At 42.6% G+C, this 144,179-nt stretch overlaps 1 protein-coding gene across 3 annotated transcripts; it reads right to left on the reverse strand.

Moving 5' to 3' along the window:
* Positions 1–28,809: 28,809 nt before the first annotated feature.
* LOC126248608 (E3 ubiquitin-protein ligase RNF34) lies at positions 28,810–116,873 on the reverse strand. 3 transcript variants are annotated; one of them, XM_049949771.1, is made up of 6 exons: positions 116,738–116,873; positions 91,306–91,414; positions 90,471–90,702; positions 50,058–50,470; positions 38,109–38,289; positions 28,810–29,128 (listed from the first exon to the last, which is right to left on the reverse strand). In XM_049949771.1, the coding sequence occupies exons 2-6, from the start codon at positions 91,351–91,353 to the stop codon at positions 28,953–28,955; spliced, it is 1,050 nt and encodes a 349-aa protein (XP_049805728.1). In that variant the 5' UTR covers positions 91,354–91,414; positions 116,738–116,873; the 3' UTR covers positions 28,810–28,952. The 3 variants fall into 3 exon arrangements, with proteins under 3 accessions (XP_049805728.1, XP_049805708.1, XP_049805718.1); XM_049949751.1 differs by having other exon boundaries at positions 116,687–116,826; XM_049949761.1 differs by lacking the exon at positions 116,738–116,873 and adding an exon at positions 116,566–116,699.
* Between the last annotated feature and the right edge of the window lie 27,306 nt (positions 116,874–144,179).

Consider the following 144,179-nt stretch of genomic DNA (forward strand, 5'->3'; position numbering starts at 1 on the left):
AAATAACACATCTCCCAGATCCATTACAAAATGATAGCAGTTCAATGCAACTGACAACTAATGCATGAAGAGAGTCTCATCAAGCATCGGCAGTTTCAGATCTTCAATGAAGAAAGCAAAAGAAACGTACACCCTGTTGTATTTATCCGTAATTTCAAAAGTGTTCACCCAAAATCATGGTCAGAAGAACAAAAGATACAATTTTTAGTATCACATATATCTGGTGATGCGTCATTATGGGCATTAAATGCCGCAGAAATTTGTAAAACCTTTCATGACTTTGAAAACGCGTTTTTAGATCAATTTTGGTCAGTGTCTATTCAAGAGTGACTTCGTAAAATAGTATACAATGCCGAAGTCTATAATCCGAAATCAGGTTCATTAAGGAAATATTTTGAAAAAATATGTTAACATGACCAGATACTGGGATGAGCCAGTTACCACTAGAGATTTGTTACGAGTACTAAAAGCCAGACTACCAATCCACATTAGAGAGAAACTGTTCAATGTTACAGACACCGACTCAAAAGAATTTCTGTCTGTAATCGATTCCTTGGATCTTGCGCAGAAGGCCGCCAGAAAAACTTCTGATGTCACCAGCAATACAAACAGTCCGAACGGAAAGAATTTATGGAATTCAAACAAGGTAAATAGGGGCGAAGCTAGCCCTAAAAAAAATAAAAATAAATCTTATGGAAACAGCAATTACAACAATAGAAACCAATACAACCAAGACGGTGGTTACAATGATGATAATAACAAGGATTATAGGAAAGTTGAAGAATACCAACAGCCGAATGGTAATCCAAGGCAGCATCACAATCAGAATTCAAATTTTCATAGTGACATTAATAAACGAAAAAGATGGAATGACCACAGACCAAACAATCCATACAAAGATAAGCCAAAGAATATGCGCAGAGATAACGAATATTGGCAGCAACCAGGACCAAGCCTTTGGCAACCGTCGCAAGGTTCTTTTAATACAGGCCAGACGGTAAACTATGTCCAAGCTATTCCGATGCCAAACAGCCAATATCCACCGTGGTGGGATACAAACAGGCCACCTCCAACTACAACAGAAAATTCACAAAATGTGAAAATAACAGAGGTACCTTCTGATACCAAACAAAATTCACAGAACCCGACAAACTAATTGCGGTCCCTGTAGGCCTTCACCAGGTGACCGAGGGCAACAAGGAAGGCAATAGGTCGAAGAAGCATAATATAAACATGATTTGATATCAGCATGGAAATAAATTAGAAGATGATTTATATCAAGAACCTGTCATTTCTGATAAGGTAGAAAAGGAAATAATTCAAGCAAGTGTCAACGGGAGTACAAATGGGATACCAACTACAATTCTGCTCGATACAGGTGCAAATGTATCCGCAACTAGGAAAATTACCAATCTTACCCGTCGCAAATTGCAAGGTTATTGGAGCATTGGGAAATAAGATACAAACCATAAAATTCCAGACACAGGTGGAAGTTACCTTAGGAAATGATCGCTTGACATGCACGTTCCTATTGATAGATAACTTATCTGTACCAGTGGCACTTGGACTTGAGTTCCTTCGGGAAAAGGAAGGTATAATTAATCTTGCCCGAGGGACGTGTGATCTTAATCACCAACAGCGACCAATAACTTTGATGTTGAATCGGGAGTTCGGTGCAAACCTTCCATTAGTGCAAAAGGTACACCTTTCTGTCAGTAAACAGAAGATGTTAATGTTGAACCAAGAGCACCTGCAGATACGTAGTCAAAACCGAAATAATGATGTACCCAGTCATGCGAATAACATCGTGGCAACAATACAAGAAAAAATAAAGGAGACAACTTGCATTAATACTTCTGAGGCTAAGCAATTGACTGAATTATTGTCTGAATATCATGAAGTATTTGTTGAACAACCTGGTATCATAAAAGATTATCAATATAAAATGAATCTATTCCCGCACAAGACCTATTGTAGAGCAGCTTACTCGGTTCCCTGGACTAGGGGCTATATTGCGATAAAGACATGAAAAAAATGCTTGTAATTAGAAAGGACTAATAAGAGGTGCTAATGTACCGAACATTAATAAATGTGATGTTTAGTTTTAGTAATGCAATGATATTATATGTTTGTTAGTTTGTAGATTTACATGTCAAGTGTCACAATATAATATTCTTGAATTATTTGTGCAAGGAGTGAAGAATCTCCATGATAAACACATTTTAATAAAAGAAATCAGTATCTTCATAAATGTTCACTTAAATATTATTCTATTAGATGTAATGAATTTTTTTTTATTATTATTATATCTTTTTTTTTACATATCAATGAAATGCATAAAATATTTTAAATGAGATTGAGTCATATAGTCCCATACATGCAACGATTGTTGGTCATGTGTGAGCTGTGTGATCATGTCAGCCACCTCTCAAATAGTAACTGACTGTGTACTAATTAGTGTACACATTTCAGTATGAATTTATATAAAATGACTTATCAGGGACATTCCGGTTAAAAGAAGTCAAACATGGATCTCTGTCCCACGAAATGATAAAATATGTGTATTTCCCATGAACATGGAAATGTACTGTTATCTCGATTGTTCGAGAATGATCTAATGATCACAACAATGTAGCAGATTCCTAAAGTTTTATACTGTATGATGTTTACGTAACTGGATAAAATTTTGATCTTGTTATTCAGTCATTGTAATGTGAAAATATGTGCAAATGTACCAGACCTCTTTTCATGAAAGGTGTCGTTCGCATATAGACTGTGTGTAAGTACTATGGACATGTACTCACAGCAATCAGAAACTTGATCTGTGTCTTACAAGAACTGCACAAAAGTCTAGTGGACACTGATTTATTTAGCGAAAAATGTGAACAGTGATAAACTGTGATCAAGAAACGTTAAGAACACTCATGTAGTGTCGAAGGTAACAGCAACGCTATGGACGTTAAGTTCTGTTGCCAATATTAGCAGTTAAAAGGAACTCATGACCTCTAATAATTTGATTCGGAGCGTCTTTGCGGGTAAAAATTATGTGACTGACTGTAGAGCCAGCCGCGCCGCACAAAAACAATGCAACATTGCCTTCGCAGCACATCGCGAGAGAGAAAGTGTAATCACATTCTCCGAGTATACACAAAGCACGCTACGGACACGTGTGTGATTAACAGTGCCGTGATTGAAATGTGCATATTGTGATGAATTCCTAAATGAATCACTACATTGTATTGAACAGTGTCAAGATACAGGACAAAATTAATTCCTTCTGTGTGAATGCGAGTGATATGGACACTAACAAATTTTCTCCACAGGATGGTAAGAGTGTTTATCTTGTCACTGACACATATATTTTGACATTTCATGTACCCGTCTTGAACTGAATGACGAGGCACAAGAGAATCAAGAGCTGCTGCAGGGGTAGTTCCGGCCAGCAGCAGATCGCATTCATGACGCAGCAGACGTCAGTTGACGCTAAACCGACGCAGCCAGGGGCGGACCGGTGGCAGTCACTACCTGACTGCGTTTCGACGGGTCGACGTGGAAGAAATTTTTGTCATACACAAGAAATATATTAAAACTGTTAAAAAAAAAAAATCATAAAACTTCAATGTATTTCGCACATACGACAGAAACATAAATTCGTGTTCCAGTTTGTACAATCTCAACTATGTCAAACCTGACTGTAAGTAGTAGGTGAATGTATTGTCTTGAAGCTCCTTGGATGGTTTTGATCCTGGTTTTCCGATTCCACCTAACCCAAATGGGTGGGGAATAAGATAATCCGGGAAGTATCCGTAGCAATTTCCGAGGCAATACAGTCACGGAGATTTTTTTTTATTGCTCAATTCAAATACAACCTTCTGTGACAAGTTACATTGAAGTCAAATATTCGGACATTGTTGTTGTTGTGGTCTTCAGTCCTGAGACTGGTTTGATGCAGCTCTCCATGCTACTCTATCCTGTACAAGCCTCTTTATCTCCCAGTACCTACCGCAACCTACATCCTTCTGAATCTGCTTAGTGTATTCATCTCTTGGTCTCCCTCTACGATTTTTACCCTCCACGCTGCCCTCCAATACTAAATTGGTGATCCCTTGATGCCTCAGAACATGTCCTACCAACCGATCCCTTCTTCTAGTCAAGTTGTGCCACAAACTTCTCTTCTCCCCAAGCCTATTCAATACCTCCTCATTAGTTATGTGATCTCCCATCTAATCTTCAACATCCTTCTGTAGCACCACATTTCAAAAGCTCCTATTCTCTTCTTGTCCAAACTATTTATCGTCCTTGTTTCACTTCCATACATGGCTACACTCCATACAAACACTTTCAGAAATGACTTCCTGACACTTAAATCTATACTCGATGTTAACAAATTTCTCTTCTTCAGAAACGCTTTCCTTGCCATTGCAAGTCTACATTTTATATCCCCTCTACTTCGACCATCATCAGTTATTTTACTCCCTAAATAGCAAAACTCCTTTACTACTTTAAGTGTCTCATTTCCTAATCTAATTCCCTCAGCATCACCCAACTTAATTCGACTACATTCCATTATCCTCGTTTTGCTTTTGTTGATGTTCATCTTATATCCTCCTTTCAAGACACTGCCCATTCCGTTCAGCTGCTCTTCCAAGTCCTTTGCTGTCTCTGACAGAATTACAATGTCATCGGCGAACCTCAAAGTTTTTATTTCTTCTCCATGGAATTTAATACCTACTCCAAATTTTTCTTTTGTTTCCTTTACTGCTTGCTCAATATACAGATTGAATAACATCGGGGAGAGGCTACAACCCTGTCTCACTCCCTTCCCAACCACTGCTTCCCTTTCATGCCCCTCGACTCTTACAACTGCCATCTGGTTTCGGTACAAATTGTAAATAGCCTTTTGCTCCCTATATTTTACCCCTTCACCTTTAGAATTTGAAAGAGAGTATTCCAGTCAACATTGTCAAAAGCTTTCTCTAAGTCTACAAATGCTAGAAACCTAGGTTTGCCCTTCCTTAATCTTTCTTCTAAGATAAGTCGTAAGGTCAGTATTGTCTCACGTGTTCCAACATTTCTACGGAATCCAAACTGATCTTCCCCGAGGTCGGCTTCTACCAGTTTTTCCATTCGTCTGTAAATAATTCACGTTAGTATTTTGCAGCTGTGACTTATTAAACTGATAGTTCGGTAATTTCCACATCTGTCAACACCTGCTTTCTTTGGGATTGGAATTATTATATTCTTCTTGAAGTCTGAGGGTATTTCACATGTCTTGTACATCTTGCTCACCAGATGGTAGAGTTTTGTCAGGACTAGCTCTCCCAAGGCCGTCAGTAGTTCTAATGGAATGTTGTCTACTCCCGGGGCCTTGTTTCGACTTAGGTCTTTCAGTGCTCTGTCAAATTCTTCACGCAGTATCGTATCTTCCATTTCATCTACATCCTCTTCCATTTCCATAATATTGTCCTCAAGTACATCGCCCTTGTATAGACCCTCTATATACTCCTTCCACCTTTCTGCTTTTCCTTTCTTTGCTTAGAACTAGGTTTCCATCTGAGCTATTGATGTTGATGCAAGTGGTTCTCTTAACTCCTAAGGTCTCTTTAATTTTCCTGTAGGCAGTATCTATCTTACCCCTAGTGAGATTGGCCTCTACATCCTTACATTTGTCCTCTAGCCATCCCTGCTTAGCCATTTTGCACTTGCTGTTGATATCATTTTTGAGACGTTTGTATTCCTTTTTGCCTGCTTCATTTTCTGCATTTTTATATTTTCTCCTTTCGTTTCCGTTCACTATCTGAATAATTTCTTTTATCTCATCATACATTTCATCAATTTCTTCATCATATGCAGAGCTAGTTGAAATATAAACTTGCACTACTGTGGTTAGCGTGGGCTTCGTGTCTATCTTGGCCACAATAATGCGTTCACTATGCTGTTTGTTGTACTCACCCACACACCTATTTTTTTATTCATTATTATACCTACTCCTGCATTACCCCTATTTGATTTTGTATTTATAACCCTGTATTCACCTGACCAAAAGTCTTGTTCTTCCTGCCACCAAACTTCACTAATTCAGTTTTCTTTCTCCTGATAACAACGTCCTCTTGAGTAGTCCCCGCCTGGAGATCCGAATGGGGGACTATTTTACCTCCGGAATATTTTACCCAAGAGGACGCCATCATCATTTAACCATACAGTAAAGCTGCATGCCCTCGGGAAAAATTACGGCTGTAGTTTCCCCTTGCTTTCAGCCGTTCGCAGTACCACAACAGCAAAGCCGTTTTGGTTAGTGTTACAAGGCCAGATCAGTCAATCATCCAGACTGTTGCCCCTGCAACTACTGAAAAGGCTGCTGCCCCTCTTTAGGAACCACACGTTTGTCTGGCCTCTCAACAGATACCCCTCCGTTGTGGTTGCACCTACAGTACGGCTATCTGTATCGTTGAGGCACGCAAGCCTCCCCACCAACGGCAAGGTCCATGGTTCATGGGGGGTGTATGATCATATGGGATATTAAGTGAAAGTATGGACATTTGGGATATTAAGTGAAATTTGTGACTGGATTGAAGATCGGTTGGTAGGACACAAGAAGTTATCTTGGATGGAGAGTGATCAGCAGATGTAGAGGTAACTTCAGGTGTACGCCATGGAAGTGTGATGAGTCCCTTCCTATTCACATTATATATAAACAGGTTGACTGCCAAGCAGCTGTCTGCAGCCAAAGCACAACCTCACACCTGATGCCATGTGGCTGCCAGCAGCCACAGTAGTCTCACAGCCAACAGTGTGTACATGGCCTGACCTTGCCTTGCCTTGTGGTGAAACACTTGTCACTAAGCATGCAGCAGTTTACGTGTTGCAACCTTGTGAATAATATTAAAAGTAACCTCAGCGTCTTTGCAGATGGTGCAATTATTTGTAATGAAGTACAGTCTGAAAGAAATTGCACATATATTGTCAGAGCTTCATAACATTTCAAAGTGGTGCAGACTGGAAACGTGCTTCAAATGTTCAGAAATGTATAACTGTGCACAAACTGTTAAAAAAAGTAGATCCTACGATTATTATGTTAGTGAGTCACAACTTGATTCATTAAACTCATACAAATACATGGGGGTAACACTTTGTAAGGACATGAAATGGAACGATCACATAGGTTCAGTAAACGGTGAAGCGCGTACCAGACTTCAACTTACTGGTAGAATGCACTGAATCTACAAAGGAGATTGCTTACATATCACTCATGTGACCCATTCTAGAATATTGCTAAAGTGTGTGGGACCCATACCAAATAAGACCAGCAGGGGATATTGAATTTAAATAGAGAAGGGCAGCACTAATGGTCACAGGTTTTTTTTTGACCAGCAGGAAAGTGTTACAGAGATTTTGAAAGAATTGAACTGGCAGACTCATGAAGACAGACGTAAACTATACTAGGAAAGTCTACTTCAAAAGTTTCAGGAAATGGCTTTGAATGGTGCCTCAAGGAATATACCCCCCCCCCCCCCCCCCCTTCATATTGCTCTCAAAGAGATCAAGAGCCCAAGATCAGACTAAATACCACGACAAATGCAGAGACATTTAAACAGTCATTCTTCCTATGTACCATTAATGAATGGAATTTTTGCAGAGTATGGAGGTAGGTGTGACATACATTACGTCCTTGAGAGTATAGTTGTCACCTACAAAGTTTCCTGTTGCTACTGTTTTCATTGATCCACCTTGTTTGGTAACCTTGACAACAGAATTATAGTCCTTCACATTTATTAAGTTGTCCACCTCATTACATGTACGAGGTGTGATCAGACCTTCAAATCAGTCACCCACGGTATAACACACTTGTGCCAGTGCCAATTTTGGATGCACTTGTGGAACTCACTTTTCATTTTGGTGTTCATGTCCTTAAGCAGTTCTGTTTTTATTTCATAAATGGTGCCAAAACATTCTTTCATAGTTCTCTTCAACATCAGGACTAGAAAGAAATGCAGGGGGCCATGTCCAGTGAATACAGTTGCTGAGGCAACATAATGTTTTTGTTTTTTGCCGGAAAACCATGAACAGGCATTGATGTGTGAGTGGGAGCATTATCGTGATGCAAGTGGTTTTGCCATAATCCTGCTCATTTTCTTCACTTTGCTTCATGCAAATAGTGCGTAACTTGCAGGTAGTGTTCCTTATTGGCCATATGACCATAAGGCAGGAACTCATGGTGCACTGTCCCATTGCAGTCGGAGGAAACAGTGAGAAGGACCTTCATGTGTGATTGAGCTTGTCAAATTATTATTATTATTATTATTATTATTATTATTATTATTATTATTATTATCCCCCCCCACCCGTTGCTTCATGCAGTTTCCATTGGGACAGTTGGGCCTTGATACCCATATACCAATATACTAATTTTTAGTCACCTGTCATAACCTTCTTTTACAAGTTTTGCATCATTGTAGACTTCATTCAGTGTTCCTGAGAGATGTCATTTTTGTCAAAATTCAACAGTTTTGGAACAATCTTTGCTGCTACACGTTTCATACCCATAAAAAAAAAAATAATAATAATAAAATAAAATTAAAAAAAAAAAATAAGAAAAAAAATTGCTTGGCATGAGCCAAAGGATATGCCAATGTCATCAGTAACCTCTCTGATGGTAATTCAGGTGTTTTTCAGAACAATTTTCCATACTTCTCCCACATTATTGTCAGTAACTGATGTGGTAGGGCATCCATGGCGATCATTATCTTTGCCTTCTTGACCCTCTCTGAATTGCATATATCACTCGTAAAGTCTTGTCTTACTCATAGTAGATTCGACAAAAGCCTGAGTCAACATTTTGAATGCAGTGCTGCACTTATTCCGTTTTCAAGCAAAATTTGATGCAGATTGTTTGATCCATTATTCTGGGTAGTAAAAATTCATCCAGAACTATAAAGCGAATACAAACTTCTTGACTGTCAACAATAAACTAAATATTCAACTGATCAGGAAGATGTGTACCAACACGATAAAAGAAAAGTTTTGAAAATTGCATGTATAAAGCTTGAGAAACTAAAAGATTCCAGTGACTTCTTGATCGCACCTCATATGTCCTGTACATGCACTATCAACAACCATGATCATTTATTTTTTTCTTGTTAGTTTCTTCTGAAATCTTCTCTTTGTTTAATTAATAAGCAGTAAATGCAGTGTCTTCCCTCTCATTTTCTTCAGTGATGTCTTCTATGTTTTCTTCAATGACTGGATCTTCTTTGATGTCTTCTAATGTGAAAAATGCTATTTTTCTGTTGACTTTGTTCTTAGAACATTCTCTCAAGAGACCTACACCTGGGCTATTCGAATCATGCTCGTTCTGCATGTCCACATCTGATGTCAGAAGTGCGACATCTCATCTTTCAATCTGCAGGGGCAACAGCCTCCAGAAGCTACACATCTGAACCTACCTGGGTTGCAGAGGGCTACGTTACACTGGAGCAGCCAAACCACCATAGCTGCTGCCTGCCACATACTGCTGGGTCACAGTGGGTTCAGCTGTGTATTTTCCATTGATGACAGTGGAGCATCTATTAGTTGGAGACAGCTACAGAGCCATCACCAGGTCTTGCCATCATATTCAGACAGATTCACCACATAAATTACCAGGCACCATACTGCAGCCACTGGTCTGCCCAACTGAGAATGAATGCTACAGACTTGTCATGAAAAATAATGATATTTTCCCTTTTTTATTATTGTATTTCCAAATGCTCTGGATGTAAAGTCATAACATTTTGCTTACTTTAGTTTGGCTTTTACTGTTCACGCTTTCTCTAAATATTGGTGATAATAGTGAGAAATACTTACTTAGTTTCTTTCACATAGTGATTTAATGATCCTGATAAGGGTCGCATGAAAACTCTGAGGTGATTTAAATAATTTTCTAATGTAGAATGGTACAAACAAGGTGGGGAGCCACTGACTACGATCCTGTGGAGGTGCAGTCTTATGATAAGATGTCAGGTGCCCTCAATTGATCTTTGAATGTGCAACCCTTAAAGCATTGTCTTCTGGTGAGAATAGTTGCTTGAGGAGATGTCTTTTTCTTATGGCTCAGCTATCAATTTCCTTTTAAGAACTTAACTTAAAGATTTCATAGCTGTTCAAGCTAAAATGCAGTAATAGTCATCCCTTCGATTTTTCTTGCTTTCAATTGGAGCCTTTTGTGCTCCTACACTCAGTTCACAAATGTTGTCTATTGAATGCAGATGGCCTACTACAATTACTACTTCATATCTAAAGATTCATCTGTTCAGTAGAAGGAGTTGTCATTCAGAAATTCTTTGAATTTGTTTTTCAATGCTGGTACGCTATCTGTCAGACTTTTAATGCTATTTGGTAAATGACCAAAGACTTTTGCGGCAGCATAATTCACCCCTTTCTGTGATAAAGTCAGATTTAACCCAGAATAATTACTATCATCCTTCCTTCTAGTGTTGGTGCTGTGCACTTTCCTATTATTTTTGAACTGGGATGGGTTATATAATAAATTTCATAAGTGAATATATGTATGAATATATATATCTAGGAATATACAACAATCCCCTATTTATCAGTCACATAGGGATCATGAGGATAAGATTACAATTATTACTGCTTGCACCGAGGCATTCTATCAACCATTCTTCCTGCACTCCACACACAAATGGAGCAGGGAGAAACCCTAATAACTTGTACAATGGGATGTACCCTCAACCATGCACCTCACGGTGGTTCACAGAGTGCAGACGTATTGTGAAGGTACTGTGAATGTCCTTAGTTCCTTAAATAAATGTCTGCCAGTTGATATTGGGTAGGCTCCAGCTATTATTCTGATTACTCCCGCTTATGTGCAAAAGAGTACTTTTTCTCTTAATGATGAATTATCCCAAAATATGATGTCCTGCAGACAATCAAATGACTAGATCAGAATAGTTAGACAAAGCAAAGACATAGATACAAAATTCAACTGCGTTGCCAACAGTACAGAGAAGGCTTGTTTGGGACAAAGTATTGTAGTGCAGAAGAACAATTGGTTGACATACTTACCAAAACTCTACAAAGGTCAAAGTTTGAGAAATTTGCATATGTTGTTATGAAACAATTACCATCACTACTACTTAGATACATATTAGGTGATAACTGTTTACTGTGAGATTAACTAAAAATGTAAAACTTATGACATAGACGTACAGAAAACAAACATTGTATTTTACAGATGATGTGGAAAAAGCTGAAGAGTTGTTACAAAAACAATGTTTCCTCTATGGTTTTTTAAAGTCTGGATCTAGAATAACAAGCAGAATGTGAGTTATCTGAGTGGGAAAAAATATGTATGTGGTGTGTATCGTATGAAATTGGCAATAAAATAATTTATGTAGTTCAATTAGTGTGTATCTCATAGTATTTGAAGTGAAGTGAACTCAGAAAAGGATAAACACACCACCACACGCTGTTCATCATCGTAGGCCACACAGAGTACACAGCTGCAGTGTACTGCTGGAGTGTGTAAGGCAACTACAGATTGAACTGAACGAAATTCTAAAGTTAATGACTGACGGGATTTGAGACAACAGCTGATCTACCTGATTTATAAAATTGATGCCAAGGATCTGTACTTTGGTGTGTTATGATCTCTCATCGACTTTTGTGGACTTTGTACATTCTACACAATATTCTTAATCATCATCAGATGTACTACTTAAGTATTAAGTTGCCAGTTGTTTGGTATGAATATAAATTACCAATAAATAAATATAAACCTTACAGTGTCAAACACATTTTCTATGTTGAAGATTGACAAGAAGACACTAGCTTTTTCCTTATTCTTATTAATAAGAGAAGTCACACCCTGCAGGCCGCTGATCTGATGGATGAGCTTCAGCCTACTAGTTGGGGGCCACTCACAAGTAGCCCATATGAAAGGGTTTATGTCACTATCTTTCTGTTTTCAAAGAAAATTATGGTTTAATACAATATTACAGTTCCTTTGTTATTCCCAATATGATGCTAAGTTCCTTTTGACTTACATGCATGTCCAAAGGAACTTTGCACCGTATTCGGAATAACACAGTCACTGCAATATCGTAATTATTCACCAACACCGGTCAAGTGACTTTCAAGTAAAACGTCTTGCCCGTACAGGAATATACATAATGGATTTACGAGTACAGGACATCAACACATGGTTGATGACGTATGGACCTTTCGGTCTGGCCATGAAGTGTGTATCGATAGCCAAATGGTAAGGCGACCGCTTGCGATAAGTGGGAAATCTGGGTTCAAGTATTGCTCTGGCACAAATTTTCATTGTTGTCATTCCATTCTGCAGCTGACTGTTGTCCATATCCACAATTGCAAATACATTTAATGTATTTCATGATGGCTGTAATCGCAACAGTGCATGCATGTGTAAAGGAATTTTGCATCATATTTGAAATAACACACACACTGCAATATCGTATTTATCTGTCAACACCAGGCAAGCGACTTTCAAGTAAAATGTAAAATACATTTAATGTACGATGGTTTAAGGTCAAAATGCAAAGTGGACAAGGTATAGTTATTGAAAGACTCAGAAATAAGGAAATTTGATTTATATGTAGCATGCAATTTAAAAGTTTCCAAGAAATTGAAGAATCACTGATTTGGATCCTTTGCTGACATTTTAAATGAGGAAAGTACAATGTGTACAAACAATCAAATAGATGACCTCGAAATACGTATGCACATCCACCATTCATTTTTTTTTGTGCACAATTTTTTTTAACTAACAATATATAACTTCAATTCTTTTATCAAGAAGTAAACAAATTGTAAAACAGGCGAATAGAACCTATAAGCACAGATCAAAAATCACTATTCTTTGATTTCTTACAAGGGAACCTCCCCATCGCACCCCCCTCAGATTTAGTTATAAGTTGGCACAGGGATAGGCCTTGAAAAACTGAACACAGATCAATCGAGAAAACAGGAGGAAGTTGAGTGGAACTGTGAAAAAAATAAGCAAAATATACAAACTGAGTAGTCCATGCGCAAGGTAGGCAACATCTAGGAGAGGGTCAGCTTACGAGCGCCGTGGTTAGCGTGAGCAGCTGCGGAACGAGAGGTCTTTGGTTCAAATCTTCTCTCGAGTGAAAAGTTTAATTTTTTATTTTCAGACAATTATTAAAGTTCAGGCACTCACACATAATCAACTTCGCTCTCCAAAATTCCAGGACATGTTTAGATTTGCTTGGACATATGCAGGATTTGATGGTCTACACACAGAAACATTTGAAAACGTAAAAAACATATGTTTTGACAGAGCACAGGGAAAACTATGCGACTGTGAAACTGTTGCATTCATTTGTTGCAGTTTATGTGACAAACTCTTATGTTTTCATCACTTTTTTGGGAGTGATTATCACATCCACAAGAAAACCTAAATCGGCCAAGGTAGAAGAATCTTTTTACTCATTCACCAAGCGTGCAAGTTAGGTGGGTCGACACCATATTCCTGTCATGTGGCGCACATGCTGTCACCAGTGTCATATAGAATATATCAGACGTGTTTTCCACTGGAGGAATCGGCTGACCTATGACCTTGCAATCAAATGTTTTCGGTTGCTATTGGAGTGGCACGTCCTTTCGTCTACTAATCGCACGGTTTTGCCATGCGGTCGCAAAACACAGACACTAAACTTATTACAGTGAACAGAGACGTCAATGAATGAATGGACAGATCGTAACTTTGCGAAAATAAAGAAAGTAAAATTTTCACTTGAGGGAGGACTCGAACCAAGGACCTCTCATTCCGCAGCTGCTCACTCTAACCACGGGACCACGGCGCTCCTCAACTCACATTGTCCTTGGTGTTGCATATGGACTACTCAGTTTGTATATTTTGTTCATTTTTTCATAGTTCCACACAATTTCTTCCTGTTTTCTTGATTGATCTGTGTTCAGTTTTTCAAGGCCTATCCAGTGCGTCAATTTATAACTAAATCTGAGGGGGGTGCGATGGGGAGGTTCCCTTGTTAGTAATTATTAGTTACAGGCCTGAAAGACTAAGAAACTTCCCTTATTTTTAAGTACTGTATAGATTCCAAAGATCCTTCATAACCTTTGACCTAAGTTTTTTGGAAAATGATGTTCAGTAACATAAATTCTTTCAGTTTTACTTTTGAGTGCCCCCCCCCACTTCTTCCGCCACAAATAATCTCCTGAAGCCCATTGAAATCAGTGGGTCACAATGTCTAGCCTCTTTCCCCATTGAAATCAGAGGGTCACTATTTTTTCCAAAACCATTCAGCTCCAGATCTGCATTCTGGTCCTGATGACTCATTCGGTGCCAACTAACTCCTTATCCTGCACCAATGGCATTCTCTCTGTTGTTCTTTTCATTAATTTACAAGTCCAGATGTTTTCATCACTCATTCTTGGCTTCATCCATAGTGGAATGATTATCTGGCAATCTGTTGGTATGATCCTGTTCTACAGATTTTGGACATAAGAGCAAAAAACTTTCAAGTTCCTGTACCTTCCACTATTATTTATAAATTATGCATTAGCAATTTTGTATCATAATAACTCATTACTCTATTTATACTGAATTCACATAATTCATTCTGGATTTTGGATTAAATCTATACAGTAACTTAATTTTGTGTGTGTACTGAAAAAAGTTATATGGGACAATCTATTTTTGGGCATCATCTTTTAAAATTTTTATCAATAGTCCAACTTCAAAATGGGTTATGTTAACACACACTTAACATTACAAATTTGATCATTTGTATTAAAAGAATGCTGAGGTGGTTAGTATTGGTTTTTATTTTGGGAATTGATTAGTATACCAAATGACATTTTGTCCTACATTCCCCCTGTGGTTTTCCTAGTGCAGACACTACTGAGACATTTCCATTTCAGAAAATCTATTCTGATGCAAGTACAGCCATTACAAGATTATACAGCCATCACTGTACTAACTCTGTTCATCAAGCTCTAGTATTGTAATAATTATATTCACAAGCCTAAAATTATCAGCAACAATATGTAATTCCATGCAAAAAAAAAAAAAAAAAAAAAAAAAAAAAAAAAAAAAAAAAAAGTGGATGGCACTTTCTTTCACCCCGTGTGACATACATTGCTCACATGTCAGCTATAATGAGATACCACAGAGCATTTGGCATTTTCATTGCTTCTGCTAAATGTGAAAAATCTATGATTAATGAAGTAAGAAAAGACAAACCCCAACTGTATAGATGAGACTCTCAACATTGGACTGGCCCATAAACAAGCTGGACATTGTAGTTTTGTTTGTTGTTGTTTGTTTTGAGATCCTTTAAGTTGGTTGGATGACAGAATTTGGGTTATTATGTTCAACATAACAAAGTACACAACTTTCAACTTCGCTTTATTTATAAAACTGGTAAGTGCAACTACGCACAATTAATACTGATCTGTACAAGCATATCCTCAGTTGTTAATCAAAGTGCTGATCTAATCTGGTTCTCAATGTCTGTCTGTTATCATCAGGTCCTTATCGATCTGTTTATCTTTACTAGCACCTTAAAGGTACCAATATTTTAGTACATTTGCTGAGAGGGCAGTTCTTTTTTTGTTTCAAAATATCAACTCCCAATGCTTTTTGATTGTTTACATCTTCACATGTGACTTATAGCATACAAATTTATGAGAAAATTTTCCACAGACATCCTAAGGGTTAAACAATGGAACATATATTTTGTAAATTACTGTTAACATTGACGTTCTTAATTTCACTAGAATGTGTGTGTACAGTTAACATTACATTTAAAAAAGGCTTTCTACTGGATATCAAATTTTCATTATTTTATGTAAACTTACTTTTGAAGAAATTTTCAGAATATCGGTTTGACATCATTTCCTTATATCCTGACTATTTATTTTGGAAACAACAGTTTGGCATAATGCCTGTAACCAAAGCAAGATTCTATGAGAACAATAGCATTACAAATTGTACTGTAATTAAAGCAGAAATTAAAATTTCTTTACGCTGATTGTGTCAAATAATCACTTTCCCAAATTTTGTATAAAAAATGTGTGTTTACAATAATATGACTTATATAAAACATGGCAACACTTTCTTAAGGACCAAACTGAGTAATCAAATTCTTACTGAGTTGTAAATGTTAAATGCAAATACATTTACTAAGTCATGTTAATAATGTTATATGAACTTATTGTCATTTACACACAGCTGGACAAATAAACCCACAGGTCTCAGTTTTTAGCTCAGTCTCAATTTTTCTGAGTTCCAGGTAGTATTACACAGCATGTCTCAGTCTTGGCCACATGCAATATGTTTGGTAAAGATCGATGTAATTATCAAAAGTAATAATACAAAGTGAAAAATTGATCAAAAACATGGTTATAGTTTGTTAATTAAAATGGGTATCTGACATCCAACATGTATTAAGAACCACAATCAATTTAAATAGCAACATAGCAAGATTTTTAACAATCAGCCCTACCATGAAAAAGGGGACAAGGCTAAGCATAGTTCCTGTTAGAAATTCTATCAAGATGCTTGATGAACCAGTTAGAAGACAAAGATTTGTTTTTATTGTCAATAGATCATACTATTTTGTTTCAAAATGTTACAAAATGGTGTTAGGAGCTAGGATTGATGACAATGCAGTTTCAGTACTAAATATTTTGTTTTGTATCTTAGATTGCAATCATCTGCAAATTTGGGATGTTTTGCAAGGACAAACAAAATCATACTGGGAAGCCAACAGTCATACTGCATACTGGAAGGATAAGAGGAAAGAAAGGCCAAATGGAACACAGTGAGTGATTTCAGATTGGATTGGAACCTCAACAACTTACAAAGCAAAAAGACAAGCACTGTTTTTCATTGTGATTTTTGATCAGTGACTGTAGTACTTTGTCTGTGAAGTCACTTTCTTTTACAGTTCTAAACTGAAGGAAGCACCTCAAAACTAATTAAACAGGAGCTGATGTCAGACAAAGAGATGGGGGAGGCTTCGAGTTATGAACAAAGTTTTCATCCAAAAGGGGGAAATGCTATGCTTGCACAGTTATGGAGGAGGAAAAAAAAATCGAAGTGCAAGTTGACTCAAGTGCCAAACACACAACAAATTCAATATTTTTAACAGTGAATCAAAATATGAATTAAGTAACAAAATTAAATTCTCAATAGGTGAGCCAGACAGTCAGATAGCTGAAATAAACAGAACTGAAGAGTAAAAAAGCAAGCTAAGTAGCCAAAGTGCAGAAAGCACTCCAAAATTGATGAAAAACTTTCATAAGTGATGAATGAGTGAGAAACTGAACTTTTCAATTGTAAAAACCAAGGTTGAAACTGTCAAATTGAATTAAACAGTAGATTAAGACAAAAACAAATTAATGCTTTGTGGAATTTCACTTAGAAGATGTACAAAACAATGTAATTAATAACACATATGTTAAAGTTGTTGATGCGAGCAAGAAGCAAAGGAAAGAAAAGAAAAATTTGGACTAGGAAATTAAATGCATGGGGAAAAAATAAAAACTTTGAGGTTCACCGACGACATTGTAATTCTGTCAGAGACAGCAAAGGACTTGAAAGAGCAGTTGAACGGAATGGACAGTGTCTTGAAAGCAGGATATAAGATGAACATCAGCAACAGTAAAACGATGATAATGGAATGTGGTCAAATTAAATCAAGTGATGCTCAGGGAATTAGATTAGGAAACAAGACACTTAAAGCAGTATATGTGTTTCACTACTTGGAGAGCAAAATAACTGATGATAGTCGAAGTAGAGAGGATATTAAATGCAGACTGGCAACGGCACGGAAAGTTTCTGAAGAAGAGAAATTTGTTAACATACAGTATGGATTTAATTGTCAGGAAGTCGTTTCTGAAAGTATTTGTATGGAGTGCAGCCATGTATGGACATGAAACATGGACGATAAACAGTTTGGATGAGAGGAGAATAGAAGCTTTCAAAATGTGGTGCTACAGAAGAATGCTGAAGATTAAATGAGTTGATCACGTAACTAATGAGGAGGTACTAAACAAAATAGGGGAGAAGAGGAATTTGTGGCACAACTCGACTATAAGAAGAGATCTGTTCATAGGACACATTCTGAGGCATCAGGGGACCACCAATTTAGTACTGGAGAGAAGTGTGGGTGGTAAAAATCATAGAGGGAGACCAAAAGATGAATACAGTAAGCAGATTCAGAAGGATGTAGGGCGTGGTAGTTACTCGGAGATGAAGAGGCTTGCACAGATAGAGTAGCATAGAGAGCTGCTTGAAACTAGTCTTTGGACCGAAGACCACCACCATGTAAATGAATTCTGTGGTCAATTAAGAAATAATTGGAAACAACTTTGCAGTACTGTTGAGAATAACATAGTTTTGTGCAAAATATATGTTTCCAATGGGAAAATACGTGGCATTGACTTGTCAACATCATTCATTGTTCACCAGCTTTATCCTGAAACACTTTTGTACTAAGACTGCAAATGTTGCAAATTTATCTGGAGTTATCAATATTGGTGAATAGTTTCAGTTTTTACGTGTTGTCACATTAAGAAGACAAGAAACAGCTATTTGTAGAATTAGAGGTTTGTTTATTAGTGTCAGAGGAACTAGTAGTGTCAGTTTGAAAGTGAATTTGAAGAGGAGTAGAAGTGAAATGTTGAAGTAGAATAGTATACAGATATGAAAATACCGCACACAAAGTACCACCGATTGTTCTACCAAAGAAAATTAAAAGCCAACTGAAATGAAGTTTTGGTGTTGTGTGTACTTACTGCCTGGCCTCCCAACACTCCAACAAGACTGAACTATCATTGATCCTGTGCTGCGATTTATAGCCAAGTTCAACTCCTCATGCGTACTACTCCCATTGATGCTCTTTCGTTTTTCAGAGCCTATACTGATATTCCCTAAAATGCACGGCTTTGCAGTTAAAAAATCAAGAACTCCTGAAAAGGAGGTTGAAAATGAGATGGAGAAAGATAAGCAAAGAACCACTTGTTCACCTTATCCAGGCCGAATGTTCAGAAAGATTAGTAGATTCTTCATAAATGTGGCAGCCACTGTATTTTGCTCCCATCAACAAAGTTAAAAAATAATCTTTGTAACGCTGAAGGTGATCCAGGTGCAGTGTCTACTGCATTCACGTGACTGCAGCTAGTCTTAAGAGGGGGAGAACAATTGAGGATAGAGGCAAGGAACAACAGTGACACATGCCAAACAACCACACAAATCAGCAGTCACCAAGTACCACCTTGAATTAATCATGAAATGAAATGTGGCGATTCCAGTATTTTGGTGCAAATCAAAATTTCTAACACAGTAAATTAAAGAGTCTATCGAAATAAATGTTTCAAATGTAGTAAACAAGGACAAACGTTCCAATTTATACAAGGTTTGGAGTCAGGTACTCAATTTATTAAAATCTTACCAACCCATCACATCCACCAGAGCTGGGAAATGCTACAAGACATTATATCAGAATGTTCATCACAAGCCAAACTAGACTATAAACAGTGGTGCTCTGGTTTGAATGCTAAAACAAATAAATGTCGTGTGACTAGGGCCTCCCGTCGGGTAGACCGTTTGCCGGGTGCAAGTCTTTCGATTTGACGCCACTCTGGCGACTTGCGCATCAATGGGGATGAAATGATGATCATAAGGACAACACAACACCCAGTCCCTGAGCGGAGAAAATCTTTGACTCAGCCGGGAATCGAACACGGGCCCTTAGGATTGACATTCTGTCGCGCTGACCACTCAGCTACCGGGGGCGGGCGGTTGGAATGCCGAGTCCATGCAGCAGGTACACATGACAGCAAAACTTTCAGCAATTGAAGATGTAGATTCAGTCACCAAATATTGTGGAATAAAGGGAAACAGCACCTCTGCCATATAAGAAGAAGTGCACCATTAATCAGTCATGGCAAGAAAATCAGATGATTTTGCGAATAGTTTCCAGGAACAAGTGGAGGGCAAGATCTTCTCTGGAAGAAGTTGTGCACTAGTTATGGCAAGATTCAACGTGCACTTCGGACTGGCTGTGGTAAGGTGGCTCGTGAACAAATGCTCCCACTAAAGAAAGTATAGCAAAGGACTTTCTCCATAATTTTAGCACAATTAAACCTGCATTTGGGGGCTGAATATTAGGCCTTATGAGGGGGTCAGACTTTTATTAAACAGATAGGCAGCAATGCTGATAGCTTGAAGACTTGTGTCTGGAAGTAGTGTGTATTTAGAATTTGCCTGAGTGTAGGGGGACTGTTGTAAGATAAAAAGCCAGGGTCAAGAAGCTACTGGCATTAGGATGAGGGTTAATGGTGGAAATGTGCTCTTTGGCAGCCAGTGGTACAGTGTCTGCAATACAGCTTGGGCTGGAACTGTGAAGGCAGCTAAATGGGGGAGTGGGCAGCTGCAGAGGTGGGCATCCCATTGAAAGCGACTCTTGTGCTGTAGCGGTAAAGCAGATCTCTCTCATTACCCTCTTCCACTAAATTTATGATATTATACACAATATCCTGTGCCTGACCGTGAAGGTGGCTGGTGGATTTTCACAGGTGTCCCCCATTGCAGTGACTGTAGCTGCTATGGCCTCGCTGGGTTATACCGCGGCATCTGGAACCACACACTGCGGGCCTCTGCTGTGATCGTGGCTGGAGGAGCATGGCAGTGATGGCAATGGGACAGGTCAGTGCCCTGTCTCAGCGACCTATGCCAACCTTTTTATTGGCTATCTAGAAGGGACCATCCTGGTCTCCCAAAACGCCAAACTCCTAGTCTGGTTTAGGTTCATTGATGGTATCTCCATGATCTGGACTCTGGCCAAGACACAACCTCAACAGCTTATCTCGTAACTGCTTCAAGTGGTCCTCCTCAACCCAGCGTGCCACCTTCATGGATGTTGTGTAGAGGATCGAATGATTCGAGTGATTAAGTTAGTTAAATGTAGGAGTTTTACAGTAATGAAGTTAGTTAAAATGTGAAGGAATGTTGGGAGTCAGAAATCGTGTGTGTTACATACTGTTGTGCAACTCAGTGGTAGGGTAGTGTGATTTAAGTGGGTCGGCACAGTGCCGAGTAAAGCATCATGTAGGAAAACACTGTGTGACAGTGTTGATAGGGAGTTTTGGGGGATGTGGTAGGTTCAAAAGGTCAACTAGGAGGGTCTCTTGTGTCCTATGAGGGGTTAAGGAGTAGGAACACTGTGGGTTCGGTAGGAGTTGGATTACAGTGCTTAGAGGCAGCACTAGGATGTCAGCAGATTGAATAGCTTATGAAATTTGTCTGGAATGCTCTCATAGATGCTGGAGAGCAAGGGATTCAGTATCAGATGTGATGTATGTAGCAGGAATTACGCAGTAGCAGTTTCTTGCAGAGGGAGCAGATGTGGTTCTGGGATGCCTGTGCCATCTAGAGGAGAACTTCCAAGCTCCCACAATGCTTAACCCCAAGTCTGGTTTAGTTCATTGCTGATATCTTCATGATCTAGACTCAAGACTATGACACCTGGTCCTCAACTCATTGTGCCACCCTCCTGGATGTTTAACTACTACTCTGTGGTGGATCCCTCCACACTGCCGTCCACATTAAACCCACCAACAATACCTGTATTTTGACAGCTGTCATCCCTTTCACACCAAAATTCCCTCTTATACAGCCTGGTCACCATGGGACAGGGTATTTGCAGTGACAGTAACTTCCTTGCCCAGTATTCTGAAGGTCTCACAATGGCCTTCATAGACAGGCACTATCCCCCCAGACCTAGTCTGCAAACATATCTCTCATGCCATTTTCCCCTCATACACCATATCCTCCCACCATCCCTAAGAATCAGCCGCAAAGGAGTGCCCCATTCGTCACCCAGTACCACCCTTGACTGGTTCAACTGAAGCACATTCTCTATCAGAGCTTTGATTACATATCATCATGCCCTGAAACGAAAGATAGCCTACCCAAGATCCTTTCTACTTTTCCTAAAGTGGTTATTTGTCAACAACCCAACCTCCATAAAATCCTTGTCCATCCCTATACCACTCCCAATCCCAACACCTTGCGCAGGGATCATATCCCTGTGGAAGACCCAGGTGCAAGATGTGCCTGATCCACATACACAGTACTTCCTATTCCATACCAATCACAGGTTTATCCTACCATATCAGGGGCCAGGCCACCTTAGGAAGCATGTCATATACCAGATCTGCTGCAATCACTTCATAGTTTTTTATATTGATATGACTACCAACCAGCTGTCCACCAGGATGAACAGCCACTGCCAAACTGTGGCCAAGAGTAAAGTACATCACCCTGTAGCACAACATACAACTGAATGTAAGATGCTTTATTTCAAGGGCTGGTTCACTACCTGAGTCATCTGGATCCTCTCCTCCCTTCCAGCTTTTCTGAACTGTGCAAATGGGATTTATACTTATGAAATGTTCTGTGCTTCTGAAATTATCCTAGCCTTAACCAATGGTAACCTACTGTCTCCACAAGCTCCACCTAACACCCCCTCTGTCTTATCTCCTTCCCCCTATTCTTGTCTCCCACCCTCTTTGTGTGCTGTCCTCTGCCAAAGCACCCGCCTGTCTTTCCTCTTCCCCACTCCTCTCCTCCTTCACTCCCCCATCCCCAACCCTTCCTGCCTGACAGCCTCCCAACACCGCACTTGTTGGCAGTCTAGTCCCTGCATGCTCCGAGACAAAGTGATGATCTCTCCTCTCATGTGTACCCCGCTGTTCTTTCCCTGCCCCCTCCAGATTGCTGCATTCTGGTCAGAGATGCCGGAGTTGGCAGCATGTGTATGCAAGGTGTGCTTCCTTATGTTAAAGAATGTGTGTGTGTGTGTGTGTGTGTGTGTGTGTGTGTGTGTGTGTGTGTGTGTGTGTGTGTGTTTGTGTGTTTCATTTTTTGAAGAAGGCTTTGGGCAAAAGCTAATGCGTAACTGTCTTTTCATTGTACCTCCCTGCAACTTAACGTGTCATCTTTATGATAAATAGCAATCTATCTATTCCTTATATTGTTGCTGTAGCATTGGGAGAGTTCTGACAAGGGCACCATCACTGTGTGTGTGTATCGGTGGAGTTTCAGGACTTGCGGATGATCCAGGAACGAGGTCCAAGTGAGGCAGAGTCCAGTTGGAGGTAGCATGGCCGTTGAATAGAGATGGCGCCATTGGATGGGCCATGGATAGGATACAGCTAGCACGATCCAAGAGTGACAATGAGTTGTGCACTGATGGTTCTCAACTGCAGCCAACATCAGGCCCAGCATGGATGACCAACGAGTCAAAGTGTGAAGACTCACATGACAGAGTGAAGGACTGCAGTGGGGCAAATGGAGATCTGACTGAGGGGCCGGTAATTGTGGTTAGTGCTTGGCCAGGAGTGACACCAGGTGTGATATGGCTCTGGTCGGCCAGGTGGTGTCCTTTAGAGCCGCCAAGTGGAAGAATATTGCTGCGGTGACCATCAGGCATGTGATCTACAGAAGATGAACAATGGCAGCATTAACTCCATCGACTCTTGTGCCTCTACTAGTGAAACTGGCGTCGCCTGATACCGAGGTGTCTACAGCAGATGTGGTTGACAACAAACACAGTATGCTTATGTCATGGTTGTATTGTTTATTATGTATCTCCTGCAATGTTATCACCAGCAGCCTACAGAGGAGGCAACCCACAGTACACATCTATGTTGTGCAACAGTTCATCTCAGGCAGATACAATACATGGCTTAGGAAGGAAGAGATGAACTCACCCACAGCTCAGGCTGTAAACACATCAGCTCGAGAAGCCCTTACTCTGCACTAGCTGTACTCTCAAGCAGCAGCAGCTTCCTCAGATTCTGTTGAGAACATTGTTCCAGTTGTTTCACTGTACTGGTCTCTGCATTAAAGGTAGGTCCTGAATTTTACATATAATGTAACTGAGAAATAAGCCCTCTACTGGAGCTAGTCAAGGCTAAACCCCTATTAAGAGGAACTCATAACATCTTACAATATGGATGAAAGTACAAAGTACATTTAGTGGGCTGCATCTACAATATTTCTGATATCCAGTTCTTGTCTCAATGTATTAATAATTTCACTGTTTTAGAACCCGTTTAGAGCATGCCATAGTATGAAGTCAAAAGAAAACTTAAGTTGTGAACTAAACCTTTAGATGATGTAAACTAATAGAGCACAGAAAAATCTAGCTAATATGATGGGAAAATTATCTATGCTAAATCACCAATAGCAGTCAACATCGACTAACTGCTCCTGTGGTAACAATGGGCTGTAAGATGTGAGGTAATGCCCATTTACCAAGCTGGCAGTGGGCGTACTATGTAGACATGACTGGAGGCAGAGCAAATGCAAAGCAAGTGAGCAACCATTTCTACCTGTCCACTGGATTTCCCCATGTACTGTAGTAGGGATGGGATGGTTGAAGAGGCGCCAAAGGTTGAATTCATCAAAGATGGATGTCTTCGCAAGCATAGAATCATCATATGAAAAATCCACGAAAATTACAACAGTGAGAAACATACATTACCACTTTAATAATAACTATACTTCAAAAATGACAGAAGTTACATTGGCACAATATGTGAACCACATCGCTTAAACTTTTGAGAATTAATATCTCTTAAACACTTTGAGCAACAATTACAGTCAAGATATTGGACCAGTAGATTGCACCCTTTCCTACCTGTTGTCTCTCATTTGCAGCCCCATAACATCCCATGCACCACTGTTTGTGCATTTATTTAATAACTTTTTTGCTTCTTTTAAGAAATTTTATTTGGCAGTAATCTGTAGTCCACACTTCAGTAAAAAAGAGTGTTATTAAATGTAGAGTAGTACAGAACTATAGTGTTTCAAAGGACTTTGTAGTCAAAAATAGAAACGTCTTTATATGTTACTTGAATACCTAATGATATTGTTTTCAATTGAACAACAGTTCTCACATCCAACATTTTTTATGTAATGAAAATCTGAAGAAAAATTCAGACCATCAATGATATGATAGAGACTGTTTTTCTTTAAGGAGCTCCTGAATGTTAAAGCACGTCTAAGGTCACTCTCCACATTCAGGCGAGCATGGTGTTTTGTTTTCATGATGGCTACTGTCGAGAATCTGGTCTCTTATAGGACTGTACATGAGAACTGCATAGGGACTTAAGGCTTCCTTTTCCACTTCTGGATGAACAGGAAGGAAACTGACCCAAAATTCTTCCATCCCCATTTGTTGCAAACTGTTCTTTAGCACTTTAATCAGTTTAATAGCATCATCCTGTATTTCATCAGCATGTGCATGCACATCAGCTACAAAAGATTATGGGTAATCTTCCTATTATACCCTGCCAGTCTTCTGAAGACAAATGAGGAACTCTTCTTGAGGCTTTCCAGGTGTTCACTGATGATCACTTTCCAGCCGTTGACATTGCACTGTTGTCTATATGGAAGTTCACTGTATTGAGAGAATGATGAAAAGTTAGTAATGGGAGCACCCAGTGATGCTTCAGTAAATTTGCCTTTTCCAAGAAGTCCCTTATGGCATCACTGGCATCCACTATTGTGGTGTTTCTACTTTGTAGTTTCGGTCAAGTTATTCATGATTTCAAAGAAGCCTGCAAGGTATGCTGTGGAAAATATAAAGCAGACATTAGTGAATGAATGCTGCTCTGCTTTCCCCCGACTCAAAAGAAATAGTTCTACCTCTGATTTCAATTCATACAGCCCACTAAGCATATTGACCTATCAAAGCCGCCAGACTTGTATGAAAGATTAATGACTGATGTTCAGCACTGATCAAGAGACAGACTAGGAAAAAAATTGATCAAGAGACAGACTAGGAAAAAATGTGTTTTCAGAATAATCGACTTAATTATATTAAATACACGGATAGCCTCTTTCAGTGCAGTGTTCAGCTTCTCACATAATTTTAGAAGCTAGAGCTTGCCTGTGGATCTTACAGTGAAAACCAATAAGATTATATCTATTTATTTGGCAATACTTAGGAAGCTAGAAAGTGAACCCAACATGGCTTGTGCTCTATCAGTACAAATTCCCATAACTGTCCCAAGACAAACCATTTTGAACCAATGGTTCACTAATGGTGGAAAATAAGTCCCAAACTTTTGATGTTTCCAGGTAACAACAGTTCTACCATTACTTTCTTCTCGTCCGTAAACCGGCAGTACACTATTAAGTGATGTCGTTGAAGATATAATCACACTGCAAGGCAAAAAATAGAAATATTTTCAGACTTAACTAGCTGTTCTTTCACATTCAGTGCCATTTCTTCAAGCATACATTGCACACTGTTGTTTGAAAGATGTATGTCATCCATTTTTCACTCTTCTCCAAAACCAATTCTTGTTACTTTAAAAATGGAAGATTTGTATACATCTCACCAATTCTATGTGTTTTTTTAATATAAAAAAAAGGGAAATATCAAATGATTCTTCAATAACTTTCTCATTTTCCTGCTGAAAGATCCCAGTCGAGTCTAGTTTCACTGACCATGTGAAAACTCTTTTTGCAAGAAAAAACTTTTTTATATTTTTCAATGGCAAATGAGATGTTAGATGATGTTCCAGATGTAGAGCCTGCCACGAGTTGTTACTGAGGACATTATAACATGGAACTTTGCGTTTCAAAGAATGTGAATCCATACTTTATGTATTCATTATACAGTCTTCTTGTAGTAAACTTTTCACTCAACATACAAAACCAACTGAAGTACTGTACACTTCTACAGAGCACAACAGGCATGAGAGTTAAGAATGCAGAGCACAAACTGAAGAATGTGTTCAGTCAGCAATAATTTGGTGATGCACGAGGATGCTGCTGCAAACTCTACAAACTGTAATAAGACTATAAAATTTTGATTCATCTGAGCTGTCTGCAACAATGTACAAATCTCTTGCCTCAGCCCCCCCCCCCCCCCAAATCTGGGGGCCACCCACTCATGTTGAAACTACTGTGTTTGATGGTAGCTGAGGTCGCCGGCTATAGCTAATGAATGTCTCACACTGACGATTATCATAGAGACTGTATTATTTAACACTGAAATTTTTGTTAATCATGCAAAAGTGTCAGAATAACAATTCATCCACACATACACTCACGACTGCAGCAAGTTGTACCCAGAACCATACAATATTTTTCAGGATGTTACATGGTCAGTTTTTAGATTGACTTACCATAAATATTCATTTGGCCGCTAATAAAGATATGGGTCATATGAATGTGGTACATATTTTTTAACTTCTGTACTACCACAATAAAGACGTAGCGAATAGACATGGCATATGAACAGTCCATATGTATTATTAATTATTTTTATAAGGTTTTCTTTGTTATAAGTGTGTGTGTGTGTGGGGGGGGGGGGGGGGTTATCATGTATGGTCTGAGAAGGACTGGTGGAGGCAGAGACTCTCCTCTATACATAAATATTACCTGTAAACTGTATATATTTTGAATGGTGGTCCAGTTTGTTCATTCGATGTATAGTGGAGGGGGAAAAAAAAAAAAAAGAGGAGATAACTCGTGCACAAGTGTCAGCTCAAGTTGGTTAGGGCTACTAAAGTGATGGAATTTTGGGCAGCAAGGGGCTGCTCAGTACTTCAGATTTTGTGGGCACTTTGTAATATTCACTGAATGGTTGAACTTTGAATCTGGCAATCAGGCCTCTAATGTGGAAATTAGAATTATTTTTGTTGCTTTTGAGAATTATTGTGTTAACCTCAAAGACTGTACGAATGCTTACGGGAATTTACAGTGTTTAAAATACTACTGAACTCCAACGGTGAGTCAGTCTGCTACTTATTTATGAACAGTAAATGTGTTATAGGACTTTATAATACGTGCGTCTGAGATGGAAGTTGAATGAGGGACTCTGCTTGCACTTTTATCATATTTATATAAACTTAATTGCACATATTGGCTGTAGAGTTGCCATTCCATTTATTACATGTTTCTTGGACTGAAAAATCTTCAGTTCATCAAAACTCAAATCCTACCATTATTTATCCTAAGTGATCTCTCTCATTTATTTTCAAATTCACTCACGTTTATTCCCAAAACCTGCCTGTTTCAGAAAAATTTCAAATGCAGGAGCAATTGTGAAACTGATTTATTTTGGTGGGTTTAGCTGCTGGCCTTAGTGTTGTGTGCGACTAAATGCTAGGACACATATGAGCTAATTTTCGAACTGAGCAATTCACTTGCCCATCCTCCACCAGCAGGTACTTGGTTCCTTTGTCAGGTGATGTTCTTAGGTCAAGGAATACTTAAGTGTGTCTGCGCTAAATGTCTTGACATTAGATGAGTTTACAAAGAATAACCTTTCAAGTTTTAAGCAGCTTTGCAAAACACACTGTCTCATAGCTAAGAGGACAGTGTGTGGCTCTCCACCAATTATATCCTCTTACATGGAACTGCGTCATAAAATAAACACAGGCATCTTGTCCCTTTATCAATAATCTGCTTAAAGAAATTGAGATTTTTTTCCCCTTCTAATTATTACTATGTTGCAGAAATCTATTCATCCAGTGCTCCTGTAAGAGTCACAATATAATAATAATAATAATAGCTGTGTGAACACATGGGCAGAGTAACGTGCTTCACCAAAAGAGGACGAAAGTAAGGAAATATAGGTCTATTTCAGTTTTGTTATTAAATCTGACATGCACAATGTACACATGCTTATAGTTGATATACAGTTTTAATTCATCCAGTCATTTATTGCTAACAAAGTACACAGCCTTCTAAGCTACTGGTAATAGAAATACTAGTTTACAATGTTTTTTTATTGTTTTTAAAAGCACATATCTTTACTTATCTCATTACACACAAAAACTTTTCCTTTTATGGAATACTAAAATTCACACACATAAAAAGTAAATTTTTGTAACAGTAAATATAAAATTACCACTTATGCTCGAAAAGTTCGCACAACTCTCACAACAAATTGCCGGCAAATAGGACACTCGCTTAGTTGCTTTCCACATTTCATACAAGCAGCCATATGTCCACATTCCAAAATAACACATTCAATAGGAGCATCCATACATATTTTGCATAATTCTTGAAGGCTCAAATTGTCCAACTCTGTTAAGACAGAATAAATGTATATCAGAACCGAACTACCTTACATGTAAAAGATTTAAAGTTCTGCATTTTACATAAAAGAGCCAAGTATAAAACTAAATAAAATATTATTTTCCTTTTAAAATACTTTACCAAGTAACCCAACTGAGATTTATTGTGAATTTGTGACCTATCAGGTTAATAGTTCTAGATCAAATGATAAAACCCACCCTCACGAATAAAGCTGCTGTTGAGGCATTTTCACCCAACACTGAAGGTAGGATACTGGGAAAGTTAAAAGTCCGCCACACAGCACCTAAAAGTGGGCAGTCCAGCAAGAGGTCAATGACAGTCATCTGTGAGCCACAGAGACACCAAGGTGGTCCTCGCAACGGAGGAGGTTACCGTGCGGCAGAACCAGCAGAGGACAACTGATTCCCTGCGAGAGGATGCATGGAAGACTTGCGCACATTTGTAGTCTCCTTAATGACATGCAGATTGTTGTGCGTACTGTTATGCCATTCTGTCTCCCAAAGCCGAAAAAACCTGCTGCGTAAGTCAGAATGCAGGTCAGTTTCAGAGATGCCTATCTCTAGAAGCAGTTTCTGTGTAGCCTGTTTGGCCAGCATGTCGGCATGTTCGATGCCTGAGATTCCGACATGTCCTAGGGTCCACATAAACACCACTGAACAATGGGACCATTCCAGGGCATAGATGGACGCTACCAAAGGATGGGGAAGGAAGCTCCCATCGCTAGGCGAATGCCACAGTGGTGCTCTGGATCGAGTAAACACAACGCTGATGGCGCTGCCGAACCGTAAACCAGACTCCCATAGTCAAGGCGGGATTAAACAAGGGCTCAGTAGAGCTGCAGCAGTGTAGAGCTATCTGCACCCCAGTTGGTGTTGATCAGGCAGTGGAGGGCACTGAGGCGCTGCCAGCTCTTCCACTTAAGCTGACAAAGGTGAGGTAGCCAAGTCAATCGGTTGTCAAAAACCGGTCCTAAGAACTGATGTGTCTCCGCTACAGTGAGTGGATCATCATTAAGGTAAAGTTCTGGTTCTGGATGAATGGTGTGATGCCTACAGAAATGCATGACACACGACTTAGCGGATGAAACCTGGAAGCCGTGGGCTCGAGCCCATGACTGCACCTTGTGAATGGCTCCCTGTAGGAGCAGCTCAGCTACACCAGTACTGGAGGAGCAGTATGAAATGCAGAAGTCATCCACATACAGAAAAAGTGAGACCATGGTCCTACAGCTGCTGCTAGACATTAATAGCCACTAAAAATAGAAAGAAACTCAATATGGAGCCCTGCAGAACGCTGTTCTCCTGAATATGGAGGGGGGGAGGACTACGGGAGGCACTGACTAAGACACGGTAAGTACGGAGCGACAGGAAGTTTTGGATAAATATCAGGAGCGGGCCCCAGAGACCCCACTCATACAATGTGGCAAGGATATGATGTCACCAGGTCATGTCGTATGCTTCACATAAGTCAAAAAAGACAGCCACCAGATGTTGGTGTCTGGAAAAGGCTGCTCGAATGGCAGGCTCTAAGGACACAAGATTATCAGTGATAGAGCGAACCTGGCGGAAGCCACCTAGACACGGAGCCAATAGGCCACATGACTCCAGGTCCCGACCCAACTGCCAACACACCACACTTTTTAGCAGCTTACAAAGAAAGTTGATGAGGCTGATGGGCCAGTAACTATCCACATCAAGTGCGTTTTGACCGGGTTGAGCACCAGAATGATGGTGCTCTCATGTCATTGTGACAGAAAGACACAATCGCACCAGATATGGTTGAAGATGACTAGGAAATGTTGCTTGTAGTCAGACGAAAGATGTTTGATCATCTGACTGTGGATCTGATCCGGACCAGGTGCTATGTCGAGGCCATGTGCAAGGACACTGAGGAGCTCCAACTCTGTAAATGGGACATTATGGGGTTCACTGTGGCATGAAGTGAACGAGAGGACTTTCCTTTCCATCCACCGATTGAGGTTGCAACAGGCTGGGAGGTAGTTCTCCAATGCAGAGGCTCAAGCATAGTGCTCAGCAAAGTACTCGGCAATCACGTTTGCATTGGTAGACAACATGCCACTGATGTTAATGCCAGGGGCACCTGTTGGGGTCTGGTACCCAAAACGATGACTGATCTTCGTCCAGACTTGGTAAGGTGATGTATGGCATCCAATGGTCAACATGTACCTCTCCCAACACTCCTGTTTCCATCTTTTTATAGGTTGGCGAATGCGGGCATGGAGCTGCTTAAAGACTATTAGGTGCTCTAAGGAAGAGTGTTGCTTATGTTGCTGTAGGCTCGCCAATGCTCTATAATTGCCTCAGCGACTTCCGGCAACCACCAAGGGACTGTCTTTCACCGGGGGGCACCATGAAGATCAAGGGATCAGGTTTTCCGCCGCAGAAATGATCGTTGTAGTGACCTGCTCAACTAAAACATCGATGGCACCTTGTGGGGGAGATTCAGCAATGACAGCAAAGGTGAAGGTTTCCCAGTCAGCCTACCCATCTGGGTAGGCATCCATGGGCAAGACATCGGGGCAGTGACAAGAAGATGGGGAAGTGGTCACTACCACACAGGTTGTCATGTGCTCTCCAGTGGATAGATGAGAGAAGGCCAGGACTGCATGAGTATGTGCCATGTGCCACACTGAGATTTTATATATATATATATATATATATATATATATATATATATATATATATATAGGGAAACATTCCACATGGGAAAAATATATGTAAAAACAAAGATGATGTGACTTACCGAACGAAAGCGCTGGCAGGTCGATAGACACACAAACACACACACAAAATTCTAGCTTTCGCAACCAACGGTTGCCTCATCAGGAAAGAGGGAAGGAGAGGGAAAGACGAAAGGATGTGGGTTTTAAGGGTGAGGGTAAGGAGTCATTCCAATCCCGGGAGCGGAAAGACTTACCTTAGGGGGAAAAAAGGACAGGTATACACTCGCACACACACACATATCCATCCACACACACACACACACATATATATATATATATTACTCCAAATCCCACGCCACTTTCCTTGACGTTGACCTCCATCTGTCCAATGGCCAGCTTCACACGTCCGTCCACATCAAACCCACCAACAAGCAACAGTACCTGCATTATGACAGCTGCTACCCATTCCACATCAAACGGTCCCTTCCCTACAGCCTAGGTCTTCGTGGCAAACGAATCTGCTCCAGCCCGGAATCCCTGAACCATTACACCAACAACCTGACAATAGCTTTCGCATCCCGTAACTACCCTCCCGACCTGGTACAGAAGCAAATAACCAGAGCCACTTCCTCATCCCCTCAAACCCAGAACCTCCCACAGAGGAACCACAAAAGTGCCCCACTTGTGACAGGATACTTTCCGGGACTGGACCAGACTGAATGTGGCTCTCCAGCAGGGATACGACTTCAAATCCTGCCCTGAAATGAGATCCATCCTTCATGAAATCCTCCCCACTCCACCAAGAGTGTCTTCCCGCCGTCCATCTAACCTTCGTAACCTGTTAGTTCATCCCTATGAAATCCCCAAACCACCTTCCCTACCCTCTGGCTCCTATCCTTGTAACTGCCCCCGGTGTAAAACCTGTCCCATGCACCCTCCCACCACCACCTACTCCAGTCCTGTAACCCGGAAGGTGTACACGATCAAAGGCAGAGCCACGTGTGTAAGCACCCATGTGATTTACCAACTGACCTGCCTACACTGTGATGCATTCTATGTGGGAATGACCAGCAACAAACTGTCCATTCGCATGAATGGACACAGGCAGACAGTGTTTGTTGGTAATGAGGATCACCCTGTGGCTAAACATGCCTTGGTGCACAGCCAGCACATCTTGGCACACTGTTACACCGACCGGGTTATCTGGATACTTCCCACCAACACCAACCTATCCGAACTCCGGAGATGGGAACTTGCTCTTCAATATATCCTCTCTTCCCGTTACCCACCAGGCCTCAATCTCCGCTAATTTCAAGTTGCCGCCACTCATACCTGTCATTCAACAACATCTTTGCCTCTGCACTTCCGCCTCGACTGACATCTCTGCCCAAACTCTGTCTTTAAATATGTCTGCTTGTGTCTGTATGTATGTGTGTGTGTGTGTGTGTGTGTGTGCGCGCGCGCGCGCGCGCGCGCGCGCCTGTCTGGCTGGGAGTGCTTCACTGATTCAATCTCAGTGACTGAGGAGGACCGTGAAGCCCTACGACCAGCTACCTTCGGTTGTTGCAGCAACTGGTGGGTGTCTGCTTTGCCACTGGTAGGAACATGGGAAGGGAGCAATTCACAGGATCCCTTCCTGGCAAGAGGAGCAAAAGAAATGCAGACCACTGCCCTTTGTGGCTATAAGGGATATTACAGGAACCGTAGTGAATATAATAAGAGTGTCAGGTGGAGTTTGCGTCTATGTCTTTAAATATGTCTGCTTGTGTCTGTATATATGTGTGCGCGCGCGCGCGCGCGCGCGAGAGAGTGTATACCTGTCCTTTTTCCCCCCTAAGGTAAGTCTCTCCGCTCCCGGGATTAGAATGACTCCTTACCCTCTCCCTTAAAACCCACATCCTTCCCTCTTTCCTGATGAGGCAACAGTTTGTTGCAAAAGCTTGAATTTTGTGTGTATGTTTGTGTGTCTGTCGACCTGCCAGCACTTTCATTTGGTAAGTCACATCATCTTTTTTTGGGGGGGGGAGGGGGGGGGAGGCGGCTGTATTTAATTTAAGAGGCAGAGGTCAAGTTGTGACAGTAAATTTTCGACCTCCCTACCTCATCCAGTAAGCATGGCTGGAGGAAGATATACATTAAAGGCAGTTATTTTCTGCGTTGTCCTTATCCTGACAGCCACAGCTTCAAGTGAGATTTGAAGGGGCACAGGTTCACAACATACCAAGTTGAGGACATAGACGCAAACTCCACCTGACACTCTTATTATAGTCACTACGGTTCCTGTAATATCCCTTATAGCCACAAAGGGCAGTGGTCTGCATTTCTGGGAACCAGGTTTCCTGGGGGGCAATGCAGAAAGCAGGTGTAAAGCTTAACAGTTGCCATAGCTCAGCCAGGTGGTGGAAAAAACCACCACAATTCCACAGGAGGGTTATGTGATTGTGATACTGGGAAGGCATGGAACACTCAATGAGGTAGTCTACGCCTCAGGGTCATCTGCTGCCACCAGTTGAGTACCGGTGCGATCAACATCTATTGTGTTGAGGGCCCAGAGAGAGCTAGGTCCTTAGCAGACACCAGAATCTCCATCTCATTCTCAGACGCAAAGCTTGTAGGTAGTGGTGGTGTGGGTGCCAGCGCAGTGCCTTGGTTCTTGGGGGTCTTTTATTTTTAGGTTTCTCTCGCCGCTCCTTAGGTTTGTCTGGCTGGGAGTGCTTCACTGATTCAATCTCAGTGACTGAGGAGGACCGTGAAGCCCTACGACCAGCTACCTTCGGTTGTTGCAGCAACTGGTGGGTGTCTGCTTTGCCACTGGTAGGAACATGGGAAGGGAGCGATTCACAGGATCCCTTCCTGGCAAGAGGAGCAAAAGAAGACTTAATCTTCTCTGGCTCAGCAGTGGGGATTGATGTCCCCAATGGTTGGGCGGGGGGAAGGGGGGGGGGGAGAGGAGGGTGTTGCTCCTGAAGTAGGTTGTGCAGGTGCAACAGGGAGGGAAGTGCCCCCCCCACCATCAAGAGGCAAGTGGAGTCTAACAGCTCTGAGAGCCAACTGTACACAGTGGAACGGAAGATGGTAGAACTGTTGTCATAGCGGTGGCATAGGTTGATGTCATATACACAGGATGCAGCCTCTCATATTTTCTCTTAGCTTCAGTGTAGGTCAGTCAGTCCAGGGTCTTGTATTCCATTATTTTTCTTTCTTTCTGGAGAATCCTGCAGTCTGGCGAGCTAGGCGAATGGTGCTCTCCACAGTTGATGCATATGGGAGGTGGACCATAAGCAGTATTGGGATGTGAAGGACATCCACAACCCACACAGGTGATGCGGAAGCACAGCGGGAAGGATCTCCAGCACTTAAAGCACCACATCTGGAAAGGGACATATGGCTTTACGTCACAGTTGTAGACCATCACCTTGACCTTCTCGGGTAATGTGTCACCCTTGAAGGCCAAGATGAAGGCACCAGTGGCAACCTGATTATCCCTTGGATCCCGGTGGACAAAATGGACACCTCGCCTCTCTAAATCGGCACGCAGCTCATTGTCGGACTGCAAAAGAAGGTCCCTGTGAAATATGACACCATGGACCATATTTAGGCTCTTATGGGGCGTGGTGGTAATGGAAACATCCCTCAACTTGTCATAGGCGAGTAGTGCCCATGACTGGGCAGAGGATGCTGTTTTGATCAAGACTGACTGACTGCATTTTGGAGAAGCCCTCCACCTCCCCAAATTTGTCCTCTAAATGCTCCACAAAAAACTGAGGTTTCATTGACAAACAAGATTCCCCCATCAACTCTCATAAATACGAGGTACTGGGGTGAATTGCTTTGTTGCCATCCTTAGCCTGGCGTTCCTCCCATGGTGTGGCCAGAGGAATGATTTGGGGTCATATTTCTTAGCACTGAAGTTAGACCTTGACCACTTAGAGACTGCTGGTGTCAAACACCAGCAAGAGAAGACCTACTACGCTTCATAACATGTCATCTGCCCTGATGCCACCCACTGCGACCAGGGGCCCTCCCCATAGGTGCCACCCAGCCACAGCAAAGGCCACCTGGCAGGATGGCCATTGCCGGGAGTGCCAATGCCCCAGGGTGGCGGGCATCTACTCCTTGGCATACGTGAGGAGTTAACGGCGCAGACACCAGCAGAGCGACCCTTGTGTGGTCAGGGGACTGCAACCAACAGAGTACATTGCAGCTCCACCACGACGGACTGTGCAGAAAGCGCTACTGCACAGAGGATGGAGGAAAACCCAGGAGGGTAACCTCCCTCAACAGCTGGAGAATTAGCAGAAGTGCAGATCCACGTCGACGAAGGATGTGAAAAGTCTCAGCGCACGATTGACACTACGCACCATGTAAGGTGCTCTTCCCCAATTGGCTCGCTCTTCAGGAAATTTTGAAAATGGAGGTCAAACCCTATAGGTGACCATCAAATAAAGGCTGAAATGGGTGAGACTCCTTTTAGTCACCTCTTACGACAGGCAGGAATACCCTGGGCCTATTCTAACCCCCAGACCCGCAGGGGGGAGCAAACTTAATAAAAGCAAATCTGAACGTTTCACCATATGTTTCTAAAATTTGTCTGCCTCACATTCATACAACAATAGTAAGAACAAGAAGATATAATTTATTTAGGAACATTATGAAAGTAATTTGGATAACCTATTAACTTCTCACACTTTCACTATCCTGTCTTCATAATATGGTGCAATGTTCTAAATACACTATGTGATCGAAAGTATTCAGACTCTGGCTGAAAATGACTCGCAAGTTTGTGGCATCCTCCATCGGCAATACTGGAGTTCAATTTAGTGTTGGGCCACCCTTAGCCTTGATGACAACTTCCACTTTCACAGGCATACGTTCAATCAGATGCTGGAAGGTTTCTTGGGGAATGGCAGCCCATTCTTCAAGGAGTGCTGCACTGAGGGGAGAGATCAATGTCGGTCAGCAGACCTGACACAAAGTCTGTGTTCCAAAATGTCCCAAAGGTGTTCTACATTATTCAAGTCAGGACTCTGTGCGGGCCAGTCCATCACAGGGATGTTATTGTCATGTAACTACTCCGCCACAGGACGTGCATTATGAACGGTTGCTCGATCGTGTTGTAAGATGCAATCGCCATCCCCAAATTGCTCTTGAACAGTGGGAAGCAAGGAGGTGCTTAAAACATCAATGTACACCTGTGCTGTGATGGTCCCACTCAAAACATCAAGGGGGTGCAAGTCCCCTCCACGAAAAACACGACTACACCATAACACCACTGCCTCTGAATTTTACTGTCGGCACTACACACTCTGGCAGATGACATTCACCACGCATTCGCCGTACCAACACCCTACCATTGGATCGCCACATTGTGCACCATGATTCGTTATGCCACGAAATGTTTTTCCATTGTTCAATCGTCCAATGTTTACACTCCTTACACCAAGCGAGACATCGTTTGGCATTTACAGGCATGATGTATGGCTTACAAGCAGCCCCTTCACCATGAAATCCAAGTCTGATTGCCTCCTGCCTAACTGTCTTAGTACTTACAGTGGTTCCTGATGGAAATTGCAATTCCTGTGTGATGGTCCAGATGTCTGCCTACTACACATTATAACCCTCTTCAACTGTTTGCAGTCTGTCAGTCAACAGGTGAGGTCGGCCTGTAGCTTTTGTGTTGTACGTGTCCCTTCAGTATCACATCGGAAACAGTGGACCTAGGGATGTTTAGGAGTGTGGAAATCTTGCATACAGACCTATGACACAAGAAACACCCAATCACCCGACCACATTTGAAGTCCATGAGTTCCGTGGAGTGCCCCATTCTGCTATCTCATGATGTGTAATGATTACTGAGGTCACTGATATGGAGTACTTGGCAGTAGGTGGCAGCACAATGCACCTAATATGAAAAACATATGATTTTGGGGTGTCCGGATACTTTTGATCACATAGCGTATTACAGACAATGTCCTTATAACTGAAGGACACTGGGAGTAAAAGGCTTCTCAATAGTTCACAACAGAAAAATAGTAAAATACAAAAATGATATCAGCCTTCCATCCCTGGGGTATGATGCTGCCTCAAAGGTAATGGGATGCATAATGCCTAAGTATCTGAACTACAGTCCTAAAACTAACAGCAACATTGACATCATTGTGCCAGAAACTAATTACCTTAATATCTATGACAATTTGAAAATTAGTTTGATTATGCTAAGAAGCTCAAGGTTGAAAGGAAAGAAACATTTATTTTTCATCACAAAATCAACTTATTATACACTACCTGTTCTTGATTTGTGATTATCGTGCCAGAGACGAGACAAACGTTCTATTAATTCTGATTTTTCCACACACCCTCTGAAGTCTACTCTATTCAGTGACAGAATTTCCTTTATTTGCTTCACGGAAAGTTTTTCCATCTCTTCGGCACTTTTTATATCTTCAAGTGATATTCCACTGCAGGCCTAAAAGGAAAAAATGTGAATGTCTTACAAATATGTTTATATTTAGATAATGAGTAAACACAAGGTGCATCACTGCTCTGGATGAGATGAGGAGTGCGGATGTCTCTCTGTTGATGCTCCCGTGTAATGGTTTGTGAATATGGGGAGGTGGGGTGAAATCGAGATTCGAGTGGCCAAGATGTGCAATCACCCCAGAAATTATTCCAAAAGTGCATAAAATTGTCATGGAGGATCACTGACAAAGTTAGAGCAACTGCTGAAGCTATAGGGATGTTATCTGAACAGGCATATCACATTTTAACAGCGGAATTTTGTACGTGAAAATTATCTGCTAGATGGGTGCCGCAATTCAACCAGCAACACATCAGAATGGAAATGTCAAAAAAAAATATCGGACCCATTTTCGGAACAACCAAAAGGATTTTTTTTGCACTGGTTTATGACAACAGATGAAACTTGAGTCAACTACTATACCTCAGTGACGAAACAACAGTCAAAGCAGTGGAAACATATTGATTCACAACCACGAAGAAAGTAAATGCTATGCAACTGGCCAGAAAGGTCACGACATCAGTTTTCTGAGATATGTTCTAAATTCTGCTGATGGATTATCTTCTCACTGTTCAAATAATACTACAGCAAAAGATATGCGATACTGGCAAAGCGAGAAAGGAAATAGGGAAGTCACCAGATGGGTATGCCCGGGCTCTGCACGCGGCAGTAAATGTTCCACCTACAGCTGTCCCACCCCTGATCCATAACAGTCAACAGCACCCACTATTCAACAGACTGCAACACCTACAACAGAAAACTGGGTGCAACAGAAAGAAGGCAAACTGAATCTGCACTACCAAGGGAAGGGAAATGGGGCAAGGAGGGGGAGGGAGGAAGGGGGATTCCACCAAGATACAAGCTACTGTCTGGAAGGCTCATTACATACAGTAAAACTAAGGGTTAACCTGATATGACCAATGTGAAGTCGACAAAGGAGTGTGGAGTCCTGCTGGGAGAAGCAAGAGGAAGAGCACCACACTCAGTTGTCTCCTCACTTTTGCAGAGTTTGTTAGATGGGACAGTAGTCCACCAGACATCACTCCATTTCCAAGCAAGCAGAATCTCATGTGCACATGCAAATTAGCACCTGGTATTGGCAAGCAAGTGCTCCTCTAGTCAAATGATTGGCCAGTTCATTTCCTGGGATACCAACAGGACTTAGGACTCTGAGAAAGACAACTGGCCAGACAACATGACGGAAATCAGTGAGAAGGTCATAAATAATGGAGACCTAAGGGTAGCAACAATAGCATTGGTCAATAATGCGGGAGACTGCACAATGAGTGAAAACATATTAAAAGATGGTAAATTGAGGTCCGTTTAATAAAATGGAGGGCTCTGATAATAGCTCTCAGCTCTGCTGTAAACACACTATGTGCGTCTGAAAAGTACCGGTGACCAAGATCATCATCCAATGGTGGACTGGATCAAACGGTTTCAAAGTTGAAGGAGACACCGAGCCACAAACCTGGCAATCCCAGACCAGATGGGACGAAACCAGGGCCCAGTAAACACGGATAAGGTTAGCATGATCCACACCCCAAGATGTGTGGGCAAGAAAGCAGAGAGCTTTAAGCTTCCACATGCAGCTATCTTCAGGTGATGAATCTGGGCAGCCAATCAACTTTTTATCAAAAAGGAGGCCCAAGATACATGACTGTGCTACAACATCCAGCTGCTGGGTACCTAGGTAAAGTTCCAGGTCACGATGGACCACGATATGATGGCAGAAGTTATTAACTTACATTTTTGTAGGAGACAGCTGGGAAGCATAGGAAAGAGCTCATGCTGAGGCCTATTGGATGGCACCTCGGAGCTAGCATGCAGTAGAGGCTACCAACTGGGAGCTGTACCAAATGCAAAAACCATCAATATACAACACAATGATGACCAGTGGCCCAACATGTCACTAGCCCACTGATAGTAAAAGGAAGAGTGTGACACTCAACACACAGCTTTGTGAGATGCCATTATCTTGGACCCGTGAGGAGTTGAGTGAACTGCCAACTCTAACCTGGATCAACCGATGGACAAAAGTTTATGAATAAAAATTGTTAGTTGGCCTCGAAAGCTCCAGTCACGGACTAAAGTTAAATGTGATGATGCCAAGCAGTGTCCTGCAGGTCAAAAAAGACATTGATAAGGTATTGGTGTTTAGAAAAATCCTGTTAGACTACAGCTCCCAACCTTAAAAATTTCCTCACAGAAACTCCCACAAAGATAGGGGGACAAAAGGCTCCACATCTCGAGAACTCATGATCTGTAGGCAACCATCCTCTCAAGTAGCTTACAGAGTATGTCAGTCAGTCTAATCAGCCAGTAACCGTCAAGAGGTGCTGTGTTCTTGCCTGGCTTAAGGACTGAGACCACTCTGTCATCTCGTCATCATGAGAGGAAGGCACCTTGGAGCTAAATACAGTTAAAGACCATGAGTAGATGTTGCATTTGGGGAACATTCATGTGTTGGATCATCTGACTTAATTTAATCAGGGCTTGGGGCTGTGTCTTGGAACAAGCCAAGAGCATGGCGTAGTTCCCAGTTCATTACAGGATTCAGATTGGTGGAGAATGAAACATAATAGGATGTCTTCAACTTATCACTTCTGCAGTAGGTACCTACAAAGGGAGACGAAGCCAAAGCTACCGCAAAGTGGGTTGCAAGGTGTTCTGCAAGAATGGATGAATCAGTACACAGACCACCCTGTAGGAGCTGTTGATCATTGATGGCCCATAAAACCAAGGAGCTGAGGAGTTAGGAGAGGTATTAACAAGGAGCTAACACCTTACATAAAGAGGCACATGTTCCCAGGGAGAAGAGAGAGCAGTTTCAGCAATCCTCCTTACTGCATCTGATTAGATAGCGAGCCTCAGTATGGAGTAACTTGAAAGTTATAAAGCTAAACTGCGATGGATGTCTTTTCATTCATTGTAGGGCTCAGCAGTGATCCTGAATAGCTATTGCAATGTCTTTGGTCTATCATTGCACCAGCCGATGGATGGGTGTGAGGGGAGGAGGGGGGGGGGGGGCTGGGTTGAGAACTGTAGAAAGGGGAATAGAAGTTCCGGCAGTGTGGAACGGAGATGCTTTGCACAACACAGGCATCAAATGTAACAGCAGAGGCATACGAAGGCCAGATGCCTCTGAAGTGCCGAATATGACAGTCAGTCAGTCTGGTGATGGCAAGGAAACTACAGTATCACCAAGAAGTGGTCACTGTCACAAATGTCATCATGTAGTGACCAATGTACAGAAGCCGCAAGATTGGGTGAAGAGACCATTAGATAAATAGCTGGAAAGGTGCCATGGGTGGCACTGAAATGCGTAGGAGAACCATCATTCAGGAGAAACAGACCACAGTCTGTGAAGTGCTACTCCCCCACAGGGAGTGGTGTGTGCTGAAGACCCCAAGTAGGAGAAAAGGGTGGGCAAGGGGCGGGGGTAATAGTTTGATTAATGTGGTCAGTTCAACACAAGGAACTGGCCTGCCTGGAAGTAGGGAAACACTACAAATGGTAATAGCTGAAGTCGTTTGCACCTGCACTGCTATTGCCTCCAATTAGTTACAAAGGAGAGTCTATTCACTGACACATCTGTACAAACTCCAGGTAGAGACCTCTTCAGATGCTCTTTCAGCATGGTTCCGACAGAATGTGCAACGACAGAGCATTAGAGAACAGTCATCAATGAAGTGCATTTCTTGGACAGCAATGCAAACTACAGAAGAAAAGCAAATACGATGATGTAGCTCTGGCAGGTTTCAGTAGTATGCATTACAATTCCACTGAATGGTTGTATGAATGGTGGCCAGGTCAGGTGTGAAAGGGACAGGAGGACTGGACATGCTGCAGTTCACTGTGTGTGTGTGTCACCAGTGGGGATGCAACCACATCCACAAACATCAGCTCAGATTCCAAATGCGTGGGGCGATCAGCACCTCCAGGGGCACCAAAGGAGCCTTGCCCCAATTCTCCTCCTCTTCCTCCTCCGTAACCTTTGGTGAGCAAAGTTTTGTATGTCCATCCTTGTAACTGGAGGCCTGGGGGAGTATGGTCATTTCTTATCTTAAGAAAACGAAACCACCTACAGCCGTCCTTATGATGTCATTTATTGTATGGCTTCAAGTTTCAGCACTTCAGTGCACCATCTTCAGGCTTTAGCTGATGCTGAAGGGTTTAACACCATCCATATACACGATGTCTCAGTGGCTAACATAACTGGTTTATGCAGACTAACCTGTAACTGTAATGATGTCTCTCCAACCATCAACTGTCAACTGCAGCTGTCGTGCAAACTCAGCCACCAACAGTGTGATCTCTGCATGGTCAGGGGACTACCACTATGCAGGTAATTGGCTGTACAGTTATTCATCAGTTGACGCTACTTCGTCAAGACATAAAGTAAGGTTTTTCAAAATTGGTCTATTCTCGACGACAAATTTATCAAAACTGGTTTCAAGATTCTGCAACAACATGGCTTGGCAACACGCACAGTCCCTGACCCGTCTCTGCCATCACACCTAAACAAACATCATCCCCTCCACAATGCCCTAAATGCCTCCCCTGTCCCCTACCCCCAGCTGTAGAGCCACCTCCTGATGTGATGCACATTATAATCAGTCCAAACTTTGAAGATCAACTGCATACACTTGTACATATGAAGTAATCAAGGGGAGCAAGTTACCCTGATATAACAGGCATTTACATTGACATTAAGTTCCTAGGTCTTGGCAAAGCTACTACTGTTTTATGCATTTGTGTCATCAGACATAATAAATCTTATGCATACACCAAGAGAATTACATCAGCCAGTGCGTGTCAGATTGCAACACTATACTGACTTCACTCAACAATAACCAAGTGCTTACATATGAGTTCCAAAAGAAAAGCAAATGAAGAACACTTTAAGAGAATTCCTTATCATGGAGCAGCAGTTGGTCTGATTTATTTATTTAGCATCCAATAAATCACACATGTGATAAAGAATTTGTCATTTGATTACAAGTAACACATACACATAATAAATGAACAGCAAAACAAATTACATACACATAGTACACAAGTAGTGTACAAGAACTTATTACACAAAAACACAAGTATGTGCTCATGATAATTATAGATCATGAACTATGCCTTATACACAAAATGTATTACGGATATTTAACAAATTTTTCATAAGTACCATAATTACGAAGTTTAAAACATAATTAAATTAGTTTAAATTAAAAAAAAAAATAAGTGCAGGTTTCAATCCACAGAATACCAACAGGTATTCATTTACACTGTAGTAGCATTTTTCCATCAAGTATTTTTTTACTTCATGCTTGAAATTATTTTTGCCTTTCAATTCTTTAATTTGAGATTGAAGTGCATTTAAAAGCTTTATTCCTAAGTGGCTAACATGTTTCTGACTCCTAGGTTTTGCTACATAGGGAGCGTGGAAGTCTTTACAATACCTTGTATTGTGATCATGGTACCTTGAGTTGGTTTGGAGATTGCAATTATTTTTACTGATCATTTCCAGGTATTTAAAAATATATACCGATGGTATTGTCAGTATCTTTAGTTGTCTGAATAAGGGTCTACAGTGAGTTTGTGGTGGGCTGTGTGTCACGATATGACTAGCTCTTTTTTTGCATAATAAAAATGTCAGTCTTGACCTGGTTTTACCCCAAAAACTTATGCCATAGCTTGCAACTGATTGGAAATAACTAAAGTACACCGCTCTAATACATTCCTTGCTACATACCTTTGATATTATTCTTAAGGCAAAACATGCTGAGCTAAGTTTCTGAATAAGATATACACTGTGTTCATTCCAGTTTAAATCTTGGTTAATTCACATTCCCAGAAACTTTGTGGTGCACACTTTTCCTTTTTGTTTGCTATCCAGCACAAGGCACATATTTTCCCCTTGACACTTGCTTTTATACTGTATAAAGTTTGTTTACTTTGTATTTAATGTCAGCTTATTTGAATAAAACCATGACTGTATGTATGAGAGCATTTTTTCTGCTGTAGTAAACAATTATTCTTTTATATCACTAATTATGATACTCGTGTCATCTGCAAATAGTAGAATTTTGGCTGAGCTGTCTGGAGCCTGTATATCATTGATATAAATTAGAAATAACAATGGGCCCAGAATGCTGCCCTGTGGAACACCTATTTCAATTTGTTTTGGTTCAGATACGAGTTTAAAATTGTGACGATTGTTGGATGACCTCAGCTCAACAACTTGTTACCTGTTTTGCAGATAAGATTCAAACCATTTTTAACAGTACCCCTGATGTCTATTGCTTTAATTTTTCCTAGTAATATTACATGGTTCACAGTATCTAAGGCTTTGGATAAATGTAGATTAATTCCAACAACCTGTTTATTTGACTCCAAATTTCTTACTATTTCTGTTGTGTAGTCCAAAATGGCTGTTTCTGTACTGTGCCCTGCTCGAAAACCATGTTGACTTATTTATTAGTTATGTTTTTCTAGATATTTTGTAACCCTGATTTTCATTAATTCCTCAAGTACTTTGGAGAAGGCTGGGAGGAGAGATATAGGTCGGTAATTTTCTATTTTATGTCTGTCACCATTTTCGTATAGAGGTATCACGTAAAATCTCTAAAGTTTTTCCGGAAATATCCCTTCACTAAGGGACAAGTTTGCTATGTGCACTATAGGTTTGACAACACATGGAGCAATTTTCTTAATTATTGATACAGGTACATCATCCAACTCAGAGGACATTTCGGATTTCAAGCATTTAATGACTTTTAGAACTTCATGCTCATCTGTTGGGATTGCCATCATGCTGGTATTTACCATTGGAGTCGTCGCTGTTGGTTGTTGCTTAAATTTACTACTTAAAGTAAGGGGAATATTCACAAAATAATTGTTTACATAGTTTGCCATTGCATCTTTTTCTATGGGGATATTTTCATTATTTTTAAGATTGATTTCCTGTTCTTAAGTTTGACCCACAGTTTCTTTTTTTAGCATTTTCCACATCATTCTGGACTTGTTACTAGCCTGCCTTATCAATCTATCATTGCTTAATAATTTTGCTTTTGCTATTACTTTGCGGTGAGTCTTTTTGTATGTCCTCACATACTCAACAAACTGCTGATCGTGACATGTTTTTAACTTTAAACTTAGTAATTTCATGGTTTCACTTGACTTTTTAATTCCAGCTGTAATCCAGGTCCCTTTGGATCCAGATGATCTATAACTCAAAAGCTTTTTTGGGAAACACATTTCAAAGAATGTCATGAAAGTGGAAGCAAATGTATTGTAAGCATCATTTGTGTTTGTTTGTGCCAAGACCTCTGACCAAACTGCATTTTTTAAATTATTTTTGAACTGATTACAATTTTCAGTAGAGAAAAATCGTTTGTACTCCTTTTTATTTTCCTCCTCCTTGGGAGTTGCAGTGAGATTAAAGGTTAGTGCATTATGTTCTGATAATCCTATATTCACATTTGTAACTGCAACTTCATGTGTGACCACATTTGAGAAGGTGTTATCTATTAGGCTTTCACTGGGATCTGTTGTTCTAGTGGGAGCTGATATGTGGGTGAACATGTTGAAACTTTTTAGTATGTCTAAAAACTAGTTTTTACTGAACTCTGGACCAATAGATTAATATTAAGTCACCTCAAAGAATTATGGTAGAGTTCTCATTTGAGAAAATGTTGAGCATTTCTTCCAAATTCTTAAGAAAGACTTCAGTATCTCCAGATGGTGATCTGTAAATTGCTGCAACAATTATTTTCTTCTTTAAACTACACTCCTGGAAATGGAAAAAAGAACACATTGATACCGGTGTGTCAGACCCACCATACTTGCTCCGGACACTGCGAGAGGGCTGTACAAGCAATAAACACACGCACGGCACAGCGGACACACCAGGAACCGCGGTGTTGGCCGTCGAATGGCGCTAGCTGCGCAGCATTTGTGCACCGCCGCCGTCAGTGTCAGCCAGTTTGCCGTGGCATACGGAGCTCCATCGCAGTCTTTAACACTGGTAGCATGCCGCGACAGCGTGGACGTGAACCGTATGTGCAGTTGACGGACTTTGAGCGAGGGCGTACAGTGGGCATGCGGGAGGCCGGGTGGACGTACCGCCGAATTGCTCAACACGTGGGGCGTGAGGTCTCCACAGTACATCGATGTTGTCGCCAGTGGTCGGCGGAAGGTGCACGTGCCCGTCGACCTGGGACCGGACCGCAGCGACGCACGGATGCACGCCAAGACCGTAGGATCCTACGCAGTGCCGTAGGGGACCGCACCGCCACTTCCCAGCAAATTAGGGACACTGTTGCTCCTGGGGTATCGGCGAGGAGCTTTCGCAACCGTCTCCATGAAGCTGGGCTACGGTCCCGCACACCGTTAGGCCGTCTTCCGCTCACGCCCCAACATCGTGCAGCCCGCCTCCAGTGGTGTCGCGACAGGCGTGAATGGAGGGACGAATGGAGACGTGTCGTCTTCAGCGATGAGAGTCGCTTCTGCCTTGGTGCCAATGATGGTCGTATGCATGTTTGGCGCCGTGCAGGTGAGCGCCACAATCAGGACTGCATATGACCGAGGCACACAGGGCCAACACCCGGCATCATGGTGTGGGGAGCGATCTCCTACACTGGCCGTACACCACTGGTGATCATCGAGGGGACACTGAATAGTGCACGGTACATCCAAACCATCATCGAACCCATCGTTCTACCATTCCTAGACCGGCAAGGGAACTTGCTGTTCCAACAGGACAATGCACGTCCGCATGTATCCCGTGCCACCCAACGTGCTCTAGAAGGTGTAAGTCAACTACCCTGGCCAGCAAGATCTCCGGATCTGTCCCCCATTGAGCATGTTTGGGACTGGATGAAGCGTCGTCTCACACGGTCTGCACGTCCAGCACGAACGCTGGTCCAACTGAGGCGCCAGGTGGAAATGGCATGGCAATCCGTTCCACAGGACTACATCCAGCATCCCTACGATCGTCTCCATGGGAGAATAGCAGCCTGCATTGCTGCGAAAGGTGGATATACACTGTACTAGTGCCGACATTGTGCATGCTCTGTTGCCTGTGTCTATGTGCCTGTGGTTCTGTCAGTGTGATCATGTGATGTATCTGACCCCAGGAATGTGTCAATAAAGTTACCCCTTCCTGGGACAATGAATTCACGGTGTTCTTATTTCAATTTCCAGGAGTGTATATAACTGAATGGCTACTGCTTCAAAATCCTTTTCTATGACTAATGGTTTAGCCAAATTATGAAGCTTTCAAATGGAAAGAGAGAGAGAGAGAGAGAGAGAGAGAGAGAGAGAGAGAGAGAGTGTGTGTGTGTGTGTGTGTGTGTGTGTCAAGGACTGCCAGTGTTATTCCAGGCACACATCTAGTGATAAGTGAGTGTTTGGCCACCAGACATCAATGGAATGCAGAAGCAACACAGATTTGAGTTGATTATGTTATTAGAGATGTAGTACTGTCTCAGATAGGCACTTATGAGGGTCATTCCAAAGTACTGCCTCCTATTATTTTGTGGTGACTTTGGATGTTCATGCCAGATGTCATTGGTGTAGTGACAATGACTGAACTTCCTCTTTCACTTGCAGGTGGTCCCAATATTCTGCATTAGTTGGCACCAGCTGAGGAGTCTCCTAAAATTGAGTCTGATATGGATGCGGGTATACAGCAGCAATGGGTGCTTTAATTCCTTGCTGCTGAAGAAACTGCACCAACTGAAATTCACTGATGCTTGCTAAAGGTGTAGGAAACGAAACAATAGACGTGAGCAATGTGAGGCAATGGGACGGCATTTTCAAGGTGGTGAAAAAGGTGTGCATAACAAGCCACAGCCTGGTTGACCCTGCGCAGCTGTCATCCCTCGCAATTAAGTCCATCTTGACCAACTCATCCATGCTGAACAGCAGATAATGACCAGAGAATTGTGTGCAAAGCTGAATGTCAGCTGTGATGCCTTGGAAACAATGTTAGGACATCTTGGTTATCAGATGGATGCTTACAGAAGAAAAAAACTCACTAAATGGAAATTTGTCAGGTTCTGCTGGACCAATAGGAAGCTAACAATTTTCTGAATAGCATTGTCACTGGAGATAAGATGTGGTGTCATCACTAAGAGACGGAATCCAAAAGACAGTCTATGGAATGGCGACATGCAAATTCTCTGTCAAAGAAGGAATTCAAGACACAGCCGTCTGCAGGTAAAGTGAGGTGCACAGTCTTTTGGGATATCCAGTGTGTGGTTTCTTTTGGATGTCCTGGAGCCTGGAAAAACTGTAAATTCAGCACACTACAAGACAACAGTGACCAAACTGAAAGCCCAAATTTCAAGGGTAAGGCCAAAAGAAGAACAACTTTCACCTGCAACATGATAATGCCAGGCCCCACACAAGTTTTGTAATCATGTAATTCAATGTAAAATTTGGCTGGACTGTCTTACCACATCCACTGTACAGTCTCAATTTAATGTCTTCAGACTTCCATCTGTCAAAGATGAGCTACAAGATAAACATTTTCAATATGTGGATGCTGTTGTCAAAGCTTTAAGAAAGTGGTTAGTCTCACCCGATTCCAATTTTTACAAGTGTGTCATGAAAGTTCTTGTTCATTGTTGGCAAAACTGCGTAACAATTGGTGGTAACTATGTGGAAAAATGAGTCTGCAGCTGAAATATTGCTCTATTTAGCTGTGCTGTTGCAATTTATGTACCTCCAGCTGTTACCATGAATAAAAATAGGAGACATTACTTTCCGAAAGACCCTCGTACATCTATCATGACTTTGTCCAACAGCAACACACACTGAACGCTTAAATATAAAAATTTATATGGCAGAAATGAAGACCAAGCCACGAAAATAACAACATTTACTTTACCATTAAAGTTCTGTAATCCTGATTTACTTCCTGGTGAAATATTTCAAATTAAACCATAGCAGAAAAGTTAATCACTAATTTAAGGTCCCCAGAAGAGATGCACGATTTTCTGTTAGTTGACACTTATTGTCATAAAAAAAGGCAGTAAATAGTAACACACAGCACAACTCTACGGGTGCATGAAAGTTAGCAATAGCAGGACTCTTAGATTTTATCTATGTAGTTTGATATATTAGATGCACAGAGAAATCCCCCACTGTATAACGTTATTAAATGTGACCACCAACAAGTTATGGGGAAATCAGGGGGTTTCCAAGGTGGCAAATCCGTTGCCATTACGGAGCAGTTTTGACCTCTTGTGTGTTTTGTTGAAGGGGGGGGGGGGGGGGATAGGAGAGGGACGGTTAGACCAGTTAGTAATTGCCCCAGAGTACATGACAAGTGCTTGATACAATCAATAAGGTCTTGTTAGCCATAGAATTAAGCTATTTTGTTCCTTCCAGAACTGGCCAATTACATTCAGCCAGAACAAGTTCTTACAGTGTGTTAACCATTAATAATGATGGTATTTTTACTAGGGTTGTTACAAAGTAATAATAATTATCAAACTCTAAGTACCACCATGTCACTTCAGTAACATCTATTTTATTCTCAACTGTTGTACACTTTCAAATGGAAAGCCTCTAATGGGATTTATGCTCACAAAATAAAAATGTGAGAGAACTGTTGCCCTTTAAAATAGAAAAGCTGAACCATATTTTTACAGAGATACACACAAACACTTATTTCCCATTACAAAACATACATAACATATGTGCATATTTACCTTAAACTTGGTATCTTTCTGTATGGTATCTTCCTGCTGAACCACTCCATCAATGGACCCATGATTAGCATTACTCCACTGATTTTCAGAGTTGATATCTATGCTACTGCTTCTGTGTAAATTGCTATCATTTGAAATTCTGCCACTATCACTGCCCAAGTTTGAACAAGAATTTGTAGCTGTACTACTTTGGAATGTGTTCACTGGTTGATCAGCCATGACATTACTGGCAGAAGCAGGAGAATCAGTGTATGATGCAAAATCTTCTGCAGAATTGCTACGCTGTTGTTGCTCTTGCCTCTCCTCTCTCCAAGATAAATCTGTTTGACTATGAAATCCAGTTGTTGCATACCTTGGCACATTATTAGCACCATTGACATGTTGAAGTAGCAAATTTATCAAGTCATCTTTCTCTGCAAAATTGAAAAAAATCATAAATGTCACTTAAGGTTACACACAGAGAGAAATAAAATACGCAGTGTAGTGGAGGAAAAAAAATGTTACATACTGCATAAAAAGTAAATGTAGCAAGGATAATATCAAAGTGATATGCACCAATAAAAATAGCTTCACACCCCATCCCCACAGAAGAATGGAAAACTGCTGTCAGAAAATAAGGAAGTAGCATGGAAAGAAGAAAGAATTAATGATCCAAGCCCAGCAACAATTATGAATGAAAATAAATGAAAGATGGGGGAAAATTGTTTCATTCCTTTTGATTCATTCCTCTTCAGCTGTGCCGCAGGCAAGTACGGTGGGTCCCTTTCTCTTCATGTTTCGTATTAAATCTTTGACTGCTGTGGACTTCATATTTAGCAATTTTTTTTTTTTTTTTTTTTTTTTTTTTTTTTTTTTTTTTTTGTTTTAGGGCGCACAACGTCAACGGTCATTAGCGCCCAGACTACTTTAGGAATGCACCGCGAGTCACAAGTTTAAAACAGCAACGAAACGGAAAACACGATGAAAGACATACTGACAGGCATAGGATTAAAAAAGAAAACAGCTTAATCAAATGTCCTTTGAGAGGGTTGTCAAATTAATAAAATGAAGAACGCGAGCAGCTGCTCGTGGGTCATCCGCTAAAATGGCTTCTACAGTACATGGCAGGCCAAGATCGAGACGCAGGGTGTTAAAATCCGGACACGACGTTAAAATGTGGCGGACAGTCAGCAATTGCCCACATGGGCAGAACGGCGCCGGTGCAGCCGTCAGCAGATGGCGATGGCTGAACCGGCAGTGGCCAATTCGCAACCGGGCCAAAACTACCTCCTCCCGCCAAGAAGGGCGTGAGGAGGACGTCCAAGCCACGGGGAGAGCTTTCAAGGCCCGAAGCTTGTTGTCTGGAAGTGCAGCCCAATCGGCATGCCACAGCGATACAATGCGCCGACAAATTACCCTGCTACAATCTGACGAAGGGACACAACAAGAAGCTGTCCGAAGCTGGAGGACCGCAGCCTTGGCCGCGGCATCTGCAGCTTCGTTCCCAGGGATACCGACATGGCCAGGAACCCACAAAGCTAACCGGAGAACCGACGTCCACCAGCTGCTGAAGAGAGCGTTGGATCCGGTGCATGAAAGGGTAAACCGGGTACGGATCACCGAGGCTCTGGATAGCGCTCAGGGAATCGGAGCAGATGACATATGCAGAATGTCGGTGGCGGCAGATGTAAAGGACAGCCTGGTAGAGGGCAAAGAGCTCAGCTGTGAAGACCGAACAATGGCCATGGAGCCGATATTGGAAACTTTGTGCCCCGACAATAAAGGAACACCCGACCCCGTCATTGGTCTTAGAGCCATCTGTATAAATGAAGGTCATATTAATGAACTACGAATGAAGTTCGACAAAACGGGAGTGGTAGACTGAACCGGGGGTAATCTCCTTCGGGAGCGAGCAGAGGTCAAGGTGGACGCGAACCTGAGCCTGGAGCCAAGGTGGCGTGTGGCTCTCGCCCACTCGAAAGGTGGCAGGGAGTGAAAAATTAAGGTGTTGAAGGAGGCGACGAAAGCGAACTCCAGGGGGTAGCAGGGCGGAGACATACAACCCGTATTGACTGTCGAGAGAGTCATCAAAAAAGGAATGATAAGACGGGTGGTCGGGCATTGCCATTAGCCGACAGGCATACCGACAAAGCAGTATATCGCGCCGGTAGGTGAGTGGCAACTCACCAGCGTCAGCATGAAGACTCTCGACAGGACTAGTATAAAACGCTCCGATCGCAAGTCGTAAACCCCGATGTTGTATGGAGTTGAGGCGGCGTAAAATGGATGGCCGTGCAGAGGAGTATACGAAGCTCCCATAATCCAGCTTGGAGCGGACGATCGACCGATATAGGCGAAGTAGGACGGTTCGATCCGCTCCCCACGACATACCACTGAGAACACGGAGGACATTTAAAGAACGGGTACAACGGGCAGCCAAATAAGACATGTGGAGACCAGCTAAGTTTCCTGTCAAAGGTAAGGCCTAAAAATTTGATTGTCTCCACGAGTGGGAGAGCAACGGGACCGAGTCGTAAGGACGGTGGGAGAAACTCTTTGTAGCGCCAGAAGTTAACACAGACCGTCTTCTCGGCAGAAAAACGGAAGCCATTGGCGACACTCCAGGAGTAAAGACGGTCAAGAGAACGCTGAAGACAGCGTTCCAGGAAACACGTACGCTGCGTGCTGCAATAGATGGTAAAATCGTCCACGATAAGGGAGCCTGATACATCAGCTGGGAGGCAATCCATTATTGGATTGATCGCTATGGCGAAGAGAGCGACGCTCAAAACTGAGCCCTGTGGCACCCCATTCTCCTGGCGAAAGGTGTCTGACAGGACAGAACCCACACGTACCCTGAACTGTCGATCCATTAAAAAGGAACGAATAAAAAGAGGGAGGCGACCGCGAAGGCCCCATGTATGCATGGTGCGGAAATGCCCGCCCTCCAACAGGTGTCGTAAGCCTTCTCCAAATCAAAGTACACAGCCGCGGTCGGGCGCTTCCGCAAGAAGTTATTCATAATGAAGGTCGACAAGGTAACCAGATGGTCAACAGCAGACCGGCGCCTACGAAATCCACATTGTACATTGGTAAGTAGGCGTCGAGACTCAAGCAGCCAAACCAATCGAGAGTTAACCATTCGCTCCATCACTTTACAGACACAGCTGGTAAGCGAGATGGGTCGATAACTGGAGGGCAAGTGCTTGTCCTTCCCCGGCTTAGGAATCGGGACAACAATAGACTCGCGCCAGCATGCGGGAACATGTCCCTCAATCCAGATGCGATTGTAAGTACGAAGAAGAAAACCTTTACCCGCAGGAGAAAGGTTCTTCAGCATCTGAATATGAATAGAATCAGGCCCTGGAGCGGAGGACCGTGATCGGCCAAGTGCGTTTTCGAGTTCCCGCATGGTGAATGGGGCATTATAACTTTCACGATTTGAGGAGCGGAAGTTAGGTGGCCTAGCCTCCTCTGCCCGTCTGCGGGGAGGAAGGCAGGGTGGTAATGAGCGGAGCTCGAAACCTCTGCGAAAAAGCGGCCGAAGGCATTGGAGACAGCCTCAGGGGCCACAAGGACGTCATTCGCGACCGTCAAGCCAGAAACTGGTGAGTGGACCTTAGTGCCAGATAGCCGGCGCAGGCTACCCCAGACAACAGAAGAAGGAGTAAAACTGTTAAAGGTGCTTGTGAAAGCAGCCCAGCTGGCTTTCTTGCTTTCTTTAATAATACGACGACACTGTGCACGTAATCGTTTATAATTGATACAATTCGCCACTGTAGGGTGGCGTTTAAAGGTGGGTAAAGCACGTCGACGAGCACGTAAAGCGTCTCTACATGCTGCGGTCCACCAGGGGACCGGTACGCGACGTGGAGAAGAAGTAGGGTGAGGGATGGAATATTCAGCAGCAGTGAGAATGACTTCCGTGAGAATGACTTCGCAGCTTGGGAATGTTTGATCCTGAAAGGTCGCCCTGGAAGAGAAGAGCCCCCAGTCTGCTTTGGAGATGTTCCAACTAGATGAGCACGGAGAGGGGGTATGCTGCAGGAGATGGATAACACACGGGAAGTGGTCGCTCGAATATGTATCAGAAAGTGCATACCACTCGAACCGGCGTGCAAGTTGGGGAGTACATATAGAGAGATCTAAATGGGAATAGATGTGAGATGTGTCCGAAAGAAAAGTAGGGGCGCCAGTATTGAGGCAGACAAGATTGAGCTGGTTGAAAAGGTCTGCTAACAGGGAGCCCCTCGGGCAGGATGCTAGAGAGCCCCAAAGGGGATGGTGGGCATTGAAGTCTCCAGTTAACAAAAAAGGTGCAGGTAGCTGAGCAATAAGTTGCATCATGTCTGCCCTGGTAACGGCAGACGACGATGGAGTGTAAACGGTACAAATGGAAAATGTAAAAGTGGGGAGAGTAATGCGGATGGCAACTGCCTGCAGGCCTGTGTGCAACATGATGGGATCGTAGTAAATATCATCCCGGACCAGCAACATAACCCCTCCATGAGCTGGGATACCTACCACAGGGGGTAGGTCAAAACGCACAGAGGTGTAGTGTGCCAAGGCAATTTGATCGCATGGGCGCAGCTTCGTTTCCTGGAGGGCTACGACGAGCGGACGGTGCAAGCGGAGCAGCAACTTCAAGTCCTCTCGGTTGGAGCGAATGCTGCGAATATTCCAGTGAATAAGTGCCATCGTAAGAAAAAAAAAAAAGGGGAAGATGAAAGAAGGGGTCACCTCGAAGGCCGCTGAGGGCCTGGCTTCGAGCGAGCACTGCCGCCGCTATCAGTAGGCGGACAGTCAGCGTCCATTGGGTCTATAGGTTCATCGGCCATCTTGGGAAGATGGCCGGGAGGGGAGCTTCCTCCGCCGGTGAACGGCCAGATGTTCGGCTACCAGCGGTGCGGCCAGGCGAAACGGATGACGGCCTGGGGCGGCAACCGCTGGGTGGCGCAGGAGAAGAAATGCGCCGTGGCGGAGAAGGAGAACTGTGCTTCCTATTAGCCTTCTTGGAAGGTCGTTTGGTGGAAGTACCGGTCGAAGGCTGGGAGGTCGAGGTATGTAGGAAGTCTGCACGGGACGGTTCCTTCTTGAAGGCCCGTGCATCTGACTTCTGGGTCTTCGTCTTAGCAGAAGCTGATGAAAGGGGCTGGTGTCTGTGGGGTGATGGGAGGAAGAGGAGACGTCGACCGCGCGATCTTAGCACTGGCCGAACGGACGACCGTGGTGCTGAAGGTCAGATCGCATGTCTGGGTTGCCACCTCCCTGGTAGTCCGACGAGAGGCGAGGACAGTACTGTATTTCCCCGCTGGGGGCAGCGTGGGCTTCCTACTAGCCAATAGCTTGCGAGCAGCCGAGGTGGACACTTTCTCTTTGACCCGGATTTCTTGGATACAGCGTTCTTCCTTATAGACAGGACAGTCGCGGGAGGATGCGGCATGGTCACCCTGACAGTTCACACAACGAGGAGACGGAGGTGGACAGTCACCCTCATGGGCATCCCTGCCACAAGTGACACATTTAGCCGCATTGGAACAAGACTGGCGAGTGTGATTGAAACGCTGACACTGGTAGCAGCGCGTAGGTGTCAGGACATAGGGGCGAACAGAAATAACCTCGTAGCCCGCTTTGATGTGCGATGGCAGCTGAACACTATCGAAGGTCAAGAAAAGTGTCCGGGTCGGTACAAGGTCATTGTTGACCTTTTTCATGACCCTATGGACAGCCGTCACGCCCTGCTCAGCGAGGAAAGATTGAATCTCCTCGTCAGTCAAGCCGTCGAGGGATCTAGTATAGACCACACCACGAGACGAATTCAAAGTTCGGTGAGCCTCCACCCGGACAGGGAATGTGTACAGGAGTGTGGCCCGAAGCAGTTTTTGTGCCTGAAAGGCGCTCTCAGTTTCGAGTAATAAGGTACCGTTACGCAACCTGGTACAAGATTTGACAGATCCGGCTATGGCATCGACGCCCTTCTGGATAACGAAAGGATTGACAGAGGAAAAATCCTTTCCGTCCTCAGATCGAGAAACGACGAGGAACTGTGGGGCAGGCGGTAGTACTTTTGTCACTGGTAGCTGGCCACGTTTCCGTTTTTGGGCAGAAGTCGAGAGAGATGGAGTGAAATCCATTGCAGAGGAATCCCCCATGATTGCCAGCGTCTCCGATGGCGCGCTCCTTCCTTGTGGGGACCCTCTCAGAGGGCACTCCCGCCTTAGGTGAATGTTTACACCTCAGGTCACACCTCCCGAGAAACAGACGGAGGGACCAATCGGCATGGTCAGAAGGTATCAGCTCAGGCAATCACCCCTCTCCGGGCCTGGCCTTTACCAGGGGGTACGCGCGTGCCTTACATGTCTACCCAGGGCGGGGAATTACGCGTTACCCCGTCACCGGCTACGCGTGCGAACGCGTGGGTCGGCCTTCAGGCGCGCACAGGGAGGAAGGAAGAAGAGGAAAAAGGAGGGAGGGAGGGAGAGAGAGAGAGAGAGAGAGAGAGAGGACAGTGTCTCAAACGCCGAGGCGGAGACCAGAGAAGGCAAGGAGAAGAAGGCAATGAGAAGGCAAGGAGAAGAAGGCAATGAGAAGGCAAGGAGGGGAAGGCAAGAAGATTATGCAGGGGAAAGAGTAAGGAAGACATTGAGGTGGAGAAGAGCAAAGAAAGGAACCAACCAAAGGAAGGAAGAAACGAGAAGTGAAAAAGCAAAATGACCGCAAATAGAGGTCGTGGAACCGTCCCGTCTCCGGACGCAGGCGCTAACTACCCCCTTGAGGGGGAGGGACTCCTTTAGTCGCCTCTTACGACAGGCAGGAATACCTCGGGCCTATTCTTACCCCGGACCCGCAGGGGGGATATTTAGCAATGCATGAGCCATGATCAACTCTGTGCAAAGTTCATGCAAATACTTTAAAATTTCGTGAAATGCTTTTTCTCAATCTGAAGCAGCACAGTTAACTATGACGAATAACTAGAATAAAATCAGTCCTTTACTGAGCAAAGATGCCAGACTGCAAGATAAGAAAAAAAATCAAATATTTTCATCTTCTAGTTTTCTTACAATAAGGTGATAGGTATTTCACAGCAGCCAGAATGCCATCTCTCAGCATGGATAGTAGAATTATGCAAGAAGTATAGCAATGGCAAAGCTGCACTCAGCACACAATGCTGTGAGCACATCTGTAGCAGTCAAATAGTTAACTGTTATCTGACTTTTGCAGATGCAGTTACATGTAATGAAGTAACTTAATACCTGAAGCTGTTCTCACATATATTAAATCCAATCTTTACAGGATTTCAAAGTTACGAAAATTTCCAAGCGGTACAAAGATTGAGAACCTACTTTAAAATATAAAAAATGTAGGTTTGTATAGTATGATCAAAAATGTAAAATTAAGCTTGTCACAAAACACAATAATGTAGCAGGATTATCTTACGATTACAATACTGTAGTGTCACTACTTAGTTTAACTAGGACTTTGAATAATTTATAAGGAGACACAGTGTAACGTTCTGTCAAGCTACTACTGAACAGAAAGCGTAGTGTGGCATCATGTGGATTATTACAACATGTACGCAAATTGATTGGGAGACAGGCTAGCCGCACTCAGCAGAGAACTGCACCATGCAGTGGTTTCAACCAGAGCAGGCAGGACAGTGACATCACACTAGGACAAGAGGCTTGTTATGAGCTACGCGACTCTGTGCACGGTTTTAGTGTAAAGTAGCAGATTTTGCGGCAGAGGCATTCGGAGTCCAGGAGCACAACCATGACAGCAGGGCCACATCAGATGACATGATGGCTGGGTATCACAAGCTGCTGCCATGGGTTTGAGACTGGGTCAAGCCAGCTTTCGCCAGCATTGAGTCTCCTTGTAGGACTTCGTACAACAGTGCTGCTGACCTGCTGCCTGCACCTATCACCGTGCGAGTCTTGCCAGAGAGCAGAAGGTTCTCTCTCGTGCACAGCAGTCTTCCTTTGCCTTCACTGTGGATGTCAACAGACCTGAGCTATCGAAATGTAAGCGTCCGCCACAGCAGAACACCATCACAACATAAAATGGAGTGCTGCTGACATCAAGGACGTGGCCCACTGCCAGGCCATCGCTCTGCTTCGTGTTAACATCACAGTGTGCTGACACTGTTCCCTCTTGCCAAGATTGAAGCGGCTGCCTGTGATCCTTTGACAGACTGCATCACCAAAGTGTGACATGTCTGCCTCACACTGCTAATGATCTGATGTGTATCTGAAGCTAATAAAGTTTTGTTTCCCTGTCATCAGTGTATCTGCTGGGCCCTACCAGCCTGCAGCAGTGCTATTCACACCAGCAAACGTCACTGGCACTCTTCAGAAATGTCAGGAAAGTTGATGTTGCCACAGTGAACAGTGTGCATAATAACCTGCATGGAGAATTGGCTATGAAGAAGCTGTGTATGAGGCGAGAGCCACGATTGTTCACACTCAACTGAAAGCACATCCGGTACAACATTTCAACATAATGTCTGGCGATATTTAAGTGCAAGACTTTTTGGAGTGACATTTTTTTTATTTAGCGCGCAAAACTGCTATGGTCATTAGCGCCCCGTCTGTGACTTAGGAAAAGGTAAAAAACTAAAATGGAAACCAGCAGCAATGGGAACGAAACTCAAAAAATTGGAGAAACTAAAAGCAGAAGGAAAGCTTAAAAACCACTACAGAAAGGGGTTGATTGTACCCAAAAAGAGCTTCAAATGACTGACGTCATCTCACTGGCTCTAATAAACTCGAGAAAGCGATCGGCTGAGCGCGTGTCATCTGCTACAATGGACGATATATCAGGCGACAGCTGTAGACGGGCGCGTAACGGAGTAAAATAGGGGCACTCAAGTAAAAGGTGCCTTACCGTCCACAGCTGAAAGCAGCGGGGACAGAGTGGGGGAGGATCGCCGCTTAAAAGATGTCGATGGCTAAAAAGACAGTGCCCTACCCGGAGTCTAGTTAAAATTACCTCCTCCCGACGACTCGTTCGGGAAAAAGAGGTCCAAGCACAGGAAGAGCTTTCACGTCCCGTAATTTATTATGGGGAAGTGTCGACCAATGTGCGTGCCATAAAAGAACAACACGACGACATAAAACACTCCGTAGTTCAGCGAAGGGAATCGTGCGAATAGCTGGCCGAAGACAAGAGACCGCAGCCTTGGCCGCTATATCGGCCGCCTCATTTCCACAGATACCAACGTGTCCTGGGATCCAGAGGAACGTCACCAAGATGCCCCCCAAGTGGAGCAAGCGTAGGCAGTCCTGAATCCGGTGGACCAGAGGGTGGACAGGGTAGAGAGCTAGGAGACTGAAGTGAGAGCTGAGAGAATCTGAACAGATAACATACTGTATCCGCTGATGGCGACGGATGTATTGGACAGCCTGGAGAACAGCGTAAAGCTCCGCAGTATAAACCGAACACTGGTCGGGAAGCCGAAATCGATTTGGGGTGTCGCCAACAATATAGGCACTCCCTACACCAAACGATGTTTTTGAGCCATCAGTGTAAGTAAATGTGGCTTCCTTCATCTGTGCACATAGAGCAGAAAATGCCCGACGATAAACAAGTGAAGGGGTACCATCCTTGGGAAACTGACAAAGGTCACGGAGCAGGCAGGTCCGGGGACGGAGCCAAGGCGGTGCTGTACCCCAAGTTGTTAAGAAAGTTTTAGGAAAGCGGAAGGAAAGAGAATGGAGCAGTTGACAGAAGCGGACTCCCGGTGGTAGTAGGGAGGAAGGGCGGCCTGCATACCCTAAATCCAAGGAGGCGTCGAAAAAAAATGTCATGGGCCTGATTAGCAGGCATGGAAGACAAATGGCTAGCATAACAACTTAGAAGGACAGCTCGCCGATTGGACAGCGGAGGTTCAGCAGTCTCAGCATAAAGGCTTTCCACAGGGCTGGTGTAAAAAGCTCCAGACACTAAACGTAATCCATGGTGGTGGATAGAGTCGAGACGCGGAAGAATAGACGGCCGAGCAGAGGAGTAAACTATGCTTCCATAGTCCAATTTCGAGCGCGATAGAGGCGGAGAAGGACCACTCGGTCCGCTCCCCAGGAGGTACCATTCAGGACATGGAGGGTGTTGAGGGATCGTCGACAGCGAGCCGAAAGATAGGAAATGTGGGAGGACCAGCACAGTTTTCTGTCAAACATAGGACCCAAGAATTTAGCGACATCTGAAAACGGAAGGTTGACAGGTCCTAGACGTAAGGAGGGTGGAAGAAACTCCTTACGTCGCCAAAAATTAACACAAACGGTCTTACTGGGAGAAAAACGGAAGCCGGTTTCGATGCTCCAAGAGTGGAGGCGATCGAGACATCCTTGAAGACGTCGTTCAAGAAGGCTAGTCCGTTGAGAGCTGTAGAAGATCGCAAAATCGTCCACAAAGAGGGAGCCCGAGACATCAGGAAGGAGACAATCCATAATTGGATTTATGGCAATGGCAAACAGTACAACACTTAGCACAGAGCCCTGGGGTATCCTGTTTTCTTGGGAGAAGGAACGGGAGAGAGTAGTGTTCACCCGCACTTTAAATGTGCGCTCCGCCATAAATTCGTGAAGAAAAAGGGGCAACCGACTGCAAAAGCCCCAAGAGAATAGTGTGCGGAGGATGCCTGTCCTCCAACAGGTATCGTATGCTCTCTCCAGATCAAAAAATATTGCTACTGTTTGGCGTTTCCAGAGAAAATTATTCATAATATAAGTGGAGAGAGCAACGAGATGGTCAACTGCAGAATGATGCTTTCGGAAACTGCATTGGGCAGGTGTTAAAAGACTGCGGGATTCCAGCCACAAAGCTAAACGGTAATTCACCATACGCTCCAAAACCTTACAGACACTACTCGTGAGAGAAATGGGGGCGACAGCTAGAGGGGAGATGTTTGTCCTTTCCAGGTTTCGGAACAGGAACAACGGTAGCTTCCCGCAATCATCTGGGAAAAGTACTGTCGGTCCAAATTCGATTATAAAGGCGAAGGAGGTAACGCAGACTATGGTATGATAAATGCAGCAACATTTGGATGTGGATACCATCCAGTCCTGGGGCGGAGGAACGAGAAGAAGAAAGTGCATGTTGGAGTTCCCGCATGGAGAAAACAGTATTGTAGCTTTCACGATTTTGAGAGGAGAAAGCAAGAGGTCGCAATTCCGCTGCATGTTTCTTCAGGAGAAACACTGGCGGGTAATTTGAAGAGCTCGAAATCCCAGCAAAGTGTTGACCCAATGAGTTAGAAATTGTGACGGGGTCCACTGATGTATCACGTGTGACAGTGAGCCCAGAGACCGGGGAGAAACTAGGCGCGCCTGATAACCGTCGAATCCGACTCCAAACTTCCGAGGAGGGAGTGAAGGTGTTAAATGAGCTAGTAAAGAAGTCCCAGCTTGCCTTCTTGCTATCGCGGATGATGCGACGGCACCGTGCACCGAACTGCTTATAGCGGATACAGTTATACAGTTGGCCAAAGTAGGATGGTGTCTGAAAACGCGAAGAGCACGTCGCCGCTCACGTATTGCGTCACGGCATGCCTCGTTCCACCAAGGAACTGGGGGGGCGCCGGGGCAATTCGGAGGTGCGAGGTATTGAATGTACGGCAGCTGTAAGAATAATGTCTGTAATATGAGTGACCTCATCGTCGACGCTAGGAAAGTGACGGTCATCGAATGTCGCTAGAGACGTAAAAAGATCCAATCAGCTTGGGCAAACTTCCAGCATCTGGGGCGCATATATGGCAGTTGCGGCTGCAATCGAAGGACACATGGAAAGTGGTCACTCGAGTGTGTATCAGCAAGGGCGAACCATTCGAAGCGCCGAGCTAGCGGAACAGTACCGACCGCAAGGTCCAAATGAGATAAATTTGTCATGGAGGCAGACAAAAATGTAGGATCCCCAGTGCTGAGGCAAACAAGATCCGCTTGGTGGAAGACGTCTAGCAATAGTGAGCCACGCGGACAAGGATGTGGAGATCCCCAAAGCGGGTGGTGGGCATTGAAGTCCCCAACCAGCAAATAAGGGGGTGGAAGCTGACCAAGAAGACGAAGGAGATCAGCTCGTGCCATTGGTGTGGACGATGGAATGTATACAGTACAAAGACAGAACGTGTATCAAGAAAGGGAAAGACGGACAGCGACTGCTTGGGAAGAAGTGTTTAAGGGGATTGGGTGATAATGGAGAGTATCATGGAGAAGAATCATGAGTCCCCCATGTGCTGGAGTGCCTTCAACAGAGGGGAGATCAAATCGGACTGACTGAAAATGGGGGAAAACACAGCGGTCGTGGGGACGCAGCTTTGTTTCCTGAAGACAGAAGATGACCGGCGAGTAGGATCGTCAATTCATCCCGATTGGCTCGAATGCCGCAGATATTCCAATGGATAATGGACATAGGGTGGACAGAAAATGGAAGAATGTGACCAAGGTTGCCGTCAACTCAACGACTGCTCAGAGCTTGCGACCGACAGCGTGGAACAGCACTCAGCCGAAGGCAGAAGATCCTGATCCATAGGTTGTTCAGGAGCAGCTCCTGCCACCAGCAATCGGCCGGTTGATCGGCCACCAGCAGTGCGCCTTGGCGACACAGAAGACTGCCGAGGGTGGTTACCGCCAGGTGGTGCTGTAGATGAGACACGCCGTGGCGGAGAAGAAGAGGAACTGGGTTTCTTATTACCCTTCTTGGAACCATGATGTTTAGATGAAGGAGGAACAGATGGTTGTGAAGTTGGGGTACGTAAAAAATCTTCACGAGTATGCTCTTTTTTGGAAGTCCGGGTGTCTGACTTCTGGGATCGAGATTTAGCAGAACCCGATGAAGGATGAGCCATAGAGTGAGCAGGCGAAAGTGGGAAGGTTGAACAGGCGATCTTTGCACTGGCCGATCTGACGACCGTGCCACTAAAGGTGAAATCACAAGTCTGCGTGGCCGCCTCCTTTGTTGGCCGAGGAGAGTCAAGGACAGTGCTGTATTTTCCTGTGAGGCACAGTGGGCTTTCGACTGGCGAATAATTTTCGAGCAGCAAAGGTCAACACCTTTTCCTTCACTCTGATTTCCTGAATGAGCTTTTCGTCTTTAAAAATGGGAAGCAGCGTGGTCACCCATACAGTTGATGCAACGAGGGGATGGAGGTGGACAAGTACCCTCATGGGCATCCTTGCCACACGTAACACATTTGGCCAGGTCGGAACAGGACTGGCTGGTATGATTGAACCACTGACACCGATAGCAACGCGTAGGGTTTGGGACGTAGGGGCGAACGGAAATTATCTCATAGCCCACTTTTATGTTTGATGGGAGTTGAACTCTGTCAAATGTCAAGAAGACAGTACGGGTTGGAACGATGTTCATGTCAACCCTTTTCATGGCTCTATGAACAGCCGTTACGCCCTGGTCAGACAGGTACTGTTTAATTTTCTCGTCGGACAATCTGTCGAGGGAGCGGGTATAAACGACTCCACGTGAGGAATTTAAAGTGCGGTGCGCTTCCACCAGGACAGGGAAGGTGTGGAGCAGTGAAGTACGTAGCAATTTTTGTGCCTAGAGAGCACTGACTGTTTCTAACAACAAGGTGCCATTTCGTAATCTGGAACAAGACTTTACAGGACCTGCAATTGCGTCGACAGCTTTCTGAATAATGAAAGGGTTGACCGTGGAGAAGTCGTGACCTTCGTCAGACCAAGAAACAACAAGGAACTGTGGCAACCATGGAAGAACTGTCTTTGGCTGAGACTCAGTGAACTTACGCTTGTGAGCAGACATAGTGGAAGATGAGGAAACCATTGCGGAAGAATCCCCCATGATTACCGGTGTTTCCGATGGTGCGCTCCTCCCTTGTGGGGGCCCAATCGGCACTTTTGGAAGGTATCAGCTCAGGTAATCACCCCTCCCTGGGCCTGGCCTCTACCAGGGAGTATGTACGTGTCATACCTGTCTACCCGGGGCGGGGAATTACGCGTTACCCCTCACCGGCTACGCATGAAAATGCGTGGGTCGGCCTTCAGACACGCACAGGGAGGAAAAAAGAGACAGGGAAAAACAAAGATAGGGAAAAGAAAGAAGAGAGGTCTCAAACGCTGCAGCGGAGAAAAGGGTAAAGAGAAGAGGTAAGGAAAAGAGAAGGACAAAGGAAGGATGAAGACGTGCAAGCAGAGAAAGCGAACAATGTGTTACATTTTCAAGCGTCCATCTCCGGACGCAGGCACAAAACATACTCCCAGAGGGGGAGAAAGGGAAGGACAGAGCCGGAGGTGAGGGGAGGGGGGGGGGGCGAAAATGGGGGATAGGGAAGGATGCGGAAAAGGAAGGTATGCAGCCCGGAAAGGAAGGCGGGCCACATCAGCTCGGGGTCCCGTGCTCGCTACGCACGTATCCACAAAAGAGTTGTGGACGCCCTGGGGGGTGACTTTTGTTGAAACCTGGGGCCATCAAGTCAGAACAGCAGTCAAAACAATGGGCAAAGGTTGGTGAAAGTGCACCAAAGAAGATAAAGACCATTTTGGCAGCTGGTAAGGTGATGGCCACTATTTTTTTTCCCCAAGGAATTCTCCTCATATCTTACTTGGGAAAAAGCAGAACACAACAGGACCCCATTATGCTTCATTGTCGGATTGCTTGAAACTTGCAATGGCTGCAGAAGACCGAGGTTGGCATATAAAAAAAGTGCTCTTTCATCATGATAATACAACATCCCACAGATTAGTGGTAAAAGTGGTGAAACTGCAAGAATTTGGCTTTGAATTGGTTCCTCATCCACCATATTCACCTGACTTAGCCCCAAGTGACTTGTTTCCTGTTCCCTCACTTGAAACTTTGGCTTGCTTGTAAGACATTTTCATCAAATTAGGAAGTGATATTTGTAGTCAATGAGTATTCTGCAGAGTTTGACAGAACCTATTTTTCTGATGGGATGAAAACCTGGAAGGTCACTGGACCACTTGTATATTCCTCAAACTAGAATGTCAAGAAGGTGAGTTTTTATGAAACAAACTTTTTTCTTGCTTTTTTACCAAAATTTATCAAACCACCCTTGTAGCTGACAAGTGTGCTGTACATATTATTTTTGGGTTCTTATTTCTGAGATATAAATATGAGTAAGAGAGAGGTAATGGCGAAATCAGAGATACAAGGTGTCACTGGAGAGGAGGTTATGCCATTGTTAATCAATTAGTGCAACTGGAGGCAGGCAATACATTTGTGTATAATAAATTAGCAGAGAAGGAGGATGAATTAGGATTGTTGAAATCACAAGAGTCTGGGGGCAGATCCAGCTGTTGTGAACCTCGTCGCTCTTTTCCGGCAGGTCTACTAAATTATCATTTGTAGAGGATCTCACGTCATCAGCTGACAGAGGGTTAGTCAGACAAACCGTTGTTACAAATAGCAAGGCTGCACTTTTCAGGGGGAGAAAGTCATTTGTATGTTGCACAGAGGCACTGGACAACAACTTTTGAGCAACTCTAGCAGGGATTGGAACAGTATTACAGGAAGCAAAATAGTGTGTGGTTTTTCTGCGAACAATTGAATGGATTTTCTAAGAGGCCTAACAAAGCCATGAAATATTTTGTTGACATAATTAGAAAGCTTAATGTATACACATATGAGTTAACACCTAGTCAGGTTGTAATTAAGGTGTTAATATAGGAAGCTAAGTAAAGGGCACTATGCTTTTCTGAGGGTGCAGATTGTTGCACTTAGAGGTCTCCATGCAGAAATGCTATCCTCAGGGTGCACACTGCTGCTCTTAGAGGTCTCCCCCATGCAGTAATTAGGTTGGAATTTGAATTTGAGAAGACTGATGTTGCAACAAAGGGAAGAGATTGTGAAAGAGCATTCGGCAAATATATGACGATTTAATTTCGGACATATGGGGCACATACAGAGGCAGTCCTGCCAGCTATTTAATAATAGTGGAGGTACGAATTATCAGTGGTCTCGTGGGAACAACAGCTGGCACAGTATAGACCAGCAACAGTATTAAAATAATAAAGATAGGGGTGATCTGGGTGGTAATAAGCACTGATTTAACTTACGAGGGAACCCCAGATCCACCAAAAAGCATTCCCAGTAAAAGTAAATGCGTAGGCAGAACGCGCCATAGTGGGTGTAATAGGTGGTAAGAGTAAGTTTTCATCAGACACAGGGAGGCATGTGTCTATAGTCCCTGGAGAGTTGGCAGGTATGAGGCAGTGGAACCCAACACATTATAAACTGTGTGCGATAGAACATAGTGATTTACAGCCATTAGGATCGATAATGATGGAAAAAGTGTATGGAAGTGGTGTCTTATGTAAGTGAGGGCTACAGCATGATCCTTGGGCTATACTGTGTCAGCATCATACCATAAACGACCTTTAATTATGTGTGGTTGAGCTCAGTGGGAAAACATTTCCACTAGGGTAAGCTGTGTATCTCTAGTGAGGCATCTGCTGTACAAGGTAACACAGTTACACCACATACAATGACATTAAGGCTTAATTCGCATGATTGTGGGACTGCGTGTCGAGTGGTGCTGGGAAGTCACAAGGGCGAATATGGAGCCTGACTGATCGCTACGTACGTTGTGCGAAGTGGAACTACTGGAAGATAGCGATTATTAAATGCAGCATGGTTTACAGTAAAGTATCATCCACACACATCAGAGGTCTGTAGGTAAGGTAGTGCCCGACCATGTGAATGATTTTGGTACTGACAAGTTAAGTTGTTAAAGATAATATTGGTGCCAATGTTAGAAATCCTGGAGATGGAGGATTGCTGCACGGAAAGTGTAGGCTAGAAGATGGCACAAGATGCTGCTACGACAGCATTTCATGATACAGTGAAGCATTTTAAGGGAACAGAGGACACAGATGGAAGAGATGTTAAGAGTTTCAGGACTTTTTTTACTGTGAGGCCCCTGGGATGAGAATTTTAATTGTACGAAATATGTCGCAGTCATACACAGGAAATATTGATTCTGTTGCTATTACTGTCATTTGAATAGTAAGACTACAACAGGTACCTACCCAATTCCAAATATCACACACACACACACACACACAACACACACACACACACACACTGATAGTCTTTGGCAGTGCCGTACTTCTCAACAATGTACTTGAAGAGTGGGTACAAGTTCAAATTGGCTCCAGAGGATAGAGTGGCTAGTGTGTTTTCAGCATCTGGGGGCATTTTACTACTGAAGAAAGAATGGTTTAAAGAATGCACCAGCAGCCTTCCAGCTTTTGTTGGGCCAGGTGCTGAAAGGATTGAAGCTTCATCAATGTCTAGATTACCTAGATTGCATAATTAAACAATGGAAACCCCAGGTTGGAAAATCGGCAATATTACAAAAAGGATAGATTGCTACTCACCGCAAACATGACCCACTGAGTTGCAGAAAGGCATAACGAAAAGACAGTTTTTGGCCAAAAAACCTATCCACATAAGCAAGCACACCTCATGCACACATGACTGCTACCATAGGTAGGTCTAACCGGAATACAACTGTCACATAAATAACAATCTGGAATGGGGCAGGAGGGGAGGAGGGTGGCAGGGTACAGGTGGGGGAAGAGAAGAGAAGAGCGATGTTTAGTGGGACATGCAGAGACTAGATGATGGTGATATGGCGAGAATGCCAGGTGGAGCGTTGGGAGGTGGGTTGGGAGGCGGGGGGGGGGGGGGGGGGAGATGGAGAGGAGCAGTCACTTGTGCACGAGGTGTGCTTGCTTGTGTGAATTTGTTTGTGTGTATGTGGTTAACAGTCTTTTCATTGTGCCTCTTTGCAGTTCAATGGGTCATCTTTAAAGTGAATAGCAATCTATCCTTTTCCTGATATTTTAGACTACATGTTTTTTCACTTGTATGCAAGAATATTCACCAAGGACTGAGGAGGGTGTTCAAGAGGTTATGTAAGAGCTAAATGTTGCAAGTTGTGTTGGCAACACCAATCATAGATTACATCAGCATTTTCTCTCACGTCTCCTCTCTATCTCTGCAATGGCCAAAAATATTCCCTTGACTCCACCACTACCCATGGTGTGAACCATCTGTCTTTTGTGCCACTTATAACTCATTCAGTGACATGACATGTTAATAGGAAGAAAACAGGATGAAGTCAAGTGAGACGTCAAATAAGAGCACAGAACTGAAGTAAACTTTACTTCAAAGACACACAAAATCAGGGAATTTTTAGCATTGATCTTATGGGTTTTTCACAGTGGATAAAAATTTATGTCTTAGAATTGTGAAAAATGTAAAATCGAAGTTCCACTGTAATGTTGTCAAGTCCATACACTCAAAAAAGGACAAAGAACTTTGTGACAGTACCGTGGCCCTTACCAAGCAACAAATCATGTGAACATGGAACTTCAGTTTTCAAAAATTTTTACGTACTTGATGTCTACAACAGCTGTCAGAGGTGAGTCAGAATCAATCCCAGAGGGAATATAAGTGCAAACAAGGAAGAAAGCAAGAGAGATGGAATAGGAAAGTAAACAACAGGAGGAAAATGTCCATATACCTCGTATGCTGTAAGTGTTACGGTCAATGAAGTAGTTAATGTGTTGCTTTGTTATGATTTTTGCAATTTTGCTTATTTTGTTTGTTTGTGTTACAGATTGTTAGGATAATTAGGGGTAAGTCTTCAGTTGAAACTTCCAGGATGAGAGGATGTGGTCGGTTTACAACTCTGCAAAATGGAAGTTTATCCACCCAGACTATATGGACTCCCAAAGGTACATAAACCACAGGTCCCGATGAGACCAATTGTGAGTGCTATAGGATCTCCAACACAAGAGGTGGCCGATATCTCGCCTGCTTGCTGCAACCATACATTGGCAGAACGGTCAGTTACATTAAAAACTTGGCGCATTTTATTGAAAAACTGAGGGAGATTAACGTCAGCCCAAGTGATTCTTGTGAGCTTCGATGTACTGTCATTGTTTACCATGGTGCCTGTAAACAAAGTTATTTTATATATAGCAGATATTTTTCCGAATGACATAGTGGGTTTATTTAAACACTGCCTGATGACAACTTATTTCCAGTACAACAACAAGTTTTACGAACAGATTGACAGGGTGGCGATGGGAAACTCTCTCAGCCCAGCTGTTGCCAATTTACTTATGGAGATCTTCGAACAGCGAGCACTGCAGATTGCCAGTAAAAAGCCAACTAAATGGTACTGCTATGTTGACACATTTGTAGTGTGGACTCATGGTGAAGAAGAGCTGGATGTCTTCTTGGTGCATCTGAACAGTATTAACCCGAAGATACAGTTTATGATGAAGAAAGAGAGCAACAGTCAACTCAATTTCCTGGATGTGTCAGTAATTAAACGGGTGGATGGGACGCTGGGCCACAATGTATATAGAAAGAACACTCACAAGGATCGATACCTCCACAAGGAATCAAACCATCATCTCAGGCAAAAAAGAGGTGTCATGAAAACCTCGATGGACAGAGCCAACAAAATCTGCGAGCTGGCTTACTTGCAAGATGAATTAAATCACTAACTGTCAGCCTTCATGAAAAACGGATATACCAGTAAGGAAATTGATCGAGCCCTCCATCAAAGAAGAAAAGAAGCCAGAAGTCAAGAGCAACAATGGTCACCTACTGGAAAAGTTTCCCTATCGTTCATTAATACAGTCACAGAATGTATCGGGAAAGTTCTGGGCAAGTATGGGATCGAAACAATCTTCAGACCCACCAAGAAGATTAAGGAATATTTAAGAACTGCAAAAGACGCCTAGCAACACCTGGGGTATACAAAATTCCATGCAGTTGTGGACAAGTAGATATTGGAACAATGAAAAGAAATGTAAACATCCGCTTAGCGAAACATAAAAAACTGCCACTTAGGACACATCAAAAAAATCGGCTGAGCATGTTTTTCAAGATGGGAACCACAAAATTAAATTTAATGAGACAAGCGTTCTAGCATGAACATCTCATTATCATACGCATGTGTATAGAGAAGGAAGAGAGATTCACAAACACCATAATAATTTTAATAGAAAAGAGGAAGTTTTAAAGTTGGACAAAATATGGATGTCGACGTAGTGCCAGCAGAATGACAATCTATTACCCTTAATCGAGAATGACGACGACTTCCGAAGATAGGCATACCGTCAGCATCACGTGACGAATGGTGGTGCCCTCTATGCGCTCTATAAATGCGAGAGTACCTGGAGTCTCAGTGGCAGTAGCCGGACGACCTCGGAAGATGTCTCCCGCAGATGGAGATGAAAAGTTAGGTGGAAATTTTATACATCGACCATGGCCTCTCAGTCGGGAAGTTTCAACTGAAGACAACACTGGCCGTGAAAGCCTACACTGTATGATTAATTACGGGTAAGGTTATGTGTATTTAAACTAAGCAAAAGATCCAACAATTGTAGCTTAAGCATCCAGGTGTCCTATAAAGTCATCAGAATTCTGGATATGGCAATCACATTTTCCTGTCAGTGGTCCCAACAGCAAATTAACATATTTAACGGGGAAAAACGTGGGGGCTGCAATATTTCTCGCTATTGGGGGAAAAGGGGACCCATCCTTATTTATCTTTGGTAGGCCTGTGCCAACAGACTGCACTTCTTCCCCCCAAGACTGTACAGCCGACCAAAGATACGTAAGGATGGGAACCCTATTCTTCCAATAGTGAACAATATTGGGGAGACTACTTATTTCCTCTGTAAATTTTTTTATTTTACTGTTTGGACATCTCTTAGGCAAATGTGACCATCATATCTGGAATTCAGAGGACTTCATAGAATGCCTGAAGACTCAAAGCTACAAACATTGAATCTTTTGGTTAGCCTTGATGTTTTATCTTTATTCATGAATGTACCTCTGCAGGACTCATTAGAGTTTATCAGCATTAAGTTTCAGGTAAGACATTGTGACATTGTTCGAACGTGAACTTACCTCAACTTATTTCTTATTCAATAACCAGTATTTTGAACAAGTTGATGGTGTCGCCATGGGAAGTTCTCTGTCTCTCATGGTAGCTGACTATTTTATGGAAGACTGAACAAAAAGTGCTGCAGTTCACAAGTCCCCAACCTTCCTGCTTCTGGTGACGTGTAGACAATGTATTTGTGATGTGGCTCCATGGAATAAACACATTACCCATGTTTCTCTAGCATTTGAACTTTCTCCATCCGAATGTACAGTTCCCCTTGGAACGGAAAAATATGGCATTTTACCATTCCTGGATGCCATGGTTAGAAGAAAAGTCGATGGTACACTGGGACAGAGTCTAACGTAAACGAAATCACAGAGAGTTTTATTTACAGGCAAGAACATTGTGTTAACACTACTGTCATATACACCTGGGCCAACCTGATAAATCAGTGGTAGAAGAGCATAGCCTGTACATGGGACATTGCACGTTTTATGATAAGACCTCAGCATTATCTTTCTGGGACTCTGTCCACTGTACACACAAATGTGGCCTCCTTAAAGACAATCTTAACAAGGATGGACGTTTTTAATTAAAAGCGGCCTGGAATACACCACTAGCTGCCATTAAATCAAAACAGAATAAACAAGAATTTTTATTCATAACGCAACGCAGCGCACTGCTGACATTTAATTCACCACAGGAGCATCTGGCAGCACAGTCACCGCCCACAGTGCAAGCGCAAAAGGTCTCTACAGTTCCTGGCAGGGGGCACTAAGAGCACCACTTTCCTCCAACTCCAAGCACCTTCCCACAAGTGCATATTGCCTGCTCCTGGCCTGTCTAATTTGGAAGATGGCATGCACCTATATCAATCAGTCATGCTTTTTAGCAGTGACAACAGCAGCTAGCACCATCTGAAGATGTTGAACAGTTGTATTGATAAAAATATTGTGAGATTTTCACAAAATGATCCAACAACAAACCCGAGAAGAGTATTTGCACCCCACAATTACATTTTGCTACTGAGTTTAGTGTGTATAGTCTAGTGCTGTTCAACAACAAAGAAAATTATGTGAAATGGAGACAGACACAAATGAATTTTAAATCATGTCATCATGTGTCACATGCAACATATGAAAGTTCATTCAAGATGGGAATCAAAGTCACTCATGATTTCCAAACTCTGTGATTGGAAAAAAGCATAACCACGTGACGTCTATTTTGATTAATAGATGCTTATAATGGGCAACATTTTATCACTAGAAATACCCCAAAAAGATCTATTTTAAGAGAAGTTTATTTTTACAGCCTTAGTTGCACAACAACAAAAATTATCAATGAATAGTTTAGATCATACTTAACAGTCATCCTCAGATCCAATTAATAAAATAAAATAAGAAACAACTTACAGAATTTTGGCATTCTAATAATACTGGAGTTCCCCCAGATGATAGGTCAAAATCCTTTGGTAAGAGTAAGAGTAAGAGTACTGCATATTTTAAAAATTTTCCAGTGTGTGCCTACACATCCTATCTACCGGCACCTTTCAAGTTTGCGACAACCCCACATTGTGGTGCCATCCAAATATCGCAGTGCTGTAACAAAGTCGGCACCTCATATTGATACCACAGAAGAAAATAATGTGGAACATTAGTCACTGCCTCTGCATTGCTTTTCTGAGTGGCCACCTCCATCCAGACGGTGGCAATACATTCATATTGATTTTGCGGGACCATTATAGAAAAAACAATGGTTGTTAGTGGTTGACACTCATAGTAAGTTTCCTTTTGTTGTTCCTGTGAGATCCACCTATCTTTAAGGTCTTCCAGAGGTCACTGTCTTGGAAAATGGCCCACAATTCACATCAGCCAATTTCCACCAGCTTTGTGCCACCAATGGCATACATCATGTGACAACTGCACCTTTTCACCTTCAGTCTAACACTAAAGCAGAACCCTGTGGCATCTCCTGCAACCACCATAGAAACAATTCATTCCACCAGATCAGACAAAGTTGCAGCCACAAGATGTTGTCTTTCACATAGTTTTCGGGAAGAAACAGCATTGGGAATGCGAAGTCATTACCAAAGCAATTGGATGTTGTTCATACATCAACCAAGGTTCTGCAGAACTGTAGCGGTGCCACCAAAACCAGCTGTGGCAGGTGTCTGAGGTGTCCAAGATTCTGCCGCAGAGTGTTTAGCCACACTTGGCACGGCACAGAAATCTTGTGTCTCCGCACTCACGGACTGGCCGATCCACTGTGGTGCCCATGGACCTCAATGCCCTGCCACTGCCACTAACACTGCCACCGCTGCCAACATCGCCACCTATCCCACAGCCTGAACTGATTTCTATGGACATGCCACCCACCATGTCATCACACCACTCCAATAAATCCCTTTGTCATTCACCTGACCACAGCATCTGTATCTCTGGTTGCAGATGTGCACTCGGACTGGTTTTTTTTTTTGCCAGTGTTACCAGTAACTCTAATGATGGATATCAGGGTGTGAGCAGGGATGTGCCATTGGCCATCATTACACCTCCCTGCCTCCTGATCTGCATCCACATTCAGTGCCTTCCCCCCTATCCTCCTCCACCTCCTCCTCTGCCACTGTCATGTACATTCGCCCTACATGACAGTGTAGATGTTTGTGGAGTGGGAGTGGGGGAGGGGGAGGAGGAATGAGGTGTCATTCAAAGATCACGGTGCCTTAAAAAGCTCAGAACATCGCATCAATACCACAGAAGGTAACCATGTCTGACTAAATGCTGTGACAGCGAATGGAAGGCGATGGCAAAACCACACCCTCACTCAGCTTCACGGTGCCACCACACTGAGATGCCGATATGCAGCCAAGCAGAGGAAGGCTCATCCCAGTTTGTGATCAATTAAGATGACAGCATCATCTCAGATACAGCACCATTGTATTTCCTGTCTTATGCCCAACTCCAAGTGAGAGGGGTCATGGGACTAAATGGCCAGGTTTCAGTCCCACGATTCCAAAGTTACTCATGAAAGAGAGCGGGTCTGCTAAAAGTGGATGGATCCAATCAGAGGAATCACATTATCAAACGAGAAAGTTAAAATACACAGTAGAAGGAATAAAACAGTAGACCAAATCCAAAAACTGGAAAAAATGAGCGGTCTTTCCATGGCTGACTGGCCATGAGGTCTCAGACCGAGAAAACATGAAGAGAGGCTCCCAATCACCTAGCCTCTGCTCTAGGAGTAAAGCAAAACCTTATATCTGAAAATAAATACCACTTTCACAGAGGAAACTGAGGACCATCCATGAATCATCTGCTAACATTAAAATTAAGGCACCTGGAAGACTATACTTAGCACAAAAGGCCAAAGAAGGGGACATTCCACCAATATATGGGATACCGTCAGTCTGGCTCCACAACTACATTGAGGAGGTGGTTTGTTACACAAGAGGAAACAATGGGTGAGCCTGGTATGACCAATGCGTATAAGGCATAAGATAGTGGACTCTTTCCGAGAGGAGTGGAAGGAAGGGCATCAAACCACAGTAGTCTCCTTGATTGTGTGAAGTTTATTCCTGAGAGCAGTAGTGCACCAGATGTCATTCCACTTTTGGGCAAAGAGAAATTTGACATAGATCCACATATCCACAGCTGGAATTATGAAAATGAATGGGGTTTAAGTATCTGCTTCACTACCCAAATGGTCAGCCAATTCATTCCCTGGGATACCCACATGACTAGGGACCGAGAGAAAGATAACTGAGCAGGCAGCATAGCCAAGGGCAGAGAGAAGGTAATGAATAGCAGAGACTAAAAGTTTACGAGAGTCATTGGTTGATTCCTGCAGGATGTTCAAGTCGGTGCACATTAAAACACTATGGAGGGACGCCCGAGTGGCAAAATGGAGGGCCCTGTTAATGACTAGCAGCTCTGCTGTGAACACAGTACATGATCCCAACAATAAATTGTGTTCTAAGCCAGGAGGAGAGGTGAAAGCATATCCTGCTGTATCTATCATCTTAGAAATGTCAGTGTAGAAGATGGCAGCACCCTGCAACTCTCCAAGGATGGAACATACAAGACGCCAAACGACCATAGGGGTAATAGCGACCTTAGGACCCTGGAATTGGTTGGTCCTAATCTGTGGTCTAGGCACCATCCGAGGAGGGGGGGGGGATGAGAGGAAATACAGGGGGGTGCATTCCAGTGAGTGGACATGGGTATCTTGACAGAGACAAGTGAGATGCAATCCAACCGGCAATCCCACCCGCCCACCCTTGGACGATTGTCGGGAAGGAAACATCCCTCATTTGTTGACAGAACAGGGTACATGGGATGGTCAGGGAATTTGCAAATGGTGATTACATAGGAAACCAAAAGCTGGCTTCTTCATATTTGCAGAGGAGGAATCCCCGGAGACTGTCTGTCAACAGGACTAGTGCGAAAGGCACCAATATCCAAATTCACACTACAATGTTGAACAGGTTCAAGTATTTTCAGAGTGGCAGGAGCTGCTGAACCATAAACCTGACTACCATAGTGTAGTCTGGACAAGACCAGAGCACAGTAAGAACGGAGAAGAGTAGCACAGTCTGCACCCCAAAATGTGTGGGTCAGGAGGCGGAGAGCATGTAGGCTTCAGGTGGCGAATATGGGGCAGCCATGTCAGCTTTTAATCAGAAATAATGTTCAAGACATGGGACTCTTGCTGCAACATCTAGGAGCTGGTTGCCTAAAGTTCTGGATCGAGGTGTACTGTGGGCCAACGACAAAAATGCATAACCCATGTTTTGGAGGGATAAAACTGGAAGCCACGGGAGACAGGCCACGCAGAGGTCCATCATACGGCACCTTTGAGACAGAGCACAGCAGATGATACCAAGTGGGAGCTGCACCAGACACAAAAATCGTCGATGTACAATGCCGGGATAACCAGAGGCACAACAGAGGTTACAAGCTCATTGATGGTTGTGAGGAAGAGTGTAACAATACAGTACCCTTTGGGATACCGTTCTCCTGAATCCGAGGAGTGCTGAGTGAAGTGCCAACTCTAATCCGGAAGAGCCAGTGGGATAAAAACTCATGGATAAAAATTGGAAGAGGGCCACAAAAACCCCAGTCATGGAGGGTAACTAAAATGGTGTGTGTAGTGCAAACAGTAACATTCAGAGGCGGTAGTGTTATGGTGTGGTCGTGTTTTTCATGGAGGGGGCTTGCACCCTTCATTGTTTTGCATGGCACTATCACAGCACAGGCCTACATTTAAGCATATTCTTGTTTTTCACTGTTGAAGAGCAAGTCGGGGATGGCGATTGCGTCTTTCAACACGATCGAGCACCCGTTCATAATGCACGGCCTGTGGTGGAGTGATTATATGATAATAACATTCCTGTAATGGACTGGCCTGCACAGAGTCCTGACTTGAATCCTATAGAACACTTTTGGGATGTTTTTGAACGCAGACTTCAAGCTGGGACTCACCGACCAACACCAATACCTCTCCTCAGTGCAGCACTCCATGAAGAATGGGCTGTCATTCCCCAAGACACCTTCCAGCACCTGACTGAACATATGCCTGCGAGAGTGGAAGCTGTCATCGAGGCTAGAGGGGGGGGATCACATAGTGTATATCCAAAACAGGAGACAGGTAGTGTAATTACCCCTTCATGAACTATGGACCTTGCAGTGGTGGGGGTGGCCTGCGTGCTTCGACAATATAGACAGCCGTACCCTAGGTGCAACCACAATGGAGGGGTATCAGTTGAAGGCCAGACAAATGTGTGGTTCCTAAAGAGGGGCAGCAATCTGGTTGGTTGATCTGGCCTTATAACATCAACCAGCATGGCCTTGCTGTGCTGGTACTGGAAACGGCTGACAGCAAAGGGTATGCAGCACTACTGTATGGTGACATGATGAGGGCCTCATCATGGGTAAAATATTTCCTAAGTAAAACAGACCCCCATTTGGACCTCCAGATGGGGATTACTCAGGAGGATGTTTGTGGGATTAAAGGGACCAGACTGCAACGGTCATCGGTCCTTTGTTCCAAAACTTAAAAACTACCACACAGAGTAAAAAAAAAAAAAAACGGATGATAGAGAAAACAGACAACACAGGACAAGAAAAACTCAGACAAAGAACAGACATAACAAATTAAAATCACACTGAGTGTGGCGGTGGTTGGCCAACCATAGAATAAAAAAGGGAAAGCCAACCACCGAGAACACATTAAAAACTCAGTTTAAAACCGTAGGCCAAAGGCCAGAATCAACACAAAACAATAAAATAAAACAAACACTCAAATTAAATGATAAAATCCCCCTGCCTGAATAATACGTAAAACTAAGCCAGCCATAGCAGGGTCATCAGATAAAAGGGCAGGGAGCGTATCAGGCAGCGCAAATGTCTGCCTGACCACAGCTAAGGGGGCAGGCCAACAAAATGTGGGCCACTGTCAAAGCCGCCCTGCAGCGACACAGAGGAGGGTCCTCCCGGCGCAGTAAATAACTGTGTGTCAGCCAGGAGTGGCCAATGCGGAGCCGACAAAGGACGACTGAGTCCCTGCGGTTGGCTCGCATGGATGATCGCCACACAGTCGTCGTCTCCTTAATGGCACGGAGTTTATTGGGCGTGATCCGATCGCGCCATTCAGCGTCCCAAAGCGCAAAAACTTTTCGGCGGAGGACTGCTCACGAATCAGTGTCTGGGAGGCCAATGTCCATAGATGGTTTACTGATGGCCTCTTTCGCCAGGCGGTCAACATATTCATTGCCCGGGATACCGACATGACCGGGGGCCACACAAAGACCACAGAGCGGCTGCAACGGGCAAGAGTATGCAGCGACTCCTGGATAGTCATCTCCAGATGGTAACGAGGGAAACACTGGTCGAGAGCTCGTAAACCGCTCAGGGAATCTCTACAGATCACGGACTCACCTGAGCAGGAGCGAATATACTCTAGGGCACGAAAGATGGCGACCAGCTCAGCAGTGTAAACGCTGCAGCCAGCCGGCAATGAACGTTGCTCGGAATGGTCCCCTAGAGTAAGCGCATAACCAGCACGACCAGCAACCATCGAGCCGTCAGTGTACGCAATGCCAGAGCCCTGATACATTGCAAGGAGGGAGGGAAAGAAAGCGGTGGCGGAAGGCCTCCGGAGGGACTGAGTCCTTCGGGCCCTGTGCCAATTCCAGCTGAAGGCGAGGGAGACGCACACACCATGGGGGTTTACGCAGAGGTATGGCCCCAAGCCCGGCGAGAAGCTCTCGGACGTGGACCGCGATCGCAGGAGGATGTCATCATCATGAAAAATGAAACTGACAATCTACAGATTGGACAATCAAATGTTAGATCCCTTAATTGGGCAGGCAGGTTAGAAAATTTAAAAAGAGACATTTGATATAGTGGGAATTAGGGAAGTTGGTTGGTTGGTTGGTTGGTTTGGGGGATTAAAGGGACCAGACTGCGACGGTCATCGGTCCCTTTTTCCAAAAAATTAAAACCACCCAAAGAGAATAAAAACTAACAGCAGGAAAGACATCAGACGACACAGGACAAGAAATACTACTACAGAGATCAGACAAAACAAATTAAAATCACACAGAGTGTGACGGTGGTTGGCTGACCATAGAGATAAAAAGGAAAAGCCAACCACCGAAAACACATTAAAAACTCAGCATAAAACCGTAGGTCAATGGCCAGAATCAACACAAAAGAACAGAACAAACACTCAGAGTAAACGATAAAAACCCCCTGCCCGAATAAAACGTAAAACTAAGCCAGCCATAACAGGGTCATCAGATAAAAGGGCAGGGAGCGTATCAGGCAGCGCAAATGTCTGCCTGACCACAGCTAAAAGGGGGCAGGCCAACAAAATGTGGGCCACTGTCAAAGCCGCCCTGCAGCGACATAGAGGAGGTCCCTCCCGGCGCAGTAAATAACTGTGTGTGTCAGCCGGGAGTGGCCAATGCGGAGCCGACAAAGGACGACTGAGTCCCTGCGGTTGGCTCGCATGGATGACCGCCACACAGTCGTCATCTCCTTAATGGCACAGAGTTTATGGGGCGTGATCCGATCGCGCCATTCAGCGTCCCAAAGCGCAAAAACGTTTCGGCGGAGGACTGCCCGCAAATCAGTCTCTGGGAGGCCAACATCCAGAGATGGTTTACTCGTGGCCTCTTTCGCCAGGCGGTCAATATGTTCATTGCCCGAGATACTGACATGACTGGGGGTCCACACAAAGACCACAGAGCGGCCGCAACGGGCAAGAGTACGCAGGGACTCTTGGATAGCCATCACCAGACGAGAATGAGGGAAACACTGGTCAAAAGCTCGTAAACCGCTCAGGGAATCACTACAGATAACGAAGAACTCACCTGAGCAGGAGCAGATATACTCTAGGGCACGAAAGATGGCGACCAGCTCAGCAGTGTAAACGCTGCAGCCATCCTGCAAGGAACGTTGTTCGGAATGGTCCCCTAGAGTGAGCAACCATCGAACCGTCAGTGTAAACAATGCCAGAGCCCTGATACGTGGCCAGGATGGAATAAAAGCGGCGGCGGAAGGCCTCTGGAGGGACTGAGTCCTTCGGGCCCTGTGCCAAGTCGAGCCGAAGGCAAGGGCGAGGGACACACCATGGGGGTGTATGCAAAGTGGCCCGGAAAGGAGGTGGAACAGTGAAAACCCGAAGCCTGGAGATGGACGACCGATCGCGGGAACAGGAGACGATAGTTTGGATGCCCGGGCAAGCTTAAAACATGGGCAGCGTAAGCGGCCAGCAAACGTTGGCGCCGTAACCGCAGGGGAGAGACACCTGCCTCCATTAGTATGCTGTCCACAGGGCTGGTGCGGAAAGCACCAGTGGCAAGCCGTATGCCGCTGTGTAGGATTGGGTCCAGTACCCGCAGCGCAGATGGGGATGCTGAGCCATAAGCCAGGCCCCCATAATCCAGACGAGACTGAATTAACGCCTGGTAGAGCCGTATCAGGGTAGATCGGCCGGCACCCCAGCTAGTGTGGCTCAAGCATCTCAGAGCATTTAGATGCCGCCAACACGCCTGTTTAAGCTGCCGAATCTGAGGCAGCCAAGTCAGCCGGGCATCAAAAACTACACCCAAAAACTTGTGGGTCTCCACCACAGCAAGGAGTTCGTCGGCAAGATAAAGCCGCAGATCAGGATGGACTGTTCAGTGCCGGCAGAAATGCATAATGCGGGTCTTGGCAGCCGAAAACTGAAAACCATGCGCTTCAGCCCAAGACTGCCCCTTGCGGATAGCGCCCTGTAGGTGACATTCAACAGCTGCAATGCCAGTAGAGCTGTAGTAAAGGCAGAAGTCGTCAGCATACAGGGAAGCGGAGACAGAATTTCCCACGGCCGTTAATGGCTATTAAAAACAGGCAGACACTTAAAACAGAACCCTGTGGCACACCGTTCTCCTGGACGTGAGAGGAACTATACGAGGCCGCGACTTGCACGCGGAAGGTACGATACGACAGAAAATTGCGGATAAAAATCGGCAGAGGACCCCGAAGACCCCATCCATGAAGCGTAGAAAGGATGTGATGACGCCATGTCTTATCGTACACCTTCCGCATGTCCAAAAAGACAGCGACCAGGTGCTGACGGCGGGCAAAGGAAGTACAGATGGCCGACTCCAGGCTCACCAGATTGTCGGTGGCGGAGCGGCCTTTACGGAACCCACCCTGAGACGGAGCCAGAAGGCCCCGAGACTCCAGTACCCAATTCAAGCGCCGGCTCACCATCCGTTCAAGCAACTTGCAAAGAACGTTGGCGAGGCTAATGGGACGGTAGCTGTCCACCTCCAGAGGGTTCTTTCCAGGTTTCAAAACTGGGATGACAATGCTTTCCCGCCATTGCGACTGAAACTCCCCCTCGACCCAAAGACGGTTGTAAAGATCGAGGAGGCGCCGCTGGCAGTCCACTGAAAGGTGTTTCAGCATCTGACAGTGGATGCCATCTGGCCCAGGAGCGGAATCAGGGCAAGCGGCTAGGGCACTGCGAAATTCCCACTCACTGAATGGAGCATTGTAAGATTCTGGGTGGTGGGTGCGAAACGAAAGGCTCCGATGTTCCATCCGCTCTTTAATGGAGCTGAAGGCCAGTGGGTAATTGGAAGAAGCGGAACTAAGAGCAAAGTGCTCTGCCAAGCTGTTGACAATTTCGCCGGAGTATGTACAAACTGCTCCATTCAGTGAAAGCACAGGGACGCTGACAGGGGTCCGATAGCCATAGAGGCGTCGGATCTTGGCCCAGACCTGCGATGGAGAGACATGGAGGCCAATGGTGGACACATACCGCTCCCAGCACTCCTGCTTGCTTTGGCGGATAAGGCGGCGGGGCCGCGCACGCAGCCGTTTGAAGGTGATGAGGTGTTCAATGCAGGGATGTCGCTTGTGACACTGTAGCGCCCGCCGGCGATCTTTAATCGCTGCAGCGATCTCAGGCGACCACCAAGGCACAGTTCGCCGCCAAGGGGACCCAAAGGAACGGGGAATGGCAGATTTGGCGGCAGTAACTATGCCGGTGGTGACCGATTGAACCACCGCATCAATGTCATCATTAGAGAGAGGCTCAATAGCGGCAGTGGAGGAGAACAAGTCGCAGTCAGCCTTATTCATAGCCCATCTGCTAGGGCGCCCAGAAGAGTGACGCTGTGGTAGTGACAAAGATCGGAAAGTGGTCACTACCACACAGGTCGTCATGCACACTCCATTGGACAGACGGTAAGAGGCTAGGGCTACAGATTGAAAGGTCAATGGCGGAGTATGTGCCATGCGCCACACTGAAGTGTGTGAAGGCACCATCATTTAAACTCGAGAGATCGAGCTGTGACAATAAATGCTCAATGGTGGCGCCTCGACCTGTTGCCACTGACCCACCCCACAGAGGGTTATGGGCGTTGAAGTCGCCCAATAGCAAGAAAGGTGGCGGCAATTGGGCTATCAGCGCAGCCAGGACATGCTGCGAGACATCATCATCCGGTGGAAGGTAAAGACTGCAGACAGTAACAGCCTGTGGCGTCCACACCCGAACAGCAACAGCCTCTAAAGGTGTTTGGAGAGGGACAGACTCGCTGTGCAGAGTGTGAAGAACTTAAGAGGCAGACGCCACCAGACACCCTTTCATATGCTGCCCGGTTCTTACAATAACCCCGATAGCCACGGAGGGCGGGGGTTCGCATTGCTGGAAACCAAGTTTCCTGAAGAGCAATGCAGAAGAAAGTTGGCGGAGCTCAGCTAGATGGTGGAAGAAACCGCTGCAGTTCCACTGGAGGATGGTATTGTCCATTGCGGAGAAAGGCGTGACGGGACTGGGAAGGCAGATTACGCCGCTGGGTCACCTGCTGCCTCCGATGGAGCACCCGTGCAAGTGCTATCCATTGTGTCTGAGGGATCGGCGAGATCGAGGTCCTCAGCGGACGCAAGGATCTCCACCTCATCCTCAGATGCAGAGCTTTTAGGTAGCGGTGGAGTAGGTGCCACCACAGGTGTCTTGGACTTACGGGTCTTCAAAGTCGTTTTCTCTCGCTGTTCCTTTGGTTGCCGTTGTTGAGAGGGCTTATTGGAGTCAGTCTCTGGGACCGAAGAGGATCGCGAAGCCCGTCGACCAGCGACCTGTGGCTTCTTCAGCCACTGGTTGGTGTCTGCTGTGCCGCCGCTGGTAGGAACCTGGGAAGGGAGTGACCCAAGGGATCCCTTCCGAGCGAGAGAAGCCGAAGAAGACTTACGCTTCTCCAGCTTAGAAGTGGGGACTGGTGTCCCCGGTGGTTTAGTGGGTGCTGCTCCCGAGGTAGATGGTGTGGGAGCAACAGCGAGAGAAGGGGGCCCCCATCGTCAAGGGGGCAGGTGAGGTCCTCTGACAGAGCTGACTGTATATCTTGCAGCTGAAGGAGCTGGAGCAGGAGTGACAGTGGAGGCATAAGATGACATCATGCGCACGGGATGTAGCCGTTCAAATTTCCGCTTAGCCTCAGTGTAAGTCAGTCGGTCCAGGGTCTTATATCCCATGATTTTGCGTTCTTTCTGTAAGATACTGCAGCCCGGCGAGCAAGGGGAATGAGGCTCTCCACAGTTGATACAGACGGGAGGCGGAGCACATGGAGTATCGGGATGAGATGGACGTCCACAATCTCGACATGTGAGGCTAGAAGTACAGCGAGAGGACATGTGACCGAACTTCCAGCACTTAAAGCACCGCATCGGGGGAGGGATATAGGGTTTGACGTCACACCGGTAGACAATCACCTTGACCTTCTCTGGTAAGGTATCACCTTCGAAGGCCAAGATGAAGGCACCGGTAGCTACCTGATTGTCCCTCGGACCCCGATGAACACGCCGGACGAAATGTACACCTCGGCGCTCTAAATTGGCGCGCAGCTCGTCATCCGACTGCAAAAGGAGGTCTCTATGGAAAATAACACCCTGGACCATATTTAAACTCTTATGTGGGGTGATGGTAACATGAACATCCCCCAACTTGTCACAAGCAAGTAACCTGCGTGACTGGGCAGAGGATGCCGTTTTTATCAAAACTGACCCAGAGCGCATTTTGGACAAGCCCTCCACCTCCCCAAACTTGTCCTCTAAATGCTCTACAAAGAACTGAGGCTTCACGGATAGAAACGAGTCACCATCAGCTCTGGTACAGACGAGATACCTAGGCGAATACACGTCACTGTCATTCATTGCCTTTCGTTCCTCCCATGGTGTGGCCAGGGATGGGAACGATTTGGGGTCATAAACGTTAGCTTTAAAATGAGCCCCCGAACGCTTAGAGACTGCTGGTGGCTGGCCGCCAGCGAGAGATGATGTACCACGCTTCATTGCGGGTCATCCGCCCTGATGCCACCTACTCCGACCAAGGGCCCTCCCCACGGGCGCCACCCAGCCGCAGCAATAGCCACCTGGCAGGATGGCCATTGCCGGGAGTCCTGATGCCCCAGGGAGATGGGCATCTACTCCTTGGCATACGTGGGGCGTTAACGGCGCAGGCATCAGTAGAGCGATCCCTGAGTTGTCAGGGGGCTACAACCAACAGGGTACATGGCGGCCCCACCACAACGGACTGGCTACCGTGCTGGATCTTAGGTGCAAAAATGTCCAAGGTCGTCGTCGCAGTTAAAAGCAACACTACGGAGTGCAGCGTGGTAATCGCACCCAGGGACGTATCCTCGCCCAAGAGATGGAAAACGAGCGGGACACCATTGCAACGACGAAAAAGCCGGCTAAAGGTCTCAGTGCACGACGGATACAGTGCACCATGTAAGGCGCCCTTCCCCAATTGGCTCGCTCTTCGGAATAGTTTAGAAAGATGGAGGTCAAACCCGAGAGGGGACCATCACATAAGGCCGAAACATTTGAGACTCCTTTTAGTCGCCTCTTACGACAGGCAGGAATACCGTGGGCCTATTCTAACCCCCGAACCCACAGGGCGGGGGGGATTAGGGAAGTTCAGTGGCAGGAGGAACAGGTCATCAGGGCACATCAATACAGGGTTATAAATACAAAATAAAGTAGGGGTAAAGGAGAAGTAGGTTTAATAATAAATAAGAAAATAGGAATGTGGGTAGCTACTATGAACAGCATAGTGAATGCATTATTGTAGCCAAGATATACACGAAGGCAACACCCACCATAGTAGTATAAATTTGTATACTAATCAGCTATGCAGATGAAGAGACTGGAAAAATGTATGATAAGATTAAAGAAATTCTTCAAATAGCTAAGGGAGAGGAAAATTTAATTGTGACGGGCACTGCAATTCTATGAAAGGAAACTGAAGATGAGGAAAGTAGTAGATGAATGTGGACTGGGTGAAAGGAATGAAAGTAGACACTATGGGTAGAATTCTGCCCAGAGCAAAATTTAATCATAGCTAACATTTGGTTTAAGAATCATGAAAGAAGGTTGTATTTGTGAAAGAGACCTGAAAGCTTTCAGATTAGTTATTTTAAAGGTAAGATAGAGATTTCGTGACCAGATTTTAAACTGCAAGATGTTTCCAGGGGCAGATGTAAACATGGACATAAATTCATTAATTGCGAACTCTAATTAAAAATGAAGAAATTGAAAATAGATAGCAAAACAAGGAGATGGGTCCTGGATAAGTTGAAAGAACAAGAGATCGTTGAGAGTTTCAGAGGAAGAATTGGGCAACAACTGACAGAGAAAAGGTACGCAGTAGAAGACAAACAGGAGATGAAGTAATGAAGGCAGCACAGGACCAAATAGGTAAAAAGACAAGGCCCAGTAGAAATTCTAGGGTATCCCAGAGCATATCAAATTTAACTGATGAAAGGAGAAAATATAAAAATGCAGCATGTGAAGCAAGCAAACGGGAATATAAACTTCTAAAAAATGAGATTGACAAAACGTGCAAAATGGCTAAGCAGGAACAACTAGAGCCCAAATGTAATGACATACAAGCATATACAAGGTGTCCCCCCCTAAGAGTCATCAGTGTTATTTTCTCTGATGTTTTGGCAGACATCTGCAATTTCGTTTTTGCCATGTGTAGCTGGAGTCAGTCCAAATAAATACTGCTCATCATATCTTCCACTCAACACCTAGTGTTGACGGAGAGCGTCCGTTTGTTTCCATTACAAGAAAATGCTGAATTTTATATGCCCATTCAATAGAGTAATCCTAAATTTGTCTAGGGTGATATTCATTCTATCAATAAGCATTAAGAGGGACAGTAAAACATGAAGCATAAACATTACTCCAGCAGTGACTGACGAATGTTGCTGTAGTGCTGTAGCAGTCACCATGGACCAAGGCAGTGCTACTGCTGTTGGAATACTGGTTATTCTTCATATTTTGCTTTCCCTGTTAGTGCATACCAATAAAACACACATTGGAGTGGACTAATATGGGACCACTCTATAGAATGAGCATGTGAAGGTCAGCTATAAAACTCAGTTTGTTTGAAACGGAAAACTAACGGATGCCTTCCTTAGACACTGAGTGTTTCGCGAAAGATGTTATGAGCAGTATTTGTTACGACTGACACCACCTAGACCAAGAGCTCAGATAATAAACTAGTGCTATGCAAAGAAGGGAAAGCTGAGGTGTGGAAGGGGTATATAGAGAGGCTGTATAAGTGACGTTAACTTGAAGCCAATATTACAGAAAGGGAAGAGGATCTAGATGAAGGTAAGATTAGAGATTTGGTACTGCAAGAACAATCTGACTAAACACTGAATCTCAGACTTCAAGAAGAAAAAGTTCCAAATCCAAAGAAAGCAGGTGCTGACAGATCTGAAAATTACCAAACTATCCATTTAAAAGGTCATGGTTACAAAATACTAACACAAATTATTTACAGAACAATGAAAAACTAACAGAATTTGACCTAGGTGAAGATCAGTTTGGACTCTGGAGAAATGTAGGAACATGCAAGGCAGCGATGACCCTACGACTTCTCTTAGAAAATAGGTTTAGGAAAGGCAAACCTACGTTTTTAGCATTCGTGAACTTAGAGAAAGCTTTCGACAAAATGCTCTCTGAAGGTAGAGGGCATAAAATGCCAGGAGCTAAGGGCTATTTATAACATGTACAGAAACCAGATGTAGTTATAGGAGTCGACAGACATGAAAGAGAAACAGTCGTTGAGAACAGAGTGAGAGAGGGTTCTAACTATCCCTGATGACATTAAATCGATGGAAACCAAAGAAAAATTTTGAGTATGAATTACAATCCAGGGAAAAGAAATAAAAACTTTGAGGTTTGCCGATGACGATGTAATACTGTCAGAGACAGCAAAGAACCCTGAAGAGCAGTTGATTGGAATGGACTGTGTCTAGAGAGGATGACATAAGAGGGACATCATCAAAAGCAAACCAAGGGTAATGAAATGTAGTTTAATTAAATTAGGTGATGCTGAGGTAATTAAATTAGGCAATGAGTCACTAAAAGTAGTAAATGAGTTTTGCTATTTGGGCAGTAAAGTAGCAGATTATTACCAAAGTAGAGACGATATAAAATACAGACTGGCATGGCTAGAAAAAATTTTCTGAAGAAGAGATATTTGTTAAAATCTAATACAGAGTTAAGTGTTATGAAGTATTTTCTGGAGGTATTGTCTCGATTGCAGCATAGTATGGAACTGAAATGTGGATGAGAATTATTTCACGCAAGAAGATAATTGCTTTTGAAATGTGGAGCTACTGAAGAATGCTGAAGATCAGATGGGCGATCATGTAACCAATGAGAAGTTACTGAATAGAACTGAGGAGAAAAGAAATTTGTGGCATGAGCTGACTAAAAGGACACATGAACACTGGACACATTCTGAGACATCAAGGGATCACCAATTTAGAATAGAAGGGAAGGGAGAGTGGTTATGCGAGTGCAGGGCGGGGTGGTAAGAATTATTGAGTGAGACAGAGATGAATGCACTAAGTAAGTACAAAATGACGCGAGTTGCAGTAGTTATTCGGAGATGAAGAGGATTGCACTGGATACAGTAGTGTGGAGTGCTGCATTAAACCAGTCTTCGGACTGAAGGCAATGACAGAAACAATAGAAATTACTTGTTTACAGATCTGATTTTCAGACTGTACCAATAGGGGTACCACAGGACAGTGTTCTAGGATGTCTTATTTCTTATTTAGGTAAATTAGAGATTCCTATCAATGGGACTCTCATAAATGTGTTTACTGATGACACAGATGATGGAACTGATATAAAACAGGTATTGCCAACATCTGCAACCAGAGTTTAGGAATACATGCAAAACTGGTTCGAAATGTACTAGTTAATCTTTAATCTATCAGAAACCAATTATATTCATTACAGAAAAAAGTTAAATCCTGATCTGGACCTCAGAATTCAAAATAAATGAATTGAGAGAGTAGCTGTTACCAAATTTTTAGGTGTGCACATTTAAGAAAATTTAGGATGGAAGATCACATCCTCTATCTCACTAAGATAAGCTCAGCTTGCTTTGTACCCTATGCACAATTAGTAATACATGTAGTAGACAATGTAGCTTACTTCCATTTTGTTATTACCAATAGCTTCACCTCTTGGGGTGGTTGTAAGGCAAACCTGCAAACTACCATCACTATACAAAAGTAAGCTGATTGAATAATTACCAACAGTTCAAGGCTAACACCCTCCAAACAATTATGTCAACAACTAAATACTCCACCCTTGCTATTACTATATATACAAAACAAGTGTAATTAACACAAATAGACTGACAGTTTCAGAACTGATGTAGACCTTCATTCTTTTAATGACATCCATGTAGAAAAGGTAAGCACGGCTTCAGCACAAAGACATACATACATCCAGGATACTAGACTTTACAAAAACTTTCAGCACAGATAAAAGAAATAAACAAGATTTCTTCATTTAAGAGAGCATTATTCAAATCTTTATGTTTTTATTACAATGTAAATGTGTACCTGCAATAAACTTGTGGTAAACAACTATATTAATTCATTGCAAGTCATCAAGTGCTTGCTCTAATGTCGTTTAATATTTTGAGAAAAATGTAACACATTATTTGTAATAAATATCAACTACATATTCAAAAAATAAATTTTTGTAATTCATCAGTATTGTATACTGATGGGGGACAAAAAAAGAAAAGAAATTGCAGCACCAAAAAATAATGAAAGTGAAGCAATGAAATTTTGGGAACACATTTGGCTAGGTTACGTATTTTTAAGAGATTAACATAGCAAGATCAAAGGTTAATGCAATTGCGAGATAAAACATTGCAAATGTAAAACCTGGTACATTAACAACCAGTGATATACCAGAATGTTGAATGCAAGCACACAAATGTGCATGGATTCTGTTGTACAGATGCCAGTTGCTGGATGGAGTTCCATGCCTGTTGCACTTTGTCGCGGATGATGTTGGGTTACAACAGCAGTATGTGGGCGAGATTATCTGTTTGAAAACACCCCCTGGAAAGCTGTTCACAAATGGCAGCACAAAAGGTCAAATCACCGAACAGACATACATATTTTCAGTCATAGTGCTTGTGATAAAAACAAGGTTGCTCCTGCTGTCATACAAAATCGCATCCTAGACCATAACTTCATGTGGAAATCCAGTGTGTGTAGCCCGCAGACAGGTTGCCTGCAGGCCCTCGACTTGCCTTCTCCTAACCAACACATGGCCATCATGGGCACCAAGGCAGAACCAGTTTTTATCAGAAAAAACAACAGACCTCCAACCTGCCCTCCTATGAGCTCTCGTTTGACACCACCGAAGGCACAAATGGTGGTTTTTTGGTGTCAATGAAATGCACGCTCCAGGGTGTCTGGTTCAGAGCTGTTGTTGAAGTAACCGATTTGTAACAGCTGCAATTTGCATGAAAATGCTGTGAGACAACACAACCATCTGGTTACAATTTTAATGACTTATGTCTTGACCAGGCTTATTTCTCATCAACCTTACACTTTTCCACTTTCTATCATTTTGAAAGACAGTGCTATGTAAGTCAGATGAAAACATTAGATACACTGCTTCACATCAACATTCTCGAACACAAAGCAAGTGCAAACTGTCTCATGCTTGAGAATGTTGACGTTATACAATGGATCTAATGTTTTTATACGACTGACATACGACTTTGAAAAAAACTGGAAAAGTGTAAGGTTGACGAAAAATAAAAGCCTGGTCAAGACATATGTAAAGTTATTAAAAGTGATTTTTAACCATTTGTGGTCCCAACTGTTGCTCAAATTGTTTCTGCAGATGCAGTATGATACACCACAGCCGTACAGCAAAAATGGTCTTCCCTCTCAGTAGTGCCACAGGGCATTCTGGAATGCAGTCATCTTGCAGCTGTACATTATTATGATCACTGCCAAATCATATGGCGTGGCTACACTCATGCCAAGTCTTTCTACAATATTGCACAAGGAGCATCCTGCTTCTCGTAGCCCTATTACACAACCTCATTCAAACTACGTGAGCTGTTGATGATGGCATCTGTCATATTAAAGGCTTTCTTGACTAACAAATTCACTATGTCCAATCTCTAAGGTAGGTAACGCTCATGACCATTACAACACATATTTAAAGCAAACCAGATTTACGTACTCCCAATGGCGCTACTGGCGCCACTCTTATGTGACTGGTGCGAAATGGGAATACATCATCATCTTTCAGATGTAGAAACATGCCTACCAACTTTCATTTATGTTTCAGACCTACTCCTTCATGTAGTGATTCTTTTTTTCAATCATTGTATATGTAGTTTTGAATATTGTGCAGGGTACTATACATATTTTATGTTTTTATGAAATCCAATCAATCTATACTCTCTCTGAATGACTAAACTACTGCTACTACCACTAACGACCTTTGCATATAATGCAAGCGATGCATATACAATGCCCATTTACTTATTAGTTCTATGTGAGACTTTTGTTTTCTTGTGAACACATATTTTCGAAGCACTGTAGTTTAATTTTATGCACAAAGAAATTAAATAAAGCACTTAGTTCTCAGTGCAATTTCAACAAAAAGAAAAGGCCAAAAAATTATACATACCAACACATCCTCTTGTAGAAATTTTCTGGGAAGAGAGATACAGCTGCAAATCTCTCACTCTTAGTTGAAGGAGAAGAGAACGATTTAGTGGACGAGCACTCAAAATTCGGCATTTTCTACACATGTACTTCTTGTCTGACAATCGTATACATGGTGACTTGATTGAACAGTCATCTCTTCTTGGAAGTAAACAGTGTTTGCAGTAGTAACGAAGGCAAATGCCACACTGTTTCTAAAGAAAATATAATCAGTTCAGTGTCCCAGACAGGAGTACTTTAATTTTGTAGTTTATTAATCATTTATGATCTATCACACTACGCTACTTTTAATGTAAAAAGCATTTTAGTTTTGACTTTTACCATACAAAGGTATTCACTCCATGGCTGCTTTTATTTCTTGCAGATGCAAAAGTGAAGCATATACTTTTATGTGCCCAAAAATACAATGAACTGAATGGAGAAACTATACACATTATCAAATCTCCAACAAATACACGTATTACTACTACTACTACTACTACTACTACTATAGTTATATAATTGACATTTCCAAATCATGACCAATTACAAACACTGAATTTTCAACAAAAGAGAAAACTGGTTTTTCATTTAGATAAAATGGTAAGTTGCAACTAGGATTATTTTAAAAAATGAATTTCCCAGGTAAATTCTAAATTAAAAATTATCTAAATTCAAAAACTGTTAATATGGTTTTACTTTAACTTATCTTTGCTATGCAGAGTATTTGGATAGTTTGTTGTTGGCATTACTTACATTTACCTGCATAAACACACGCACTAACATATATTTTCAATATTAATGTAGCAACTACTTACTTTTCTTTTGAAGACAGAAAACCGAATAGAGCATTCCTCACAAGCCATCTTCTTTTATTTGATAATGAATTATAAAAGTGAAGGATAATTCAATTATCATCCATTTTGCCTGTAAAATATCAGTATATGTAACAGTTACTACTCAGTCATTAATTTCTTCCTATGAAATTAACATACATGTTCTGCCCCATTACTAATGAAAAGCCATGCTCTATTAGAAATGAAACAAATAACAAAGAAAAAGCAAAATACCATAGGATGGATGGACTGGATGGACAGGGAAGAGTCAATTGACATCACATTTCACCACTTCACTTCTCAGCACTGATGAGCTACATAGCCATATAGCGGAAAAATTCAAACGGGTGAGGAGGGGGGGGGGGGGAAGGGGGGGCAGGCGGTGTCAAATGATTGCTGTCCTTAAAACGTGATTCACCCTTGTTTCCTGAAAACAGTATATCCAACTAGCAATGGAAGTTTGGTTTTGATATTTGTTAAATATGGGTAGCAAAAGATGGTAAAGGAAAACAACGAAGGATGGGCAGTAAATAAGATTTTAGTAGCAAAACATAGCACAGAAACATGTTAATTCTTTTCTTGTGAGCATGAAGAACTACAACCTTACAGAAAACTTCTCTTTCAAATATCCTTTCAGCATTTGCAGTGGTTTGAAGAGTTTTAATGATTCATTTCCTGAGAACCCTTGCAAGTTTGGCTAAGGGCATCCCTACACTAGGAACAAAACCAAGTACCTCAGCCCCACCTGCTCTATACGTAGCAGCTGTTTTATGAGGAACAGGTGGTGTACCCAGGAGAACCCAACTGGCCCCCAAGATTGCTGTTTTCTACAGAGAACACTTCGAGGAGGTAACTTTTCAAACTGCCTCGCTCAAAACCAGACCTCTCTTACGTTAATGACATTTCTAACATACAGGGTGTACATAAAGTCCGGGAAACTTTCAATTATTTATTGCACAAGAACCAAACATTGTACAGATATCACACATGTTATTTTGAGGAGAAACCCTGAAAGTTTTTTTCCATGTATACCGCCACAGCACAGTTTCAACGGGTATCTGGTACCCATAGAGACATCTGATCTTTGTCCAAATCTGCGAAGGAAAGGTATGTGGCGCAATGGTTGAAACTTATAGTTCCCAGCATTCTCACTTCTATCTTTTTATTAGTGTTGGTCCTGGGCACAGAGCCACTTGAAGGCAATGAGGTGCTCCATCGATGGGTGCCACTTATGGCATTTGAGAGCCTACCTAGACCTCTAATGGCTTTTGCGATTTCTGATGATCACCAAGAAACTGTCTTAGACTGGGGTCGGTCCGTAGAACTGGGAACCACTAAATCAGCTGCCAAAAAGAATTGCTATAGTTGTATTCTGGACTGCCTCATCAAATCTCCATGCGGCGGAGGGGATGAAAGGGTGACAGCAGAGGCTAAAATACCCCACCCCAGTCAGCACTGTTGAGAGCCCATCTGGGCAGGTATGCAGGGGAGTGATGCTGAGGGAGGGAAGGGGAGTGGTCACTACCATAAAGGTTATCGTGGACTCTCAAGTGGATGGATGGGAGGATACAAGAGCTGCAAATGGAAAGATCATGGCCGAATAAGATCCGTATACCACAATCAAGCATGTAGGGCCACCAGTATTCAAGAGGCAAACATCAAGTTGTGCCAGTAAATTTTCGAGGTCTTTACTGCAGCCAGTGATCATTGTACCACCCAACAAAATGTTATGGGTGTTGACATCATCCAAGATTAGGAAAGGTGGGGAGAGCTGAGAATCCAATGAAAACAGTATGTTCTCAGACATTTCTTCATTGGGAGGGAGATGAACATTGCAGATGGCAATATCCGAAATGCCCTTATATATAGTGTGTCCAGAACATACAAGCTAACACCACCCAACACACTGTCATAAATAGCAACAATTCTTATAATATCCCTAATATCTATAAAGGTCCAGGGTACAAGTTGCTGGAAACCAAGTCTCCTGAAGGGCAATACAGAAGGCAGGGAAAGTGCTTAAAAGATGTCTTAGCTCAGCCAGGTGGTGGACCACAATTCCACTGGAGAATAATGTTGTCGATGTTCTGTGAGGCCATTGAAGGGACCAAGGAGGCACGTTATGACCTAGGGTCACCTGCTGCTGCTGCTGCTGCTGGTTAAGGCATAAACACATAGGTTCTGGGTTCTGTTTTGTGGTGTGACCCGGTGCCTCAGAGGCCACCTGCTGCTTCTCCACCTCAGCCACAGGAGTGGAACAGGCGGGGTACGGTAGCATGAGGACCACTGGAATTTCCTCCCTCTTGGAGTACTACTTCTTATCTTTCCTCTTCTTCTAGGACTTGGATGATTGCAAGAGCTTCTTTGGATCATTTTCAGGCAATGATGATCGCAAAGCCCTGCAACCAGTAGTCTGTGCTCCTTCAGCTAGTAGCTGGTGTTTGGTTGTAAACCGGCAGTAGCCTTGGAAGGAAGGGTCCCAAGTGACCCCTTTCTAGCAAGAGAAGCTGTCAGACGAAGGTGCTCTGTCTTTCGCTGGGAGGTGGGGACCAATGGCCCCAGAGGGTGGGAAGCCAATGATCCCAATGTAGGTGTGAAAAAAGCAGCAAGAGGAGAGCCCCAACCATCAAGGGGGCAGGCTTGGTCGAGTGGCCCTGACGGCACACGTAGGTGGTGTAAGGGGCAGGAGTACCATCGCCAAAGGGGTAAATGTCATCGTAGCTGCAGCATATGACACCATCCTACATGGTGGGTGCAGCCACTCATACTACTACTTAGATTCTTGACAAGTTTGTACAGAGTCGTATATTCTTTTATTTTATTTTCTTTCTGCAATCCAGAAAGTAGGGAGAATGGTGCTTTCCACAGGCAACACAGATGGGTGGGAGGGGCACAAGGAGCATTCACACGCAGTGGTCTTCCGCAATCTCTACAGATGGGTGTGCTTGCAATGCGAAGACATGTACTCAAATTTCAAACACTTGAAGCATTGCATAGGAAGAGAGGGGGGGGGGGGGGGGGGACACACTCATGGTTTCACATTGTACTGGTATACCATCACCTTGACATTTTCCGATAATGAATCACCCTCAAAGGCCAAGATGAAGGCACTGTTAACAATCCTGAAGTCCTTTGGCCCCCTATGGACCAGGCAATGAATTACCCTCAGATACCTAGATGAAGGCACTGGTAACAATCCTAAAATCCTTTGGCCCCATATGGACATGACAAAGTGTGCACTCTCATACAATCCAAGTTGACGCATAGCTCATCATCCGACTGCAAGATCAGGTTTCGGTGAAAAATGAAGCCCTGAACCATATTTAGACTACTATGAGTAGTGACAGTCACCAGTATGCCACTCAACTTGTTAAAAGTGAGCAACTCCGGTGACTGGACAGGGAATGCTGTTTGGATCAAAACTGATCCGCTTTTAATTTTACAGCTGCCTGCCACTCCCCCAAACTTGTCTTCTGTGTTTTCCAAGCAGAATAAGAGCTTTTTGGCCCAGAAGGAATCCCCAACCGTCCTTGCGCAAACCAAGTATTTCAGGGAGTATTTCTCTGCTTGCTGCTTAGCCCTACATTCCTCCCACAGTGTGGCCAGGGAAGGGACCATTTTAGGGTCATATCTTCTGAATTAAACAAGGACATTCCTTCCATACAGACTGCTGGGGCTGTATGACCACTAGATGGAGATAACTTCATCCACTTCACTTGCAGCTCATCTGCCATGGTGCCGCCCACTTTAAATGGGAGCTCTCCTTATGGGTGCCACCCTGCCTCACCAATGGCTACCTGGCCAGTAAATCCTTTGCTCGGAGTCCCTGTACCCCAGTCACAATGGGCACATACTCTTGGTGGGCATGGGGAGTTTTCAGCTCATGTACAAACAATGTGATTCTTGCACAGTCAGGGGCTACTACCATACAGGTACATGACAACTCCCCCCCCCCCCCACCACCACCACCACCACCACCACCACCACCATCACCGCAATGGCATGGCTATCATGCTGGGTTTTGTGTGTATTGCCTTAATAAAGGGAAGAGTTCAACGATGGAAAGGCACAAAGGGTCAGCATACACCACATTGTGCAACCTTCCCTGAATGATCTGCACTTTTGGAGACTTTTGAAAACTGGTGGTAAGTAGAACCCAACAACAATGTGTTTATTTAACGAAAAGTTACAGAGATCACTGGAAGGGGAAACACGAGTCCCAAATCATAATCATAACCATGTTCAAACTGGGCCTGTGCCAAGAAAACCATCTGAGTGGATGAAGGGGGGAAAAGGATATTGGAAGTACAAGTGTGCAGCATGTAAAGGAAGTAATGCTGCATAGGCTGGAGGCCTGTGATACCCAAGCATCTACTCACAAAGGAATTCTGAACCCTGTGGGGGGGGTCCAATTTTTCTGAAATTGTAATCATTTGTTTTTCTGTTGAAGTATGTCACACCATCTGATTTCTGTGTCATTCAGATAATTTCTTCATGATGTGTCTTTGCTTTAGAGGGTACATAAATGGTCTGATGGACAGTTTGAGCACCAATTTGTGCCTCTTTGCTTACGATACAAGACAATTTAGACAAAATTTCTAGTTGGTGTGATGACTGGCTGCTTGTTGTAAACGTAGTAAAATTAACATTAATTCAGGTGAGTAGGAAAAACAATCCCATAATTTTTGAATATGGCATTAGTAGTGTGTTGCTGAACACAGTCGTGCCAATTAAATCTAAGGGCATAATGTTGCAAAGCGATATAAAATGGAATGACCATTTAAGGATTGTAGTAGGGAAGAGAAATGGTTGGCTTCAGTTTATTAGGAGAATTCTGCGAAAGTGTGGTTCATCTCTAAAGGAGATTGCACAGAGAACACCAGTACGACCCATTCTTGATTATAGCTCGAGTATTTGGTATCTGTAGGATGTCAGATTAAATGAAAACATTGAAGCAATTCAGATGCATGCTGCTAGATTTGTTACCAGTGGATTTGATCAACATGCAAATATTATAGAGATGCTTAGTAAACTCAAATGGGAGTCCCTGGAGGAAAGACTATATTCTTTCTCTAGAACACTGTTGAGAAAATTAAGAGAACCAGCATTTGAAGCTCACTGAGAACAGTTGTTCTGCTGTCAACTTAAATTTTACATAAGGACCATGAAGATAAGAGAAATCTGGGCACAAATGGCGCTTATGAACCATCGTTTCTCCATAGCTCTGCACGTGGAACAGAAAGACTAATGGTGGTACAACGTACCCTTCCCCACACACCATACGGGGGCTTGCAGATTATGCACATAGATGAAGATGCCAAGGAACCCATCACAGTAAGTAGTTAACAACCCAGCAAGTACAGTTCAGATTTGGCCATTACTGAATAGTGTGGAGTATTTAACTACAAGTCTCAGATTATGTTCTTTCTGAGGCTGCGAAGTAAGCAGTTACACAAATTTTGGGACATTTCTCAGGTACAGTGAATGGATTTACTTCTATTCCTTTTTTTCAGTGGTAATGTATAAGTACAGGGTGTCCCACATAAAACCAGTATGTTTCATGTACCGTTTAATTATCTCTAGTTGAAATGCTTATGAAGTGGCAACACTGTCTCTAAAGTTGGCTATACTGCATTTTACTGGAAAGTTGAGAGCTACTGTGTGTTCATACATCAGTTGTTGTTAGAAGCTCTCATTGTTGAGTTGTCACAGAAATGGAGCATCTTGCACTAGACAAACAAATTGATATTGTGGAGTGTTAGATAAAGACAGGCTCCATCAAGGAATGTAAAGAAATATTTCAATTGAAGTGTCCTGGTAGGAAACTCCCCTCGACCAGCACTTTGGATCTGTACAAGAAATGGGGGGGGGGGGGGGGGGGCTATAAGATCCGTTCAGCAAGTGCAGAGGAACCAAGACCCCAGACTCTACAGACAGATTGCACTTGCATTATGAGAAGTCCCCGCAAGTCATTAAGGAGATTACTGCAGCAGGTTGGTGTATCTTTCACAGCATGTCATCGTGTACGAAAAGACGAACTTACAAGTCTATCGTGTAGGTGTAGGTGTAGAGCAGGAGCTGTAGTTTGAGGATCAGGAAAAAACAGAATTAATAATTTTAACTGGCTGTGAACGTCAACTGCTGATGGTTACTTAGATCCCTCGCTTCGTGTCAGACAACACCTGTTTCATTTGTCGGGTTATGAAAACTTCTGTAATTGCAGATACTGGTTGGAGCACAACTCTCAAATTCTGCACGAAGAAAGGTTGGCTCGTTGGTTTAAAAGACGGGTGGGGGGGGGGGGGGGGACTACAAGGTCATCGGTCCCTTGTTCCTAATAAAACAATGCCACAATGTGAGAATAAACGAGACGAGACATATAACACAAAATGGAAAGAAAGGGAAAACAACAAGAACAAAGGAAAGGCAACAAACACTAAAAGGAACAAAAAGAGACAAGAAAACAACAGAGAAATGCTAGAAATAGAAGACAGTAAAACAAGAAAGCAGATTACAGTGGCTGGCTGACCATGAGAATAAAAAGGAGAAGCCAGCCAATCTGCAGCACATTCAAACCTTCACCCTAAAAGGACTAGGGTGGAGGAACAAAGAGACAAAGGACATACTCTAAAACTTGATCAAATGATAAAACCCACCCTCATGAATAAAATGTAAAACTAAATCAGCCAATGAGGCTTTGTCACAAAATTAGCGGCAATGAGTCTGGTAACCCAAGATTCCATCACTGGGCAGTCAAAGTGGGACAGTGCACCAGAAGACGAGCCACTGTCAATTGGGCGCTGCACCGACACTGAGGCTTGTCTTCATGGCGCAATAGATAACTGTGGGTCGCACAAGTGTGGCCAATGCGGAGCCGGCAGAGGACATCTGATTCCCTGCGAGAGGCCTGCATGGAAGACTTCCACACATTCGTAGTCTCCTTAGTGACACACAGTTTGTTGTGCATATGTTATGTCATTCTGTCTCCCAAAGCTGAAAAACCCTGAGGCACAAGTCAGAATGCAGGTCAGGTTCAGAGATGCCCGTCTCCAGAAGCGGTTTCCACATAGCCTGTTAGGCCAGCCTGTCGGCAAGTTCGTTGCATGGGATGCCAACGTGTCCTGGGGTCCACACAAACACCACTGAATGACGGGACCGGTCCAGGGCATAGATGGACTCCTTGATGGACACCACAAAGGATGGCGAGGGTAGCACTGGTCGATAGCCTGTAGGCTGCTCAAGGAGTCAGTACACAGAAGAAACTGATTCCTCGGGGCATGAACGGATACAATGAAGTGCACAAGACATGGCCACCAGATCTGCACTGAAAACACTGCAGCCATCGGGCAAGGAATGCTGTTCAATATGGCCTGTGTGGACAAAGGCGAAGCCAACATTACATCAGCCATCGAACTTCAGAGTCCCGGAACACTTCAAGAACCTAGCGGAAGTGACAGCAGAGAGCCGCAGGGTTAACAGAGACCTTAGGGCCACGCGTAAGGTCCAGGCAAAGCTTCAGCCTACAGCTACACCATGGATGCGTACATGAATGGACCTCGAGGAGAGGTGTTAAAGGGAAGGTCTCCAGATCAGATAGAAGTGATCGCACGCAAACTGCAATCGTTAGCCCTGACCTGGGCCGCTTATGCGGGAGTTGAACTGCCATGGTTGGGAAAAGAAGACTGTAATTAGGATGTTCAGGAGAGCTATGAATGTGTGCAACGTTAAACTGGCAATCAGTTGTGCACGTCTGATCATCAGAGGGACTCCAGTCTCCACCAGTATGCTTGTCACCGGACTCATCCTAAAAGCCCCTGTCGCTAGTCGAACTCCGCAATGGTGCAATGGGTCAAGCAAATGTAATACTGAGGGCTCTGCCAAACCATAAATCACACTCCCACAGTGAAGGCAGTATTGAACAAGGGCTCTGTAGAGCTGCAGCAGCATGGAGCGATCTGCACCCCAGTTGGTGTTGCTCAGGCAGCGGAAGGCATTGAGGTGCTGCCAACACTTCTGTTTAAGCTGACGAAGATGAGGAAGCCAAGTCAAACAAGCATCAAAAATCAGACCTAAGAATCGATATGTCTCCACTACAGAGAGTGGATCCTCATTAAGGTGAAGTGCTGGTTCCAGATGAACGGTACGACGCCGACAAATGCATGACACCAGTCTTCATGGTGGGAAACTGGAAGCAATGGGCTAGAGCCCATGACTGTGCCTTGTGGATGGCTTCCTGTAGGCAACTCTCAGCAACACCAGTACTGGAGCAGCAGTATAAAATGCAGAAGTCATCTGCATACAGATAAAGCGAGATGGATGGCCTGACAGCTGCTGCTAGACTATTAATGGCCACTAAAAATAGAGGGACACCCAAAACAGAGCCCTGCGGGACTCCATTCTCCTGGATATGGATGGAACTATGGGAGGCACCAACTTAGACACAGAAAGTACAGAGCGACAGGAAGTTTTGAATAAAAAATGGGAGCGGGCCCCGGAGATCCCACTCATACAAGTAGCAAGGGTATGATGTCACCAAGTCGTGTCGTATGCTTTACGTAATTCAAAAAAGATAGCAAATAGGTGTGAGCATCTGGAATAGGCTGTTCAGATGGCAGACTCAAGGGACACAAAATTATCAGTGGTAGAGCAACCCTGGCGGAAGCCGCCCTCGCACGGAGCCAGTAGGCCAAGTGAATCCAGGACCCAAACCAACTACCAACACACCATACGTTCCAGCAGCCTACAAACAATGTTGGTGAGGCTGATGGGCCAATAGCTATCCACATCAAGCGGTTTTTTAGCAGGACTGAGCACCGGAATGATGGTGCTATCCCACCATTGCGATGAAAGGATGTCATCGCACCAGATACAGTTTAAGATCACAAGGATATGTCGCTTTTAGTCAGATGAGAGATGTTTACTCAGCTGACTGTGGATCCGATCAGGCCCAGGAGCTGTGTCAGGGCTATGTGCAAGGGCACTGAGGAGCTCCCACTCCGTAAATGGGGCATTATAGGATTCACTGTGGCGTGTAGTGAACAAAATCACATTCCCTTCCAGCCACCGTTAGAGTGTGAAAAGCTGGGGGTAATTCTCCAATGCAGAGGCTCGAGTAAAGTGCTCAGCAATCGCATTTGCGTCGATAGATAACATGGCATTTATAGTAACACCGGGAACACTTGTTGGGGTCTGGTACCCAACACGTTTATCTTTGCCCAGACTTGGGAAGGTGATGTATGGCACCCAATTGTCGAGACATATCTCTCCCAGCACTTCTGCTTCCGTCGTTTGGTAAGTTGGCAAACGTGGGCACAGAGCCGTTTAAAGGCTACGAGGTGCTCCAGGGAAGGGTGCCACTTATGCAGCTGTAGAGCTCGCCAACACTCCTTAATTGCTTCAGCGACTTCTGGTGACCACCAAGGGACTGCCTTACGCCAGGGGCACCCTGAAGAGCGAGGGATCGCGGTTTCTGCTGCAGACACAATTGTTGTAGTCACCTGCTCAACCATCACATTGATGTTCCCATGTGGGGGAGATTCAACAGTGACAGCAGAGATGAAAGTTTCTAAGTCCACCTTACTTAAAGCCCATTTGGGCAGGCGTCCGTGGGCCTGATGCTGGGGCAGTGACAGGAAGATACCTTAGACAAGACATGCAAAGTCCACACCCACCACAGTAGTAAAGGTTTAAACGCCAACTAGCTCCGCAGATGAAGAGACTGAAGAAGTGTCTGACGAGACAAAAGAAATTATTTAGATAGTAACGGCAGACAAAAATTTAATTTTGATGGGGGGACTCCAATTCAATAGTAGGAACTGATAGAGATGGAAAAATTTGTGAACATCGGCTGGGGAAAGGAATGAAAATGGCTAAGCAATGTTGACTGGAATACTCTCTTTCAAATTCTGAAGGTGGCAAGGGTAAAATACAGGGAGCGAAAGGCTATTTACAAATTGTATAGAAACCAAATGGCAGTTATAAGAGTCGAGGGGGCATGAAAGGGAAGCAGTGGTTGGGAAAGGAGTGAGACAGGGTTGTAGCCTCTCCCCGATGTTATTCAATCTGTATATTGAGCAAGCAGTAAAGGAAACAAAAGAAAAATTCCGAGTAGGTATTAAAATACAGGGAGAAGAAATAAAAACTTTGAGGTTCGCCGATGACATTGTAATTCTGTCAGAGACAGCAAAGGACTTGGAAGAGCAGCTGAACGGAATGGACAGTGTCTTGAAAGGAGGATATAAGATTAACATCAACAAAAGCAAAACGAGGATAATGGAATGTAGTCTAATTAAGTCGGGTGATGCTGAGGGAATTAGATTAGGAAATGAGGCACTTAAAGTAGTAAAGGAGTTTTGCTATTTAGGGAGTAAAATAACTGATGATGGTCAAAGCAGAGAGGATATAAAATGTAGACTGGCAATGGCAAGGAAAGCGTTTCTGAAGAAGAGAAATTTGTTAACATCGAGTATAGATTTAAGTGTCAGGAAGTCGTTTCTGAAAGTATTTTTTTGGAGTGTAGCCATGTATGGAAGTGAAACATGGACGATAAATAGTTTAGACAAGAAAAGAATAGAAGCTTTCGAAATGTGGTGCTACAGAAGAATGTTGAAGATTAGATGGGTAGATCACATAACTAATGAGGAGGTACTGAATAGGATTGTGGAGAAGAGAAGTTTGTGGCACAAGTTGACTAGAAGAAGGGATCGGTTGGTAGGACATGTCCTGAGGCATCAAGGGATCACAAATTTAGCATCGGAGGGCAGCGTGGAGGGTAAAAATCATAGAGGGAGACAAAGAGATGAATACACTAAGCAGATTCAGAAGGATGTAGGTTGCAGTAGGTACTGGGAGATGAAGAAGCTTGCACAGGATAGATTAGCATGGAGAGCCACATCAAACCAGTCTCAGGACTGAAGACCACCACAACAACAACAACAACAACAACAACAACAAGCAGGAATGGTTAGAGGACAAATGTAAGGGTCTAGAAGCATATATCACTACGGAAAACATAGATTTACAGGAAAATTAAAGAGACCTTTGGAGAAAAGAAAAGCAGCTGTGTGAATATCAAGAGATCAGATGGAAAACTAATCCTAAGCAAAGAAGGGAAGTCAATAGATGGAAGGAGTATATAGAGTATCTATATAAGAAAGATGAACTAGCAGGAAGTATTATAGAAATGGAAGAGGATGTACATGAAGATGAAATGGAATACATGATACTGCAAGAAGAATTTGATTGGTTGGTTGGATTAAAAGAGGGAGGAAGGGACCAAACTATGAGCTCATCAGTCCCTTGTTCTGAATAAAACAATGCCACAAGTGTGAGAATAAAACAAACTAGACTGACAAAACGAAACAGAATGAAAGGAAAAAAAATCACAAGAATGATGAAGGGCAACAAACGTGTAAATGGACAAAAGAGGAACAAGAAAACCACAGGAACGAGATGAAGAGAGTAATAACAACAAAGCAGAAGACCATGGCTGGCTGGCCATGAAAATAAAAAGGAGAAGCCAGCCACTCTGCAACACATTCAAACTTCCACCCTAAAAGCACTAGGTTGGAGGACACAGAGACAACGGACATGCGCTAAAACTTAGATCAAATGATAAAACCCACCCTCACGAATAAAACGTAAAACTAAATCAGCCAATGAGGCTTTGTCAGATAAAATTAGCAGCAACGAGTCTGGTAACCCAAGATTCCATCGCTGGGCAGTCAAAGTGGGACAGAGCACCAGAAGATGGGTCACTGTCAACTGGGCACCACACCGACACTGAGGCGGGTCTTCATGGCGCAAGAGGTAACTGTGGGTCGCACAAGTGTGGCCAATGCGGAGTTGGCAGAGGACATCTGACTCCCTGCAAAAAGCCCCCATGGAAGGCTTCCACACATTTGTAGTCTCCTTAGTGACACACAGTTTGTTGTGCGTACTGTTATGCCATTCCGTCTCCCAAAGCCGAAAAACCCTGCAGCATAAGTCAGAATGCAGGTCAGGTTCAGAGGTGCCTATCTCCAGAACCGGTTTCCGCATAGCCAGTTAGACCAGCCTGTCAGTAAGTTTGTTGCCTGGGATTCCGATGTGACCTGGGGTCCAGACAAACACCATCAAACGACTGAACTGTTCTAGGGCATAGATGGACTCTTGGATGGTCGCTACCAAAGGATGACAAGGGTAGCACTGGTCGATAGCTTGCAGGCTGCTCAAGGAGTCAGTAGTCAGTACACAGGAGGAATTACTCGCCTGGGAATGAGCGGACGTGCTCAAGAGAACGAAATATGGCTGCCAGCTCTGCAGTGAAAACACTGCAGCCAATGGCCAAGGAGTGCTGTTCTGTATGTCCTCCATGAACATATGCAAAGCCAAAATGACCATCCGCCATTGAGCTATCGGTGCAAACCAGTTCATGGCCCCGGTACATGTCAAGAATCGCGAGGAAGTGACAGCAGGGTTAACTAAGTCCTTAGGGCCATGTGGAAGGTTCAGGTGAAGCCGTAGCGTAGGTGTACATCATCGAGCTGTATGTGAATGGACCTCAAGCAGAGGTGGTAGAGGGAAGGACTCCAGTTCAGACAGAAGGGAACGCACGCGAACCACAATCATTAGCCCTCACCTGGGTCGCCGATGTGGGTGACCATAATTTGGATGCGCAGGAAAACTACGAACGTGTGCAATGTAACTAGCGAGCAGTTGTGCACCTTCAATGGAGGGACTCCGGCCTCCACCAGGACACTAGTCACCAGACTCGTTCTAAAAGAACCAGGCGCTAGGTGAACGCCACAGTGGTAAACTGGTTCGAGTAAACGCAACGCCGACAGCACTGCCAAACCATAAACCACACTCTCATAGTCAAGATGGAATTGAACAAGAGCTCTGTAGAGCTGCAGCAGCTTAGAGCGATCTGCACCCCAGTTGGTGTTGCTCGGGCAGCGGAGGGCATTGAGGTGCTGTCAGCATTTCCGCTTAAGCTGACAGAGATGAGGCAGCCAAGTCGATCTGGCATCAAAAACCTGTCCTAAGAATCGATATGCCTCCACTACAGTAAGTGGATCGTCAGTATGATAAAGTTCTGGTTCTGGATGAATGGTACGACATCTACAGAAGTGCACGACAAACTACTTCGCGCCTGAGAACTGGAAGCCATGGGCTAGAGCACATGATACTGCCTTGTGAATGGCTCCCAGTAGGGGCCGCGCAGCAACACTAGTACTGGAGGTGCAGTAAGAAATGCAGAAGTCATCTGCATATAGAATGCGAGACTGGTGGCCCTACAGCTGCCTCTAGACTGTTAATGGCCACTAAAAATAGAGACGCATTCAATACGGAGCCCTGTGGGACTGCATATCTCCTGGATATGGATGGAACTGTGAAAGGCACCAACTTGGACACAGAAAGTACAGAGCAACAGGAAGTTTTGGATAAAAATCTGGAGTGGGTCTCTGAGAACCCACCCACATAATGTGGCAAGGATATGATGTCGCCAGGTCATGTCATACGCTTTTCGTAAATCAAAAAAAGACAGCAGCCAGGTGTTGGCATCTGGAAAAGGCTGTGCAGATGACAGACTCGAAGGACTCAAGATTATCAGTGGTAGGGCCACGTGACTCCAGGACCCAAACCAACTACCAACACACCATACGTTCCAGCAGCCTACAAACAATGTTGGTGAGGCTGATGGGCCAATAGCTATCCACATCAAGCGGTTTTTTAGCAGGACTGAGCACCGGAATGATGGTGCTATCCCACCATTGCGATGGAAGGATGTCATTGCACCAGATACAGTTGAAGATCACAAGCATATGTCGCTTGTAGTCAGATGAGAGACGTTTAATCAGCTGACTGTGGATCCGGTCAGGCCCAGGAGCTGTGTCAGGGCAATGTGCAAGGGCATTGATGAGCTCCCACTCTGTAAATGGGGCATTCTAGGATTCACTGTCATGTGTAGTGAACAAAATCACTTTCTCTTCCAGCCACCATTTGAGAGTGCAAAAGGCTGGGGGTAATTCTCCAATGCAGAGGCTCAAGCAAAGTGCTCAGCAATTGCATTTGCGTCGATAGATAACATGCCATTTATGGTAACACCTGGAACACCTGTTGGGGTCTGGTACCCGAAAGCACGTTTGATCTTTGCCCAGACTTGGGAAGGTGATTTATGGCACCCAATGGTCGAGACATATCTCGACCAGCACTTCTGCTTCCGTCGTTTGGGAAGTTGGCGAACGTGGGCACGGAGCCATTTAAAGGCTATGAGGTGCTCCAGGGAAGGGTGCCGCTTACGCCACTATAGAGCTCGCCGACACTTCTTAATTGCTTCAGCGACTTCTGGTGACCACCAAGGGACTGCCTTTCGCCGTGGGCACGGAGCCGTTTAAAAGCTATGAGGTGCTCCAGGGAAGGGTGCCGCTTACGCCACTATAGAGCTCGCCGACGCTTCTTAATTGCTTCAGCGACTTCTGGTGACCACCAAGGGACTGCCTTTCACCGTGGGCACCCTGAAGAGTGAGGGATCGCGTTTTCTGCTGCAGAAACAATAGTTGTACTCACCTACTCAACCATCACATCAATATTACCGTGTGAGGGAGATTCAACAGTGACAGCAGAGGTGAAAATTTCCCAGTCCGCGTTATTTAAAGCCCATCTGGGCAGGCCTCCGTGCGCCTGATGCTGGGGCAGTGACAGGAAGGTAAGGAAGTGGTCACTAACACACATCATAATGTGCTCTCCAGTGGATACATGGAAGAAGGCCAGGTCTGCAAACTGAAGAGATCAATAGCCAAATATGTGCCATGTGCCAGACTGAAATGTGTGGGGGCACCTGTATTTAAGAGGCAGAAGTTGAGTTGCGACAGTACATTTTTGATCTCTCTGCCTCGGCCAGTAAGCACAGTGCCATTATGGGCATTAAAATCCCCCAGAAGTAGGAAAGGTTTACGGAGTTGATCAATCAGTGCAGCCAATGCGTTCAGGGGTACTGCACCATCTGGAGGAAGATATATGTTGCAGGCAGTTATTTCCTGAGTCATCCTTATCCTGACGGCCACAGCTTCAAGAGAGGTTTGAAGGGGCAAGGTTCACTACGTACCGAGTTGAGGAAATTGACACAATCTCCACCTCACACTCGATTGTTGTCACTATTGTTCCTGTAATATCCGTTATAGCTGCAGAGGGCAGGGTTCTGCATTGCTGGGAACCAGGTTTCCTGGAAGGCAATGCAGAAAGAGGGTGTCAAGCTAAACAGTTGCAGTAGCTGAGCCAGGCAGTGGAAAAAACCACCCCAACTCCACTAGAGGATGACGCGATCAAGAGGCTGAGAAGGCATGGAACATTCTATGAGGCAGTTTATGCCTCAGGGTGACCTGCTGCCACCAATTTATTTCCTGAGCAGTCTGTATCCATAGTGTCTGTGGGTCAGGCGAGATCTGGGTCCTCAGCAGACTCTAGAATCTCCATCTCATCCTTAGGAGCAAAGCTTGTAGGTAGTGGTGGTGTGCGTGCAACCGCAAATCCCTTGGCCTTAAGGGGTCTTCTTTTTGGATTTCTCTCATTACTCCTTGGGTTTCTCTGGCTGGGAAGATTTCACTGATTCAGTCTACAGGACTGAGGATGATCGCGAAGCCCTATGACTAGCTACTTTTGGGCACTTCAGCCACTGGTGGGAGTAATCTTTCCCACTAGCAGAAACTTGGGAAAGGAGTGACCCAAGAGACCCCTTCCTAGTGAAAGGTGAAGAAGAAGATTCAAACTTCTCCGGCTGGGAAGTGGGGACTGGTGTCCCTGGTGGTTGAGGGGGCGAAGGGGGGGGGGGGGCAGTCCTCCCGAAGTAGGTGGTGTGGGAGCAACAGGAAGGGAAATGCCGCCCCCCCCCCCACCATCAAGGGGGCAGGTGTAGTCTTCCGGCTCTGAGAGCCAACCGAAATTCGCAGAACGGATGCGGCTACAACTATTCTCATAGCATGGGCTTAAGAGGTGGTCATAGCCACAGGATGTAGATGCTCAAATTTCCTCTTAGCCTCAGTGTAGGTGTCAGTCGGTCTAGGGTCTTTTATTCCACGATTTCCCTTTGGCGCTGTAAAATCCTGCAGACTGGTGACCAAGAGGATAGATGCTCTCCGCAGTTGACACAGATAGGAGGCGGGGCACATGGGTTATTGGGATGTGATGGACACCCACAATCTCGACATGTGACGCTGGAAGTCCAGCGGGAAGACAAATGGTCGAACTTCCAGCACTTAAAGCACCACATAGGGGGAGGGATACATGGCTTTACATCACACAATAGACTACCAACTTGACATTCTTGGGTCATCCTAGAAGGCCAAAAGGAAGGCACTGGTGGCAACCTGATTACCCCCCGGACCCCGATGGACGCACCGGACAAAATGAATGCCCCATCACTAAGTTTGCAAACAGCTCATTGTCAGACTGCAAAAGAAGGTCCCTGTGAAATATAATACCCTGGACCATATTTAAGCTCTTATGAGGTGTGATGGTAACGGAACATCCCCCAGCTTGTCACAAGCTAGTAATCCTCTTGACTGGGCAGAGGATGCTGTTTTTACCAAGACTGACCCCGACCGCACTTTTCTTCTAAATGGTCTACAAAAAACTGTGGCTTCATCAAAACGAAGGAGTCCCCATCAGTTCTTGTACATACGAGGTACCAGAGTGAATAAGGTTTGCTGCCATCCTCAGCATGGTGTTCCTCCTATGGTGTGGCCAGGGAAGCCAATGATTTAGGGTCTTACTTCCTTACATTGTACTGAGACTTAGAACGCTTAGAGACTGCTGGTGTTTGATCACCAGTGTGAGCATGTGGTACACTTCATCGCGCATTATCCGCCCTAATGCCACCCACTCCGACCAGGGGCCCTCCCCACGGGTGCCAGCCAGCCGCAGCAAAGGCCACCTGGCAGTATGGTCACTGCCGGGAGTCCCGATGTCCCAGGGTGACAGGCATCTACTCCTTGGCATACGTGGGGAGTTAACAGTGCAGGCATCAGCAGAGGAATCCCTATGTTGTCAAGGGGCTACAACCAACAGGGTACATGGCGGCCCCACCACAACGGACTAGCTACTGTGCTGGAACAAGTCCATGGTCATCGTTGGCACAGAAAGTGACACTGCATAGTGCATGATGGTAAACACACCCAAGAAGGTGTCCTTGCCCAAGAGATGGCAAATGAGCAGGACTGGAATGCGCCGACGAGAAAGCGGGCTACAGATCTCAAGGCACGATGGACACAATGCACTGTGTAAGGCACCCTTCCCCAATTGGCTCACTTTTCAGAAAAATTTTGAAGAATGGAGGTCAAACCCTACAGGGGACCATCACATTAAGGCTGAAGGTGTAAGACTCCTTTTAGTCGCCTCTTACGACAGGCCTATTCTTACCCCTGGATCCGCAGGGGGAGAATAATTTGACAGAGCTCTTAAAGACTTACGTCCAAACAAGGCCCTAGGCATTGACCACGTTCTGTCAGAACTAGTGACAGCCTTGCAAGTGCCAGCTATGACAAAATTCTTCTACCAAGTACGCAAAATGTATAACGCGTAAAATGCCCTCAGATTTCAAGAAGAACGTAATATTTTCAATTGGAGAGAAAGCAGGTCAAGACAGATGTGAAAATTACTGATATAACAGTTTAGCATGTCATGGCTGCAAAATACTGATATGAATTCTTTACAGAAGAATGAAGAACTTGTAGAAACCAAACTCAGTAAAGGTCAGTTTGGATTCTGGAGAAATGTAGGAACACATGAGGAAATACTAACCCTACAACTTCTCTTAGAAGATATGTTTATAGCATTTGTAGACTTGGAGAAAGCTTTTGACAATGTTGTCTGGAATACTCGCTTCAAAATTCTGAAGGTAGCAGGGGTCAAATGGTTATATACAACTTTTACAAAAACCAGACAGCAGTTATAAGAGTCGAGAGATGTTAAAGGGAAGCAGTGCAAATTGTACACTGACCAAGCAGTAAAGGAAACCACAGAAACATTTGGAGAAGGAACTGAAGTTCAGGTGGTTGTTGTTGTTGTTGTTGTTGTTGTTGTTGTTGTCTTCAGTCCTGCGACTGGTTTGATGCAGCTCTCCATGCTGAAGTTCAGGGAGAAGAAATAAATCCTTTGAGGTTCCCTGATGACATCTTAATTCTATCAGAGACAGCAAAGGACTCTGAAGAAAAGCTGAAATGAATGGACAATGTCTTGAGTAAGCAACGAGTCTTCATCTGATTGGGAATTAACTACATGTGATGTTCCTCAATGTTCCATCTTGGATCCACTGCTTTTTCTTGTGTACATTAATGATGTCTCACATGTAACATTGCCAGGTAAGTTTGTTTTGTTTGCAGATGATGCAAACATTGCAATAAATACCAAGTCGAGTACAGATTTAGAAATGACTGCTAATCAAATTTTCACTTACATTAATAAATGGTTTAAAGCTAATTCACTGTTGCTGATCTTTGAAAAAATGCACTATTTGCAATTCAGAACCTGTATGAGATTTCCTTGCAGCATGTGTATAACATATGAAGACTTGCAGTTGGAAGAGGTTGACATTGTTAAATTTCTGGGATTACAACTCTAAAATTAAGTCGGAAGGGAAGCAAATACCACTGAATTACTGACATGCCTAAATAACTCTGTATTTGGCACACAAGTGATGTCAGATGTAGGAGATATATATACTTTGCTTACTTTCATTCTATTATGTCGTATGGGATCATATTTGGGGTAACTCATCAAACAAGCAAAAGTTTTTAAAGTGCGGAAGCATGTAATAAACTCATTTCAAGCTCATCATTTACAAATCAATGCAAGGAAGACTGTTCTAACCACTGCTTCTCAGTATATTTATTCCTTATTGAAATTTGTTGCAAATCAATACTAGGAATAAGAACAAGCTACATAAAGATATAAAATCTCTTACTTTGGTCCAAAACGGGGTCCAATATTCAGGAACATACATTTTCAATGAACTACCAGCAACCATTAAAAACTTGGTTTCAGATAAAGCACAGATTAAACAGAGTTTGAAATACTGTGTTCCATTCTGACATTTGATTAATTCTGTAAATATTAGCAGTTCCAGTTTAGTCTAATGTATTCACATATTTTGACCATCTCTTGATAAATGATCAGAGAAGTGAGTATTATAGTCAAATGTTCTATGTTTTCTGTGTTATAATTTGACGTCTTCCACAACCACAAGAATCATTTTCTTTCTTGGTTTATAGAACGAACTCTGTATCTAATCTAATCTAATCTAATCTTGAAATAGGGATATGATATGAAAATCAACAAATGCAAAACAAGGATAACTGAAGGCAGTCTAATTATATCAGGTGATGTTGGGAAAATTTGGTAAGGAAATGACACACAAAGTAGTAGATGAGTTTTGCAATTTGGGCATGAAATTTGTTATCAAATATAGATTTGACTATTAGGAAGGAAATTAATTAGTAAGTCACTTTCATTTTGCACAATAGGATGTACTGATGAGGAATGAGTCATTTTACATTTACATCACAAATTAATTTGTACACAAGTTTACATTTTGAGAGTTTCTAATTCTTTTTCCAAAAAGAACAAAAAGATATATGATGTGAGTCAGTAATTCCTACCCACCACCTTTTACACATTACAGTAACAGAAATGCTTCTACAGAATAGATGGATCTGTCAAGGAGAAACTTTCTCAGCTTGTTTCCAAATTTACCCTGCTGTCTGTCAGACATTTTATATCACTTGGAAAGAGATCAAAAATTTTTGTTGCAGCATTGTGCACCCCTTATTGTGCTAAGGGCAACCTTAAAGTGGAGTAATGAATGCTGTTTTTCCTTCAGGTATTGTAATTATGTACATCATTACTCTTTTTGAACTGTAGTGAATTATTTAAAACAAACTTCGTGAGGGAATACAAATGTACTATGAAGCAGTAGTCAGAATGTCCAACTCCTTAAACAGATGTCTACAAGACGATCGTGGGTGAGCATCACACATTCTTTCTGCATCTTTTTGTGCAATGAAGATTTTCTTTCTTATCCGAGTTTCCCCGGAACATTATTCACTATGACATTATTGAATGGAAATACACAAAACACGTCATCTTAATGATTTGTCTCTCCAACCACATTTGCAATTAGTCATTGCAAATCGTGGGAACTAAGTTGTTTTAGGAGATCCAAAACGCATTTTTTTCTATTTAAATTCTCATCAGTATTGACACCCAATAATTCTGAAGTTTACACCCTATTTATAATTTCCTCACCATGTCTTACACTTATCTCTGGTGTAGCACCTCTAGATGTGCAGAACTGAGTATGTTGTGTCTTTTTAAAATTGAGGGCAAGGCCATTCACAGAAACAAGTCAACGGTACTATTAAGAATTTTGCTAATCATTTATTCTGTTTCTGTATCTATGCTTGGATTCATTACAATACTAATGTTGTCTCCAAAAAGAACTTATTCTGCTTTCATCGGTTACATGGAAGATCATTTACATATACCTCCTCAGTGCCAACCAGCAAGGATTCAGAAAGCGTTGACAATGTGAAACCCAACTGGCACTTGTGTCACATGACACACTGATAGCTCTGGATCAAGCCAGTCAGGTAGATGCAGTATGTCTCTATTTCCGAAAAACATTTGACTCACTGGTACATCTATGCTTATTGTTGAAGTACCATCATATGGGATTTCGAACGAATTTTGTAATTGGACTGAGGACCTTTTAACAGGGAGGACGCAGCATGTTATCTTGGATGGACAGTCTTCGTCGTATGTAGAATTAACTTCAGATGTGCCCCAGGGAAGTGTGTTGACATTCTTGCTGTTCATGGACCTTGCGGACAACATTAATAGTAACGTCTGACTTTTTTGCAGATGATGCAGTTATCTATAATGAAGTACTGTCAGAAAGAAAGTACACAAATATTCAGTCAGATCTTTGAAAGATTTCAAAGTGGTGCAGAGGCTGACAACTTGTTTTCAATGTACAGACTTGTAAAATTGTGCACTTCACACAACAAAAAACCTAGTATTCAATAACAATAGTCATTGTTGGAATCAGCCAACTCATACAACTACATGGATGTAACACTTGGGATATGAAACAGAATGATCACACAGCTTCAGTCATGGAAAAAACAAGCAGTAAACTTCAGTTTATTGGTAGAATACTGGGGAAACGCAATCCGTCTACAAAACATATTACTTACAAATAACTCTTGCGATTGGTTCCAGAATATTGTTGAAGTGTGCGGGACCCATACAACATAAGACGAACAGGGGATATTTAACACATACAAAGAAGGGCCTTATGAATGGTCACATATATGTTTCATCTGTGGCGGAATGTCACAGATTCTGAAGGAATTAAACTGCAGGGCTCAAAAACCCCAAGAAAATCTATTCACAAAGTTTCAACAACCCGCTTTAAATGACAACTCTACTAATACATTACAGTACCCTACATTTCTCTCACACAGGCATCATAAGAATAAGAAGGATACCTACAGCAGGCACAAAACCATTAAAACAATCATTCTTCTTGCACTCCATACTTGAATGGAATGGGAAGCAGCCCTAATAACTGGTACAATGGGATATATGCTATGCCAAGCACCTCACTGTGGTTTGTGGAGTATAGATATAGGTGTAGATATGAAGACCAATAGCTCACCCAAGACTGAGCATCAGGGAACCGCAGCGATATTTCTTCTCCCCAGTCAGCACTATGACCCCAGACTTGGTTGAATTACTAAGTACAACTTCCTGCAATTTTTTTTTTTTTTTTTTTTTTTGGTTAGATGATATTATTCATTGGTTGGCTATGTATCATCAATCCCACAAAACTTCAATTTATCTGCGAGAATACTGTAATTCACACAAGATAGGCCACAGGCCATTACAAAAGTGTCCAATTCTAGTCATCTGCTTTGACAGATGATTTCACCAATATGGCAGAAATGGCTAGTTGCAGGATATACAAAACTGTGATGATGGCATCACTACATTCACACACTAACAAAAATAAAAATGACAGTTTTCTCACTGATTATAAATACTGCTACAATGTAGCATTCCTGTCACAGAGAATTAAACTGAGTGAGAAGACAAACACATGGGTAACCCAAGGGATTTAAAAAAAAAATATCAGCAACCACCCTTAGAAACCTAAGTAAACATGTTATAATAAATACAACAATAAAACCATACTACAGGAAATATAGAAGGATCTATAGGAAAGTTTTAAAGGCAGCAAAATGGCTAAGCAATAATACATACATTAATAAGGGAAGCAATAAATCAAAATAGATTTGGAATGTTATAAACAATAGGAAAACGTAAAACCAAGACTCATAATTTCAAAATTAAAAGTGAGGGTAAAGTGATAGAAGATGATCAACAGGTAGCCAATATATTCAATGAACATTATGTGAACATCGCACCGAACCTAATTAAAAGTCTGTGCAATTCAAACAACAAAAACATAAAAGGGAAATACGGAAGCGTCCGATCCCGCCCGTCTGCTGTGACCCATGACGTCACAATATGGCGGAAACAAAAACACACACACACACACACACTTTCCACAAGAAGCCTAATGACACTAACGGGACAAGTGCGGGAAATGGGGTGATTTGGGTGGGGGGCAAACTAAATATAAACAAATTTAGACACCTTACGTAGCTACAACGTGTAAGTGAAGACAGCCACCTCCCCAGGGGTCGTAACCCTTGCAACCCATAGAAGATAAAGATGCTTCAGTAGCTGATTAGTGTTTTTTGTCTTTAAAAAAAATCTCACGGGATAGAACGAACAGATCAGAAAGATAAATATAATAAACTAAAACAGAAATTGGAGGAAACAGATAATTAAAATAAGTAATAAGTTTTCAAATTAAAAAAAAAAAATCTCACGAGATAGAACGAACAGATCAGAAAAATAAATAAAATAAGATAAAACAGAACTGGAGACTGCCACACTCAAACCAAACTCCGCGCTGTCATGACGTCACACACGACAACACCCTTACGTCACAGGTCAAAGCCGACGCGTGGGATCGGACGCTTCTGTCGACCCCATAAAAGTACCAACTTGTGAAAAGACAATGTTTCTGTACCCAGTAACAGAATATGAAGTTAAAAATGCTACTAATAAACTAAAAAATAAAATGTCTTGTGGTATTAACGGAATTCCAGACAAGGTAATCAAACATAGTTCTACCAGTGTATATACTCACCCAGCGGACATTACTAATACTTCTTTCAGGACAAGGGTGTTCTCATCAAAACAAACTCTCAATGATAAAGCCACTTCACAAAAAGGATAGTACAGCTGACATAAATAATTATAGGCCAGTGCCATTATTGTCAGGTTTCTCTAAAGTAATTGAAAGAGTAATGTATGAAAGGATAGCTCACTTCCTGAATAAAAATAAAATACTAACGCTCAAAACGGTTTTAGAAAAAACAGACCCACAGAAACGGCAGTCTTCCAATTCATGAAAATGGTTCTAAATGCCTTGTACAAGAACAAATTAAGATGTGAAATAGTCTTAGATTTATCTAAAGCATTTGATTTAATCAGCCATGACTATTATGAAACTAGGATGTTATGGGGTCTGGGGACTTGCCTTCAAATGCTTCAAGTCTTATCTCTCTGATAGACAGCAGAAAATACAAATATGTCATGAAGGCAAAGAGTGTCTTTCAGATTTCAAAAAACTAGATATGGAGTGCCCCAGGATTCCGTGTTAGGCCCTCTGTTGTTCTTGGTGTACATAAACGATTTGCCAAACCGTCTGACAGTTGCAGAAACTGTGATGTTCGGTGATGACACTAGCATTTTTATAAAAGGATACACTGAGGATAATCTACAGCAGTGTCTCTAGAACATAAATGAGACAGGAAAATGGTTTAGCAATAATGCTTAGATCATAAATAAGGATAAAACAGTATTGATGAATTTCAGTAATATTAAAAGTAAAGCTAGAAGAAGAGTAAAAGCTGAGTTAGGGAACTATGTTATTGCACAAGCTCCATTCACAAAATTCCTCGTTATATGGGTGGATGAGCACTTTAAAAGCATCTAGAAGTTCTGAGTAAAAAATTAAGTAAATGCTGCTATGTGCTAAGAATGCTTCAGGAAGGTTGCAACACTGAATCATTGCTGTGTGCCTATTATGCTTACATAAATTACCAGCTCAAAATACTTTTTAGTGCATTGCCTTCTACAATAAAGAAAATTAAAGGATTTCTTAAATTCAAGGTAGATCTTAAACAATTTTTAGTAACACACAGTTTTTATAGCATTGAAGAATATCTGAATATGGAAAAAATAATATTTATATATACTGACATAAAACGTATTTATTATGCAAGTTTTTGAAACAAATTAAAGATAAGAAACTACATTGTAATTGACTACATCCATACAATGTATATTGTTAACGGATGAATACAGAGATCGACTGATTGAGTACAAAACACTGAGTGAAAGACGCAATAATGAACTCTTCTCAATGAATTCCTAAATGTACAATGAAGAAGTTGAATTTATACACAGCTGGAAAAAGAAGGCACTCTTTCTCGACTCAGACAAACAATTTATAATGCCACGTACAATAAAAAAAAAATCTCGGTAATACCGCAAGCAGACACTATATTTCGATAAGTTTAAACAATAACCCTCCATATTTAATGAAATTCCAAATGAACAAGTTTTGGGGAGGGCGTATTTAATAGAACGTATGCAAAAATCACAATTTCTAAAGTCAATTGATCCACATCCTTACACCGATATGAAAGAGAAACATTTCGCTAACACAGTAAAACGTGTTTACATCTTGTAATTATTGTTTTCGTTGTTGGTCGCAAGTTCTTAAAATTGGTTTCAGGAACTTAACACAGTCAAAGCAACTTACAATAAATTTCGCATGATGGAAAGGCGCAATATTTAACATATCGATTAAAAGTGTACGGGGCATGTGAAAGGTTTTTGTGAGACATGAATCTTGGGCTGCTAGTACCACTTAACATCCGTTTTGTTTCCGAAACCGTTACTTCAAGCTTTTTTGAGTCGATTACACTGTACATGACCACAAAAATATAGCACAAAACCATGTCTAATATTCCACAGTCCATAAAAAAATAGTTAACTCAGTGAGAGGATATTAGCGCTATACTAAGGCAGAAACCCGCCCATTCTCACTCCCTTCAAACGTACCGCTTCTCTTTTACTTAACGACGGCCCAAACCCTCCACCCAACATTTCTCTATAAAACCACTCTGTCTTGCAGAATAATGTAAATGAACAGTACACATGACAATCATACAACACAACTCACTGGTCAAATGTTTATGTTCTGATGTGACATTTTGCATCTCTGGCAACATACCCCAATCAGCCGTCAGACCAAGCACTACTTTGTTTCAAGATTAAGACTATCGTCACAATAAAGAAGGAAAATGAATATTTCCTGATAAATCGTACGTGACTTGTCAGCATGCCTGATAATGTGCTCATAGCTTGCCAGTGAAGAAGCAACGACATAATATAAAAGGTCAGCTGCACTAATTTCGCTGTTTCACAGTACTACAGAAATTAGTTACTGACACCTGTCACATTATTTCTAATTAGACACATATTGTATGCTAAATATCTATCTGGGTTACAGCAATAAGAGTAACAACTGAGAGTACTCTTTAATTTAATATTTATTAATTTAACTTTCATTGTTATGCTGTTCAGAAGATGGAATCGTCTCTGCATATGTAACTAAAAGGTGCAAAAATCTCATTATATTTCGATATTTTAATATTATATAATATTGTATAATTATATAGCGATATTTTAAAATTCCTGAAAGATTCAGAGCAAAAAGCTAATCTTTTTAAGCCTCCTTTTAAAATTCATTTAAGACATTTATTTTAACGTTTATTTTAAAAGCCTCCTGTAAAATGGGGTAAAATAGGACAGTGGGGTAACATGAACCACTTTGACATTAACTGAGTTAAGTGCACGTTGTGGCTACATTGGTGATTTGTGGATATTGTTGGGATGTGGTCTTTATTTCATTTTATTTATCCACCCATAGACAATAGATGTTATATGGAAGTTGTACATGTAATTTAGTGTACAGTTAGGTTAACTGGCCCATTTTTACATTTTTTGTATTTATATCTCTCACAACAAGTGAATATTTAGTGCATAATTATTTTGGTTCCATGTAGTGAATGTTTGTAAAAAAAATAAGAACCAGACCTAATTGTTAACAAAAGGAGAGACCAAAACGTAACATAGATGCAAGTGGTCCATTGTAGGAAGGGCCACAGTCACACAAGTGTTGATCCCTGTGATTAGTGGGGACCAGGCAGACAGGATTTTTAGGTTAAAGCGAAACTCCAGACAGACAACAATCAAGAAAAATAGTATAAAAGAAGCTTCATGTACAGTAATTAGAGATAAAGCTAAGGGTAGTATCAATTTACTTCATCTAAAATATCCAGGGAATAAAAAATAAAGTAGTAGTGACTGTGGGGATAGAAATTGTAAGTATAAATAGGTATAATTTAGCAACTTACACTTGCAGATCTAATGTGGATAGAGGAGGAGTTGCCATTAACACAAAACAAGGATATAAATAAATTGTAAAAGTAAGCAAATTCTGTGTCAATCAGCACTTTAAAGTTCGTGCATGTGAACTACAGTTAGATAATGTAGTGTTGATATTAGCAATAGTGAACATGTCCCCATTAGGAGACTCAGACCTATTCATAAAAAAAGTCTTACTACACATTATGCTCTCTGTCAGACAGAAAGAAGAAGTTATTATTCTGTGGTGAACCAGAAGTGTTATTAATGACATAATCGTTTTCCCTACACATACATCTGAAGATAGTAGCACTCTAATAGATGTATTTGCACAGCAATAGGATGTAAAACTGACCCACACTTTCCCTGTGATAAATGGATTGTCAGACCATGATGCACAACTGATAAACTTATAAAATCTAGCAGGGTGTACAGTTCAGAGACTGCTAAGTAAAAGTGTAAAGTTGCTCAATCTGATATCTATAGAGCACTTCAGAGAACGTTTAAGAAATGTTAATTGGGAAGATGTATATAATGAATGAAACGCTAATGAAAAATGCCACTAATTCCTTGATAAATTTATATCCCTTTCTGAACATTGTTGCCCACAAAAGTTACTAACTGCAACAACAAACAGTTTTCAAAGAAACCTTGGATTACCAAAGATATTACAGTGTCTTCAGAAAGAAAAAGAAAACTGCATGAGACAGCAAGAATTAATAAAACACCAGAAGTAATTTTACATTATAAAAATTATTGTAACATACTGAGAAAACGTGTCAGGAAATCATGAAATATGGAATGTTGTTAGAAGGGAGACAGGAAAAGCGAGTACTGGGGTAGGTAGTATTACTATTAAAGAGAATGAGACTATCTTAACCAACAGTACACAAGTAGATAATCAATTTAACAACCATTTTTAAATGTAGGTAAAAAATTGGTGAGAATAGTTCAAAAGAAAAGGCCAAGCAGCACATGGAAGAGTCAGTTTTGAGAAATCTTAATCAGATTAATTTTCGCCTAACAACCTCTTGTGAAATAAGAAGAAATCATAAAATCTTTGTAAAATAAATGCTCTTTTAAGTAGATGACATATCTAACAAGATATTAGAAGAATGTGGAGCAGTTACAGCTGATGTTCTGAGTCAGCTATGTAATGCATCACTTAACTCAAGGTATGTAACCCAGACAGGTTAAAGTATGTCATTGTCAAGCCTCTCTACAAAAAATGGTACACCGCAAATGTCAATAATTACTGCCCAGAGAAAATAATGTATCCAAGAGTGGTTAGCCTTCTCAACAGTAATGAGATACTTAGTAAATCACAGTCTGGATTTCAAAAATGCTGCTGCACTGAGACAATATACAATTTCAATGCCCACTTAATAGAGTCTTTAAATAGTAAAATGTCACCAATAGGAATTTTCTCTTACTTATCCAGAGGATTTGATTGTGCAAACCATGACATTATGTTACAGAAATTGCAATTCTATGGTACAAATGGCACAGCATGTGAGTGGTTTATGTCATATCTACATAACAGGAAGGCAAAAACTTTGTTTGTGTGGTTTAGTTGATTTAAGGAAGTTTGCCCCTTCATCTAACCGGGGTGAAATTCCATTAGGTGTTCCACAGGGTTCGATCATGTGTCTCCTTGTGATCTTGATATACATGAATGACATCCCTTCTTATCGAAGCAAGAAGCTAAACTGACATAGGTTGCGATGATACAAGCATCATTATTAATCCAGTGAAAGAAACTCCAATAGAAAATTATACAAATAATGTCATTGGAAAAAGTTATTAACTGGGTTCTGCGAATGGGCTTACTCTGATCTTTGAAGAAACGCACTACATCAAATTTTCTGCTGCAAAGAGTACAGTTCCTTCAATAAATATAACATATCAACAGAAGTCAATAGTCAGGGTAGAGCATACTAAGTTTTTGGATGTACATATAGATGAAAATCTTAATTGGAATATTAATATTTGGATCTTCTAAGGCGATTATGATCAGCAACTTTTGCAATCAGAATAACTGCCAATTTTGAGGATATAGAAGTTAGTAAACTAACATACTTTGCATACATTCACTCTCTGATGTCATACAGAATAATATTTTGGGGAACTCAACTCTTAGGGCAAAAGTATTCACTCCTAAAAAAAGTGGTTAGAATAATATGTGAGGCTCATAGTCGCAAATCTAGTAGGTATCTGTTTAAAGGTTAGTAATTCTTACAACAGTTTCAAAGCGCATTTAGTCACTAATGAAATTTGTTCTCAACAACATGGACCAGTTAAAAACAACAGTGACATCCATGATTATAATTCCATAAGGAAGAAAGACTTACACTATCCTCTACTTAACTTCTCTTTGGCATAGATAGGGGTAAAATACGCTGCTGCAAAACTTTTCAATAAATTACCTGTTGAAGTAAAATGCCTGACAGACAGCAGTAATAGTTTCAAAAATAAATTGAAATCATATGTCCTTGAAAACTCCTTCTATACCACAGATGAATTCTTGAATGGAAATAAATAAATCTATAGATATAATACATCCATTTTTGCCATTTAAGGAAATGGGACAGGCAATACAATTTTTAAGCTTTAAAAACAAAAATACATAACAAAACCTTGATTCATGTGTGTGTTTCTTATGCGCTTGACACATTACACATCATAACAGTTACTGTGAGACTGACCAGTGGAACACATAACTAAATAAAAAACTAAACTAAATTAACCCACTGCAGCAAGTTAATTGAGTTATGTGGTGGGGGTTACTGAGCCACTTTCATTAACAGGTATACATTCAGAAACGAAATACAATACACATGACAATCAGACAACACAACTCACTGATCAAATGTTTATGTTCCTACATGACATTTTGCGCCTCTGGCAACATACCCCAATCAGCTGTCAGACCAAGCACTATTTATTTTCAAGATAAAGACTATCGTTTCCTGATAAATCACTCGTGATGTGTCGGCATGCCTAATAATGCATTCATAGCTTGCCAGTGTAGAAGCAACAACATAATATAAAAGGTCAGCTGCACTACTTTCGCAGTTTCACAGTACTTGAGAAATTAGTTACCGACACCTGTCATGTTCTTTCTAATTTGATACATATTGTGTGCTAAATATCTATATGGGTTACAGCAATAAGAGTAACAACTCAGAGTACACTTTAATTTAATATTTATTAATTTAACTTTTATTAATATGCTGTTCAGAAGATGGATTCGTCTTTTCATACATAACAAAAAGGTGCAAAAATCTCATTGTATTTTGATATTTTAATATTAATTTCCTAAAAGAACCAAAGTGAAACGCTAATCTTTTTGAACCTCCTTTTAACATCTGATTTAAAACAGGACAGTGGGATAATATGAACCACTTTGACATTAACTAAATTAAGTGCATGTTTGGCTACATTGGTGATTTGGTGATATTGTTTCGTTATTGGGATGTGATCTTTATTTTATTTTATTAATCCATCCATAGACAATAAATATTGTATGGAAATTGTCCAAATGTAGGTTACAGTTAGGTTAACTGGACCATTTTTACATTTTGATTTTTTGTATTTATATCTTTCACAACATCTTCTGACTTTCTGATGCTGACTGGCAGCCTGTTACAAAGTTTTGTGCCAATATGGCTACATGCCATTTTAACTGTTTTTTGTTCTTTTGAGTATGGAGTGCTGTGCTAATATATATATATATATATATATATATATATATATATATATATATATATGTGTGTGTGTGTGTGTGTGTGTGTGTGTGTGTGTGTGTGTGTGTGTGTGTGGGTGGGTGGGTGGGTGGGTGGGTGGGTGGTGTGTGGGTGTGTGGAATCACCAAAATATTACCCCCTAAGTAGCAAGAGACTGACAGTAGCCAAAATACACTCCTGGAAATGGAAAAAAGAACACATTGACACCAGTGTGTCAGACCCACCATACTTGCTCCGGACACTGCGAGAGGGCTGTACAAGCAATGATCACACGCACGGCACAGCGGACACACCAGGAACCGCGGTGTTGGCCGTCGAATGGCGCTAGCTGCGCAGCATTTGTGCACCGCCGCCGTCAGTGTCAGCCAGTTTGCCGTGGCATATGGAGCTCCATCGCAGTCTTTAACACTGGTAGCATGCCGCGACAGCGTGGACGTGAACCGTATGTGCAGTTGACAGACTTTGAGCGAGGGCGTATAGTGGGCATGCGGGAGGCCGGGTGGACGTACCGCCGAATTGCTCAACACGTGGGGCGTGAGGTCTCCACAGTACATCGATGTTGTCGCCAGTGGTCGGCGGAAGGTGCACGTGCCCGTCGACCTGGGACCGGACCGCAGCGACGCACGGATGCACGCCAAGACCATAGGATCCTACGCAGTGCCGTAGGGGACCGCACCGCCACTTCCCAGCAAATTAGGGACACTGTTGCTCCTGGGGTATTGGCGAGGACCATTCGCAACCGTCTCCATGAAGCTGGGCTACGGTCCCGCACACCGTTAGGCCGTCTTCCGCTCACGCCCCAACATCGTGCAGCCCGCCTCCAGTGGTGTCGCGACAGGCGTGAATGGAGGGACGAATGGAGACGTGTCGTCTTCAGCGATGAGAGTCGCTTCTGCCTTGGCGCCAATGATGGTCGTATGCGTGTTTGGCGCCGTGCAGGTGAGCGCCACAATCAGGACTGCATACGACCGAGGCACACAGGGCCAACACCCGGCATCATGGTGTGGGGAGCGATCTCCTACACTGGCCGTACACCACTGGTGATCGTCGAGGGGACACTGAATAGTGCACGTACATCCAAACCGTCATCGAACCCATCGTTCTACCATTCCTAGACCGGCAAGGGAACTTGCTGTTCCAACAGGACAATGCACATCCGCATGTATCCCGTGCCACCCAACGTGCTCTAGAAGGTGTAAGTCAACTACCCTGGCCAGCAAGATCTCCGGATCTGTCCCCCATTGAGCATGTTTGGGACTGGATGAAGCGTCGTCTCACGCGGTCTGCACGTCCAGCACGAACGCTGGTCCAACTGAGGCGCCAGGTGGAAATGGCATGGCAAGCCGTTCCACAGGACTACATCCAGCATCTCTACGATCGTCTCCATGGGAGAATAGCAGCTTGCATTGCTGCGAAAGGTGGATATACACTGTACTAGTGCCGACATTGTGCATGCTCTGTTACCTGTGTCTATGTGCCTGTGGTTCTGTCAGTGTGATCATGTGATGTATCTGACCCCAGGAATGTGTCAATAAAGTTTCCCCTTCCTGGGACAATGAATTCACGGTGTTCTTATTTCAATTTCCAGGAGTGTATTCCAGCCTGGCGACCTCTGAGATAAATTAAGTTTCTATGAAAGTTTCATTGCATCGTTGTTGAGATTTTAGTTTTCATCAAAATGAATCCCTCTCTGTCTATAGTATGAACACCCAAAACTAGACCATCATTTACATTTTGGTTTTTTCTCGAATTGCATATAATTTGTTTTATTTGCCATTAATGTCGACTTGTTTGCATTTAACCAATAGTGGACATTCTTTAGGACTAGATCAGTAGTTGTTTGAAACAGCTGCTTTAGTACACTTATTATCACACTAGTATCATCTGCAAACATAATGGTATTGGCTGCACCATCTGAAGTATGGATTTTATTTATATAGACAAGAAACAATATTGGGCATAGAATACTGCTTTATTGTATTCCTATTTCCACTTTTTTGCATCTGATATTAAATTTGTGTTGTGGTTGGAGTAAGTTGACTCCAGTCCTACAATCTGTGTTCTGTTTAGTAGGTATGATTCAAAACACTTTTTTTCTGTCCCATGAATTCCTAACACATCCAAATTTTCTGAAAGAATGCCATGACTGACGGTATCGAATACTTTGAAGAGATCTAAATATACTCCTACTATGCTATTATCGTTTTCTAGATTTTTGATTGTTGTTCAGTCTAGCACACCACTGCTGTTTCTGTATTTTTATCTGGAAGCCTTGCTTATTTCTGTTTAGCAACTTATGGTCATTTAGATATCTGTTGATGCTGTGCTTTATCTGGTTTTCTAATATTTTGGAAAATGCTGGGAGGACTAATATTGGCCAATAGTTTTCTACTTTATACTAGTCACCATTTTTTAAATAATGGCTTCACTTTTAAGCTTTCCACCCTTTCTGGGAACACCCCTTCACTAGATATTTCGATATTTATATGTTTATTTATGAGTCTTTCGGCATATTTTTTGTGCAGTTGGCTACATCAATCGATGTTATACATGTACATGTACTTTTTAATTAATCACAAACAGTTTGTAGCACATTTACGAATTAATGATTCTCATTACATAATTTACATTCTAGTATATCTCATCACATAAACCACATACTCTTACATAAATAAATATATCAGCTCTTGTATTACATATCTTAATATTAATTGCAGAAGTACACATATTTCTTCTAGTATCCAATTATGTATATGATACATTTGCATTTTATGTGAATAAGAAAGTGTATTATGATTACAAAGCTTTGGCACTTTTATTTACAAGTAATTAACGTCTTCTACCTCATTATACGTGTCCTTCAGTTTACATTGAAAGTATAGTTCTACTGAATAACATGCCATGTTCTTTAACCATACCTCTAACACTACCTTAAATATACTTATAGTGAGGATTGTTACTAATTGTGGCAGTTTATTTTACATCTTCAGACTTAGGTGTTTGTGGCTATTACGTATCAGTGACAGCCTTGAACACTGTATGTGTTGCATACAGTTGTTTCTACTGCTATGCATATGCACATTCATTCTCAGACTATACACCTGTATGTCTTCTTTGATTTATAGTCAGTAGTTATTTATACACACATCAAAAAAGGTTTTGCATCACTCCAGTTCCCAGAACACAGACACAGTCCCTGTGACTCTTCAGAGATGTCACTAAACCCACCCAAATATGTAAACAACCATGCATGAGCAGCGCCTATTAGATGGAGGGGGTCTGACAGCTGATCAGTTCCAGTCATTCTGCCAGGGAGAAGGTATACTGCTCATGTTGTCTGTAGTTCAACCATGTCTAGATGGTCAATACTGCTGTTCGAATGCGTCCAAATTGTTATTTGTGCCAGGAAGGGCTCTCAACAAGGGAACTGTCCAGTTGTCTCAGAGTGAACCAAAGTGATGTTGTTCAGACAGGGAGGAGATACAGAGAGACAGAAACTGTCGATGACATGTCTCGCTCAGGCCGCCCAAGGGCAACTACTGCAGTGGATGGCGGCTACCTACGGATTATGGTACGGAGGAACCCTGACAGCAACGTCACCATGTTGAACAATGCTTTTCGTGCAGCTACAGGACGTCGTGTTACGACTCAAACTGTGTGCAATAGGCTGCATGACCCGCAACTTCACTCCCGACGTCCATGGCGAGGTCCATCTTTGCAACCACAACACTATGCAGTGCGTACACATGGGCCCAACAACGTGCCGAATGGACTGCTCAGGACTGGCATCATTTTCTCTTCACCGATGAGTGTTCAAGCAGAAAATAGTCGGAGACGTGTTAGGAGGCAACCCAGTCAGGCAGAAGACGTTATACACACTGTCCAGCGAGTGCAGCAAGGTGGAGATTCCCTGTTGTTTTGGGGTGGCATTATGTGGGGCCGACGTACGCCGCTCATGGAAGGCCCTGTAACGGCTGTACAATACGTGATTGCCCTCCTCCGACCGATAGTGCAACCATATCAGCAGTGTATTGGCGAGGCATTCGTCTTCATGGATGACAAGTCGCGCCCCCATCGTGCACATATTGTGAATGACTTCCTTCAGGATCAGGATGACGACACATCTCGACTAGAGTGGCCAGCATGTTCTCCAGACATGAACCCTATAGAACATGTCTGGGATAGATTGAAAAGGGCTGTTTATGGACGACGTGACCCACCAACAATAGTGCCTTGATGAACTCGTGGATAGTATACCACGACGAATACAGGCATGCATCAATGCAAGACAATGTGCCACTGGGTATTAGAGATACCTGTGTGTATAGCAATCTGGAGCAACATCCCTGAAGGTCTCATTGTATGGTTGTACAACCTGCAATGTGTGGTTTTCATGAGCAATTAAACGGGTGGAAATGATGTTTATGTTGATCTCTATTCCAATTTTCTGTACAGTTTCCGGAACTTTCGGAACCGAGGTGATGCAAAACTATTTTTGATGTGTGTATAAAGACTTATATACTGAGTAGGCTGACGTATTTCTTACAGGATTCTCTAGAACCCAATCCTTGAATACATCTGACTGCTTTTTCTACCATCTGAAAATGTAGCTGTCTGTATCTGGTGAACCCGAAACAGTACTCCATACTGCAGCTGTGACTGGAAGAATACGAAGTTACAGAGATCCAATGACTTTTTGTTAATAGAATACTTACGTTTACACTGAGATGATGAAAGTCAAGGGACAGTGATATGGGCATACAGAGATGGCGGTAGTATCATGTTCACAAAGTATAAAAAGGGACTGCATTGGCAGAGCTGTTATTTGTACTCAGGTCATTAGTGTGGAAAGTTTTCCAACACGATTACAGCTGCCCAACTCTAAGTAAAAGACTCTGAATACGGAATGGAGCCATTCCTTTTTGACAGCGTTACGGAATTCGATATTCTGAGTCCACAGTGACAAAAGTGTATCAAAAATACCAGATCTCAGGCGTTACCTCACCACACAGACAATACAGTAGTCAAGCACCTTCACATAACGACCGAGAGCTGTGGTGTATCCATAGAGTTGTCATTGGTAACAATACGTGAATAACTGCAGAAATCAGTATGGGATGTACGATGAATGTATCCATTAGGACAGTGTGGCGAAATTTGGCATTAATGGTCTATGGCATCTCGCGTGATTTATGTCAGATCCCTTAATCGGGAGGTAGGTTAGAAAATTTAAAAAGGGAAATGGATAGGTTAAAGTTGTATAAAGTGGGAATTAGTGAAGTCCGGTGGCAGGAGGAACAAGACTTTTGGTCAGGTGAATACAGGGCTATAAATACAAAATCAAATAGGGGTAATGCAGGATTAGGTTTAATAATGAATAAAACAATAGGAATGCGGGTAAGCTACTACAAACAGCACAGCGAATGCGTTGTTGTGGCCAAGATAGACACGAAGCCCACGCCTACAACAGTAGTACAAGTCTATATGCCAACTAGCTCTGAAGATGACGAAGAAATTAAAGAAATGTATGATGAAATAAAAGAAATTATTCAGATAGTGAAGGGAGACGAAAATTTAATAGTCATGGGTGACTGGAATTCGGTAGTATGAAAAGGGAGAGAAGGAAACGTAGTAGGTGAATATGGACTGGGGGTACGAAATGAAAAAGGAAGCTGCCTGGTAGAATTTTGCACAGAGCATAACTTAATCATAGCTAACACTTGGTTCAAGAATCATGAAATAAGGTTGTATACATGGAAGAACCCTGGAGATACTAAAAGGTATCAGATAGATTATATAATGGTAAGACAGAGATTTAGGAACCAGGTTTTAAATTGTAAGACATTTCCAGGGGAAGATGTAGACTCTGAACACAATCTATTGGTTATGAACTGTAGATTAAAACTGAAGAAACTGCAAAAAGGTGGGAATTTAAGGAGATGGGACCTCGATAAACTGACTAAACCAGAGGTTGTACAGAGTTTCAGGGAGAGCATAAGGGAACAATTGACAAGAATGGGGGAAAGAAATATAGTAGAAGAAGAACGGGTGGCTTTGATGGATGAAGTAGTGAAGGCAGCAGAGGATCAAGTAGGTAAAAAGACGAGGGCTAATAGAAATCCTTGGGTGACAGAAGAAATACTGAATTTAATTGACAAAAGGAGAAAATATAAAAAGGCAGTAAATGAAGCAGGCAAAAAGGAATACAAACGTCTCAAAAATGAGATCGACAGGAAGTGCAAAATGGCTAAGCAGGCATGGCTAGAGGACAAATGTAAGGATATAGAGGCTTATCTCACTAGAGGTAAGATAGATACTGCCTACAGGAAAATTAAAGAGACCTTTGGAGAAAAGAGAACGACTTGTATGAATATCAAGAGCTCAGATGGAAACCCAGTTCTAAGCAAAGAGGGGAAAGCAGAAATATGGAAGGAGTATATAGAGGGTCTATACAATGGCGATGTACTTGAGGACAATATTATGGAAATGGAAGAGGATGTAGATGAAGATGAAATGGGAGATATGATACTGCGTGAAGAGTTTGACAGAGCACTGAAAGACCTGAGTCGAAACAAGGCCCCGGGAGTAGACAACATTCCATTAGAACTACTGACAGCCTTGGGAGAGCCAGTCCTGACAAAACTTTATCATCTGGTGAGCAAAATGTATGAGACAGGCGAAATAATCTCAGACTTCAAGAAGAATATAATAATTCCAATCCCAAAGAAAGCAGCCGTTGACAGATGTGAAAATTATCGAACTATCAGTCACAGCTGCAAAATAATAACGCGAATTCTTTATAGACGAATGGAAAAACTGGTAGAAGCCGACCTCGGGGAAGATCAGTTTGGATTCCGTAGAAATATGGGAACACGTGAGGCAATACTGACCCTACGACTTATTTTAGAAGCTAGATTAAGAAAAGGCAAACCTACGTTTCTAGCATTTGTAGACTTAGAGAAAGCTTTTTACAATGTTGACTGGAACACTCTGTTTCAAACTCTGAAGGTGGCAGGAGTAAAATATAGGGATCGAAAGGCTATTACAGAAACCAGATGGCAGTTATAAGACTCGAGGGACATGAAAGGGGAGCAGTGGTTGGGAAGGGAGTGAGACAGGGTTGAAGCCTCTCCCCAATGCTATTCAATCTGTATATTGAGCAAGCAGTAAAGGAAACAAAAGAATATTTGGAGTAGGTATTAAAATCCATGGAGAAGAAATAAAAACTTTGAGGTTCGCCGATGAGATTGTAATTCTGTCAGAGACAGCAAAGGACTTGGAAGAGCAGTTGAACGGAATGGACATTGTCTTGAAAGGAGGATATAAGATGAACATCAACAAAAGCAAAACGAGAGTAATGGAATGTAGTCGAATTAAGACGGGTGATGCTGAGGGAATTAGATTAGGAAATGAGACACTTAAAGTAGTAAAGGAGTTTTGCTATTTGGGGATCAAAATAACTGATGATGGTCGAAGTAGAGAGGATATAAAATGTAGACTGGCAATGGCAAGGAAAGCGTTTCTGAAGAAGAGAATTTGTGAACATTGGTTATAGATTTAAGTTTCAGGAAGTCGTTTCTGAAAGTATATGTATGGAGTGTAGCCATGTATGGAAGTGAAACATGGACGATAAATAATTTGGACAAGAAGAGAATAGAAGCTTTCGAAATGTGGTGCTACAGAAGAATACTGAAGATTAGATTGGTAGATCACATAACTAATGAGGAGGTATTGAATAGAATTGGGGAGAAGAGGAGTTTGTGGCACAACTCGACTAGAAGAAGGGATCGATTGGTAGGACATGTTCTGAGGCATCAAGGGATCACAAATTTAGTATTGGAGGGCAGTGTGGAGGATAAAAATCGTAGAGGGAGACCAAGAGATGAATACAATAAGCAGATTCAGAATGAGTAGGTTGCAGTAGGTACTGGGAGATGAAGAAGCTTGCACAGGATAGAGTAGTGTGGAGAGCTGCATCAAACCAGTCTCAGGACTGAAGACCACAACAACAACATAAAATATTTTTCTCTTTCTTTCTATATGAGTATCGTTATTACGTAGTGGGCTTTTCTCAAAATTAATTGCTAATAATCTTCCGTGATTTATGATAATATAAAATATTTTTCTCTTTCCTTTTATATTAATGTTGTTATTAGTGGTGGGCTTTTCTCAAAGTTAATTGCTAACTTGGTTTTTAGTTTAATTTTGATTTTTTCTTTGATTTGAATTAAATTGCATTTTGTAAGACGGTTTGTTCAATGAAAGTTAATCCTTAGCAAAATCATTAATCATGTTAATAATTGTAAAACACACTGATCTTGTAACACGTTACATCTAAGTTGAAAAATGAAATAAACTTTTTTTAGGTTGTTGTCTCGGTTAAATGTTTCTGCTCAAACATGAGATCTCTAATTATTATTTGCATTTGCCCATACACGCTCGAGAGAATAATTTCTTAGCATTTTCTTTCATATTGCATTGCAGTCTGAGTCGTGGCTCTGGATCTCGGCTGTTAAACTGAAAATAAAAATCTTAAAGCTATGTCTTCCGTTGCAGCAGGTGGCGGCTGTGGAAAAAATGACTATTATAATTGAAGCGGGTGAATAAATCGCTCCCGCTAATTTCATAAATTAAAATTGCCACGTGATTGCGGCTGAGGCTGCAACGGCGACTGCAACTGTTGCTCTGAAAATAACTTTAATTACTGATATTCAAAGGAAGCGGACATGAGATAGGGCTCACCTCTTACAACTAAAAGTGAATAATAGCATGAATCTAATATGTTATGTGCTTACAAGTACAATAATGCTTACATTCAACAGCACTCGCCAAGATGTCCGACTACTCGCATTGAAGACAAGAGAGGGAGTGACAACGGATAAAAGATGACAAAAGATGGTTCCATTTCCATCTGTGTGGTCCATTATTGTCAGATGCATTTTTTTAATATTTGCACTCGAAAATGATGGACAGAATTTTACATGATAATTATAATAATACACATGAGAGAAAATTACATATTGCCAGAGTGGGTAATGTTCGCGAATAATCCAATATTAATTTTTTTTTCAAATACCACTTTCAAGTTTTTTGTAATATTTCTACTGGGGACAGTACAGGCAGCAGACGACTGTGCGAGTGCCTTTGCTAACAGTATGACATCGCCTGTAGCAGCTCTCCTGGGCTTGTGACCATATCCGCCGGCCCCTAGATGATTGACGAATCGTGACCTGTTCTAATGAGTCCCAATTTCAGTTTATAAGAGTTGAGGGTAGGGTTCGAGTGGGGCACAGACCCCACAAATCCACAGATGCATGTTGTCAACAAGGCACTGTGCAAGCAGGTGGTGACTGAATATGGGATATATTTAAATGGTATGGACAGGGGTTCTCTACTCCAACTGAATCAATCATTGACTGAGAATGGTTATGTTCAGCTACTTGGAGACTATCTGCAGCCAGTCGTGGACTTCATGTTCCCAAACAACAATGGAATTTTTATGGATGACAATGCGCCATGTTACCTGGCCACAGTTATTCACGATTGGTTTGAAGAACATTGTGGACAGTTGGAGTAAATGGTTTTGTAATGCAGATGGCCCGACATGAATCCCATCGAACATTTATGGGACATTATCGAGACAACGTGCACTGGCCACACCTTCACAATTATGGGTGGCTATAGAGATAGCATGGCTCAGTATTTCTGCAAGGGGCCTTTCAACAACTTGTTGAGTCCATGCCGTATCAAGTTCCTATACTATATTGGGAAAAATGAGATATGACATGATATTAGGAGGTACCCCATAACTTTTGTCACCTCAGTGTATATAGCAGAAAAATCACACATGCCAGTTTATCTGTCAGATATTTTATATACTCTTCCCTTGAGTGTCTTTGATCTATTATGAGGCTCTACAGTTTGACACTTGATTCTCTTACTTTTGTGCCTTTAGATTCAAATATATTTCCTCTGCATTTGTTTTATTTATACCCAGGCGGCTAGCTTTACACCATTGACTAATTTTTTTCAGACGGTATCTTATATCTGTCTATAACTACTAATATATTCTCACCAGATGAGATCATAGGTGTATCATCAGAATAGAGAACATTTTTTCATGCACATAGTTTGAGAAGTCATTAAAATAGACAAAAAAAGGAACAGCCCAAGGACAGAGCCTTGTGGGATTTATCTCTTAATTTTCATTAGTTCTGACCTCTTTTTGTTGACCTACACTAATTATTGTCTGTTGCTTAGGCAGGATTTAACTAAATTTAGTGGTTAAACCACAAAACTATAGTATTCTAGCTTTTTCTATGATAATGTCATTTGATACAGAATCAAACCCTTTACTTAAGTCTATAAGTGTGGAACTGGTAACCAATTTCCTTTCATTACCATTGTGAATTACAGTTAACAGGCTTTCAATAGCCTTTATGGCTGACTAGTTAGACCTGAATCCAAACTAATTCCATTCAGAAACTCGTTATTCTCAAAATACTTGCAGATCTGTACAGTGTATTTATGTAGCTCTGTATGATTTTAGATATTAAAGAGAAAACTGATATTGATCTAAAGTTACGGCTCTGTCACACTTTTAACATATAGAGAGGCTTTATGACTTCCTTAATTATAGATTTTAGAACATAGTTACTGAACCCATAGTAGTCCTCTGTTCTGGAGCTGCTCAGCTTGTTTACGTAATTTGCAATTTCTTCTCCAGGCGAATTTTACATTTGGTTTGGTCTCTGATCACGAAAAGAAGGCCTCAGCATCAGATGTATTATTAGTTTGTGATACAAGGGAACATGCACTGATTACAAAATTTTCAGTTAATTGGAATACTGATTTCTTACTTTTGTGTGTTTCTCCTGCTTCTCTCTATATTCCAAGCTGCTTCATATTTATTTTTAGAATGTAAAATGTACTCTTCATGTTCTCACAACTTTCACCAATTCTGTCCTTCATCATGAGTAAAACTGTCTTGATTCTAATGAGTTAGGTGTGTACCACATTTTTGTTTGTTGTGGTTTGTGTCCATTCCTAGGGTGGCATTTTTTGGAACAAGGGGACAGTTTCATTGTAGTGCATGGTTTATGATGAAAATGAATGTGGAGAAGTATTCATTCATACCTTTCTCACTGGTTGATACACTGGACTCGATTGGTCTCAGTTCACTTCTCAGTATTTCAGTGTTCTTTTCACTTAGAACTCTGTACATAATTAATATCTCTGAGTTATCAATAGGCAGATTTCCAATTCTGAGCCATATGCCACCATGGTCATATATTCCTAATCTGATTGTGTCACATACTACTTGATTTTTCACACATATTGCTAATTACGTTGTCAAGGCATGCTTCGACCCTGGTTGATGTTTCATTTAAGCCATAAAAGTTCGTTAATAGTAACATATGCAGTAAGTATATCACGTTTTTTTCTCTTTACTCTTATATCTGGATTAATATCTCCTGTGATAAAAATTTATAATGCTTATATTTAGCACTCTTCAAAAACAAAGCAGAGAGTTTATGTGCAAATGTTTCTTCATCATAAGCTCTTGTTCAGTAAATGATGCAATAATGAGGTTCTGTTTGTGTAGTGCCATAGCAGAAATTTCAAAAGCATTTTTACGTGCAGGCTAGAGAGATCTATAATTGAATATTCCAGATTCATGTTCTTGTTATAGATGGACACTCCACCTTGGACAATGTTTGTTTTACAGTAACTACTGCAGTTGATAGAGAGTTACCAAATGATAGAAATAAGTTTATGCCTGTGCTTTTAAGCCAGTGTTCGTTCATTCATTCACACAGAGAATGCTGCAATTAATATCATCCAACCAGTACTGGAACCTAGTAACTTTACTTTTCAAAGACTGCATCTTCATGTGTAACAAAATTAGGTCGAGTGTTTTTATTGGGCCCAGTTTGTTCATTAATTTTTAGGTCTTTTATACAAGGTTTTGCTGTTCTTTGTTTTTACCAAGACTAGTATAGCTCAGGCCTTGTCAGACTCATGTGTTTTGCTGATCTGGTTCTGAGGGTTGAGACATGTTGTCTGAATTGATAGAGGAGGTTAATTTGTTATACACAACATTAAGTATTTATTGAGCCAATAATGTCTTTCGTAGCCCATATAGGTTGCAATGATGTCTTGCATGGCAAACTCTTGAACAGTTACAGTTATTCACAGGTGGATGACTACAAGTAACACAATCTTTAATATCAGTAAGTGTCACATTCTTAAATTGTTAGCAGCTAGATAAAGATAATCATATGCTTCAGCTATTTCACTGTTTACACAGGATGTTCATGTCAAGTCCTAGCACTGAGGTACTTTTTGTACTGTTACACTGAATGATAAGCTGAGTACCTGTGCCAATGGCCTTGTAATCTGTATAGCTGTCATCTATTACTGCCAACATTTTATTTTTCAAGATTTTCACCAATTTTAACATTTTATGTTTGTTTGCTGGCTCTACCCTCACGTTACAAGCAGGTTCTGAAAAATCTGGTTTTGTTGGTTTGTGAATGTAGAGCTTAATGAAGTTGTTGAATTTATGAAATAATTGTTTAAATAATTTGCCTAATCTTGTGTTTTAATAGTGACCTTTTCTACTATTTGAGAATGATATCCTGGTCTTTACATCTCTTCACTGTTTCAGTCTTCACAATATCCCATATAGCTTTTGATTTGTTATCAGATTATCTTATTACACTATCATCTTCATAAATTTTGCTTTGGAAATTGCTATTTGATATACTGTCCTGTAATTCTTAACATATTCTATGAATGTGTGGCCTGGATGTTTTTATTTTAGATACAAGTCACTTTAGAGTTCCACAAGAAGTTTTCATGTCAGCTGTGATCTGTAACCTGGCTACATATTGCCATCTGCTATGATTCTTGAAAGCTTCTTTGGAAAATACATTTCATAATATACAATGATAATTGAACAAAATGAGTTATCTTCATCATTTCTATCTGTTAGACACAGTACTTCTGCCCACAGAAGTACTGGTTTATTTTGAAACAAAAAGTTGTTGAATTTGTTGAAGGAGAGTTTAAACTTATTTTTAATGTCAGATGTTTAAATTTTAATGTTAAAAATGGCTCAAGGAACTCTGATTGTCTTGAAATTATCTTCATTGTTGAGTCAATTTCAATACTATTGTAACATAACAGCAAATATTGCTGTTACACTGGCACACTTGAAAGTTCAGTGTTGCAAACACAAGAAATGTTGCTTACAAAAATTCTTGTGAAGGCACAATCTTGGGGTAATAAAGCACAGTGTCTTATGTCACTCCTTGTTATTTCAGTATCCTATGTGACCTCTGTTATTATTTATAAGTACAATATCAATGTGGTAATAGTATTTTTTCGATTTTAGGAGTACGATTATGCCTAGAAATCTAAAAAAAGCCAGGGACATATAAAATATCGTTATTTCAGTCATGAAGAACTGCAGAAAGTGATTGATACTGTTAAAGACACCCTCAAAAGAGGCCTTTAAACCTCAGATATGCATACAAAATATTGTCAAACATTCAAATGTTGCAATTTTATTCTAATTACTATGTGAAGTTCTAGTTAAATGGCAAATAGAAAGCTCATGACTACATCAGATTCAAGTATACTTAATTCTGAGATTCTGTAACCGGTAGGAATATTTTTTGTTAAAACTGAAGCCACTAATTGACTAAATTCTTTGATGACTACAAGTGTTCACTAGAAATTGTATTTGCCTCATATTCTGTTTGCATTGTATGCTTATTTCATCAAAGTTTGCAACATAATAGGTCAGCAATGTAAAATGCTTGCAACATTCTTTGTAATTCAAGAGGAATTATTCAGTCCTTTATTACAAATGGAAATGTGTACTGATATTCAGCCCTAACAATCACTTTGAACTATGTGGCTACTATTAAATGATAGCTTACTTAATTTGTGTTAGGTAAACGATTCGACTTATATTTCGCTTATAAATCAACCAAATCTATTGTTAATTTCGGTATATTATCTTGGTTCACACTTATAAATTATTTCACAAACTACCAATTCATACTCATCAGGAAATAATGTTCCTTTATTATTGTAATTTTGTAAATTTTCCTCTTAAACAATGCTATTCATTGTTACTAAAAGTATAAAGAGATGTGCAACAGCATTGTTATTAAACAGACTGTAGTCAGTTTTTGGAGCATCAAGATCTATTCAAGTTTGAACTGTTGTTAACTGTTGCATATCACGTATGCAGTAACAAAAATATTCTTTGCAACTCCAAACTTTCATTGATGATTTCCACAATGTGGAAAAATTGTTACAATTTTTTACAGCAACATATTATGATCAACAGGACATCAGCAGAAAATCAGATATGAATTTTTGGTACGGGCACATCGTGTTCTGTACCTGGTGGAGGAACCATTTTTATTATTCATTTCTGATGAGACTATTCAATGAGATTTCAAAATGGACATTACTGTTTATCAGTTTTAAATAATTATATTTACTCACTTTCCCTCAGTAATGTTACAAAGTGTTAGTAGGAGCTGGGATGTGTTTCAGGCTGCACACAGTGCCGATGTTATCTGAAAGTTTCAGGTTTGCATATTTTTCAATAATAAGGACTGTGGACAATTGTGGACGATCACTGAGAGGACATGTGGATGATCGAGTTGATATTAATTGCGTGCCAGACTGCTGCCTCACATCACAGTGCAATAAAAAGATTAGTAGTTTCATCAGTAATGTTTTTCATTTGATTTGTTAGGGCTTGTATGATACTTGTGTTTTGAAAGGTTTGTGTGTGATAAATGTGTAGAATTTTTTTCAAAACAAGCATGAACAATGTAAGTGAGATAGGCACATTGATAAAACAGATTGTAATAACGACGAGGTGCAGCATCTTCAGTCGTCGAATTCGGTGTTAATCACCAGGGAGAAAGAGGATACTGAAGTTAATGCAAGCAGTATTTGTTTGCAGCCTCAGTGATTTCAGCAGCCATATCCATTAAAAGATCTTTTTGATCTGTTAACGATATTCTTTGGTAGCAAATTGTCAGAACAAAATAAGAGTATAAATAAAAATTTCGATCAAATAGGAAATATATTTAAAAGAGATAACAGAAGCCTTAACATAGGCTAATAGAAACATAAATTGTACTGTTGAGAGATTCGACGAAGTTGAACTAGGTGTGTTTATGGAAGTGACTGATATGGAATTGAAAGTAGTTTACAAGAAGGCTACTGTTGTCAGATGATCCATGTATTGTCACCTCTGGGGAGATTTGTTTAAGTAACTTCTTTATTCTGTCCCTCGGCTGTAGTACATCAGGAAGTTCTTGGTGAAGGCGTCCAGTTGTCTCTCACGAGAAACAATAGACGTCTGGCATTGCTGACAGTTCAAAGAGCGGGGCCGAGCATGGAGTCACTTGAACGCTGCCGTCACTGATGTCTCCAGCTGCCACCATGATGACAGTGTGGCAACACAGCTGATGACACTGCGGAGGCGCCCAGCGAGCTGGGGGCTCTCTGTTCCAGAGGCAGCTGCCCTTTATGACTCAGGCTAGGCTTCCTGTCCTGTGGTCGACCTTGTACTGCGTTCCGGTATGTCACTCTAGGTGTCACAGGCTCGTGGAGTAGGCTGTGATACTGACATAAGAACATTTTAGTGCATGAGTGGCTGAGTTTATGGTCCCGACTATGTTAATTTAGGGCTTAAGGCACGTGCCTTACACTCTTCGCCGGCCGCGGTGGCCGAGCGTTTATAGGCGCTTCAGTCCGGAACCACGCGGCTGCTACGGTTGTAGGTTCGAATGCTGCCTCGGGCATGGATGTGTGTGATGTCCTTAGGTTAGTTAGGTTTAAGTAGTTCTAAGTTTAGGGGACTGATGACCTCAGCTGTTAAGTCCCATAGTGCTTAAAGCCATCTACACTCTTCTGTGGTCGCAAGTGAGGAAAGGCTTCTGTCCATCTGTTAGCATATTGCAGCATCAGCTGGCTTTACTTTGCAACACCTGGTGGCTGTGGTTTGCTTCACCACATATAGTAAATACTCTTGCCTACCTGCGGCTGGCTCTGTTGCAACTCACTTCTGCTCTGGCATAATTTTGGCCAAGTATGGTCACTATGCTACATACCCTCCTTTTTTTATCAAGACCAGTCCCTCAGGTACACCAAACTAGATTACCCTTTACGCTAGAGTTCATGGCGACTGGCTCTTGTGGCTCTGTTTCACTTCTTAAGAATTTACAGGACTCCTTGCCCTGCTCCTTAACTCAAACACCATGGAACTTACAAGCTAAAATGAAACAATTATCACTAACACTACCCCCTTGTGCGTTGATCTTTCTTCTGCTGCTTTAATGCTCAGGCTCTCTGACCCACTAGAATCTGAATGACAGCTTGGTCTGAACTTAGTCTTGTGCTTCGTCTTCTACATACAAGGACTAAGCTCAGCAGAACAATTGTTGCTGCGGTGCTTGATATGACAAATTACATAGTGCACTAAGGTTTCCAGGGAGACTCGTCCATCCTGCTGGTTGAGAAGCATGTTTACAGACTACTTTAATTCTGGCCCTAGAGTTTGATTTAAGCTGGTTAGATTTGCGGCAGTTAGCACTTCCAAGGGCTCCTCTGGCCAATGAAAAGGAGGTTGCAAAATATTTAGGTCTGTCATCCCTGAAATCGTAGGCCCCATTATATCGCACGCTGTTCCATGTAATAACAAACCACTCCTGTTTAATTCTAGCCTGTTTGATGACATAAGCTTTCTCAGCGCGAAACAACCATCTTGCCAAAGACAGAGTACAATCAATTTGCTCTGTCCAGCTGAAAGTACAATTCCAGCTTAAACACTTCTTTAATGCACCCTCGTACATCATTTTGTCCCATCATCAATTTCACTGTGCAGGAATCCTGGCCCTCTCTTATTACCATATTCAGAAAGACTCATTTCCCCTCAGTAGCATTTTTGTAACTTTGCTTCCTCCATTTCTACGTATATTCCCTTGTCTTTTGCAATTAATAATAGCCGCTGCATTTTTACAGTAACAAATTTCTTCAAGACAAGATACGTACGTACTATATAGTACTCCAATGTGCTTGTTTCGTTGCTACATTTACAGAAAGGAAAATCTAAATTTTCGTTCTATCAATTCTCACAGATGCTGTAGCTACCTTGAAATAAAAAGATAATTTTTTGTGCCTGGGTTTTAAAACCAACCCCAACTCTGGCAGTAGTTCATTCTGTACTTTCATTAGACATTCTAAATACTGCTCTGGAAACAACAAGTTTACCCCTAGCTGACCTCTTATAGCCTGCTGCATAGCCTCCTGTAGTTCTGTTACTTTTCCTCGTGCTTCCCAAACACTATTTTCTACAGGCTGCAACCATTTTGTCATTACTATTTCCCTATCTAAGACTTCTGCTTCGGTTTGTAGTTCCCTGATAGTTTGATTAATTGTCTCTTCTGCTGCTCTGATATACAACATTACTTCCCCAGTCAGTTGTCGTAGTAGTCGTGTGTTAGTCAATACATCCTTCTCTAAACTTGCAATCTGTGTAGTGTGCTAATCACTCATGGCTCTGTTCCATTTTACCCACTGCTTAACCTCTTCTGTGGTATCGTTCACCCTTCCAATGGCTTCCTCATCAGCAGTGCCAAATATTGTTTTCATAAGCTCACCTCCAGCGCCAATCCAACCCTTTTCCTTCGCCTATGTGGAATAAGCCTCAGTACTTGTGTCATCTCATTCCTTAATTTCTCATACATTCCATGTACTCTCCCATACATCCCAGTACTTCCTTTCAGTATCCCATGCCTTTCTGTTCCATGACGAAACTTATTGAATGCTTCTTCCAATCTTCTCACCTTGTTATGCATCTCCCATGCACTGAATACCACCTGTATCACCCAGCCATGACTGGCGATCACTATGTCTTCCTGACTGTCGAACAACACTCCTTCTTTCAGGCCCTGGTTCTGTAACGCTCCCACCCTGTCGAGGATCAGTGGTCCCTCTATGAATCTCATCATATCGCCTTCTCTTCTCCTCATCTACAGGCAGGAATACCTGTCACTTTCCTTCCCATTAAATTTATTGCTGCTCCACAGCCGCTTATACTAATTACACAAATTCTATAGCTAAAAAAATATTAAATGACTATCTCCTAGGCGTTAATCCATTTAGGTTCATCATTACCATTTGACTCAAAACCTCTTGTTTATATTCTGATACTTTTGTACTCATTCTCGCCTATCCTTGAATAACTCCTGTTCTCCCTTGAATAGGTTTCATCCATCCTACTGCACAGTTGTGATCCCCATCAGCAACTGAATCCTACAATTACTGACAGTGTCGTGTCTACCTCTTAACATGGCCCCTGAGCCTTTGCAAAAAGTTTCTTTGTCTCTCCCTTTAGCATGTACAAATTTGATAGCATCATCCACTAACCAACCTAATACTGTGGCATTCTAGCTATGCGGCCTACTGCTTCTTCCTGTTTCTCCAGTGCTCATGTATTTGCCCCCATACTCTATTCCACATTTCCCTGATTACTCTGGCAAATTCCTTAATGGACTCTCCAGTCTTCCATTTCAACATGTCGAAGGGTGATGGCATTTTACGACCATACACTACTTTATATGGCGATAATCCTGTAATACTGTATGTGTATTCTGCTTTTGAGTTGTACACAGAGACGACATACTTCAAATAGACATTGCAGTTGTCGTATCTTAGTCAACGTAGTATCCAAGCATCTTCCCAATTGTCCTATGCACTCTTTCAGTTTTTCCATTCGCTTGTGGATGAAGAGAACTCGTCTTTAACCTATTCAGATTCAATAACTTACACAATTCCTTGAATAGAGCTGACATGAAATTCGGTACCTGGTCTGTTACTGTTGTTTCAGGCACTCCAAACTGTAGCATCCAATCATTCGTAAGTGCTTGTGCCATTGCTTTTGCCTGCTGGTTCAGCTACATGACTATTCCTATGCACACTGAAAAATGATCTTTGATTTTGAATATGTATTTATTCCCTGCAGGTGTTTTATTGAATGGATCTGAAACATCAATCGCCAGAAATTCGAAGGTGCTAATGCTTCAGGTAATCTCTGCAATGGTACTCTTGTTCGATACAAATCTGCTCTCTTGTGCCACGTATGCAGTTCTTCACATACAGGTTTACATTCATCTGCTCATTCCTCCACAATACCTTCCTGGTACTCTTCTGTTGGTAGATCTACAATCTCCATGATTCGATAATTGTGATCATGAGCTTCTTTTAGCACTCTATTCCTTAGTTTTGCTGGTACCACTACCCACAGTCCCAACTTGGTTTCTCTGCATAGCAATGCATGCTGTATATAAAACTGTGACTGCTTACAATATTGCTTACATTCATCATTCGCTCTCTGTGTGGTTGCCATTTCTTATGTTGATTAGCCCCCATATGTAATACTGCCACTTTTCTACTTAAGCCATCCACATTTCTGTGCTTATTTCCAGGTTTATGCATGACTTTGAAATCAAATTGACTTCGTCTTACTGCCCATCGTATCAACCTATTAGAAGGATCCTTTAACACCAGCAACCATTTTAATGCCACAAGATCTGTTATTACTCTTAACCTCTCACTGTACATATGACATTTGAAATATGTGATTCCGTAAATAAGGCTTAACATCTCTTTCTCCATTGCAGAATAATATCTTTCTGCAAATTTTGTTGTCTTTATGTGTATGTTGCCGGATCTTCTATGCCTTCTACCTCTTGTCACAACACACAACCAAGTTCGTGTTTTGATGCATCACTTGATTAAACAAATTCTCTATTAAAATTTAGAAATACCAACATCAGACTCGATGTTAAAGTTTATTTTAGCTCCTCAACTGGCACACTTCTGACCATACAAATTTATTATCCTTTTTTTTAGCAACTATGTAAATGGCCCACTTGGAAAAAATAATTCCTTTCATTCCGAAAGTAATTTTTCCATTTGTTCCCTATTGCTTCCATCCAAGTGCTTCACTTTTCCTCCTAGTGTAGTTTCAATGGCATTTGGAGATTGTCTATGGCTGATACCCATCGTGTCCCATTCTTCTTCCTATAGGATATCTGTATTAGCGATTAACAATCCCTTCGTTAATCCCATGTCCTCTGCACTAAAATTATCGATAAAAATAGCTACCTTCTTTGCGTGGTGGATACAGAAGAACTTCAGGGAGGTGGCGCTAAAGATATCTTGAGCTATCTTCACTTTTACCGTAATAAAAAATAATCATATCACATCCAAAGTTTAAGAAAGTTTTATTTAAACTGATAATAGACATATACAAGACAATGCCATCATATGATATAAAAAAAAGTTAGAATTGTGGTTCTCTTCCTTAAATGATGAATTCTATGCACCTACTTTTCCTGATTACATTGTCAATTGGACAGTCAATGTTGGGGTGTTCATTCAACAGAGCTAAGCCATTAAATCGATGCCTATGTGCCAGACAGAAACGTATAAAATACGATGATGCAGACACGCATGCTACATAGGAAAGTACAACTACTCGATAACTCGATTAAGTCGAGTCGACTGACGAAAGAAAAGAACGAATAATGTGTGGGCTGACTGGCGGAGGGGCGCCCCCCATATGTATCCGCCCTCTTTTCACTCTTTATTTCTTATACGCATACAATTTGTATGGAGTGTAGCCATGTATGGAAGTGAAACATGGACGATAAATAGTTTAGACAAGAAGAGAATAGAAGCTTTCGATATGTGGTGCTACAGAAAAATGCTGAAGGTTAGATGGGTAGATCACATAACTAATGAGGAGGTATTGAGTAGAATTGGGGAGAAAGGAGCTTGTGGCACAACTTGACTAGAAGAAGGGATCGGTTGGTAGGACATGTTCTGAGACATCGAGGGATCACCAATTTAGTATTGGAGGGCAGTGTGGAGGGTAAAAATCGAAGAGGGAGACCAAGAGATGAATACAGTAAGCAGATTCAGAAGGTACTGGGACATGAAGAAGCTTGCACAGGATAGAGTAGCATGGAGAGCTGCATCAAACCAGTATCAGGACTGAAGACCACAACAACAACAATGCGTACAATACTCTTTTAACTAAGCAACCCATCTGATGTAGTTCTTCATTCTCTTCTAACAGTTCCACCTCATACAAAATCCCTCCCAGAAAGCTAGACTCAACACTGAACCCAAGTAATTTCCCAGTACCTTTAAATACTCAATTGTGCAAACCAATTCTTAGCGTGATCGTTCGTGCTTTAATCGATCTTTCGTGACAGACTCCCCTTAGAACACCGTTACCGTGGCAATGGATTCACCTGACTGGAACATTTTTCTGTCAAGTTCCACCCTATGTTGCTGAAGATCGATTACACACAACGCTGATATAAGAAATCTAATCCAAGAATCATGTTGTAGCCCTCACTCATGTGTGCCAGAATCTCTGCAATTGTTTAAATTTAACCATATCGGAGCAAAAGTCTATGTCCACTATCCTAATGGTGCGACATCTTTGTCCCCAGCTCCACGCAGTCTGTACTGTGATATTTTCCATTACTTATGTTTCACCAAATCACTACTGGCGACCGACACATGCACCCTTGTGTCCAATAATACACTGCCACTCTTTTTTTTTCTACTATTCCTCTTATCGCACAGTCCACATTTGCATACGATTTTGTAGCCTCCAATGTTACTGGCAATGACTCTAGGTGGACATGGGGTACCCATTGGCGTTTAACACCATATTCTTCCCCAGTCCTCTACTTATAAAAACTATTACTTCCTCTTACTTTATTCGCATTATCCTGAAGCTGGCGACACTTCCTCCTTTCATGCCCTGTTTGTCCATACCTAAAACATTTTATATTATCTGCAAACACTGTCTGTTTACCCTGCATTCCAGTTGGCAAATCGATCCCTCAAATTCTGTAACTAACAGCACTGCTGTGCACAAATTTGTCGGACCACTGTTCATACACATCTTAATATTTCTGCACACAACCCTCTTACGAAAGCACTGAGAACCCCCACCTTCTGGCAATTTAATTTCATTGACTGCTGCATCCTGTTCTAATTCATAGATACATCCATTAACTTTCCTTATCCTATCTACAAATTGTTCCACAGTTTCCATATTTCTCTTAGTTAACTCTCTAATTGTTTCCTATAGTGTCTGACATTATGTTGTTTTGTATATCTCTGAATTAACACATCTTTAAAGTCTTGAAATGTGCCTCCCTTAAGAGCTTCTATATACCCTACATAAGTTTTAGCTTCCCCTGTTGGTCTCAGTTTTGCGACACTCAATAATTCCTTATCAGTCCAAACAGTCAGTCTCAAACAGATTTCCAAGGTCTCCCACAAAGACCTGCACATCTTCGATAGTCTCACCAGAAAAAGGAGCAATTAAACTTACTACTGATAAATCTGCACCCAGTTCTGACAATTGCGATT

This window comes from Schistocerca nitens, chromosome 1 (genome assembly GCF_023898315.1).
Source record: "Schistocerca nitens isolate TAMUIC-IGC-003100 chromosome 1, iqSchNite1.1, whole genome shotgun sequence".
Taxonomy (NCBI): domain Eukaryota; kingdom Metazoa; phylum Arthropoda; class Insecta; order Orthoptera; family Acrididae; genus Schistocerca; species Schistocerca nitens.

Excerpts from the sequence above, each read along its gene's own strand:
- LOC126248608 (XM_049949771.1), bottom strand. The coding sequence starts at position 91,353 with ATGGCTTGTGAGGAATGCTCTATTCGGTTTTCTGTCTTCAAAAGAAAA. Across the intron at positions 90,703-91,305 it reads TTTCTGTCTTCAAAAGAAAA|AAACAGTGTGGCATTTGCCT; the intron begins GTAAGTAGTTGC and ends TATTTTCTTTAG. Across the intron at positions 50,471-90,470 it reads TTCTACAAGAGGATGTGTTG|AGAAAGATGACTTGATAAAT; the intron begins GTATGTATAATT and ends TCAATTTTGCAG.